Below are 144,179 nucleotides of genomic sequence, written 5' to 3'. Positions count from 1 at the left end.
CAGTAGGTAAATGTTCAGTGGGGGGACGATGGGTGTTTGCAATGAAAAATAATGTTGACGGATTAGAAACGTACAAAGCCAGATATGTTGCTAAAGGTTATTGTCAAGTAAAGGGAATTGATTACAAGAAAAAAAAGAAAAAAAAAAAGATTAAACACTTGAGAGCAAGTGGGGGTGCTGAGATATAATCTGAAAGTGCTCTCACAGTGCTATAGCCTATGTGATACAATTGTATGTGTAACCCCTTTCTGCCCTACTCCTGGCGACAAACGGTAGTTGGCAGAAGTTACATCTTCTTCTGACGCTGACAGGGATCCTGAGCCTCCGCCATAGTTGGGAGAACGGGACATCTTCTTCTAACACAGTGCCTCCACTCAGTGCAACTTCTATTTATAGGAAACCCACCCCACTGAGTAGATGAGTACCCTCCACTTAATAAAACCTCAAAGACATGAAATAAGTACAGACATGGAAATACAGGCTGTATTGTGGTTAAAGAGATACACATATAACAGCAGAAATAAACATGCAGTTCCTGGCTAATGTGCAATGATAATAAGTCCCTGGTATAGGAATAATACAGTCACAAGAGTCTTTAGCAGCAGGAATGCAGCCAATAAACTTCCCTTAATAACATGGAAAAAAACTATGTTTAAACAGTTATAAACTCATGGGTACCTGCAGGTAATTTATGTGCACAACGTTGGGGCCCTTAGATGTTGGTAGCGCTACCCAGATACAATGAGGAAAAAGTCTGAAGTAATCTCTGAAGATAGTACCTTTAAATGACACCTGTAACTGTAGATATCTCCAGTTCTAACAAACAAGGAAAACTGGCTAGGTGCAGATTCCCCTGGTCCTTGACAAGGCTGTGAGTGCACCTTACCAGAAATATCCAGAAGTCCAGCAAAATGGAGGGCAGGAGCAGGATAGCAATCCTTTCTCTTCCTTTTGCTGACAGACTGTGAAAACTGCAGAAAGTTCCAGATGTCTGCAGGGAGCTGAACATAAAATGACAGTCTTCTAACTCTTGTACTTGCAGTGCATTAGACCTCCCTTGCTTTTATTTCAATGTCCCAGCAGAAGTGGATAATCAGGGGAAAAAAAACAGTAGGAATACACTTTCTTTCTGCAGAGCCAGAGAACATGGCTTCACCCCTGTCCTCTTCTTCTTGCCACTCTAGCCCCTCCTCCTTACATGACATGTTAAAAGGGCAAAGTTCAAAATCACCAACTTAAAGCAAACAGCAAAATATAGCAGTCTGTTACATCTGGTTAAGATAAGTATAAATAACGTTTATGTTGTTATCTCCTCCTTCCTCCTGAACAGGAAGAGAAGCAGTTAATATGTTTCAATAAAGACACAGAAGCAAGGAGTACCTGTGTGTTTTGCCTCCATCTTTATATATATAAATTTATTATATACCCGGTTATCCTATCCTAATAATTCAAATGGCAACACCGAGGCATTGGATGTCCATTTAAGGTACCTGCCTGTGGTGCTGCTTCTTTGATCTTCAGCACCAACACGGGGCATTTGTTTTCCAGCTAGACATATTGCCTGCAGCACTGTTTATCCAGGTTACTGTATTGACCGGCGACGTTGTTTATCCTTGTGACGGAAGCCTCCATCACTGGGACCACTGGAGAGGCCTGACTGCCAGCCTCCTCCCTATTGACTATGGGCCCTGGGTTTTTAAAGACTTCTGCGGCTACCCCCAGCAGTATCATCTCATCACTGTCTGAGGGGATTATCTCCAGCAGACAGCCAGGATCTGCCACCAGGGAGTGACCGCCATTGTTTCAGTTTAATGTTGTATAAATCAGTCTCCCCCCTATTGTATTGTTAATCCCGTTATTGCCCCTGTTGTCTCTGGAAGGCAGATTAAAGGGGAGGTTTGTGTCCCAATATCTTATTTTATGTAAATGTGTGTTTTGCTGGATATATCCAGCCCTGTGTGTCCAAAATAAATCAGTCTTCGTTTGGTTTTAGTGAAAAAAACAAATATCCCACGTGTAAAGAGATAAATACTTCCCAGAGGCGTATCTACTGAAAAAAGCGCCTATGGCAAGCACTGAAATTGCGCCCCTGTCCAAATATCTAAAACCCATTTACTAGCCCCTGCTGGATATATATATATATATATAAATATTAATCCCTGCTGCCGATAGCGGGTATAGATCAACACACAAACCCAGATCAATTGAAATTCACTTGTGATCTCAGCACTGAAGGTATATATCAAATAAACAGAATCAGACATACAAATCCTGTATTTGCAGGTATACAATAATATATGAAACGTAGCATCGCAGGTATAGATCAACTGAATAAGACATATTAACCCTGCAGGTACACATAAATAATGTATGGAAACATAGCATAGCAGATATGGATCTACAGAATAACACAAAAACCCAGCTTTGCAGGTAAAGATCAATTGGAATTCACATAAAAACACAGCATTAAAGGTATATTTAAAACCCCCTAAATTACAGGCATAGATCACAGGTTGCACACCCCAAAGCCAGCCCTGGCGTCCATACTGCCCACATAGAACCTGGCCAGCACCCAGATTACACACATAAGATTTGCAATCTTTGTCCCCAAATAGCCCAGCACAAGTCAACTTTGTCCCCAAACAGTCCGGCCAGTGCCATCTTTGTCCCATATACACCCTGCCTGTGCCATCTTGGTCCCCAAGGCTCAAACCTCCTGCTAGTGCCATCTTTGCCCTTCCACAATTATACATCTACGATACACAAACACTTTTACAGTCACTCACTAATTCACACTTTAATTCAGACAACTCATCCACACATTAACTCATGCACTCCCTCATTCACTCAATGCATCCACACATTAACTCATGCTCTCCCTCATTCAGACAACTCAATGAGTTGTCTGAAGAGGGAGAGCATGAGTTAATGTGTGGATGAATTGTCTGAATGAGGGAGAGCATGAGTTAATGTGTGGATGAGTTGAACTCATCCACACATTAACTCATGCTCTCCCTCATTCAGACAATTCATCCACACATTAACTCATGCTCTCTCTCATTCACTCAATGCATCCACACATTAATGCACACTCTTTACTTATATCTACCCCCTCTCCCTCCCTTATCACTTTTTAACCCCCTCCCTTATCACTTTTTAACAGCCTCCCTCCCACCCTCATCACTTTTTAACCCCCTCCCTCCCTCCCTCATCACTTTTTATCCCCTGCCCTCCCTCATCACTTTTTAACCCCCTCCCTCCCTTATCACTTTCTAACCCCTCTCCCTCCCCCTACCCACTATATATCCCCCCTCTCTCACCTTGAAGTCCAGCGACGGGAGCATGATGCTGCTGTCTTCCTGCACCGCTCGCTGGTGCCCGCTGCTTCACTGCTGAGCGCCGTAATATGACGTCATATTTCGGCGCCCACCAGTGAAGCAGCGGGCACCAGCGAGCGGCTTTTAAACGCTGTCTTCTTTTTTCTGATGCGGGGGAGAACGAGGGGCGCCGAGTGGTTGCTAGGTGCCCCTCTCTCTCCTCCGCATAAATTTTTTTAAAAAAAAAAATGCCGGTGAGCGGCATTTAAAAGCCGCTCACCGGCGCCCCCCTAGAGATGGCGCCCATGGCACGTGCCATGGCTACCATACCCTATATACGCCTCTGATACTTCCCCACAATGAAAGCAGCTACCAAAAAACACTCTTCCTCAAAGTGTATACAGGAACAAACAAGGAATAATGGAGCACGTATACATGGGGGAAGAAAACAAAAACACAACCAATAGTGTAATATTGTCAGGTAATAAAAGGTTTTTTATGGTGTTAATTACACTCACAAAAGGACTGGATAAAGCAGGCTCATCAAAATTCAGGCTTCAAAAAGCTGCATTCTGCAAAAGCAAACATAAACCAGGATGGTGCAGTATCTTCTATAAGTTGATCTTAAAATATCAGTTTACACTTACAATTAAGATGAAGCACAACTCAAAGAGTATTGTGCAAAAGCGTGTTGAAATAAATCATCCGATGTGTGTTGATAAAATCTCTCCAATTTATTGTCTCGACGCATTTCGCCGATGGATCATCGGCTTCCTCAGGAGAACAAACCAATCAAATGACAAATAAATTCATAAAAAGTCTCGTGTGGTACCGGCTGTCCATTTAAATAGATGTAAACCCTTCTGGGTACGTCATCGCGCTGCGTCATCCCATACGTCATCACGAAGAAGGGCATCGTCGCGTTCCAGTACGTAAAGTAGCCGCATATCGGCTTCCTCGTCGTAATTGAATGGGGCTGCGTGTCGACGTCACAACGTCCCTACATCTGGACAAGTGTATCTCTTCACGTACCGCACGTATCCTCGAGTGTGGCGCATTGATCTTCTCATTGTCCGGCAGGTCGGCACATCAGTCCCATGAGGCTTCGCTGCTGACTATCAGTTATTGTAATATCCCAGAGATCACGAGCAAATTATATCACATATAATAAATAAATAAATAAAATCGGATACAATACATAGTATATTTGTAATGTTTTTCCTTATTATTGTGTACCCTATCTTATGTATAGATATACATAGATATCTATATATCTAAAATAAAATAAAATATAGCCATAAACAAGACATTAATATTATACAGAGGAAATACAAATCTATATACATTAGGCCAAAGATAATGTAATATATGAAAAACAAATAGAAGAAGAAGATCATTAATACATATTTCATTTTTGCACAATATTTTAAATTATTTAATTATTGCACATACTTTTAAAGTGCTTCATAAAGTGCATGAAGGAAGAAATAAAGTGCATTGTGAAGTGCAAAAAGTGCTTAAAGTGCTATGTATTGACTCCAATGAAATAAATTTTCTGGACCTCACATTATACATCCAGGAAGATAGAATAAAATCTAAAACATTTTTCAAACCAACTGACGGTAACAGAATGCAGCTTTTTGAAGCCTGAATTTTGATGAGCCTGCTGTATCCAGTCCTTTTGTGAGTGTAATTAACACCATAAAAAACCTTTTATTACCTGACAATATTACACTATTGGTTGTGTTTTTGTTTTCTTCCCCCATGTATATGTGCTCCATTATTCCTTGTTTGTTCGTTTGGTTTTACCCTACACTGAGTATCGGCAAGTGACTGGGGAATCGGGGAAAGCGTGTTGTCCCAGGCTAAGGAAGCACAAGACAGCGGAGGTAGTCGGTCGGACTAGCCAGATCCGTGACATTGGTGGCAAGCAGTGGGATGTTTCCTTGCAAGCGGGACATCCAAACCACCACTGGGATTGATCACTCTGCAGGCAGAGAAGGAGTGATGCCGGGATTCTCAGCTCTGGAAGAGGAGTTCAGATGGCGTGTGCAGGAAGCATGTACAAAATTTGATGGAACTGTATCGGCAGAGGATGAGCTGCTGTGGAGGGATTGTATTCGTCGGCATCTCTGGTTGGAGGCTCTTCAATGGGAACAGGACTACCTGTTCTTTTGACTGCCTCGTAACTTTTGAGGAAAGGTTCTGGCTCCAGCGGAGGATGCTGATGTCGTTTTTGGGGAAGCAGCCCAAAGAGGAGCGGGTGTCTGAGCTGGAGGTGCTGGTCCAGAAAGAGGTGAGGTTGGACGATGGCTATCGGGCTTTGCGGTGGTACGCAGCACAGCTGTGTCCAGGTCTGGAGTGCACAGAGCCCACGGAGGGCTATGACTTTGGCGGCCTGGGATTAAAATGGGACAGTCTCCACAAGGATCTGGACTTTGGCAGTACAGCAAAGTGGCGGATTGAGGACATCCAGGATCTCAGAGAGTTGGACCTCCTAGCTGCACTCAGACTGGGAGGTGATCTAGAGTTTTTAGTAGCACGGGAATGGGAACTGGAGAAGGCATATAAAAAACAGTTCGACCGTGTTCAACAGAATGCCCCAGTGTCCATGGATTTTATTGATTATTCATCCAAGGATGTTGACCCAGGATGGGTGAATGAGACTGGGGGCTCCATCTCTGAGGCACAGGGATACTGGGTAGGGAGCCCAGATCCAATACTGGAGCTATGCGACTGTGCTCCACAACCGGATCCAGAGACTGGGTATTTATTAGATTTTATGTCTGAGGATGTTAACCCAATAGGGGTGAATAACACTGCGGTCTCCGCACCTGAGTCCTCAGAATGCTGGGCAGTCTGCCCAGATCCCTTAGCCCCAGCTGAAGAGCTGGCAACAGGGCAGAGTGCTGCTGGCTTCTGCCCCACACCTGCAATGGCTACAGGGATCCAGGGAAATGCGGCAGTCAGCCCATCTCTCCAGCGGCAGCTCACATGCCCGGGAGCGGAGGAACCAGTCCTCCCCAGTGGCAGGCCGACCCACATACCAAAGCTGCAGGAATTCAAGGAGATACATCAGCTGACCCGCCTCCCCAGCAGAAGACGGGAGTTGGAACAGCCGGTCCATCTCCCCAGCGGCAGAACCTAATTCCGGTACCAGAGGAACCTGACCTCCCTCCCCAATGGCAGCAGGAGCACCAGGGAGGGGATGCAGGAGGCATTTCTCCCCAGCGGTACCCGGGAGATGGCGCAGCCGGCCCATCTCCCCAGCAGCAGCAGGAGCACCAATTTTGGGAGGGCATTGATGGGCCAAATAAACTGACTGACTATGGCAGGGGCGTCCAACATGCGGCCCGCGGGCCAAATGCGGCCCGCGAGACCTCGAGGTGCGGCCCGCGTAAGATCGGCAGCCAGGGCAACCGATCTAACGCGAGCCGCACCTCAAGCCCTGCTACTTACTTGTGGGAGGGTCTTCTGGACTGCACACAGAGGAAGCGGAGTTCACGTGACATCCTACTTCCTCTGTGCTTTAGCAGAGAAGGCAGAGGGAGGCCGCGCCCCCTGCTGAAGTCTGTAAGCGGCATCGAGGAGCTGCCTTGCAGGTAAGGAGGTGGGGAGGGTGTTTGAATGAGTGTGTGTGATTGAGGGAATGAATCTGTGAATGAATGATTATATGAATAAATGAGTGTGTGTGTGTGTGTGATAGCATGGATGTGTAAGTGCTGGAACCTAGGCATGATGGGACTGTGATTGCTGTTAGCAATCACACTCCTGTCATGCCAAGTCAGCCAGTACATGCTGAAACCTGGCCAGCTGCCCCCCTTGTGTATTGATGCTGCCAGCAGTATGGGGTCTGCACTTACAGCCACCCTGTACCAGCATGTACTGGCTGACTTGGCATGATAGGAGTGTGATTGCTAACAGCAATCACAGTCCCATAATGCCTAGGTTCCAGTATTTACTGGATGGATGTGTAAGTGCTGGAACCTAGGCATGATGGGACTGTGACTACTGTTAGCAATCACACTCCTATCATGCCAAGTCAGCCAGTACATGCTGAAACCTAGCTAGCTGCCCCCCTTGTGTAGTGATGCTGCCAGCAGTATGGGGTCTGCACATCACTTACAGCCACCCTGTACCAGCATGTACTGGCTGACTTGGCATGATAGGAGTGTGATTGCTAACAGCAATCACAGCGAGCACAGTCCCATCATGCCTAGGTACCAGCATTTACTGGTTGCCTGGGTTGCCAGCATTTACTGGTTGCCAAGTCATATTGCTAATTTTGTCCAATTGTGTGTTACCTACTTTTATTAAAAATGTGAGTTTTTATTATTATTTTTAAAGGTGGGGGTCATTTTCGGTTTTGGCTAAGTGAACCCTGAATGTTTTGGTCCAGAATTTTCATTTTAGTTCATCCCTAGAATAAATCTAGGGAATCCTGAATTTGTAGTCGCAAAACTTTCTAGGCCCAGAAATCAGTGAGAGGAAGAGTAAAGGTTTTGTGTTATTTACTTTATTTTAATCTGCATATTTTATTAAAGGCCATATTTTTTGTCACAGTGAAAAATGAGTGCGGCCCTCACACGTATACAATTCTGATGAAGTGGCCCACTGCAGAAAAAACTTGGACACCCCTGGACTATGGAGTCAACCCGTTTGGGGTCTCATCCTGTGTCAGTCCAATTCGGAGGGGGGAGAATTGTGACGGAAGCCTCCATCACTGGGACCACTGGAGAGGCCTGACTGCCAGCCTCCTCCCTATTGACTATGGGCCCTGGGTTTGTAAAGACTTCTGTGGCTAACCCCAGCAGTATCATCTCATCACTGGCTGAGGGGATTATCTCCAGCAGACAGCCAGGATCTGCCACCAGGGAGTGACCGTCATTGTTTCAGTTTAATGTTGTATAAATCAGTCTCCCCTCTGTTGTATTGTTAATCCCGTTACTGCCCCTGTTGTCTCTGGGAGGCAGATTAAAGGGGAGGTTTGTGTCCCAATATCTTATTTTATGTAAATGTGTGTTTTGCTGGATATATCCAGCCCTGTGTGTCCAAAATAAATCAGTCTTCGTTTGGTTTTACCCTACACTGAGTCTCGGCTAGTGACTGGGGAACCGGTGAAAGTGTGTTGTCCCAGGCTAAGGGACCACAAGACAGCGGAGGAAGTTGGTCGGACTAGGCAGATCCTTGACAATCCTGCTTACTGTACTAGCCTGAAAGCATTGTTTATCCAACCCACTATATTTGCCTGTGGCCCTCGTTATCCAACTTGCTACATTCACTTGAAGTGTTGACTGTCCACCTTGCTGTACTTCTTTGAGGCATTGTTTAACTAATTTACTGTGTTCCTTTGGGTCATTGCTTTTGTATTACTTTGCTATCACATATTCTGTGTTCCTCCTCCTCTCCTATTTTCTCAGTGCTTTATTCTCTAATTGGCTGGAGAGGGGTCATGAATAAATTCATGGATCCCCCGGCCAAGTCATCCACGAGAAAAGGGCAAGGTAAGAGATAAATCCGCTACGATTACAAAGACTATAGCCCCGCCAGTAGCGTCAGATCCCAGCCCGACTTCTGAACTTCCCTCCAAGGAGCCTTTAACAACTCATCACTATCATCTCTTCACTGCTGGACTCCAAATTGGATAAATTATCGTCTATTTCCTCTGTTTTGGCGGAACTTGTCTCTCAGGGTCAACGAGTCACTGCTCTGGAATCAAGGGTCTCTGAGATTGCACACAGGGTCTCAATAACCGCCACAATTCGATCTCAAGAGGCCTTGATCACAAGTCTTCAGGATCGTGTGGATGACCTGGAGAATCGGAGCCGTCATAACAACCTCAGGCTCATAGGGCTCCTGGAGGAGGTCAAGACCTTGGTGGTTGATTGCTCACAGGGCCAGCTGACAATCGAGCGAGTCCATTGTGTGAACCAGTCTCTCCCACAGTGCGCCCCAGAGCAGTGATTTTTCGTGCATTGAATTATACTGACAAGGTGAAGATATTGGAGGCGTACAGAAAGATCTCGTCTTTTCAATATAACAACGATAAACTCCTCCTTTTTCAAGATTTTTCGGCCACGGTTTCGACCAAGAGGCGCCAGTTCTCTAAAATCTGCTCTGAGCTATACGACAAAAGAGTGAAGTTTGCTCTTTTCTATCCAGCAAGACCTAAGATTTTCCATAACGGCAAGCCCTGCTTCTTTGACACGAGAGGCCTCGGATTTCTTGTGTGGAGTTGCTGTTTCTTCTCAGTCCCCGGCTGGGACATCGGCAATATCTGGGATTCCCTCCCCTGCCTCTCCTCGCTCTCTGTCTCGCTCTTCTCCACCTACCTCTCCTAGGTCTAGGGTCCTGAAGTAGCAATAGTTATGTCAAGATCTGGGATCAGATCTTCCCGCAATCAGGGCTCTTTTACTGTTTTCTCTCCTCCCGTTTTCCTTTTTGTTTATATGTTTTGCTTTATTTTCTGGCGTAGAGTTCTAAACGCCATGTTTTGGTTAAAAAAAAACAAAATGGGAAAAGTGTCCTTTTCATCTGCAATGTCTTCTGTGTATGTGTATTGGTCTATGGTTCCCGTGGGGGGCTTGCTGGGACTCCCCTGGGTCACTAGTTTTCAATTGGTTGCTGACTTCTTGTATTTCATGAGGAATCGGTTGACAACCTGTTTCAAATTCCTTTGTACTCATGGCACAATCTAGTAGTAACAACAGTCCGTCATCCTCTTTGCGTCTATTGTCCTGGAACGTAGAAGGCTTAAATACCCCAATCAAGAGAAAAAAGGTTCTTAGTCATCTTAAACGTTTACACCCAGACATTATTTATCTTCAGGAGAAGCACTGGTGTGACCCTGCCCACAATACCTTAAAGGTGCCCTGGCTCAGTGAGTGCTATTCCTCCATGTATGTCAAAAAATCTAGGGGGGTTTCCATTTTATTTTCGAAAAGGCTAACTTTTGTGGTTGTCTGTGACTAGATGGAAGATACCTTATCCGCACTGTTAAATTATATACTGAAACATTTACGTTGGTTAATGTCTATGCTCCCTCTTTTGGACAAACTGCTTTTTTGAATAAGGTTTACGAGCTTTTACTCTGCCCCCAATATTATCCTAGGGGGTGACTTTAACTCTGTGGCAAACTCTGCCTTAGATGTTTCGGGGAGATCCGAGCGTCCAGCAACCATATCCTTCCTGCCTGTGTTGGAACACTTTTCTTTGAGGGATAGCTGTAGATTTCTCAATCCGATAGATAGACAATACACTTTCTACTCCCACCCTCATGACTCATTCTCCAGAATAGATTACCTATTTATTCCAGAAATGTTCTTACTTCGCCTATTGGATGCCACAGTGGGTCAAATAGTAGTTTCAGACCATGCTCCCATATGGTTGGATGTTCGTCTGAACGTCTCCCATCACGCCTCTCGTAACTGGCGGTTTCCTTCCTATCTATACCAATCTGAGGCGTTCAAAGCCTTTTTGATAGCAAAGTGGAATGACTATGTAGATGACAATCATGTACACCTGGAGAACCCAGATTTATTCTGGGGGGCTTCTAAACCTGTAATGAGGGGTCACATTATTGCCTATGTGGCGGGACGAGGGAGGGAGGCAGAGGCACGATTCACCCAACTAACTAATGATCTTTCCCAGGCGTATGCTGCCCACAAAACTCTGAATACGCCTCATACGCCTCATACGGCAAAGATTTATAGGGAGACTAAATCATTGTTTGAGGCCTGGGCTACAGAAAAAGCTCAACTCTCCTATAATTATGCTAAGAATACCTTTTTTATATGGGGTAATAGGTCCGGGAAACTTCTGGCAAATCTGGTTCGTTACTCTAAATCAGCCCACCGCCCTGTCGTACAAATTTCCAACACTGCCCGGGATGTGGTCTCGGATCCTAACAATATCACACAATTGTTTGCAGATTATTTTGAGAATTTCTATAAAGAAGATCCAACTGATTCGAATATGGTTTCTCATAGTTTTCATAGGGCTAATATCCTTAAACTATCGCCGACAGATAGGGAAAGCCTTGCTGAACCAATCACGCCCCTGGAAATTTCAAACATTATTAAAGCTCTCCCTAACGATAAAACCCAAGGCCCTGATGGTCTTAATGTTGAATAATGTAAGCTTTTAACCACATATATACCACCACATCTTACTGAAATTTATAATCGTTTTCTTGTTGGCGGTCAGTGGCGGAGGTCGCAGGGGTCGCGACTGCGACCGGGCCCTGGAGTTCTGCCAGTCAGGGGGGCTCCCCTGACTGACAGAAATCCAGGATGCCGCCGCTCCCCGCCGCTGCTGCCGCCGCTGCTGCCGCCGCTGCCGTCGCCGCTGCCGCTGCCGTCGCCGCTGCCGCTGCCGTCGCCGCTGCTCCCGCCGCTACCTACCTCAGCGCTGCCCAGAGTGCAGTGTTGGGATCGTGAGGCATTTGTGTCGGGTGCCGGCGCTTCACGCTGAGCGCCGGCATATGACGTCATACGGTTTTCTTTGGGCAAGGGGACGCGGCAGGGTTGCCCACTGATCCCACTCTTTTTTGATTTGGCAACTGAACGCCTGATATGTATTATCGAAGATTCCGCAGATTTTAGGGGTCTCTCGGTTGGTTCGGCCAACCTGAAAGTTGCTGCCTTTGCCGACGATCTCTTACTTTTTATAACTGATCCTAGGGCAACGGTGCCTCACCTTCTTCAATTGTTGGACCGTTTCCATATAGCCTCGGGCTTTCTGGTTAATGAGCAGAAAACAGAAGTACTTCCCATATTTCCACAGGCTAGGTAGCACTGGAGTAGCAAATTCCCCTGTAAGTGGACCCCTACTTGGGACTTACTATCCCGACTAACTTATCACAACTTATCACAACCTTTGTTACGCCAAATGGAGCGTTCCTTTACAATTTGGTCTAAATTCCATCTTTCCTTTTTGGGGCGCTGTCACTTGATCATCTTCCCGAAATTGCTCTATCCACTTCAGATGTTACCTATTACGTTAAAGAAAAACGATGTTTTATTTCATAATAAATTATTGCGACAGTTTTTGTGGAAAAACAAAAAGGCTAGGATTGCCATGATTAAGCTCCAGTAGCCAGTCCATAATGGTGGTGTGAACTTGCCAAACTTGTCTGATTATAATTTGGTGGCTAATTAATGTTTTGCAGTGGCTGTTCCAGATTTGCTAATTTTCCCTTGGAACAACAACTGTCTCCAGACATTTCCTTGACCCCCCCTCTTGCGTCTCCCGAGGTCTTCATGGCCTGGTGATCTTGTGTCCATCCTTTGTTTTATCACCCCTCATGGAATTGGGAGCGTATACGACACCATATGGGTCTGGATTCTACTTCCTCCAGGTTTCTCCCCTTGATACGTAACCCTGGGTTCCAACATGGCAAGGAGGATGCTATTTTCGGGCGTTTAGCTCGAAGTGGTGGTCGTTTGGTGAACAATTTTTTAGACCAAAAAACAGGCAAATTACTCACATTAACACAATTACGGACTAAATTCTCCTCTATAATATTTCACCCTATTCATTATCTGCAACTCCGTAACTATGTCCACACCATTTCTCATAGCCTTTCAGGTAGACACTTTAATAACCCTCAAGATTCTCTTACAATTCTATCCCCTCTCAGGCAGCTCCGTATGGCGACAATTTATAACATTTTTAGACCCTTAATGATGTGGGATACGAAGGGGGCTGGCATCACTTCTTGGAATAACGAATTCCCTGATTTAGATTTAGATCTAATCCTACGTGCGTCTATAAAGAATGCTAAGATTTTAGTCTCCAGAGACTATAGCGAAATGTTTCTGAAAATACTGCATAAGGCCTACATCGCTCCCAAACTTCGTTACTCCATGAGTCTGGCTGATCATTCACGGTGCCCAAAACGTCAAATGTTCAGTGCATTACTCTCTTTTGGAAGGAGTTGCAGACTTATATTACAGGTGTCCTGGGTATACGTTTTAACACCACGGTGGAATGGGCAGTCTTAGGGATACTTCCGCAGACTTTCCACCACAATACTTTCCGGGCCGTGCCCCTTCTTAGTATCCTTTCGGCTGTGGCTAAACGAGCCATTCTATCCCAATGGATATCTCCTCAGCCACCTTCCTTGAGATGGTCATGTCCTGGGTACAATTTTTGTTTCGCATGGATTGGATTGAATCCATTCTACATAAAGAAACTAAGGTCAAGCATTTCTTTCACCGATGGTCACCATACATAGCGTCTCTAGATAGATCCACACAGAGCTCCATCTTCCAAGCTTTCAATACTACCCAATGGTATTGCCTTCAAGTACTGAAGGGTTCGCGCCCAATTCCAGGGTTGCAGAGATGATGGTACTAGGATAGGGGGATCATGTGATGGCCCAGGGGAGTCCGACTTTAATGGTTGGGAGCCTGCCGACATATATTCTGCTGTTTTGCAATATTGTTCAGCGGTGTTATATTATGTATATGTGTCTGATGTGATTTCAATGTCATTTTCTCATTTTCACCATGCGGAAGGACTACAGTACCCAGAAAGATTATCAGAATTAGGGTTATTTAGTTTGGAAAAAAGACGGCTTAGGGGGAACTTAATAACTATGTATATGTCACGCTACCAGCAGGGAGATCCGCTGGGTCCCCCGGCCGGCAACGGCAACCGCGAGGTAGGGGGAGACCCCCCGCTTCGGTCCGGCAGCCGCAGCTGCCGCGAAGAAGAGGGAGACCCCCCCGCTTCTGAACGGCAGCAGCAGCCGCCGCGAGGTAGGGGAAGATCCCCTGCTCCCGCACGGCAGCCTCAGTCCCCGCGCAGAAGGGGGAGACCCCCCGCTTCTGCACAGCAGACGCAGCCGCCGCGGAGAAGGGGGAGACCCCCCGCTTCTGCACAGCGGAGGCAGCAGCTGCAGCTTGAGGGAGGACTTACCTCATCCACGTCGCGTTCCCAGCAGCTTCAGCCGGAGCACAGGTCCAGCTCTGGTGTCCGGACGCATTCTTCTTCACGCCACCTAGTGGCGCCAGCGGAAACTACATCAACTTATATGGGAAGACTACGTAATCGCCAACCACAAGATGGCCGCGCAGCAAGTGACGTAACGGCACTTTGAATATTTGGCGGGAAATCTCCAATTAGTGCCTAACTTCCTGTGCCTATTTAAGAGACTTCAGAACTCTGAGACCTTGCCTTCTGATGGTCGTGCCTATCTCGGTAGTGCCTTCCCAGTACGCGTTATTTCCTGCTTGTTCCTGTTATTGACCTCGGCTTGTTCCTTGACTTTCCTGATCTCCGGTATCCTGACCTCGGCTCTCTGGACCATCCTTTGCCAGTCCTACCTGACTTCGGTGTCTCCTCTGTACGCTGTGTCGTGACAGAATCAGAAGGCCATCATGAGACCCGCTTCGGTAGGACAAGGGTCCACTGAGGCTCGACTTGACGAGATGGATCACCGTCTGGATCAATTTGCTCAAGCTCTTCAGACTTTGCTTCAGCGTACTGATCCTGCGCAGCAAGCACCTCAACCTGTGGCGGCTCCTACTCCACCACCGTTACCAGTAGCCACGGTTCCTGCTCACTTGCCTCCACCCCAACGCTACAATGGTGATCCTGCAACCTGTCGAGGTTATTTTTGAATCAGTGTGAGATACACTTTGAACTGTCTCCTTATGCCTTTCCCACTGAACGTGCCAAGGTGGGATACATCATTTCACTCCTTACGGATAAAGCCTTGGCATGGGCTTCACCGCTTTGGGAGAGGAACGTCTCTACGGTGCGCTCCTATGCTGAATTTGTTTCCAGTCTACGTGCCGCATTTGATACTCCGGGTAGAAGGGCCACTGCTTCTAATTCGCTCTTTACCATCCGTCAGGGTTCCCGTCCGCTTCTGGAGTACGCTATAGAGTTCCGGACCCTGATGGGAGAGGTGAACTGGACTAATGAGGCATTAGTGGCTGCCTTCCTGAATGGACTTTCTGAGACCCTCAAGGACGAGACTGCTGCCAGAGATTTGCCCACGGACCTAGACTCCGTGATTTCGTATATTTCCCAGATTGATCTGCGTCTCCGCCAAAGGCAAGCCCAACGTGAGAGTTTGAAGTTACATGACAAGGGTGGGAGACCTACTACACGCTTCTTGCCACAGTTTTCTTCTGCCGATCCCTCGAACGAATCATCTGAGGAACCCATGCAGTTGGGAGCCACACGGGTCTCCGAACGTGAGAGGAACAGGCGGAGACGGGAGGGATTATGCTTTTACTGCGGACTCTCGGGTCACTTCATCGGACACTGTCCTAGTAGGCCGGGAAACGCCCGCACCTAGGTAGGCCAGGGGAACCTACCATAGGTGTGGTGAACTATTCCCCTAACCTGTTCACTACCCGCATGACTGTTCCGGTCCGTCTGGTCTGGGATTCTGGATTCATTGATACTGAGGCTTTCCTGGATTCCGGCGCTGCCGGCAACTTTATTGATTCAGTGTTTTGTGAGCAGCAACGCATTCCCACCCTATCCCTGCCCGTACCGTTAGCTGTTGAGGCGATTGATGGCAGACCGCTTCGTCCTGATCAGATTTCTCGCTCTACAGCTCCACTCAACCTTGCCGTCGGGATTGTACACAAGGAACATTTACACAAGGAACTCGTCATCCGCTCGCCCTCCATTCCCGTTATATTGGGATTTCCGTGGTTACAGGTACATAATCCTGCTATTGATTGGACTACGACTCAGATCACGGCCTGGAGTGCGTCCTGTAAGGCACATTGCCTCACCCCTCTAAAGCATGCCACGGTTACAGCTTCTTCGAGGGAGACCTCTTCTCTGCCTGAACAGTACCGGGCCTTCGCGGACGTATTCGATAAGAAGGAAGCTGAGAAGCTACCACCACACAGGCCGTACGATTGCCCGATTGACTTGCTTCCTGGGACCATGCCACCCCGGGGGCGGGTTTACCCACTCTCCATTCCAGAGACCAAAGCTATGGAATCGTACATAGAGGAGAATCTTCGTCGAGGATTTATCCGCCGGTCTGTATCACCCGCTGGTGCAGGGTTCTTCTTCGTGAAGAAGAAGAATGGGGAACTTCGTCCGTGCATCGATTATCGGGGTCTAAACAAGATTACCAGGCGCAACACTTACCCTATTCCACTGATTTCCAAACTTTTCGACAGGCTACTTGGGGCTACTATCTACACCAAGCTGGATCTCCAGGGAGCGTACAATCTTGTCCGAATCCGTGCTGACGATGAATGGAAGACCGCCTTCAATACTCGTTCAGGACATTATGAATATACCGTTATGCCGTTTGGGCTGTGCAACGCCCCGGCGGTCTTCCAGGAGTTCATTAATGATTGCCTTCGAGACTTTCTTCAACAGTTTGTAGTGGTGTACCTGGATGATATTTTGATATACTCTTCCGATTTGCAGTCACACCGCACCCATGTTACGCGCGTTTTGTCCCGACTACGGCTCCATGGACTATACGCAAAACTCGAGAAATGTGAATTTGAGATCCAGAGGGTGACATTTCTAGGATACTTTATTACGCCCTCAAGCTTTGAGATGGACCCATCCAAAGTACAGGCCATCAGAGACTGGCCTCAACCACTGGGCCTAAAACCCCTGCAGCGTTTTTTGGGGTTTGCTAATTATTATAGACGTTTCATCCATGACTACTCCAAGGTCGCAGCTCCCCTGACGGCCCTTACTAAAAAAGGGGCCAACACCCTGGAGTGGTCTCCTGAAGCCATTTCCGCTTTTTCCCGACTCAAGACCAAGTTTACCACCGCTCCTGTGTTACGTCATCCTGATCCTCAGTTACCGTTTGTTCTGGAGGTCGATGCATCTGAATCTTGAGTCGGGGCAGTTCTTCCACAGAGGGCCTCCTATAGTGGTCCTCTCCATCCTTGCGGGTACTTCTCCAGGAGATTCTCCCCGGCGGAGAGGAACTATGATGTTGGGAACAAGGAACTTCTGGCTGTCATCCTTGCACTGGAGGAGTGGCGTCATCTTCTGGAGGGTGTTCCTATTCCCACGCTAATTCTGACAGATCATAAGAATCTACAGTATATAGAGACTGCCAAGTGCCTGAACCCCCGGCAGGCCAGATGGGCCTTGTTTCTTTCCCGCTTCTCGTTTGTACTGACTTATCGTCCAGGCTCCAAGAACGTCAAGGCGGACACTCTCTCCCGTATGCATGTGCCCCCCGAGGAGGAGGGTCATGCGCCCGAGCCCATCATACCTGCTACCAAGGTCCTTGCTGCTCTACATACTTGTTGCCGAACTCCCTTGCTTGACCGGATCGCTGGTTTTCAAGCCCGAGCTCCAGCCTTCTTGCCAGCTGGGAGACTGTTTGTTCCTGCGCACCTCCGTACCCGCGTGCTTCGCCTGTCCCATGGGTCCAGAACTGCCGGCCACCCAGGGCTAGCACGTACCAAGGACCTTGTTTCGAGGACATTTTGGTGGCCAGAATGGACTAAGGATACTACCCTGTTCGTCCGCTCCTGTCTCAAGTGCGCCACCAATAAGTCCTCCAGGAGACACCCTGCTGGGTTGCTTCACCCATTGCCCCGTCCTTCAATGCCCTGGACTCACCTTGCCATGGACTTTATAGTGGACTTGCCCATCTCTAAGGGGCATACCGTGATTCTGATGATCATTGATCGTTTTTCAAAGATGGCGCACATGATACCTTTGAGGAAACTTCCCACAGCATCAGTATTGGCGGACATATTCATGCGGGAGATAGTCCGTCTTCATGGAGTACCCACCGAGATCGTCTCCGACCGCGGCACCCAATTTATTGCACGTTTTTGGCGCGAGTTCACGAGGGCATTGGGTGTTACACTAGCGTTTTCTTCGGACTATCACCCACAGTCTAACGGTGCTGCAGAGAGGGCTAACCAGCACCTTGAACAATATCTGCGCATTTTCATCAACCAACATCAGGATTGATTGGGTTGACCTGCTTCCTTTGGCGGAGTTTGCTCGGAACAATGCGGTACAAGAGTCTACGGGAGAGTCCGCCTTCTATTGTGTTTATGGTCTTCATCCGCAACCCTTCCCTGGAGCCTTTCCGAATTCTACTGATCCTGCATTGGAGGAACGACTGACTAATATCCAGTCCACCTGGGCTTCGGTGCAGAGGGCTCTGGAACTGGCTGGTAGACGACAGGAACTCCAAGCCAACAAGAGACGTTCCGGTACTCCTTGAAGGACGGGGACCGCGTTTGGTTGTCTACCAGATACCTGCGACTCCGCGTGCCCAGCATGAAGCTGGCGCCGCGTTTCATCGGCCCCTTTTCGATCGTCCGTCGGGAGAATCCTGTTGCCTATGAACTTTCTCTGCCTAGGACACTCCGTATCCCTCGAGTCTTTCATGTCTCACTATTAAAGCCACTGGTCTGCAACCGTTTTTCTACTAGACCCCCTGTCGCGGGGACTTCAGGGCGTATTCCTCAAGCCATCCTGGACTGTCGCAGACAACAAGGGAGTCTTCAGTATCTTGTTCATTGGAGAGGACTTGGCCCAGAGGATCGTTCCTGGGTTCCTGAAGCTCGTTTCCACGCCCCTCATCTCGTGCGTGCATTCCATGCTAAAGGGCAGCGTGGTTCGGGCAGAGGTCGCCCTGAGGTCGCCCCTTTGAGGAGGGGTGCTGTCACGCTACCGGCAGGGAGATCTGCTGGGTCCCCCGGCCGGCAACGGCAACCGCCGCGAGGTAGGGGGAGACACCCCGCTTCGGTCCGGCAGCCGCAGCTGCCGCGAAGAAGAGGGAGACCCCCCGCTTCTGAACCGGAGCAGCAGCCGCCGCGAGGTAGGGGAAGACCCCCTGCTCCCGAACGGCAGCCTCAGTCCCCGCGCAGAAGGGGGAGACCCCCCGCTTCTGCACAGCAGACGCAGCCGCCGCGGAGAAGGGGGAGACCCCCCCGCTTCTGCACAGCGGAGGCAGCCGCTGCAGCTTGAGGGAGGACTTACCTCATCCACGTCGCGTTCCCAGCAGCTTCAGCCGGAGCACAGGTCCAGCTCTGGTGTCCGGACGCGTTCTTCTTCACGCCACCTAGTGGCGCCCGCGGAAACTACATCAACTTATATGGGAAGACTACGTAATCGCCAACCACAAGATGGCCGCGCAGGAAGTGACGTAACGGCACTTTGAATATTTGGCGGGAAATCTCCAATTAGTGCCTAACTTCCTGTGCCTATTTAAGAGACTTCAGAACTCTGAGACCTTGCCTTCTGATGGTCGTGCCTATCTCGGTAGTGCCTTCCAAGTACGCGTTATTTCCTGCTTGTTCCTGTTATTGACCTCGGCTTGTTCCTTGACTTTCCTGATCTCCGGTATCCTGACCTCGGCTTGTTCCTTGACTATCCTGATCTCCGGTATCCTGACCTCGGCTTGTTCCTCGATTATCCTGCTCTCCGGTATCCTGACCTCGGCTCTCTGGACCATCCTTTGCCAGTCCTACCTGACTTCGGTGTCTCCTCTGTACGCTGTGTCGTGACAGTATTAATATATAAGGGGACAGTACAGAGATCACTCCCAGGACCTATTTATACCCAGGATTGTATCTATAACAAGGGGACATCCTCTACGGCACCAGCACAGACGGGGGTTCTTTACAGTAAGAGTGGTGAGACTATGGAACTCTCTGCCAGAGGAAGGGGTAATGGTAAACTCAATAAAAGAGTTTAAAAGGAGCCTGGACGTGTTTCTTGAAAGCAATAATATTACAAGTTATGGATATTAGATTAATAGGGACAGAACGTTGATCCAGGGATTTATTCTGATTGCCATATTTGGAGTCGGGAAGGAATTTTCCCCCTGGTATGGGGCAATTGGCATCTGCTTCATAAGGGTTTTTTGCCTTCCTCTGGATCAACACAGTAGGGACACAATATGTATATAGGCTGAGCTTGATGGACTTTGGTCTTTTTTCAACCTTATGAACTATGTTACTATGTTACTATGACTGTAATGGTTGTACTAAGAATTGATGTCATAATACACTTTGCTACTGTTGTTTTGAATGACACTTTCCCGATAAAGATATTTAAAAAAAAAAAAAAAATGTATGAATTGATGGGGTACATTGAATTAGCCAGCATCAAAGATGTCCCAAATATGGGACGTGGGGACAGACTAACCAGATGTCTAAATGGCAAAAAAAAACTACACACCTCACAAAGGTGGCCTTTTACCTCCCAAATAACCCAACAAACCCATGCATGTGGGATATCACTGTGCTCAGGAGATTATGTGGAACACATATTGGGGCGTTTTCCAGTGACATATACCAGGTGTAGTAAATTTATACCTGGAGTACAACGTGTGTGCAAACATAAAGTTTGACAAAGGCTGATGGTAGAACTGGTGCATGGAATGGTTAAAATACCAGCATTTGAAATACCTTGGGGTGTCTAGTTTTTAAAAACATATGATTTGATGGGGTAAATTGCATTGCAAATGAGTAAAAGAGTAAAATGAGTAAAAGATTTTCTTTGTGAGAAAAAGTCACCATCACCATATTTTATCATTTTTCTATAGTAAATTAGATGATATGATAAAAATAATGGTATCTAAAGAAAGCCCTCTTTGTCCTGAAAAAACAATATATAATATGTGTGGGTGCACAAAATGAGAAAGAAAATTACAGCTAAACAGCAACACTGAAAAATGTTAAAAGAGCCATTGTCCCAAAATGTACTACGAGTAAGAAACAGTCTTGTCATTAAGGGGTTAATATGAAATGAGGAAAAATAGTTATTTCAAGTTTCTGCGTTTTCCTGGTCCTTGTTAACTAACACTCCCATCTCTGTTTTTAGTGCACTTTCCTTCTTTGGCTATCCCTCTCTCATTTTCTAGTTTAGCCCATATAATCACCTTTTTGCATACATTATTGGCTTCCTTATATTCCTCTGATTTGTCTGATTTAAATGCTTTAAAAGCCCTTTTCTTCCCCACTAAGCCACATTGGTTTCAATCTGTTTCTTTATATTTATTACCCAATGGTACATACTGAGAAGTGTACCTTTCTAATATTTGTTTGAAGATATTCCATTTTTCCTCAGTGTTTTTATCACTAATGAGTTTATGCCAGACAATATTGTAAAGCTTCCCTTATCCTATTGAAATCCCCTTGCAGAACTACTAGTCCCTCTATCCCAATTTATGTCCGGGTTATTAAAATCTCCAATAATTAACGTGTTACCCAGATGTGCAACTTTCTCAGTTTGCTCTAACATCTGTTCTTCCTCATCAGTATTTACATTAGGTGGGTTATAACTAGACTTGTGCATTCGTCTTCGGGCGAACATGGAAACGAACACGTAGAGTGCGTTTTCGTGTTCGTTCCGAAGACACGCCGAAGAGAAGACGGCGGAGGTAAAACGTAGGCGAAGTCGAAGACACACACCACGAAGATCTTCGTGATTGTCTTCGTCTTCGTCTACCATTCTCCCCCCCTAACTTACCTTGTCTTCGCGGCTTCGCGGCATCGCAGCAGTTCCCGGAGGTGGAAATCCGCAGGTTCGCCGTCACGGGTTACAGGGCAGTGCGAATGAGCCTATTGGTCGCCTACAGGGACCTCCTCTGGCATCAACCAATTGGTTGATGCCAGAGGAAGACCCTGCAGGTGACCAATAGGCTCACTCGCACGGTCTTTGTAACCCCTGACAGCGAACCTATGGATTTCCGCTCCTGTTAACCCCTTCGATGCTGCGTTATCTAACACAGCATCGAAGGGGTTAACGGGAGCGGAAATCCATAGGTTAAAGGGCCGTGCAAGCGACCAATAGGCTCACTTGCACGGCCCCTTAACCCTTTAAAAAACAAAGTTAACCCCTAACTAATTGAACAGGGGGGGAGACCAGTGGGATCTGCCGGGTAAGTTGCAGCATTGAGGTTTTAAAACCCCAATGCTGCAACTTACCCTGCCGATGCCACTGATCTCCCTCCCTGTTCAATTAGTTAAATGTCCGTACGAGCGACTTTATTGTTCGCTCGTACGGACATTTAATTAATTGAACAAGGAGGGAGACCAGTGGGATGTGCCGGGTAAGTTGCAGCATTGGGGTTTTAAAACCCCAATGCTGCAACTTACGCTGCCGATGCCACTGGTCTCCCTCCCTGTTCAATTAGTTAAATGTCCGTAAGAGCGACTTTATTGGTCGCTCGTACGGACATTTAATTAATTGAACAAGGAGGGAGACCAGTGGGATGTGCCGGGTAAGTTGCAGCATTGGGGTTTTAAAACCCCAATGCTGCAACTTACCCTGCCGATGCCACTGGTCTCCCTCCCTGTTCAATTAGTTAAATGTCCGTACGAGCGACTTTATTGGTCGCTCGTACAGACATTTAACCCGGCACATACTAACTAATTGAACAGGGAGGGAGACCAGTGGCATCGTCAGGGTAAGTTGCAGCATTGGGGTTTTAAAACCCCAATGCTGCAACTTACCCTGCCGATGCCACTGATCTCCCTCCCTGTTCAATTAGTTAAATGTCTGTACGAGCGACTTTATTGTTCGCTCGTACGGACATTTAATTAATTGAACAGGGAGGAAGATCAGTGGGATGTGCCGGGTAAATTGCAGCATTGGGGTTTTAAAACCCCAATGCTGCAACTTACCCTGACGATGCCACTGGTCTCCTTCCCTGTTCAATTAGTTAAATGTCTGTACGAGCGACTTTATTGGTTGCTCGTACGGACATTTAACCCGGCACATACTAACTAATTGAACAGGGAGGGAGACCAGTGGCATCGTCTGGGTAAGTTGCAGCATTGGGGTTTTAAAACCCCAATGCTGCAACTTACCCTGCCGATGCCACTGATCTCCCTCCCTGTTCAATTAGTTAAATGTCCGTACGAGCGACTTTATTGTTCGCTCGTACGGACATTTAATTAATTGAACAGGGAGGGAGACCAGTGGGATGTGCCGGGTAAGTTGCAGCATTGGGGTTTTAAAACCCCAATGCTGCAACTTACCCTGCAGATGCCACTGGTCTCCCTCCCTGTTCAGTTAGTTAAAGACCAGTGGCATCTGCAGGGCAAGTTGCAGCATTGGGGTTTTAAAACCTCAATGCTGCAACTTACCCTGCTGATGCCACTGTTCTCCCTCCCTGTTCAATTAGTTAAATGTCCGTACGAGTGACTTTTTTGTTCGCTCGTACGGACATTTAATTAATTGAACAGGGAGGGAGACCAGTGGCATGTGCCGGGTAAGTTGCAGCATTGGGGTTTTAAAAGTCTGCACGAGCGACCAACAGAGTCGCTCGTGCAGACTTTTAAAACCCCAATGCTGCAACTTACCCGGCACATCCCACTGGTCTCCCTGTTCTATCAGTTAAATGTCCGTACGAACGACTTTATTGGTCGCTCGTATGGACATTTAACTGATAGAACAGGGAGACCAGTGGGATCTGCCGGGTAAGTTACGGCACCAGGAGCCTAAAAGTCTGTACGAGCGACCAACAGAGTCGCTCGTACAGACTTTTAAAATCCCAATGCTGCAACTTACCCGGCAGATCCCACTGGTCTCCCTGTTCTATCAGTTAATAAATGATAGAACAGGGAGACCAGCGGGATCTGCCGGACAATTACGGCATCAGGAGTTTAACAGTCTGTACGAGCGACCCTATTGGTCGCCAGCAGGGGGCTCGTCTGCCATCAACCAATGGCAGACGAGCCCCCTGCTGACGACCAATAGAGTTGCTCATACGGACATTTAAACTCCTGGCACCAGAGCGGCTTTAACCCCGTTTTAACCCCTTAACCGGGGAAAATGAAGAAAACCCGAACACGAAGAATGTCCGCGAATATTCGCCCGAAGAGAAGACAGGACCAGGCGAATATCCGCGGAATACGAAGTTTTTTTTTTTGCCGAAGACGAGCACGAAGACGAACACGAAGAGCCCCCTGGTGCCCAAGTCTAGTTATAACATATCCCAACCAGTAGTTGATTTCCTTTTTTTTTGCCCCAAGCTGATATCTATCCATAAAGCTTCCACATTTTCCTTGTCACGTTCAGGTTGCTTAATATTAGATTTTAGCTCATTGTTAACATACAAGCATACTCCACCACCCTTCCTGCTTTTTCTATCCTTCCTAAATAACGTGTAACCATTTATGTTAATGGCCCAGTCATGTGTCTCATCCCACCATGTTTCCGTTATGTCTATTATGTCATATTGCTTAATATATGCTATTGCCTCTAGTTCCCCCGTTTTGTTATTTAGACTTCTTGCATTAGCAAGCATACATTTAATAATATCATGAGTCTCTTGTATTTTATGTGAATTGTTATTATTAGATTGCCCCTCCCCCATCTCCGCCCCCTTGTTCTGATCTAAAGCCCCTCTCCTTTCTGTGCTTTATACCTTTTCTAGATTTCTGTGTCCCCCCCTACAACTAATTTAAAATCCCCCTCCAACCTTCTAGCCATCCTGTCCCCCAGCACAGCAGACCCTCTTCCGTTTAGGTGCAATCCATCATGGCTATAAAGATTGTACCCAAGCGCAAAGTCAGCCCAGTGCTCTAAAAAGCCCAAGCCATGTATTAACCTCCCTAATCTCCTGCTGCCTTTCTACTGTTGCGCGTGGCACAGGTAATATTTCTGAGAATACTACCTTGGAGGTCCTTTTCTTCAGTTTACCTCCTAATTCCCTCAAATAATTCTTTAGGACCTTCCATTTTCCACTGACAATATGGACCATGACAGCCAGGTCTTCCCCAGCCCCTCCCAATAATCCGTCCACTCTGACGGCAACATGCCGGACCCGAGCACCCGCGAGACAACAAACTGTCCGGTTGAGCCAATCAGATTGGCAGATGACCCTATCTACTCTCTTAATTATAAAGTCCCCTACCACCACAACCTGTCTAGCCTTTCTTACACTCTCAACCCCATCCATACTAGAGGGGCTGTTCCCTCGGCTGTAAGAAGGAACAGCTTCCTCCAGTACAGCTACTCCTGAGCTGATGCACCCAACATCTTCACTCAAGCAGGCAAATCTGTTAGGATGCACAAGGTCAGGGCTAGCTAAACCTTTCCTCTTGCCACCCCCTCTGCTACCACGTGTAACTGTCACCCAGCTAGGTGCCTGTTCCCCAGCTGACTTATCTCCTCCCGCTTCACTACCTTGCCCCCACTATACTCTGCTCACTGAGCAGACGCCTTTCAAGATTGTCAATCTGTCTCAAAGTTGCAATTTGCTTCTCCAGATCTCCAATATGAGCTTCCAGAGAAGTCAGACCATCAATCTTGCTAAATCCCATAACCACACAAAGAATCAACAAGTATAGGGAAAAATATAAATAAATAACGAGAAATCTAAACAATAAACAGAAAAACACCTGTTGAAACTACAGTTAAAAGTACAAATTGCAACAGGGTGTCATACAACAAGCATGGTTAAGACAAGAGTCATACTGAGACAGTGAGTAGAGCGTCTTCCATAAAACCGTACAAGATATAACACGTACAGAGGTAATACATCAAGGAACATATATGTTGACCGTTGAAAGGGGTACATGTACAGATATGAGTCATTGCATACAGATATGAGTTATTGCATAACAAATCATACATTGGTAAATGAAACCCGTTTTAGTGACCTGAGACATATGTGGACGTGACAACTGCTCGGAATATGTCACCTGCGCAATAAAGAGACAACCAGGTCTTAATGAAACGTCGGAGAACCATGGCGTGATGAAAAGAACAGAGAAGGAACCCAAAAATACAACAGAAAAAGAAATGCGTGTATTGGCATCACCAGCTGCCAGAATCAAGATTTAAACAGTATATTAGAAACATATGGAGGGAGACAAGTCGTGAAACATGACACCCACAAAAGGACAAACAGAGAGTGCTGCATGGGAAGTTTAACATATTCAGTGAAGTATCTCAGGGAATCTTGGGGAGGAGGTGAGGTCTCTCCACCAAAACCAGCATCTGTCATATTGTAATTCTTTCCCTCGAGAGGTCCACACCAACTCCTCCATTTGTGAAATAAAGTGCATCTTGCCAAGCCATATATGTATAGGGGGAGTGTCTTTCTTCCTCCAAAATAGTGGTATGACTGCACTCAATATGTGGTAAGTGACAGAATGTTTATAAGAAGTGACTGAGAGAGGAGTGTGGTGTAGTAGGACTGCCTCAGGGGTTAAAATAAAGGCTGGGTCATTTACTTCCCATAGTACTCATTCCACCAACTTCCAGTAGGGGGCAACCAGTGGGCACTCCGACCAGATGTGCAAGAAGGTGCCCGGTCCCCCATCACACCTCCAGCAGAGATCAGGCACGTCCGGCAGGAATTTATGTAAGTCATGTGGGACGTGATACCACCTAATAAGTAACTTGTAAGAGGCTTCTTGTAATATACTGGCCAAGGCACCTTTGTGTATTAACTGAATGATTTTATCCCAGTCCTCTTTAGAAGAAATGTGGGGGAGTTTGTATCAAAAGCAAGCAATATGGAGTACAGTGTGGACATCAGGTGGGGCAGCTCGGAGGTTGCAGAACAGAGCTGTTCAAAGTCCGTCAAAGGTCTACAGTAGTCAAATCGTCGGGGCAAAGAGGTAATGAAGTGTGATAGTTGTAAGTAAAAAAAAAGTGTCTTGTGCATGTGAGGGGGCGTATGCCCAGCAATTCTCTCATAGGTTTTATAGCGTCACAGACAAAGGCATGGCAAAGACGCAGAATGCCCGTGGGTGTGGGTGAAAACCGTGCCGCTCGTCCGGTAAGGTAGCCGGGTGGAAAGGCAGGGTTGTCAGAGAGGGGGTAAAGAGGGCTAGAACTTAGGGCTCGTTTGATAGGGACCAGGACTCGTACCCCTAATATTTCGGATTTATCTAAATTGATTTTGTAATTAGAGAACTGTTGGTAGACCTCAAGCCCCTTTAGGAAATGAGGGAGAGATCACATTGGTTCCGTCAACATGCCCAACATGTCACCTGCGAATAGAGCTAACTTATGCTCTACTCTCGAGACCTTTACTCCTCTGATGTCAGGGTTGGCTCGGATGGCATTTGCTAGGGGTTCCATTGCAATGATGAAAAGGATGGGAGAGAGAGGGCATGTACCGTTGGACAAGGCAATAGGTTCTGAGAGGTAGCCATTAACTCTGATTCTAGCTGTAGGGTTAAAATATAAGGCGGATATCCAATTACGGAAGGTTCTTCCAAGACCCACGTGTCGAAGAACTTGAAACAGATAGGGCCATGAGACCCTATCGAAGGCTTTCTCCGCGTCAGTAGAGACCAGAGTCAGAGGGCTATTGAGTTATTTAGTATGAGCAATCGCATCTATTACTAGTATGGTGTTATCACGTGCCTCCCACCCTGGGACAAACCCCACCTGGTCCAAGTGTATTACGGCAGGAATGAGGGGTTTTAGACACGTCGTCAGTATTTTGGCCAATAGCTTAATATCAGGTCTGCATTCATTATGAGAGCTATATGGGCCGTGTTGGTGTGTGGGTTAAAATGATCACCGTCCACCATTCCATTAAATAAGGTGACCAAATGGGGGCCGAGTGTGTGCTCAAATTTTTGGTAGTACGCCTTAGTAAACCCGTCAGGGCCTTGGCTCTTGCCATTCGGTAAAGACTTAATAGCTGCCTCCATTTCATGTAGGTCAAAAGGGGCATCTAACAATGCAGAATCCTCCCTAGAGATATGAACCGGGAGAGATTTATAGTATTATAGTATTAATGGGCGGGGGCAAACTATACAGTGATGTATAGTAACTATGAAAGCAGGCCGCTATGTCAGGGGTGGAGTGGTAGGTTTTGCCAGAACGGACATAGCTCGCTTGGCCCAGATAGCTCTAGCAAGAAGTTTCCCTGCCTTATTCCCCATTTCGTAGAAGTGCCTACGCGTCAGGAGATAGTGTCTCTTAGCGCGAGTATTAACCAGGGATGCCAATCTCTCTCTCATCACACCAAGCTGAGTCAGGAGGTCAGGATTTAAGGAGAACTTGTGGGACCCCTCTAGAGCTGTTATTTTGTTAGTTAGGTGCATAATCTCCCCCAAAGCTAGATGTTTGGCAGTTGCTCCCAGTTTGAACAGGTGCCCCCGGATCACAGATTTGTAAGCCTCCCACAAAGTGGAGAAAGGCGTCTCAGGGGAGACGTTGGTAGTAAAATAATTGCGTAGCTCCTCTGTGAGGATTTGAACATTTGTCGGAGATGATAAAAGGGATTAGTTTAGTTTACAGCTCCACACCCTAGGTGGCAGGTTAGCAAAGGATAAGGTCACATGCAGTGGAGCATGATCCCCAAGAGTCGTAGGCCCAATGCTGGAGGAGGAGAGCAGTGATGATGTGTAATAAAAACGGAGTCAATTCGGGTATAGCGAGCGTGGACCGGTGAATAGAATGTGTAATCCTTAACGGATGGGTGCTGAACTCAGCCACGCATCAACTAGTTGCAAATTGTGGAGGACCTTCCTAACTTTTGTCATGCGTGAATATGGGATGTGTGAGCGTCCAGAGGAACAGTCTAGTCTGGGGTAGAACATCATATTGAAGTCGCCTCCTACTACGGAGATCCCGTCTTGGAAATCTGTAAGCTTGCGAAATGCTGACACTAAGAAACCTGTCTGATTACGATTGGGGGCGTATATGCAGGCAAAGGTAACCATTTGAGAAACAATATATCCATTGATAAAGACACACGTCCCTCCAGGTGTCAATTAGTTGGAATGGTAAAGTTTTGTGTAATAAAATAGCTACCCCCTTAGTCTTGGTGTCACGGGAGCTAGAGAAAAAGGCTAGGCTCTTTTCCATCCCTGAAGTGGGTTTCTTGGAGGAAAGCCACTTTAGATTTAGTGGATTGTAGGAAATAAAATAATCTGGAATGGCTTTCCGGTTTATTTAGGCCTCTTACATTTAGGGTGACAAATTTAACTGTGTTGGGCTGCATGAGAGTGATACCTGAAAGGACGAGAGGTTGGCAGCTGGGTGACACGCATCACTTGAACCGCTAAAAGCAGCAGGAACTGGAAAGAACATTTATAAAACAAAACAAAACTTGGCGATCCCGCAAGGTGGGTTCCGGCAAGATGTAAGAACATCACAGGGAGAGCCATTCAATCCAAAAAGTGGATTAGACCGAAAACTCGGAACACTAAGTATCCGGATGGTCAGCTCGGGGGGGTTTATAGATACAGACAAGTCTATCTTAAGTAAATAAAAAGTATGTAATGAAAAAGAAAAGGAGAACAGATGTAGGTACCAGGACCCACTGCTTATTAATATAACATAAAGCTGATGGCGCAGCTTAGTAAAAACGGCGTAAACAAAACATAATATAGATGTGTGTAAGTGTAGATGCAAATAGTCGGGGAAAGAGTCAAAACTCCTCGACACTTAAGAAAGAACAACAGGTTTATAATCATACGATGTGAGCATGTTAGATATACATAGGTAATGAGAAATAGAATATTTCTGGAAGCGCTGACATAACCCGCACGAAGAAGGAGAGGCAGCGGTGAGAGCGTATGTGTAGTGTATATTTCGAAGTGGGACGCCTAAGCCTAGTAAAAGTCGTGTGTGATCGAAAATAATGCTGATAGCAACAGAAGTCTTAAGGTGAGATTGAGGAGAGGAAATCTTGATATCTCCAAGAAGTGGAGAACAAAGTATGTTTTGTATATATGGAAAATTAATAGTGTACAATTGAGGGGTATCGAGAGCAGGAGACGTGACATCTACTGGAGATGTGGCATGTGTAAATGTAAAGAGTTAAGTGTGTAACGTGGCGGTCACATGAGACAAAATTCTAAAGTTGGAGAAGGAGCGTCTCTGTAGGGTTAAGGCATGTCAAGAGAAAGGAAACTCTTAAGTGGAGTTAATGTAATGTGAAGGTGTGTATAGTGTGTATAGTGTAAGAACATAAGCGTAAATCATTCAACATAATAAGTAGGCATTGACAATAAGAGGCGCATAGTTATAACGTAAATCTTGACGCTGAAAAGCTAGTCAAGAAGATACCTGGTGGGTGACGTGATGACGCGACGCACGTGACGCACGTCCACACGCTCTGGTGTGAGTAGGGAGGCGGGGGGGAAGAGGACGCCGGCTGCCACGCTAGCAGCATCCCCGCGTCCTGGCTGATTCTAGCGCTGCCTCAGATCCCACTGACCCCTCCGGTGCCGCCGACTTCGGGAAACGAGTGGCCGCAGTATAAGCAACTGAACTAGGCTACCGAAACAGGCGGTCTGGGTGGTCCGTGGCTGGTGAATTGAGCCGGGAATTCTGGCCCAACCGCTTTTGAGCTGCTTGCCCTGCTCCTAGCTCTTTACTGGGAGACTAAAACAGCGTCTTCAGAGAAACCCGGAGGAAAGAACATCCGGAGGGGAGAACAAATGTTCCTGCAATGAAGGCTTACTGGAATTGATGTTATACCATGCGGTGAAGGACTCTGCACCTGTAAGGAACATCGAGCTATCACATTCAGACTTATCCACTCCCTCCTCTACGGTAGCACAGCATGAGATTTCACAAGACTTTATTACAGACTTGATGGAGGGATTTTATAAGAAAATTAAACAAGATCTGGAAGACAACCTCGTTCAGATTAGAACTGAGGTCTCTCAAGTCTCTGAAATCTTGGTGAAACATGACAAAATTATTACAAATCTACAGGATGATATTAAAACTTTACACAACATGAATGCTGTCCTTACAAATAAAGTTAAAGATCTTGAACTAAAAATCTCACATATGGAAGATAGGTCTCGCAGAAAAAAATATCAGACTAAGAGATATCCCGGACTCATTACAAAATCAGGCTTTGGAAAAATTTTTGGAAGATTTTTTTTTCGTCTCTTATTCCATCAGAGGAATTGGGCCTACACCCATTTGAGCGATTCCACAGGTTGCGTAAACCTAAAGCACAAGATACCTCTTACTCAGCAGATATTATAGTAAGATTTTCAAGCTTCTATATTAAAAATCGTATTATGCAGGAACTCAGAAAGGACAGACCAAGAATGGAACAATTTAAACATATCCAAGTATTTCAAGACCTCTCAAGCTACAAGAACTGCTAGGAAATCCTTCCAAGAATTTACGCAAATTCTTAGAAAAAAATGTATACGCTATAGATGGGGTTTTCCAACGGCATTCATTATCTATTATGAAGATAATGTATACATCTCAAAGACCAGATTTCTCTTAGAGAAAAGATGCTTCATTGGGGATTACTAGAAAATTGAACAGAGACTACTGATATATCATTTTTTTTCTTTTTTACACAACTTATATTCTTTTCATGACTTTATGCTTATTCACTTCAATTCAATATTCACTTCAAATCTTCTTTTCTTTACACTACACATCTGCATCTTGTTTAACACATTTACTCATTTTTCACATACTCATACATTTCTCATACTTCAACTCAGCAGCAATTTCTCTACTGACTCACTTAATTTTTCTTATATTTATCTCACAAGATACTTGCTTTCTCTCTTGTCCACAAGAGGGATGGATATATGGGGGGGGCCTTCACAAATTCATATTTCACACTTATCACTCTACACACTACACAATATGAGATTTTGAATCCTTTACATGAACCTCTAACACATTACACAAATTCTTGACACTTATTCTACCATAAAGGTAAAATAAAGGTAGAAATTTACCATTTTTGTTTATTCTTTTTATATATATATATATATCGTAATAACCTATAGGGAGCTGTCTATACACCGATTCCACCGATTAAGCTTGGATCTGATGATATAGAGAGGTTTAGGCACGTTATTATGAGCCTGTACGAGGCTATTTGAGGTTCTCTTTTCTTCATAACTGTATAATGTAAAAACATGTTTAGCGCTGATTAGATCGTTTGTCATCAGACGCAGGTAAGTTAGGTACATAACACTTCGTGTAAAAACATACACAACCTAAGTGGCATTCAAAAGAAAATCAAAAACACAAAAAGAAATAAATGGACTGAAAGCAGAGATACGAAGCGGAGTCAAGAAACAGTGAAGGACTCAGGGCACCAAGGAGGGCAGGCGGTCAGCAAGGGACGCAACGTAGGAGCGCCAGTGGAACCACTGGAGTTCGACCGAGTGCTCTTGGCCCCTAGCGGCCCCTGTGAGGACCTCCATTTGATAAATGAATTCGACACGTCGGAACCAGGCCGACATAGAGGGAGCACTGGCGGACTTCCAGGATCTGGGAATTGTGGTGAGGGCAGCATTGATTAAATGGAATTTGACGGAGCCTTTATAGGACCTGTAAGGAATAGCGGTATAGTGCAGGAGGACGGATGCCGGGGTAGCTATGAAAGACTGGTCAGCCACCTCCCGGATAACCTCAGACACCGCGTCCCAGAATGCTTGGATTACCGGACACGACCACCATATATGGAAGAGGGAACCAGGGAGAGAATTACAGCGCCAGCAGGTAGGAGAGATCTGGGGCAAAAACCTATTCAGGTCCAGCGGGACCTTGTACCAACGGGTGACAAGTTTAAAGAGCGTTTCCTGCACTCTGCTGGAGACGGTCCCCTTGTGGACGATCATAAGCATCCTCTCCCACTCCTCCAGGGAAAAAGAGATCCCCAAGTCTCCCTCCCAGAGGCTAAAGTAGTACGGCTTAGTAAGTACTGCCGGGGCGAGCTGAATGGCTTACAAGGCAGAGAGGAGATGAGGAGGTGCTTTGTCAGCCAGACAAAGCTTTTCAAACTCGGTAAGGGCACGAGTCCCACCCGCGAGGGCGCCGGAGGAATTGAGGAAATGTCTAACCTGGTGATATAGGAAGACAATCGAGAAGGGGTTGGTCGGGTCCCCGGTCAGTTCCGTCAGCGGTTTAGAAGTAGAGCCGTGGGAGACTTGGTAAACCCGAAGTACGGAAACGTTAGGAGGCGTTAGAGACGCCACCTGAGCTGCATCACTCCCAGGAGCAAAGTCAGGGTGCCCCGAGATAGGAAATAGGGGAGAGGGTTCTAGCACGACACCTCCAGCACGCACCGCCCCCCTGAACGCCCGTAGTGTGGACGTAATCAGGGGAAGAACAACACACCTCTGCGGGTCAGAGATCCAGGGAAGGACACCAAGGGGGCAGGAAACGGCCGCGGCCTCAACCTGAAGCCAAGGCCTGTTGGAGCCAACAGACCACTCCACTACACGTCGGAGGTGGGCGGCCCGCCAGTACAGTTCCAAATTAGGGAGACCCATTCCACCCGCCGTCTTCGGCCTGGTCAGGTAAGAAAAGGAAAGCCTTGGGGGCTTGCCCTTCCAGATATACCGAAGAAAGGCACTGTGACACTTACGAAAGTAGGACCGGGGGAGGAAAACGGGTAATGTCTGGAAAAGATAAAGAAAACGGGGTAAAACATTCATTTTAAGGACACTAACCCTGCCAAACCAGGACACATGGGGGAAGGCCCACTTAGTCAGGTCGGCATGAATGGTAGTCAAAAGGGGGTCGAAGTTCAGGGCCCGAATCTGAGACAAGTCCGAGGGAATGAGGACGCCCAGGTATTTGATATAGTCATCCTTCCAGCGAAATGGCATTGTGGAACGGATATGGTGGGAGAGGTCCGACGGAAGATGGAACCCCATCACCTCAGACTTGGACAGGTTAATTTTATAATTGGATAGATAATGGAAATGCTCTAGCAGGGACAACAAAGCAGGGAGAGAGCGGCCCGGGTCCGAGAGTGTCACGAGGACATCGTCAGCAAACAGGGAGATCGCATGGGAGCGACCCGCTATCTCAATGCCTTTGATCGCCGGGTCAGATCGGACAGCCGTAGCAAGCGGCTCAACCGCCAGAAGGAACAAGAGGGGGGAGAGAGGGCAGCCCTGGCGCGTCCCGTTAGAAACGGTCAGCCCCTCTGACTGGAGACCATTGACCGTAACTCGGGCCATGGGGGAGGCATACATCGCACGTATACAAGTCAGGAACCGCGTGCCCAAACCGATACCCTCCAGGACCTTAAATAAAAAGGACCAGGAAACCCGGTCGAATGCCTTTTCGGCATCCATTGAGGCAAGAACCATCGGGGTCTGGAAATGCTGTGCATGCGCAACAATATCTATGACCCTGATCGTGTTGTCCCTCGCCTCCCTCCCCGGCACAAAGCCAACCTGATCCGGGTGAATCAGGCTTGGTAAGAGGGGGCGAAGGCAGTTAGCGAGGATTTTTGCAAACAGTTTGACATCCACATTGATCAGTGAGATCAGTCTATAGCTACTGCAGAGGTCCAGATTTTTGTCAGGCTTCGGAATGACCACAATACTGGCATCGAGCGCGCGGGGGTCAAAGGGCTCGCCTCTAGCTATAGCGTTAAAGTGGGTGACTAGACGGGGTCCTAGAAGAGGTAGAAATTTCTTATAATAAGCGGCTGAGAAGCCTTCCGGACCCGGGCTCTTGCCCGAGGGAGAGCTCTTTACAGCGGATTCGACCTCGGCCCGCTGAACCTCCGAAGGGGGGCCTGGGCTAGGGGGGAGATTGTAAAGAGAGGAGTAATACTGCCGGAAACTCTCAGCGATTTTATGGGAGTGGAAGTGTAACTGATTCGGAGCAAATAACTCTGGGCTCTCTTCGCCCTCAGCGCCCCAGCTAACAATTTCCCGGGCTTGTCCCCAAATTCGTAGAATTTATGGCGCGTCAGCAAAAAGTTACGCCTAATACGCGCGTCCACCAAGGACGCTAGTCTAGTCCGAAGGGAAGTCAGTTGGAGTTGGAGGGCCGGAAGGAGCCTCAGTTTATGTCTAGTTTCTAGCTGCGCGATTTGCCTGGTGAGGGACAAAATGGAGTACAAACGTTTACGCTTTGCTGCCGCCCCCATCCCGATCAAGTAGCCCCGCAGAACCGCCTTATGGGCCTCCCAAACAGTCGCCTCAGGTATGTCTGAAGCGGAATTCTCCGCAAAGTATGTAGAAATATAGGAGGACAGGGAGGACACATTATGAGGGTTGTCCAGGAGAGTCTCATTGAGCCTCCAACTCCATTGGGAGTGAGGACAAAGAGAGAGACAGAGACACCGGAGCGTGGTCACTGATAGTGGTCGGGCCAATCTCGGCAGAGCGCAGGAAGGAGAGATGGAAGTGGGAGACAAAAAAAGTATCAATCCTGGAGTAGGTGGTATGAGGTGACGAAAAATGGGTATAATCCTTGTCCGTCGGGTGCAATACCCTCCAAGCATCAATAAGTTGGTTCAATTTAAAATGTTTGTGGACTTTGCGGATCAGAGAATACGGGATGTGAGACCTGCCAGAGGACGTGTCAGACAGGGGGTCAAAGACCATATTGAAGTCCCCACCCAGGACAGTAATACCCTCCTGGAAATCCGCCAGCTTGTTAAGTATAGAGATGATCTTGTGGATTAGGAGGGCTACTCCTTTCGTTTTAGAGGTGGGTGAGCTGGAGAAATAGGAATGAACGAAATTACGCTCCAGGAGACATCGCTCAGCGCCTTGTCGAAAATGAGTCTCCTGAATAAAAGCGATATGGGCTTTAGAGGAGCGAAGGAAGGAGCAGAGTTTGGAACGTTGTTCAGGTTTATTCAAGCCCCTCATGTTTAGTGTCACAAAGCGTAAATTATCGGAAGGCATAATGGTGCCTGGTAAATAGATGGAGCTAGGGACAGAGTCACAACGAATCAATCAGTCCAAAAACAGAAAAACAAATAAACTAACAAAACAAATCAGTGTGTAGAGTGTGGTGAATAAGTCTAAATCAGACTGAAAACAGTCCAGTGCAATGACACAGAATGCCTAGACCGTGTGAGCTGTGGGACTGCAGAGAGTCCCTAGATCACTGTCCCAAGAGGACAGGAGAGCTCGGGGCGGGGGTAGGCTCTTGAAGAAGGTAAGGGGGAGAGAGCGAAAAGGGGTGGGAGAACAAATAGAATAGAAGAGAAAGCAAGGAATGGACAGGAAAGCAACTACATCGCTGTCCGCCTGAGAAAGCAGAAGGCTACCTACTTTCCCGGAAGGACGGGGAGTCAGACCAAAGAGGTAGTGTGTAGCCAGAGGGAGTCCCCGGGGACATAACCCCGAAAGGGGCTGAGGCAGGCGACCACTCCCGGTAGGGAGGGAAAAAGCTCGTCACACCAACAGTCGTCATGGGAAACACAACAATAGTCATACTCTAAACTAAAATACACCCGGCGCATAAAAGAAGATTCTCTGGAGGAATCGACTCGGCCAAGCCTCGCACCCTGAGATTGTTTCGTCTGCCCAGATTATCGAGGTCTTCAAGTTGCCGTTTCAGCTGCTGTATTGAGTCTGTGTGTGTGTGTGCATGGTGGAGGAGAGTAGGTTGATTCTCTCACATGCATTCGAGTGGCCCTCCTCCAGCGTCACCACGCGGTCTCCTATCTGTTTCAGGTCATGCTTGATATCCACGAGGTCGGCCTTAACTCCATGGAGAGCGTGTTCTAACGAGGAATCGATAACAGCCACGAGGTCTGCCTTCGTCGGGAGTGACTTGAGGGCCTCCATCCACGAAGAATCAGAGAAGGGCATTGAAGGTAAGCCAAGTTCTGGATCCGAGAGGCCAGTCTCCGAACATTCACTGGCCTGACTAGCAGGCGAGGGCACCATCTTGGCGTCCGAGTCCCGCGACTCCTGATCGGGCGGGCCATGAAAGTAGGACCGCACAGAAGGATTCGGAGGCTTATCCCAGGTCCCCACTGATCTGAGGGTTCCCCCAACGCGGTTAGTCTTCCCCATCGTCGGGAAAAAGCGGAACGAAGCGTTTAAAAAGGCGAACGGCGAGCAGAGCTCAGATCTTAAGCGGCCATCTTCATCGAGCGCTAGCTCCGCCCCCCGGAACCTCTTTTTATCTACGAACCTTATAATGTGTTAACCTCTTCGGTACCGATCATATCCACTTCTTGACTGTTTTTAGCCAAACTGTAAAATTTAGATCTGATTTTTTTTTTCTTTTACATACAGTTATATTATGTTTTGATCTGACTATATAGTGTGTTACTAGGCATGTATTCAAGAGATCGCAGGACGCTACTTTCTTTTTCTTTTACAAAATGTATTAATTTGTTCAGCACCGACTCTATTGATTGCCTGATTGGTATCATTCAATCATCTTGGTACCGATCGTATTGGTCCCTTGATTCTAACTAAACTATCAAATGTAGACCTAACCTCTTAATTTATTTTGTTATATTAAGCTTGGATCTGAGGATATAGAGAGGTTTAGGCACGCTATTATGAGCCTGTACGAGGCTGTTTGAGGTTCTCTTCTCCTCATAACTGTATAATGTAAAAACATGTTTAGTGCTGATTAGACCGTTTGTCATCAGTCAAATTTTTGTATCTTAAATGCATAACTCAATTATTCTGATTGTAATTGTCACGTTCTACCCAGGCTGCGGAGCTCAATATCTTGCTCTTGCTTCAGTTTCCCTGTGTTGCTTCAATCCATTCCTGGATTTCCTTTTGCTCTGTTCTTATCTTCCATTCCTTGCTTCTGCTTCAGCTCTTTTCTTCAGCTCTGTTTCCTTTATAAGGTTTTCCCCACCCATGTGTTCTTTTTGTCTCAGTCTGCAGTCTAGAGGTATGTCTCAGTGCTATGTGTGTGGATTACAGGTTTGTTTTTTTTCGTACCTCTGTAATCAGGGATTAGCGTTAGGACCCACCGTCATTGGAGTACTTTGGCGTAGTGGTGGGCTAAGCATACTATGGCCATAAGATGTGACGGAATCTCCAATAGTTATCAGATAGTCATAGGCTAGTTTCTGTATTTGTGTGTCAGTCTGATGTAACCTGTCTTGTAACCCCGGCAGCGGGGTGTCCTGTCTTGTTCCCTGTTGTGCCCTGTATTATGTATATCTTGTCTAGTTATGTTTATTCCTTGTCTGGTTCACTGTTGTGCTCTGTAACATGTATATCTTGTCTGGTTATGATTTGTGCCTGGTCTCCCTGTTCCTTGCTTGTTATGTTTCTGCTATATCCTTTGCTTAGCTTCCACACTCCCAGGCTGCAGCATCCTGCACGTGATTCCAGTGATATGTTTCATGCCTGCTCCAGGGTGCCTACAGGATTTCACTTAATTCTGGACTACATCCGCTGCTATATCAGGGCGCTGGTGTTAGGCTGCACAACCCTAGATAATCACTACCCAGGTGAGTGCGGTCACCCTGCAACCAGGCCCTGTCCAACTCCAATACTGCACTGTGACTCCTGCACACAATCTTTTGGCGCGCTGGGTCCTTTCAGTAATCTGTTTGGACCCCGTCCCTGACAGTAATAATATCTACCTACATTCTCCTCTCTTCCCTTCTCCCTAAATAACTCCTCTGGTGGCTACAGGAATTTTAAGGGTTAGCAACATAGTAAGTTTGATTGAACTCTAAAGATGATGTATGTATGTTGTGAGTGTTTTGTAAAAATGTGGTATGAAAGAGGGAGGAGAGAAACAATAAGGGCAATAAATAACTTTTTTCTATTTTTATCTATGACCATTAGGGTTCTTAGCCTAAACGCCCAGGGATTAAATTCTCTGCAAAAAAGAAGCGCTCTGTTTAAAATGCTACAAGACAATAACACAGATCTTGCCTTTATTCAAGAAACTCACTGGATTAAACCGCATACCTCCTTATGGAAATTTTACCCCCATGTTTATTCAGCCAATTTGGAAGGCGTTAAGAAAAAAAGGGGGGTGGCTATAATCTTTTCCAATAAACTTAAAATCGATCTTATCCATGAGGAGGCAGATCCTAATGGACGCTTCTTGATATTGATAGTCAAAATTAATGATATTACGTTTACGTTAGTTAATGTTTATGCCCCAAATGGGATTTCTGCTAGTTTTTTTGATAAACTTATCACTAAAATCGATTCCCTTCAGATGGGTATTCTCTTACTGGGGGGAGAATTTAATTCTGTCCAGGACCCTAAGCTAGACCGTAGCCATTCTAAACACCCCTCTAATAAAAGCACAAATGCTTCTTATGGGATTCAAGATTTTTTTACTAAGAAACTCTCTGTTCGACTGCTGGCGTACTATGTACCCATTGGAGAGAGATTATAATTTTTTTTCAAATATGCAGCAAACGTATTCGCAAATGGATTTTTTCCTGACAAAAGCAAACTCCTTGAAAATGGTGAAAGATTCCAGGATAGGGAACATCACTTGGTCGGATTATAAAATAAGAAATAAGTGGAGACTAAACGAATCTTTATTGAGAAATACATCAATTTTAGAAGAATTGTCACAGGAGGCCCGGCTTTTCTGTCAGGTAAATGACAATGGTGGAGTAACAGATCCTACTCTCTGGTGCGCATTTAAGGCATACATGAGGGGAATACTGATAAAAATAGGTACTCGAGAGAGGAAACGGAGGGGTTCTACATTGACAGAACTTCACATAAAACTAGCTAAATTAGAGAGAATTAACAAAAATAATAGTGACCTCCCTATGCTCCATCAGATAAAAAGAAATAGTAACTAAAGAACAGGAAAAAATTAATTGGATGCTAATACAACTACGGCAGAAGTGGTACTATTCCAGCAACAGAGTTGGAAAACTACTATCTAATAAACTCAAAACCAAATATAAATCCGAAACTATCAAAGAGATTATAGTCGGAAACAATCACTATTTTACGCCAAAAACTATCTCTAATGCTTTTGCTAAATATTATATATCTTTACATAATTTATCCGAGCCTTTACATTCGGATCTTTTTCTTTTTCTTACAGAAACTAAATCTTCCAAAAATTTCAGCTCAACAAATACAATCCTTAAATCAACCCTTTTCACTACTAGAAATTAATAAATCTATAAAAGATATGAAATTAGGAAAGGCACCTGGTCCTGATGGTTTTTCTTCTTACTTTTACACATCACTACAACAAATTATTGCCACGCTTTTACTGCGAGTGTTCTCCTCTTTCTCTCTAAATGCGCAACCACCGACAGAACTTCCTCAAGCAGCTCCAATTCTCAAGGAAGGCAAGGACCCAAGTTCAACATTAAATTATAGACCTATTTCTTTAATTAATTTAGACATTAAAATCTACTCGAAAATATTAGCACAGAGACTAAAACAAGTGATACCATCTATCATTAATGAAGGCAGAAGCCCAATGGACAATACCCGTAAGATCTTAAATTTTATACATAAGACTAATTCTCTTCGAACTAAAGCAGCTTTTCTGGTGCTGGACGCCGAAAAAGCTTTTGACCGGGTAAACTGGAGATATCTTAATGCGGTGCTTACAAATTACGGTATCGAGGGAGCATTTAGAAACTATGTTATGAGCCTTTATGCCAACCCAATTGCTAAAGTGGTCGGCCATCTATTGGACTCAGACTAGTTCCCCATAAAAAAAATGGAACCCGTCAGGGATGTCCACTAGCCCCTCTACTGTACATTCCTAGCAAAGAGCCTTTTGTGGAACTAGTAAGACAGTCTCCCAACATATCTGGCATACAAACCAATTCAGAGTCGTATAAGATTTCTCTATGCAGATGATGTCATCCTATCAATGACGAATTTAACTCTCTCTCTCCCTGCACTTTTTAAAGCAATAGATCAATATGGTTCATTCTTCAATTATAAAATTAATATTACGACTTGCTTTACGCAGGACAAAATAATTGAGCTTGGGTCCTTGTGCCCACTGGATTAGAATTCTTAAGCTATAGATCACCTTGGAATCAATATCACAAAAGAGCTTCCTCTACTTATTAAATTCAATTATAAAAAAATAATTAAAAACATAAAAGTACAACTCTCAAGGTGGAAAAATTTAGAAATTTCTTGGCTTGGTCGAATACATCTTATAAATGGATATTTAATCCCTAAAATTCTTTATTTCTTTAGGACAATTCCCTTGAGAGGTCACCCCCTTATTTTGAAAGACTCAGCAAATCATTGATCAATTCATTTGGCAGCAGAAAAGACTGAGAATAACATATAACATCTTAACAAAAAAACAATAGGGGGGGTATCTTATCCAAGCATCAATAAACTCCATGAAGCCACAATGTTAACTCACTATCTAGCTTGGGATATAAAATCTAATAATTCTCCAAGATGGCTACGTTTAGAGGAAGCAGATATCAGGAATGGTGAATTATATTTTTTGTTTTGGGCTGATACATTTTGTTTGAAATATATAAAAACCTTGAATTCCATAATTCATGACACACTTAAAACATTGCTTAAACTTAAGCGAACTACGGGGATAAATAGATCTATTATGCCCTCTACTCCTTTTGATGCTATTCGCTATTTCATCAGGGACATAGACCTAACTAGGTGGCAAGGATGTGGCATCTCCTGTATTGGAAATCTGTTAAATCATGACGCTATTATGCCCTTTCCCCAGATCTGTAAATCCTTCCTCCTACCATCATCAGAATTATTTTCTTTTTTGAGGATAAAGAATCTTATAAATCAAGTAGGAATCGATAGGAATCCCGAACTAGAACACTGGTTGACAATACATAAAAAAGAAACAAATCTCAAGCTCAACTTTACTCTTATTATCTTTGCAAAAAGATGAGAAGGACCCACCGATCCTGAGGTGGGAAAGTGATGTGGGTATTGATTTCTCTTTGGAACAATGGCGTCAGGCCTTTGTATTTACAAAAAAACATGTCCATTCAATAAACCTAATACAGACCCATATTAAGATAACCTATAGATGGTATTTGGTTCCAACTAGACTCAACAAAATTAGTACTACACACTCAAATAGCTGCTGGAGCTGTCTCACCTATACTGGCACATTTGCCCATATATGGTGGGAGTGTCCGCAATTAATAAATTTAAGAAACAACCTTTCGCAACTGCTTGGATCATTTTTCCATTTTCGGGATCAACTAGATCCACAGATGTTCTTGTTCCATCTGGGACTTGAAAAATTCCGCCTAAATCACAGAATTCTAATTATGCATATATTTATGGCTGCGAAGATATGTATAGCTAGACACTGGAGACAAGCTGGTCTATTTAACTGGGAAATAGTTATTAACCAATTACACCATCAGTATTTAATGGAAAGAGGATACTTTCTTAACCCCTTCGCGACCTTTGCCGGTTCAGGACCGTCATAACAAGAAGGTCACTAAATGACCTTTGACGGTCCTGAACCGTCAAAAAATTAAATAAGCTTAGAAAGTGATCAAGGATCACTTTCTTCGCTTAAACGGCGTTGCTGCAATGCCTCGATGTCGAGGCATTCAGCAAGGCCGAGATCGGCATCGGGGGCCATGTCTGGCCCCTCCTCGGGGCGTCAACAGCCGCCATACATTGTATGGCGGCGGACGCCCGTTTTAAAAGCGTTTAGGAGGCGATCAACGATCGCCTCCTAAACTTAAATGGTGTCGCTGGAATGCCTCGATCAGGAGGCATCCAGCGACACCAAACACTTACCTCTAGGTGGGCTGTGACCGCTCCGGAGAGCGGTCACAGCCGCAGCTGCCGGTGATCTTCGCCATCCGCAAGATGGCGGCGGCCCGGGAAATAAAACAATAAAGAAGAAAGAGTTCGCTAGACGGTCTCCAGACCCTCTAGAGAACTGGCTCCACTTGCTGGTTGAATACAGGTACTGCATTCAACCATGCAAGTCAATGGAGCCCAGCTTTCTAATCACTATGTGATTAGTAAAATATTCCAAAAAAAAATTAAAAATGGAAAAAAAAAATTTAAAAAAATGTGCTAACATTTAAAAATAATTATGCAGTGATGTCACTAGATGAACCATCCAGTATCAGCAAAATGTGTAAAAAAAAATATAAAAAAAGTATTAAAAAATAAAATAAAGTTTATTATTTTGAGCAAGTGCTAAAATTTCTCAAAAATCTCAACAAAGAGTTAAAATAAAAGCACTTCAAATACCCAAGGGGTGTCTAATATAAAAAAAATGGCTGATGGGGTAAATTGGAGTGGCCTAGCTCAAAGATAGGGCATAGGTACAGACTGACCAAAATGGAGAAAAAAGCGCACTTCCCAAATGTGGCATTTTAAATCTCAAACAACCCGACAAACCCATGCATGTCGGGTATCACTGCACTCAGGAGATGTTCCTGAACACATATTGGGGGGTTGTTTGACAGTGGCATATACCAGGACCTGTATATCTATAACTAAAATACAATTTGTGTGAAAAAAAAATAAAAAAAATTACTATTACAAAGTTTGACAAAGTGTAGTTCTATAATTGGTGCATGGAAAGGGTTAAAATAATAGCATTTGGAATACCCTGGGGTGTCTAGTTTTCAAAAATATATGGTTTGAATGGGTTAAATTGTGTTAACCGGCTTCAAAGATGTTCCAAAGAGGAGATGGAGGCAGACTGACCAGATTTGTTAAAAAAGATTTGGAAGTCATAAAACGCTGCTTGTACTTATTGTCCTATAACTTACAAAAAACAGCAAAAAAACATAAAAACATTGGGTATTTCTAAACTCAGGACAAGTAGTAGAATCTATTTAGCTAGTTTTTTTACTTGCTTTTTTAGGTGAGTAAAAGATTTTTCAAATAAAAGTCATAAAATGTGTTTTTTTTCAATTTTTCACCATGTTTTTTTTATTTTTTTTATAGTAAATAAGATGATACGATCAAAATAATGGTATCTGAAGAAAGCCCATCTTGTCCTGAAAAAAACAATATATAACTTATGTGGGTTCACTAAATGGGTGAGGAGAAAATGACAGCTGAACACAAGCACCACAAAAGTGTCAAAACAGCCTCGGTCCCACAGGGTACAAAACGAAAAATGAGCCCGGTCTTTAAGGGGTTAAAAACAATATGATTGCTAAGTTTGATAATATTTGGCTACCTTGGAAACAATTCCGGCCTAACCTTTCTTTTTTTATATATATATAATTTCCCTGGGTGACTGTTATTTAACTTAAGATCAAAAGCTTGCTCCTATACTGTTTCTCATGTACTCCCATGTGTGACTGACTGATGTATGAATGTTATATGTGGTCTTGTGACTGGCACTTGGTTGCCAAACTTACAGTTTATATATGTAATATACTGTAATTGACTTCTCTTTCTTTTTCTTACGGTTGGGTAAGAAGATTATCTGCTTGTCCATAAATATTCTAAATATATTGAAGTATCAAACATTGAATTGAATAAACCACCAGATTATCCGTTTGTTTGGAATTTGTGATTAATACTTCTTTTCTTATTGTTAAGAACAATTAAGAACCTTACTATGTTTGTAATATGGAATTGACACTGTACCTACCGATGTATTCTAAACTTGAGAACAAAATGTTTGAAAATGTAAATAAAAAAAAAATAAATAAAAAAAAGAAGATACCTGGTCTGTTGATGCGAAAGCTGGGTCTCTGAGAGGTCCAAAGAGGTCGATGCAAAAGATCCCAAATAAACAGATAAAAAGGTAGCTGAAGTCAACGTAGAGTGAGGATGCAGAACCGAGGATGTGTGAAGTGAAGCACTGAGCAAAACTATCGAAGGGAACATACCAGTCCGGCAGGAGAGGCGCGTTGGACAGCAGGTAAGGCAGAAAAATCCAGGAACTGTCAATGCAAAAGCTGGATCTCGAAGGAGGTCAACAAGGTGGATGCAGTAGATCTCAAGTAGATGGGCGAGAAAGTATCCGATGACGATGTGAAATGTTAAAGTAGATCCGAGGTTGAGTGAAGTGCTGCACTTAGCGAAACCATCCAGAGGTATCCTCCGACCAGCAAAAAATGCGTAGTGCATATCAGGTGCTTCATATATGGAAGTAATGTGGTCCGCAGGTGCGTCCAACTGAGAAGAAAGTGGCGGGAATTAGCGTCGAGGGTCCAGAAGAGTAGCTTGATCAAAAAACATATATAAAACGTGGTGTAGTGGTGGTGTGAAGTTCAAAATAGGCAAACAAAAAAGTAGTGGAAGTATATGGCCGATGGCGTTAACATTAAACGCGTGAAGACACAAGAGCATCTCAGGTTGGTAGAGGGTGACTTTGCCTGGGTTTACGGTGGCGATTTGGATCGCTCAGCATAGGTGGAGGCATATAAGAAAATTCACAGTCAGGAACAGTAATAGCCGGGAGGCCTAATTTTTCAAGCAATCCAGGAACATCAGCCGCACTTCGTACAGTAAACCAGTCAGAACCTTTACGGACCATTAAGTAGAAGGGAAAGCCCCACTGATATGGGATAGCAACCTCACGCAAAGCTGAGGTGAGAGGGTGTAGGATCCGGCGATACTGGAGTGTAATAGGAGATAGATCATGGAATACCTGAATGACATGTCCTTCCCACTCCAAGCAGCCGGCTCTGCCATATTCAGCGAGTATGGCATCCTTTACCACGTACTCCGTAAGACAGCAGACGATGTCACGTGGAGGGCGATCATCGGGTTGTCGAGGCCTCAGTGCTCGATGAGCTCTGTCAAACTTGACATCGTCAGGCTACTGGAGAAGACGATTAAAAATGTTGCTGATGACAGGAACCATCTCCGGACTGGAGACCGACCCTAGGAGCCCGCAAACTCGTAGGTTAGATCTGCGGCCGCAGTTGTCTAAGTCCTCAATCTTTTGCATTAGGCATGTGATCGGCGTGGCTTGCGTGTGTAATTGTTCCGAGATAGTGTCGACTGTCGAGCGCGTGGTGACAGCATCAGTCACTAAATTAGAGACCCGATCTCCCATGTGTTGCAGGTCCTTCTTGATGTCGGAAAGATCTGCTTTTAAGGACGCATGGGCCTCCGCAATGATGGAAATGAGATCAGTTTTAGTTGGTAAGTCCTTCAAAGTGCTACACCAGTTATCCTCTTCGGGATTAGGTAGCAGCGGATCTCGACCGGATTCAGATGGTAAGTCAGAAAATTGCAGGGCTGCCAGGTGGTGAGTTACTTCTATATTGAGATAGGCTATTTTAGGTAGGAATTAAAAAAGAAAACAGGAGGGGGGCGTGGCCAACCACTGAACAAGATGGACACATAACTCACTTGTTCCACGGTCCCACTGCTTTATTTTGCTTTAAATCTGCGTTTAATCTTTGCAAACATTCAAAAACGAATGCTCAATCTCAGTATAGAAGTAACTCAAGTGAGCAAGCTCTGTGAGTTAAAACAGGTATTAGTGTGCTTAGCATACATCTATTGAAAATAAAGACAGATGTACAGAACCTGTATATATGTTCTGAATGTAGATAACGTCTTAGCGCAATATGTCAAAGTAAAAGAGAAAAGAAACAAAGAACACAAAATAGTGTAATACAGCCAGAGTACAATCCACTGCCTCACAAGACCTCGCTGCAAAGAACCTCCAGGTATCGCCTCCAGGATATCTCCTACCGACTCTGAACGCCTCGAAAAACGGTTGTACTCAAGCTCTGTGAGTTAGTTGTGGCTTTATATAGGTATTTATACAGGTGAGAATAGGTAACCACTCCCCTCAATTAACTGAGCTGCAGCACATAATAGGCATATTAAACAAAGCAGATACATTTCACCATAAGCAGCAGGGTAGGAGGCATATCAAGTATACAGACTGCTGGGGAGTATGAAGTTAGAATAGTCCAGGTAAGAATCCAAAAGGGTCTGGGATGGGTAGCAAACAAAATGGGCAAATCCAATAGGCAGTCTGCATCAAAAAGGCAAAATGGTAAATCCAAGAGACAGGTCCAGAGTCTGGCATGGACTATAGCTCCAAAGTAACTTAATGAATGAATGCTCCTTTCTCTTCCTTCTCTCTCTCAGGAACTTCAATATTGATCGAATTTCTAAGTCTCCCATCCATAACAGACGGAAAATTGATGGTTGCCGGCATTTTCCTTTCACCAGAGCGACAAAAATTACTCAGGCTTAAGGTGTCTACTGCCTTAAATCACTGTTTTAAAAGCAACAGTAATCAGGGACCAAACACACAGCTATAGCAGAAGGCAGATAAATTGCCCGGAAAGGATGAATCGGTGGGTATTTAACCCCTTCAGGACCGGGTTTTTGATACTAAGGTGGCGCTAAAAGACCGGAGACGTTTTTGTGTTTTTGCTATGTCTTTCTTCAACTGTAATTTCTCTCTTATCAATTATCAGGCAGCAAGGGGGGTTGGGGCTGGTCTCTACACGCATGTGGAGACCGAAGAACCCTTTCCCCCTGTCCCTAAAGCTGCCTCTGGCAGCTGTGATGTAATTGCTGGTCTATAGACCAGCGATTGCAGGGACGAGTCTCTTTGATCACTCCTGTAGGCTTCCAAAGGGCTTGTGGGGGCTCGTTTTTGATGTGCGGCAGCAGAGCCCCGTGCGGCATTGAAAGGGTTAACGCTGCACTTTCGCTCTCATGGAGCGATCAAGCAGCAGGGGGATGTTGTGTCACACTTGTGCCTGTGGCAGCTGAAAAACGCGATTGCTCGTTTTCCTGCAATCGCGTTTTCAGCTTACAGAATCACTCCGTGGGAGTGATCACAGGCTCGGATTGGCTGTGCTGGTCTTCCCAGACTAAAATATATCAAAGATTGGGGCGCATAGACATGTGAAGAGAAAAAAATAAAATACAATAGTGTAATAAATCCAGACAATTAATATGAGTGATGTACAAAGTGTTGCACTCACAAATGTAATAGGTAAAAGAGGCCCATCAGATAAAGGTAGTTCTTCTGAAGATTGTGGCGATGTGGGGGCGTTTTTTGGGGATAACGTACCTGGTACGTCCCGGTCTAGTGGTGACATGTGACCAGGAAGTACCAGGTACTACCAGGAAATCCCATCCTACACCTCCTTTGTGGCAGCAATGGTGAGGTGATCTCTGTTTGAAAAACAAGAAATCGGTTTCCTCAACCAAACCACCACTTTATGCAGATGACCAGCCTGCCAATATAAATCCAAATCAGACAGTGTCTATGGGACAACCTGGGCCGTCTGCCCTCCCAAACAAACCTAAGGATAGTCAGCCTTATGTTTGTTTGGGAGGGCAGACGGCACAGTCAAACATTGCTTATGGAATACTCGGGGGGCATAAACCGAAAGGACGTGGAACAGATAAAGGAACATGGGCAACACATTTATCTTAACCACCCTGGTTTAAAAATCAGCCACAACTTCACCAACTTGAACCCTCAGATCTGGCAAAATGAATTTGTAAATTTGAAAAAGTGCCTTATTCCCGCAATTGCTTTGTTAAGTGTATAAGTGACTGTTAGGGGTGCACCCTACTCCAAGCATGCGTGTGACTTGGTTCTCGTGGTAAAATAGTTGAAAGTCACTATTTGTCTGCCCTAGACCGGAAATAATGTTAAAAACATCCCCTAATACTACCCTCACTCGATTATAATGACATAATTTATATCATAATGCTGCCACCACAAAGACAATCTATAAATTAGGTGCCTTGGTACACCAAGCAAATCAGACTAAAACCCCACAAAATATGCTTTAATGAAATATCTGTCTGATTTTAAATTACCAATAGGTTAGTAAAATCAGGTAATGCAAGTGTTTGCCAGACGAAGGCAGAACTAAATAAAGGAATATTTATTATGAACAAAACAATCACAGTGCATACAAAAACAAATGATAAACAGCAAACAGATAAAAATAAAATGGAGGGATTAACAGAAACTACTTACAACCAATTAACAACAACTTACTTAGGTAAAGTAACAAAGATGGCCCCTAGTAAGAATTTTTTTCTCTCTCTTGTGCTCACCACAGATTATTCTTACATTTATTAATTGTTTGCAATTTATGAAGTCTATAGATACAATATCTCACAAAAGTGAGTACACCCCTCACATTTTTGTAAATATTTTATTACCGTATTTGCTCGATTATAAGACAAGGTTTTTTTCAGAGCAAATGCTCTGAAAAATACCCCTCGTCTTCTAATCGGGGTCGTCTTCTAATCAGACCTCAAACAGAGGTCTGATTATGAGACTAAGATCCAGATCCCCCGCACCGCTGCAGGGGACCTGGATCCTCCTGTCTCCCCCCACACACACACACACACACTTACCAGTGCTTCCTGCTGTATTGCCGGGGCAGCGGGTTGACGTCTACGCGATCCGCGTAGACAACGTCCGCTGCAGCCGAAAGGAGGTGTGGCTAGCAGCGGGGGTTGTCTGCGTCCGTCGCGCAAATCCTTCCCCGACTGTCAGAGATCAGAGTTCCCCGAACTCTGATCTCTGACAGCCGGGGAATGTATGCGCGACGGACGCAGACAAACCCCCGCTGCCAACTCCACCTCCTTCCGGCTGCAGCGGAAGGAGACGTCAACCCGCTGCCACGGCAATACAGCAGGAAATTGGAAGCACCGGTAAGTGTGTGTGTGTTAAATAGGGCATTTCTGGAATGCCTTATACCCCTATATGCCACTCTGGCACTTAGGGGGGTTAAAAGGCATATTATGGGGCAGAGTGGCATATAGGGAGGTAAAAGGCATTTCAGGAGGCAGAGTGGCGTTAAGGGGGCATTTAATAGAGCACTCTGCCTCCTGAAATGCCTTATACTTCCCTATATGCCACTCTGCCCCATAATATGCCTTTTAACCTCCTAAATGCCAGAGTGGCATATAGGGGTATAAGGCATTTCTGGAGGCAGAGTGCTCTATACAATGCCTTTTAACTCCCTTAATGCCACTCTGCCTCCTGGAATGCCTTATACCTCCCTATATGCCACTCTGCCCCATAATATGCATTTTAACCCCCTAAATGCCAGAATGGGATATAGGGGTATAAGGCATTTCTGGAGGCAGAGTGGCACATAGGGGGTCAAAAGGCATACCATGGGGCAAAGTGGCATATAGAGGGTTAAAAGGCATATCATGGGCCACAGTGCCATATTGGTGTGGCAAGCCTGGGGCAGATGTGCGTAACTGGGGGACAGGTTGGAAAATACAAGGAAATAAAAACAAAAAAAATATTTTCCTCAATCATAGCTTTTATTAAAAAAAATAGTTTACATGAATTAACATTTACTGGTAAAACTTTTTTCCTTTAGGGTTGTCTTATATTCAGGCTTTTCCTTTTTTCCTAAGTTAATATTCAGATTTTGGGGGGTCGTCTTATAATCAGGGTCGTCTTATAATCCAGCAAATACGGTATACCTTTTCACGTGACAACACTGAAGAAATGACACTCTGCTACAATGTAAAGTAGTGAGTGTACAGCCTGTATAACAGTGTAAATTTGCTGTCCCTCAAAATAACTCAACGCACAGCCATTCATGTCTAAACCTTGGCAACAAAAGTGAGTATACCCCTAAGTGAAAATGTCCAAATTGGGCCCAAAGTATCAATATTTTGTGTTTTGAAATAGCATCCTTTTTTTCCCCTAGCTTGTTGCAAAATTAGAATGTGCTACAAACTGGATTTTTTGCCTTCTTTTGGATCAACAGCAATTAACAGTTGTGGGAAAAGCTGAACTTGATAGACGCATATCTTTTTTCAGGCTATACATAGTTACAGAGACACATCGGACAGAGACGGTAATAACACTCCAGATCTGCATGCAGGACAGAAGGCTCACCCAGGAGTCAGCATCCCAGCTGGAGAGACATTTGTAGATCACTCTTCTTGCACGGGGCCCATGAAAAAAAGGCACATACACCCAGAGATTCATACGTTTCCTCCTGGATAATCAATAAAATCTCACCACCCATTGTCCATAGGCGTGACATGGAGGTCTCTTCTACAGTTACTCCAGCAGGTTAGTTTAACCATGGGTGACAAGATCGAAGTGTCCTGCGAAGGGCAGGGAATTAAAGTTTCAAACTGTAATCCAGGGTAGGGTCGATAATACAAACTCAGGCAGTTGCAGGAGTGTAAAACCGAACAGTAATCTATTCCGAGTGTCTCCTGGAGAAGAAGAGTATTTCACTAGTCTGAAACGCTTGTGACTCTATGGGCCCGACTGCCAATGTTGCAGGGATAATTCCTAGAGATGGGAGAAGTGGAGGAGAGTACCCAGTCAGAGAGCTCCACTAGTTGTAATCCCAATTTATTAAGGAACTCAGCTTGGTCAGCAGAATTGGACAGGGAGAGTTGTTAATTCCCTCTTCCTACGTGTTGCGCAAAGCTGCTGTAAAAAGTCTCAGGGCTTTCCTCTGCTGTAGTGTGAGCGGGGGTCTTCCAATACGCTAATCTGCACCCCTTTGTGATTGCCCTCAGAATGTCCTCTTTGAGGTTAAAGATATGATTACAACATATCACGTCGCCAGCAAGAGCATCAGGGAGGCCCCAAGGACAGAGGGCCCTGTGGGCTCTGTGTAATTGAATCATAGGCATTGGAGGATTCTATTAAAAATAATTTGCAGGCAGTTAGGAATGTCCTCTGAGCTTAAAGGATGGAGACTGTGGGACATAATATTAAGGGGGGTAGGGGGGTGGCTACGCACGAGCGGCGGATGGCTGTGTGCTGAGAGAGCTCCTCACACACGATACCGCTATCTTACGCAACTGAACCCCGAGAGAGACCATGGGCAACAAGAAGAGAGATCTGGACCAAAAGCAGACTCCTAAGCTGTCGCAGGGGCTTAAATCGGCCGCCTTGACGGCCTATTTTCGCGATTCCACGCCAGCGCAGACTGAGGATGCAGGCCCCAATATGGCGCCGACGGCGTGCTCCGCTTCTTCCCGGGCGAGCAGTCCGGTCTCGGATTGCTCCCAGGCAGCTCCGGAACCGGACATACGAGAGCTGCTTAAACGCTTACCTTCTAGGGCTGATATGGCGGCTATGATGTCCAGGCTGGAAACTTCCTTTCACGCTAAACTGAATGAGCTCTCGGCGGACATCACGCAGATAGGGTCACGTGTGGCGGACTTGGAATCTGATAAGGACCAGGTGTATGTCCAGTTGCAGAACATGAGTCACCGGCTGGATCATCTCACTGATCAGGTACATGCGCAATATAGGCATCTTGAAGATCTAGACAACCGAAATCGGCGCAATAATTTGCGCATCCGGGGCTATCCGGAAGAGGAGGCTGAAGATCTTAATGTCCTCATTACAGAATATTTTAATACCATACTGGGTCGGCCCCCCTCTACACCGCTGTTGTTTGATAGAATTCACAGGGCGCTGCGTCCGAAACCTAGTGACCAGGCACCTCCCAGGGACATAATCTGTCGATTGCACTACTTGGCAGACAAGGAAGCCATCCTCAAAGCTTCCCGTAATGCTGACATACAAGCCCTCACGGGGGTGGACGCACGGATTTTCCAGGACTTGTCATGGATTACTCTTCAAACACGTAGGCATCTTAAGCCTCTGACAGATGAGTTGCGGGAACGTAACCTCAAATATCGCTGGGGCTTCCCTTTTTCCCTCACGGTGGTCCACCAACAGCGCACCTATATGATCACTAAGGCACAGGAGATACCGGCCTTCACTGAAGCTCTGGGCCTTCCGGATATTCTCATACCGGACTGGACGGACTTACCGCTACGACCATCTTTCCAGCCGCAGCCTCAGAGACAACGCTGGCAGACGACACAACGAAAACGCAAGTCGCCGACTCCGCGTCTGGGTCCTGTCTCGCTCTCACAACCCTCACGGGTTAAGAGCTCTTGAAGGTTGCTTGCTGTCATTCGTCTGGGTTCTGACTCTGCGCCTTGTCTTCTAGACACCGACTCTCCTGCCTGACTGAACGTTTCCAGTAATATGGTTTTTCTTTTCTCTTTTACGATATTATGTTTCTTTTACACAGGTTTTTTGAGCTTTTTATTTTATTGCACATTTCCTAATGGCTTATTACGATAACTCTCTCTCTATTGTTGCTACTTTTTATTAGGGGGGGTCACCTGATTCATATCTATACTATATAGCAGTCCTCTATGTAGTTGCGTGACCCTATTGTCTTTTGCACTCATGGGTTCTATACATATTCACTCTCTGGCCTCGGGCCCATTTTTATTGTGTGGTATCCGAGGTCGAGTTGTTTATTGTTACACCTGCTAGACCACCCCTTCAGCAGTGTTTGCCCTCTGACACCTGCTGCTGCCTGGAACTACTGGCTGATTCCGGCGGCTGCCACTGCGACTTTATGATGTATGGTTTGTTTTTCTTTTTGGTTTTGTTATCATGTTTATTTCTTGTGACACATTTTATCGAGGTTTTTTGCCGAGCGGTGTTATTTGCCTCTATTTCACGGCTGATGTACATAAATGGCTAACTTTAAATTGATGTCTCTTAATGTGAGGGGGCTAAATATCCCCGAGCGACATTCTATGGCTCTCCAGGAGGCTAGCCGCCAAAAGGCTGACATTATATTTTTTCAGGAGACGCACTTCAAGGCAGAGAGTGCTCCGTCACTCCGCAATCGTCATTATCCGGTGGGGTACTTTGCTAACTTTACTGCGAGCAAATCTAGAGGAGTGGCAATTTTGTTGCGAGCAACGCTCCCATTTACTTATGTTGACCATAGATCGGATGCGGGTGGCCGCTATCTACTCCTGAAGGAGAAAATTGGTGATGCTTTGTTCACATTCATTAATATATACCTACCCAACCGTTCTCAGTGTCGTGCGTTGGCTACGATCCTTAGGATTTGTGATACCTTTGCTGAGGGACATGTGGTATTTGGTGGTGACTGTAACTTCACTTTAGACGGACACTATACCGCCGCAAGCGTTGAGACCCACCAACCTTCTTCTCTCACGACTAGGGCTACGGACCTCCTACATAGAGCACAGCTGACGGACTGCTGGCGCGTCATGCACCCGACTGATACTGATTATACATTTTTTTCCGTTCCTCGACGTTCGTACTCCCGCATAGACATGTTATTCCTTTCCCATTATGCTTTGCCCATGCTATCCGGAGCTGAGATTGGTAATATCACGTGGTCGGACCATGCCCCTATATTCCTTACCCTTAATGTGTCTGCGCTGTCGCGGCCTCCGAGACATTGGAGACTTGATGATACCTTATTGAACGATGCTACTGTTCTCGCTGCAGTTTCTGAGGAGTTAGGCCATTACTTCCGCACTAATGCGACCGATGATGTTACCCCTATGATCTGTTGGGAGGCACACAAGGCCGTTGTCCGTGGGCGCTTGATTCAGTTGAACTCCCAGCTTTTGAAAGGTAGGACAAAGCAACTGAAAGACTTAGCGGATAGGATTGCTGTACTTGAGCGTGAACATAAGCACTCCCACTCTATCGATCATTATAAATTGCTGACGGCCGCTCGTACTGATTTACACATTTTGCTCTCTGACAGGGCCAAGCGTTCCCTGTTACATAGTCGACACACGTTCTATTTACATGGCAACAAGAGCGGCAAATTGCTCGCTAAGGCTCTTAAGGCGAAAAGACAATCCTCATATATAGCGAAGCTCAAGGCCCAAGACGGGTCTATGAAACACTCTACGCCTGACATTGCCCGGGTCTTCCATGATTATTATCAAACCCTTTATAACTTGTGGCCCACCCTGGCCCCATTGCAACACACGCAGGATGTTATGCTTTATTTGGAGAGGCACCTACACTCCACTATCCCGCCAAATGTCAGACACCATCTAGATTCTCCCATCTCCCTAGATGAATTTCACGCTGCACTTAAGGCCACTCCCTTAGGGAAAAGCCCGGGCCCTGATGGCTTTACAGCAAAATACTATAAGCACTTTGCACAGGACTTAGCCCCTCACTTTTTGCTAGCCTATAATTCTTTACGACTACACCCCACTGTACCTCAGTCTCTCACTGAAGCCGCAATCACAGTTATTCCTAAACCTGGTAGGGACCCATTGTTATGCGCCAATTATCGGCCCATATCGTTAATTAACGTTGACTTGAAAATCTTTGCCAAGGTGTTGGCTCTCCGACTTCGGCCGTTTATGGGGGGACTGGTCCACCCTGATCAGTCGGGATTTGTCCCTGCTAGAGAGGCTAAAGATAACACCACTAAACTCATTAACCTTATTCATGCTTCTCATGCCTTCAAGGACCCAGCTCTGTTGATGGCTGTAGACGCTGAAAAGGCGTTTGACAGGGTGGGCTGGTCCTTCCTCTTTGGGGTTGTTCGGGCCATGGGCTTTGGACCAGGCTGGCAATCGTGGCTACAGGCGCTTTACTCTAACCCCTCCGCGAAGGTGGTGGTTAATGGGGAACGCTCTTCTCCTTTTTCGATTCAGAATGGAACACGACAGGGTTGTCCCCTTTCCCCTTTACTTTTTGTTTTGACTCTTGAACCCCTGCTCCAGGCTATTAGATCTAATGACTCCATTAAGGGGTTTCGCTTAAGACAATCTGAATACAAGACATCGGCCTTCGCTGATGACCTTTTATTTTCGTTGTCTAGTCCCTTGCAATCCTTACCGCCTCTTATGCGTGAACTGCATGAATATGGTGTTCTTTCGGGTTTCCGGGTTAACCTGGAGAAGACAGAAATCCTTAATCTGTCGGTCCCGAAGGAAGAGGTGTCTAAGCTCAAATCTCTATACCCATTCACTTGGGCTAGCGCCTCGGTCAAATACCTGGGCGTTCAACTCCCTGCCGCTACACATTCATTGTTTGACTTAAACTTCCCGCCGTTACTTACTTCTATTAAGGCCGATCTTGTGAAATGGAACCTGCCGCAATTCAATTTAATCGGCAGGATTCATATTATTAAAATGAATATATTGCCGCGGCTACTTTATCTTCTACAGACGTTACCTATACATATTCCCCCTGCCTTTTTTACCGAGGTCCGTGCAATCTTCACGAAATTTATATGGGCTCACAAACGCCCGAGGGTCCGCTATGACTTGTTAACTCGTCCCCTGCGATTGGGGGGTTTGAATCTACCTGACCTGAAGTGTTACCATATGGCTAGCCTGCTTGCGAGACTGTATCTATGGACTAGGACTGATACCTGTAAACAATGGCTGGATATAGAGGCCTCTTTTTCCGGGGTTCCTAGACAGTCCCTTCCCTGGCAATCTGCCTCGTTAGCAGCTCTGGGGTTGGCCAATCACCCTACTATTACCCCTACTTTGCTGATGTGGAGGAAACATAAATTGGACATGAAGTGGTCTTCGGCCAGTTCCCCACTCACCCCGATCTCCCATAATCCCCTTTTTCCCCCTGGTGTGGGGGGTTTGGGCTCCTTTCAGGATCCTAAGGCTCCTTACGTCTCTCTACATGACATAGTGGAGTGTTAAGTCGCTGTCTTCCCTGTTGGGGGACAAGGGGAGCTCTGGTAATATTGCTTTCCTGTATCAACAGATACGTCATTTTGTTACTCCTCTGCTCCACCACACAGCTCCTGGCCTCCATTACACTCCCTTTGAAAAGATGTGCACCACTCTTAAAGGGGTTGCTAGACCGTTCTCCACCTTTCATGGTTTGATTCGTAAGGCCATGTACAGCTCGCCTCCCTTCTATATGAGGGCTTGGGAGCGAGACCTCGGCTGTGTACTATCCCCTCAGCAGTGGCGCAGGGCGGCGTCTATGATGTCCTCCTCGTCCCCTGACTCCTATCTTCGGCTCCTGAATTTTAAGCTACTGTGTAGATGGCATCTGACGCCTGATACACTTCATAAAATGATCCCTGCGAAATCAGCTCACTGTTGGCGATGTGGTTTCTTGCCCGCTACCCCTGCCCATATATGGTGGACATGCCCTAAAATCAAGACCTTCTGGTCTAATGTGACACAGATGGTTAGGGTACTCACCTCTATTGACATATCTTGCACTCCTGAAATTGTCCTTTTCCACCTCGCACCATTGTCTTCTCGGAAATACAAATTTTCTCTTATACCGCACCTCCTCAATGCGGCGAAAGCACTCATTCCCAGGCACTGGAGGCAGCCTGAACCTCCTACTTTGCAGGAGTGGATAGTGGAGGTTGAACGTATCCGTAGCTTTAGCCTGGGTAAAAAGTATCACCTGTACCTCGCCACTTGGTCCCCTTGGATACGTTACACTTCGTCCACGGGAGATTCCACCAGATAGATGATTTGTCGCTTCCCTGTGGTGGCAGTCCTTCCCTCTCACTGAGACATACACACCTGTACACCATTCGCTTAAGTTAGCGTTTACAGTGATTCTCACCTGTGATGTTTACATTTTCTTTTTTCTCACCGCTTTTTATTTTTATGCTCGTGTCACCCTTCCGTGTGGGGTCTCTTGATTTACTGATTCCATACTGTGCTTTCCTTCTCTGAGTTCTCACGGGACTACTCGTCCCTTCCTGGTTCATTATGGCTTGGGTATTGTGTCACAATTCCCTGTTGTCTCTACCCTCCTTCTTCTTCTCTTTTCTTCTATTTTTCTTTGCTCTGGTAGTTCTATCTCTCACCGGGTTTACTGTTTCTTCTGAATGCTCCGTACGATTTTGCTGTACTGGTGATCGAGTGTAAAACGAACTGCATTTACCACCTGCGAGTGGTTTATTGGAATGTATTGTTCTTCCCCCTTACCCTCCTTTTTTCTTCTGTACCCTTATTTGAAAACCCTTGAATAAATATATTTCAAAAAAAAAAAAAAAAATATTAAGGGGTCCTTCAGGGGTTAAATACTAAAATCCTGCCATGGAGTTATGCTATCACAGTAACAGAGGCTGGGGGGGGTGGATTGACCTTTTAATGACCAATGACTTGCCTGGCAATTAAATAGTGTCGATGTTGAGGCATTCAGCAACACTGAGATCAGAATCAGGGGCCCTGTGTGGCCCCTCCCCGGACACCCATTTTAAGGGTTTAGGAAGCGATCAACAAACACCTCCTAAGCTTCAATGGTGTCTCTGGAGAGCGGTCACAAGTGCCACTGTGTCACGGTCCGCGTCACGGACCGCAACGCAGCGATTCCCCCGAGTACCCGCGGCTAGCGGGTACTCGAAACTTACCTCTCCCACAGTCCCAGGACCTCGCTTCGGCGTGCAGGCATCCAGCACGCACCCGGGGCAGGTCCGTCCTAGTATCCCCATCACAAACGATGGGCGGTACGTACGGGGGCGAACCACGCCCCCTCTCTTATAGCTTGCCTCCTGGGAGGCAACGTAACGTAGCTAGCGGTACGTCACCCGTTGGGGGCGGAGCTTGGGTGAAGCGGCAGATTCAAAAGCCGAGCACTGACTTCCATTCAGTGCTCGGTTATTGTTCCAGCTGAGCAGTGCCTGTACTAGTATACTTACCTGATTGTCTCTCCGTTGCTGAATTGTGCCTGTCCCTGACCTTTGCTGCCTTCTCCACTCCTGACCCGGCTTGTATGATAACCATCTCTGTTGCTGACCCGTGCCTGTCCCTGACTTCGCTGCCTTCTCCACTCCTGATCCGGCTTGTATGACAATCATCTCCGTTGCTGACCTGTGCCTGTTCCTGACTTCGCTGCCTTCTCCACTCCTGACCCGGCTTGTCTGACAATTCTTCTATTTATCAGTGCCTTTTCTGCATACTGGGTTCCTCACCTGTATTCTCAAGAACTTTGTGACACACTGTAAGAGATTTTGCCTCTCCCAAGATGGCAGCATCCTTAAAAAAATAAACAAGTTTCTAGGGCAGGTTGAATACAAGTACTGCACTCAACCATGCAAGTCAATGGAGCCCAGCTTTCTAAACACAATGTGATTAGTAAAATGTTTTTAAAAATAAAAAAAATCATGGAAAGCGTTAAAATACCTGCATTTCAAATAGCCAAAGGGTTCAAAGATGTCCCAAATAGAGCATAAGCACGGACTGACCAAAATGAAAAAAGTGCACTTCCCATATGTGGCGTTTTAGCCCCAAACAACCAGACCAACCCATGCATGTACTCAAGAGATGTTGCTGAACACATATTGGGATCTTTGACAGACATATACGAGGAGCTGTAAATTTAGACCCGAAGTACAATGTGTATGAAAAAACACATAAAAAAATACCACAAATTTTGACAAAGGCCTGCAGTAAAATTAGTGCATGGAAAAGGTTAAAATATTGCCATCTGAAATACCCTGGGCTGTCTGGTTTTCAAAAATATATGGTTTGATGGGTAAGTTGAAAAATGCGCACTTCCCCAATGTGGCATTCTGCCTCCGAAACAACCCGACAAACCCATGCATGGGTGGTATCATTGTACATGGGAGATGTTGCAGAACACATATTGGGGGAAACCAATGTATTCCTTAATCCCCTCACCTGATACATCCCCTGTATACTGATTGGATTTGTGATGGGATGTTGCTGATGGGATTGGGGGTTGAGTTCGTACAGATTGAATTGAGGTTATATATAAATTCTGTGTGTTTGTAAATAAAAGGAGTTCTTGTTTTACTACGAATGGTGGTCTGACTGATCAGTGGATAGCAGGAGCTATCCATATGAGGGACTGACTGTCACGAATGCACTCTACTCCAAGCGTGCGCGTGACTTGGTTCTGGTGGCAAAAGGGTTAAAATTCACTATCTGTCTGCCCTAGACCGGAAATAGTGATAAAAATACAAATATCCACCCTTAATACCACCAGCAATTAACTATAATGATATAACAAATATCAAAATAACGCTGCCACCACCAAGACAATTTAGAAATGGGGTGCCTTGGTACCCCAAGCGAATCAGACTAAAAACCCACACAATATATTTTAACACAATAATTATGTGATTTACAATTACCGATAAAATAGTCTAATCAGGTAACGTGAGTCTTTACCAGACTACTATTTATTATGGGCAAAAAAATCACAGTGCATACAAAAAAGATGATAAACAGAATATTAACACCAACAGATAAAATAAAAAGGAGAAAATTACAGAAAACCTAACTACTCACTTGAATGGTAAAGTAACAGTTTTTCTGTCTGTAGGGCTCCAGCAAGGAAAGATGGCGACTTACTCAAAATTAGATCTTGGCCCCTAGTAAGCACAATGACCAATCTCCTCTCATTAACTTTATACTCTTTCCAAGTTCATATTGAGTTTCTAAGCCGGCCCAGTCCATAGATATGTCACACTTGCTACTTATGACTGAACATCATAGCCCTCACAATTCCTTCCAAACTGTTTAAGTGGCGCCGCCATGTTTGTACTCTTTTTGTAGGGTGCGCTTTCCCCGTTCTAGGTATGCACACAAGGAGGTATGATAATGAATATATGAGTTATTACTGATATGTGTTGGATATGACCTGTATATGAAATGGTTTTCCTGACTGCTAGTGGTCACTTAGCATATCAAAGAATCCAGTATCTATGAGGGGATACAGGCATATGGTCGTCTACATTTGAACCTGGACAAAGCGGCAGCTCCACTGTAGGATTTCACACCTTGTAGAAGGCCCTGGTTGGAGTCCGAGCTTCAAAAGACAAATTTATCTTACAAGACCTTTTGGCACCACATGCCTATACAATCAAATTAACCCCTCTCATACTGAAATTGGCCATATCATCTCTTCCAGGTAGCAAGTCCATGTATGCACTACACAAGTTGGTGTGACACTGACTGGTTATGCTTAATGGGGTGTTTAGGGTTAATTTAGGGGCAGTTATGGTTGATGGGGTGTTTAGGGTTAATTTAGGGGCAGTTATGGTTTATGGGGTGTTATGGGTTAATTTAATGCTGAGGGTTAATTTAATTAATTTAATAACGTTAACTTAAGAAGCAGTTGGAGGTAAAGGGGAATGTAAATCCTGGGGGCAGTGATTATTAATGTATTTACGGTATTTATAAAAGTATGGTGATATTCTCTGAATGATTCGAATCCCTGTAAGATCCGAATCATTGAATCATTCGAATCTTTGAACGACTCTCTGAGTCATCGTTCCTCTGTGAATTAACGAGCTGTAACCTGATCCCAGAGTCTGTGTCTGAGTGCTCTGCAGATGACTCGCTCTAGGGTCAGGTTACAACTGCATGATTAACCCTTTAACGTCCATTGCCGGGTCAGGCACGTCATGCAAAACGGTCACTTAACGACCTATGAAGTGCCTGACACGTCATGAGACTTAAACAAGCTTAGAAAGTGATCAACGATCACTTTCTAAGCTTAAACGGTGTTGCTGTAATGCCTCGATGTCGAGGCATTCAGCAACACCGAGATCGGCATGATGGGCCATGTCTGGCCCCTCCCCGGGGCGACAACAGCCGCCATACATTGTATGGCGGCGGACGCCCGTTTTAAAAGCGTTTAGGAGGCGATCAACGATCACCTCCTAAACGTCAATGGTGTCGCTGGAATGCCTCGATCAGGAGGCATCCAGCGACACCAAACACTTACCTCTGGGTGGGCTGTGACCGCTCCGGAGAGCGGTCACAGCCGCAGCTGCACGTTGTCTTCGCCATCCGCAAGATGGCGGCGGCCCGGGAAAAAGAATAATAAAGTTTTAAAAGTTGGCTAGACGGTCTCCAGACCCTCTAGTGAACTCTGGCTCCACTTGCAGGTTGAATACAGGTACTGCATTCAACCATACAAGTCAATGGAGCCCAGCTTTCTAATCACTATGTGATTAGGAAAATATAAAAAAAAAAAAAAAAAAAAAAAATATATTAAAAAAAAAAAATAAAGGAAAAAAAGAAAAAGCTTAAAAAAAACATGGTAACGTTTAAAAATTATTATGCTTTAGAGGAACTATCCAGTTCCAGCAAAATGTAAAAAAAAAAAGCCCAAAAAGAGTAAAATAAATAAAATAAAAAAATAAAGTTTATTATTATGAGCAAGTGCTAAAATTAGCACTGACATGGAAAAATTTAAATAAAAGCATTTCAAATACCCAAGGGGTGTCTAATTTAAAAAAATGAATGGTTTGATGGGGTAAATTGGAGTGGCCGGGCTCAAAGATAGGGCATAGGCACAGACTGACCGAAATGGGGGGAAAAAAAGCGCACTTCCAAAATGTGGCATTTTAACCCCAAACACCAGACAAACCCATACATGTGGGGTATGACTGAACTCGGGAGATGTTCCTGAATACATATTAGGGTGTTGTTTGATAGTGACGTATACCTAGAGCTATAAATTTATACCCAAAGTACAATTTGTGTGAAAAAAATACAAAACAAAATACTACCACAAAGTGTGGCAAAGGCTGGTGGTAGAATCTGATCCATGGAAAGGGTTAAATACTACCATTTTAAGTACCTTGGGGTGTCTAGTTTTCAAATATATGGTTTTATGAGGTAAATTGTAGTGGCCAGGCTCAAAGATAGGGCATAGGCACAGACTGACCAAAATAGGGGAAAAAAAGCGCACTTCCCAAATGTGGCCTTTTAACCCCAAACAGCAGTCAAACCCATGCATGGGTGGTATCACTGTACTCGAGAGATGTTGTTGAACACATATTAGGGTGTTGTTTGATAGTGACGTATACCTGGAGCTATAAATGTATACCCAAAGTACAATTTGTGTAAAAAAAAATACCAAAAAAATTCTAACACAAAGTGTGGCAAAGGCTGGTGGTAGAATCTCATGCATGGAAAGGGTTAAAATACTAGCATTTGAAATACCTTGGGGTGTCTAGTTTTCAAAAATATATGGTTTGATGGGGTAAATTGAATTAGCCGGCTTCAAAGATGGTCCTATTAGGACATGGGGGCAGAATGACCAGAGGTAAAAGTTCCAAGTTAAAAAATGTGCACTTCCTAAATGTGGTGTTTTACCTCCCAAACAACCCAACAAACCCATGCATGAGGGGTATGACTGTACTCGGGAGATGTTGCTGAACACATATTGGGGTGTTGTTTGAAAGTGATGTATACCAGGAGCTGTAAATCCATACCTGAAGAGCAATTTTAGCAATAAAAAAACACAAAATAAATTACTACCACAAAGTTTGACAAAGAATTAGTGCATGGAAAGAGTTAAAATTGTAGCATTTGAAATACCTTGGGGTGTCTAGTTTTCAATAATATATGATTTGATGGGGTAAATTGCATTGGCCGGCTTCAAAGATACCCGAAATGGCACATGGGGGGAAGAATTACCAGATTTGGAAAAAATGGTTTTGAAATAGCAAAATGCTACTTGTACTTAATGCTCCATAACGTGCAGAAAAAAGCAAAAAAACATAAAAACATTGGGTATTTCTAAACTCAGGACAAATAGTAGAATATATTTAGTAGGTTTTTTCATTAGCTTTTTTGGATGAGTAAAAGATTTTTGGGGTAAAAGTCAGAAAATTTGTTTTTTTTTACATTTTTCATCATATTTTATTATTTTTTTATGGGAAATTAGATAATATGATTAAAACAATGGTATCTGAAGAAAGCCCTTCTTGTGCTGAAAAAAACAACATATAATTTGTGTGGGTTCACTAAATGAGTGAAGAGAAAATTACATCTAAACACGAACACCGCAAAAGTGTTAAAACAGCCTCGGTCCCAATGGTACAAAAGGTAAAACACAGCCTGGTCCTTAAGGGGTTAACAGACTGAACTGCTACAAATGAATCGTTCAGTCTACTGAACCGATTCATCCGGATCACTAAAAAGATTCGGATCAAATGAACGATTCGTTCATGATCCGGACATAACCACCTATTGTGCTAGGATCAAAAACTGACACCAGAAGTGCCCCTCCTCCCAAAACCCATTGCGCCCAATAAAAAAATGACACACAATTAAAATAAATGTAATAAATACTAGTAAGAGCGATAGGAGTTGGAAAGTTGGAAAAGGTTGAGAGACTTGTGTATTCCAGTTCGTACCAATTTTAAAAACTTTAGTAAATTTGTATAAACATTTGAAAAATTTTCATTTCGTTGTTTTGCTAAGAAAAAGTCACAAAGTCGAATGCATAGTCCCCGTAGAGCGATTCTTCATAACTAAACATCTAATCACCACGCTTGGTGTAGAGCCGTTTTTTTTAACTATATTGCTCTACACGACCTTTATCCGCGAAAATAACCGTTGGTATACGCCATCTAAATACACAATCTAATTTGTCACAAAGCCTTAAGAAATAACTACAGATCCCGACATCCCATGCGGCCGCTTTGTATAAACATAAGTACTACGTGACGCTTTTTTGCTTTCCGTGTAGTTGTGCAAAATGGCTGCGCTCATGGAAGAACGTGAAATACGCGAGGAAGACGCCTGGAAATCGACGTTTCGAGAGCTGGCGAGTATTATGGGTTGTTGACAATTAATAAAGGTTTGCTGAGTATTCGGGCGGAGAGCAGAGCAGAGTTTGTATGTCCGTTTTATTTTGGTGGTGTGTGCGGAGGCGGCAAATTAGAGGATTGATTATAATACTTGCCGGTAAATATACACGTATCGCTTGGTTATAATGCATTTAATTAGGAGAAAAATGGATGTTTGGTTTCAGTGAGGTATGACACCGGTCCCCCAACTGAAAATAAAATCGGATGTGTGCTTTGTTTCTAGCGTTGCATAAAATGAGAAACGTATGCTTCTTCTAAAGCGTTTTGATGTTCATGGGCATGTTAGAGGCTGTCCTGTTGTATACAGTATAACTCGTTCACGACCATGGCAGTCTTCATTTTGAAGGGTCTTTCTTAAACTGTTTAGCTTTCTCAGTTAGTGCACGTACACGCACAACATATTTTGTCATTTCAAGGTAAGTACTGAAGCCAAGCTATCACCATTTCATATCGGTGGTCAAGCCATGAGGCGCTTTTTTTTCCAGGTTAGCGTTGGGTCTATAAGAACTGCAAGCGTGCTACTAAAGATATGAGACAATTGTAACTGGATTAGGCAGCGTTTCCATACATGTATATATCTCCCTACAAAATTATATAATTTTATTAAACAAATTAAAGGTAAATATCAGTCCACTGGCAGCAAATGATGACATTTTCTAACGTTTCTGCATGCGTTAAAAAAATCCCACTTTGGAGCAATATATTAAAAGTACCGTAGTGTCACATATACCCCCAGGGCCGGCCTTAGGGGTGAGCGGCAGCGCAGGGCGCCTCGGCAGGAGGGGCGCCGTGTGGCCATCCCAACGCCGAGGAGCGAAAGGGGTGCAGAGTGGTCACACGTGAAAAAGTTCTTAGCAACTGCTCGGCCCCCTTTTGTCTCCTCGGCTCCGCTGCCCTGACTGCGGTGATGGGAGCTTGAGGCCTCTGTCGTCATATTCCGATGCTTGGCAGTGAAGCTGCCTGCGCCGCGGCAGGACGGAGAGACAGGCCTCGCGTTTCCACCACAGGACTTTCCCAGGGTAAGTTAACTGCAAGGAGGGGGTGGGTAGATGGTGGGGAGAGGGGGTAGATGATGAGAAGGGGGATGAAATTGTGAGAAAGGGAGGTTGTAAGAATCTTGAAAGAGAGTGAGGATGAGTACGAGAATTAATTAATTAATGTGTGGATGAATTGTGTGAATGCGTGAGATAATAAAATAATGTGTGGATGAATTGTGTGAAAGCGTGAGATAATGAATTAATGTATGGATGAACTGCGTGAATGAGTGAGTATAAATTAATGTGTGAATGAATTAGAGAATTAATGTGGATGAATGGTGAGAATACATTATTGAATTCGTGTAAATGATTTGTGTGAATAAGTGAGAGAATGAATAAAAGGAGTGACTGTATAAGTGCTTTGTGTGTATGATAGATGTGTAAGTGTGTTTATGGGACAAAGATGGCACAGGCTGGGCTGTAATTTGTGTGTAATCTGGGTGCTGGTCAAATTCTATGTGGACACCAGGGCTGGCTTTGGGGTGTGCAACCTGTGAATTTCGTGTTTTTTTTTAATCCAGGGCTCGACAAATCCCAGGCGCCAGGTCGCCATGGTGTTTGTGAGCCAAACCTATAATTGGGTCCAGATCCAGATCCCCCGCGGCGCTGCAGGGGACTTGGATCCTCCTTTCTGATGCAGACAACCCTGCTGCCGGCGGCTCCACCCACCCTCCTCACTGAATGGGGCTGCCACTGCCCACAAAGGTCACTGAGTCGCGCTGACCAGCTGACTCAATTCTATTTCGGATTAACGGGGATCTTAAAATGCCACCTTTGTCGCTTTGAAATAGAAGTGAGTCAGCCGCTCAATGACCTTTGTGGGTGGTGCCAGCCCCTTTCAGTGAGGAGGGCGGGTGGAGCCGCCGCCGGCAGCAGCAGCGGAGTTGTCTGTATTGCACAGATGTTTTACAGCGGGAATTCAACAGAGTGCACATCGGGGTCTTCGGTCAGGTAAGTTGAAGTAACTTGGGGCATGCTTGGCAGTGGGAGGATGGGGCAAAGGCAAACTCTGTCCCCAATTTCCTATAGGCATCTTTGTCACTAAACATGGGACTATGGGAAGCTATTTAGTGACAAAGATGCCTATGGGAAACTGGGGACAGAGTTAATGAATGGTAATTAAAAGTTGACAACTGTGTTCATTATCTATTATCGATTTTTATCTAGTGCGTAATAGTTTTTTCCCTTGCCATTCCAGGTGGCACATGAGAAGAGAAGGCTCCGCCTACCAGGTAGGGCAGGAAATACTATAAAAAAGGAGACCTCCCCTTCCTCCCCAGTGTTGTTTCCTGCCCTACTCAGGTAGCGGTTAGGCTGAAGCTTACCTTTCCTTCCTTTTTTTGTTTTCTCGGAGCCCCGGGGGGGCGTCCTTTTCTGATACTCGGCAGCGGTCCCGTGTGGATCCAGGGTTCGTGCGGCAGCCTCGGAGGCTGCAACTCCGCGTGTATCGCGGCAACGCACATGAGGCTCAGTCCTCGTTCGGCTCTGCCCACAGCCCAGGGGGCTCACTGGGATGTATATCCCCGGGCTCCGGTTCACTCCGTCCCGGGGAATCCTCAGAGTGTGGCACGGCAGGAGGAGATCTCTAACCGGCTGTGCCGTTCAGATCTCCAATCGGCTTCACTTCCGGTGCAGCGACCCGGGGTCACGAGAGGTCAATTGGCTGGGAATTTCCGGATGTGAGGTTTCCGGCCCTGGGCACCTAAATGCCTCTGTATACAACGCCAGAATGGGTAAGATCTTTCCTTGCTGTTGGTTTCTGTGCTGTAGTTTTGCATCTACCTCTCTGCTATTGTGCCTGCCCGTGCCTGAGGATTGTCTACTGCCTTTTCAAGTAGGTGTTGCCCTCTTTGCTTGGAAGAAGTTTTACGTTGCCTATGCCATTGTTTTCTGCAGTTACAGCTTGTGTTTCTTCTCCTCAGTCATGTCAGATAAAAATCAGGATATCCCTCCTGAAGCCTTCCCACATAGGAAATCTGTGGGAAAGTCAAAACACAAGCCTGTTCATCCTGCAAAAAGACCCTGCATGACCCTTCGGTCAAAACGTGCAACTCCTGCTCTCGGCCTAAAGAAGTTTCCACAACGGAATTTACCTCCTGGTTGAAGAGGGAACTTCAGTCTACCTTTGACTGTTTTCGAGCCATGGCAAGCCCCTCTCAGGCACCCCTGCAACAACCTTACCAGCAGGGTCCACCAAATTACCTCCCGGATAACCCGGAAGATTATTCGGCTCTTTTTTGAATATGACTCCAGAAACAGGGAAACTCTACTCTGAATCTACAGGAGGACATACCAGTTGCAAAACCAGATCCTTTTCAGGGTCACTCTAGGAAACCGCAGACCTTTCCAGTCCACGATTCTCTTTCTGCCATTATCACAGAGCAGTGGAAATTTCCTGACAGGCGATTCTTCATATCCTTAAGAACCAGGAAGCTTTTTCCTTTCGATAATTAGAATTCTGAGGCCTGGGAAGTCCCGAAAGTCGACACCGCAGTAACCAAGGCCATTAAAATCTGGCTCCAACAGGCGGTGGAAGACCTTGCAGCTATTCGAGAGACTGAGCAGGTCGCTAGCAACCTGTCCGACACCTGCTTAGCAGTTGATTTCATCTCCGATGCCTCCATTGAATCAGTCCGTACGTCTGCTAAAGCCACTGCGCTTTCAGCGGTTTCTAGGCGAGCACTCTGGCTTAAGCCATGGTCTGCTGATAATGCCTCTAAACACAAGCTGTGCAGCATTCCGTTCCAGGGGAGCCACCTCTTCGGCAGCGATCTCGACACGATCCTAGAATCCACCACGGGGGACAAGCACTGGTTACCTCAGAGGAAAGGACCACCTCGTTTCAGATCGAATTATTACAGAGCTCCGAGAGAGAGAGTCCTACAGGCCCTGAACCTCCAATCAGGACTACCAGTCCTTTCGGGGTAAACCCTACGCAAGAGGGAGATTCCAGAGAGGAAGAGGCAGGGACAGTAAAGCAGGAAGGTTCTGACGCCAGCAGGCTTCAGGTAGAGGGCAGGTTGACCGGTTTCATTCATGCCTGGGAAGAGATCACCTCAGACCCCTGGGTCCTTCGCATCATAGAACAAGGCTATGCTCTGGAGCTTACTCACCTACCTGCCCGGAAATTCCTGCTGTCCATGCCCCCTGCAGATCCTTGGAAAAGATCGGGTTTCTTCTCCACGCTCAACAACTTAATTCTCGAAAGAGCTCTGGTCCCGGTTCCTCATCAAGAGATAGGAGAGGGAACCTACTCCCAAGTCTTTGTCCAAAGCCATCTGGGAAATCCAGGCTAATAATCAACCTACAGGTGGTGAACACCTGTATCAGATACAACAGGTTCCGGATGGAATCCCTGAAGTCCGCCACAGAGATCATTTCTTCAGGGGACTTCATGGTCACCATAGATCTGCGGGATGCCTATTTACATGTTCCCATCAGAAGAGACCACCAAGATTCCTCCGTCTGGCGGTTCCATTACCTCAAGCGATTCGACATTTTCAGTTTCGGGCTCTTCCGTTTGGAATTGCTTCAGCACCTCGGATCTTCACGAAGCTCATGTCGGTGGTCGTGGCCTTCCTGAGGCAAAAAGGCATAAAGGTGGTCCCATATCTGGACGATTGGCTCCTCGTAGCGGTCTCAGCAACTTTGCTCCAGTCCCATCTGGAGTTTTTTCTCAGGACCCTCCACGACCTAGGATGGCTAGTAAACAGACTCAAGTCACTGTTACTTCCAAACAGACGTCGTACCTTTCTGGGAATGATCCTCGATTCACACGTACAGAGGACGTTTCTCCCTCGGGACAAGATCCCAAGATTGAGGGAATTCACACCAGCGGTTCTAACGAACAAGTCAGTGTCCATTAGAGCCATCATGTCTTGGCTCGGCCTAATGACCTCCTCCATCTCAGCGGTTCCCTGGGCACTTGCTCATGCAAGACCTCCTCAACAGTTCCTGCTGGATCACTGGGATCGCTCCAGGATGTCCTTTCGCAAGAACGTCCAACTTTCCCCCTTCGTTCGGGAGTCACTGCGATGGTGGCTGACAGCCAGAATCTCTCACAGGGGCTCTCTTGGCAGACGAGAGTCTGGGTGGTAATTTCCACCGACGCCAGTTTGAGAGGCTGGGGTGCTGTTATGGGAAGCTATATTACCCAGGGAACTTGGTCTCCTCGGGAATCAGACCTGCACATCAAATTTCTGTTAGCGGTCTGGAGGGCTCTAAGGTTCTGGTCTACAATCCTGCGACACAGGTCCATCAGGATCCTTTCAGACAACGTCACCGTTGTAGCCTATCTGTCCAAACAAGATGGCACCAGAAGCAGGCGCCTGCAGACCCTGACCGCTCAGATCTGCCGATGGGCGGAGTTCAGTCTCTGCATTCTCTCCGCGGTTCATCTCAAGGGTTCACTGAATCAGGAGGCGGATTACCTCAGCAGGAACTCAGTACTTCCGGGAGAATGGTCCTTACACAAAAGGGTCTTCGCTTTCATCACGGAGAAATGGGGTACTCCTCAGATAGACCTGATGGCCACGCACCTAACCGAACAGGTACAGGAGTTTTTTTCTCTCTCTCCAGTCGGCCGTCCCCGAGCCCTGGAAGCACTCTCGCAGACCTGGGATTTCGATCTCGCGTATGTTTTTCCTCGGCTTCCCCTTATTTCCAGAGTGCTCTGGAAGATTCGGGAAAAACCCTCAGTGTCATCCTGGTTGTTCCTTTCTGGCCTCGAAGAATCTGGTTTTCGGACCTTATCAACCTGGCCGTAGACGAGCACATGCTTCTTCCTAAGGTGAGGGATATTCTCGTTCAAGGCCCTGTTCTCCACCCAGATCCCTCCCGGCTCAACCTCTCAGCATGGCTTCTGAAGGGAGATCCTGTCCTCAAGGGGATTAACTTCATCGGTAGTGGAAACGATTCTCTCCAGCCGCAAGAAAACTACGGCTGCTAAATACCAGAAGGTTTGGGAAACATTCATCACCTGGTGCTATGGGCACGAAGTATCCTCTCCACCCATCCATGAGGTGCTACGCTTTTTACAAGACGGCTTTGATAACGGGTTACAACCTGCTACTATCAAGGTCCAGATCTCAGCTCTCAGCAACTACTTGGACTCCAATCTGGCTTCAAATCCCTGGATCTCCAGATTTTCTAAGGGGATGTGCAGACTTCGCCCTAGGCTCCGTCCGTCGGTTCCACCTTGGGACCTTAACCTCGTGTTGCACCAACTCACCACATCTCCTTTTGAGCCTCTAGAGGATACCTCTCTATAGCTGCTCACCTACAAGGTTGTCCTTCTAGTAGCACTCGCTTCTGCTAGGAGGGTGAGTGAGCTCCAGGCTCTCTCCAGAGTGGAACCTTTTCTCAAGATTCTGCCGGACTGCGTTATCCTCCGTTTACCACCGGAGTTTCTCCCTAAAGTTGTCTCACCTTTCCTTTCGGATCAGGAGATCGTCTTACCTACGTTATGTCCGGATCCCAAGAATCCCATGGAGTTGGAACTCCACTCGCTAGACCTGCGGAGATGTATCCTGTCTTATCTCTCGCGTACATCCGCCTGGAAGAAATCCAACGCACTCTTCCTGTCCTTTGCGGGGACCCGCAGGGGCAGAGCAGTGTCCAGGGCTTCCATAAGCCGCTGGCTTAAGGACGCAATCACCTTATGTTACATCTCCGCGGGAAGAGTGCCTCCCTCCGACCTGAAGGCACACTCGACCAGATCCGTCTCGACATCCTGGGCTGAACTCTCCGGGGTGAATCCGTCTCTCATTTGCAAGGCAGCGACCTGGAGGTCGATTCATATGTTCGTAAGGCACTACAGGCTGAACCTTCATCTCTCTGACGAGTCTCAATTTGGTCGTCGTGTCCTGCAGACTGGAATCCTTCCCTCCCTATCTCGCTAAATCTTCTCATGTGCCACCTGGAATGGCAAGGGAAAGAAAGAATTCTTACCTGGGAATTCCTTTTCCTTGTCCATTTCCAGGTGGCACACTTTTACTCCCACCCATTAAATTTACTTTTGCTTGGCTATTATTTGCCTGAGTCTTTCTTTTTAACCACACTGGGGAGGAAGGGGGAGGCCTCCTTTTTTTTATAGTATTTCCTGCCCTACCTGGTAGGCGGAGCCTTCTCTTCTCATGTGCCACCTGGAAATGGACAATGAAAAGGATTTCCCAGGTAAGAATTCTCTTTCTTTATGAACGGTCAATTTTTTTACATGCCGAAGGGAAGAGACCTGAGAAGTCTTAAAAGCTTTCATTTTAAATCTACTCGGCCAATAAAGGTATAAACTTTACTTGTCTTGTCTACAGCTTACAAAGTACCAACTCACCTTTAGTGATTAAACTGTCCATTATGCAGGTTATAAAGGTTGGCCTTTATTGTATACTATAAAGTAAGCAAGTTGAGCCTACAATTTAACAAAAAAAATGCCGATGTTTGTTTTAAGCATGCATCTGACATAAGTATTCTTATTATCAAACTGAAGCAAATCACATTTTTAATGGTTAATGAGTAATACTTGTCATAAATGCAACATGGGGACGTCGGCTTATCTTTGTTCTGTTTACTTGTGCTAGGGGGTCACTGATGTCTTGTGTGATGCCTGTGAACAACTGGGATGGAAACAGCCAACCAAGATCCAGATAGAGACTATTCCCATTGCTCTACAAGGTGAGATACTTATGTTAAATGATATTTGGGTTTAGTAGACTTGGGTAAGCTGATATAAGAAACTGCCATTATGGTTAAAGGGGGAATCCCGACAGTTTTATTGTCCTATGGATGCAAAAAATATATAAAATGTTCTCAGCCTTGTACAGTGCACCAACTGAGAGGTAGGAAAGGTTAGTGAAAGGGGAGATTGTCGTAAGGCAAAAACGATTGAAAGTACTGAAGAGGTGTTCTGAGTTATGACACAGCTAAAGTAGGTTTTCTTAGGAAGGGCAGGCTAGGAGGAACGTAATATGAACTTATAGTGCAGGAAATGTGACGTAGGATGAGACTTCCACAAAATACATTCAGGGTTGCGTGAACATTGAAGGTGTTTGGGTGCCACTGTAGGAAGTGTGAGTGTTGTGAAGAACTACTCTTCACAACACTCACGCTTCCTACAGTGGCACCCAACACCTTCATCCTCAAGAGCAGATATGGGGGCAAAAAGTGGTAGCTAGTTTAGGGCATGAGGAGTTTAAGGTGGGAGAGAGGGAATAAATAGGTTGAGAATTCCTAAAGAGGCAAGGTTGTTGGGAAGAAAGGGAACACATAGGAAGCAAGCGAGAGCAGGATAGGAAGTAGTGGTCAGACAGGGAAAAGAAAGCTAAACTTATTGGAGAAATGGAAGACCTGATGAATGCTGCAGCCATCACTTTACTAACACCTCTCCCCTCTGTTGGTCTCTTCACCGGTTGCCTGTGCGCTTCAGGATTAACTTCAAAATCCTGATTCTTACTTTCAAAGCCCTTAACAGCGGCTCCCCTACCTACATCTCCTCACTTATCTCTAAATACACGCCTAACCGGTCTCTGCTCAATCCAATCTCCTTCTATCCTCTCCTCTGATTTCTAGCTCTCATGCGCGCTTACAATATTTCTCAAGGTCTATTCTCATTCTCTGGAATGCCCTTCCCTGGTCTTTCCCCCTGCCTTCATTGCTTCAAACAATCCCTCAAGACCCGCTTCTTTAAGGGCGCTTAAAACAATGCACATTAACTCTCCCCTGTATTCCTTTAGCTCACCTTTCCTAGTCTCTCCTGCAATACTTACACTAGTGTGGCTGGTCCATCCCTAAAAATGGCACTTTTACCTATTGTGTAATACACCCTAACTGCCTCTAGATTGTAAGCTCGTTTTGATCCAGTTGTCTCTAAGTCAAGTTTGTTACGTACTACTTATGTCCTTTCTACCCATTGTACAGCGCTATGTAATTTGATGGCACTATACAATAAATGACCCGTTTCATCCAGAGATGGAAGAAACTCGTTGAGTGATTGAGGTGCATGATGTACCTCAATCACACTTACCACTCAGGGTTAAGTGTGGAAAAGTAAGGTGGGAGTACCATATTGGTTCAAATATAGACTGTTCCCCTAAAAGTTTGGTGCTATTTAGAAGAAAAAATACACAAGTGGAATAGTAAAACTATTTTATCTAATGAACAGGCATACATGTATTTTAACATTTTTGTACAGTTTGTCAGCATATGTTACCAAATAGCCATTTTAAGGCTCTTCCACCCTTAATTCATAATGCACCTTACTTATAGATATGCAACTCTGTCCCCCAGAGATGCTTTATAACCCCCTGATATAGCCACTCTGCCCCAGATATGCTTTATAACACCAGACATGCCATGCTGCCGCCCCCCCCAACTTGCCAAATGCACCTCCAGACTCCCTGGTGTCTAGCGGGGCTCACCGGTGGACGTTTGTGCAATGCGCACAGACAACTTCCGCTGCGGACACTCCCGCCGGGGCTTCTATGGTGGAGCACCGGAAGGTTATGTCACGCTGGGTTGGGTTATCGCTGTACTCTAGAGATGTTGGTGAACACACATTAAGGTGTTTGACAGTGACCTATACCAGTAAATTCACACCTGAAGTACAATGTGTGTGGGGGGGGGGAAAAATACAAAAAAAAATTACTACCATATTTTTTACTTTTTTTTTTTTTTTATATATTTATAGTAAATGATACGATACAATCATAATAATGACATCTAAAGAAAGCCCTTCTTGTCCTGGCAAAACAATGTATAACTTGCATGTGTTCAGTAAACAGGAAAGAAGAAAATTACAGCTAAACTGAGCACTGCAGAAAACTTAAAATTGTCACAAAGGGGTTAATCCATTTGTGACAATGGCTGTCTAACATTTCTGCAGTGCTCGTGTTTAGCTGTAAGTTTCTTCATTCTCATTTACTGAGCCCACTCAAGTTACATTGAAGGGCTTTCTTTAGATGTCATTTTGATTGTATCATAACATTTACCATAAAGTATTAAATATGGTGAAAAATGTAGTAAAAATGTCTGACTTCTACTCAATCTTTTACTCATCTAGAAAAACTAATGAAAAAAAAATGCTAAATAAATTCTGTTTTTTTCCTGAGATAATTACAAGTAACGTTTTGCACTTTCATAACCATTTTTTACAAATCTGGCAATTCTTCCCCCATATGCTATTTTGGACATCTTTTGAAGGTGACCATTGCAACTTAACCCATGCAACCATATATTCTTGAAAACTAGACACTGTAGGGTATCTTAGCTCTTTCAGTGCAGTAATTCTGCCACCAGTCTCTGTTAAACTTTACGGTAGTAATTTTTTGGCAGGTTAACAATTATTTACATAATACTTTATTTATAAAGCGCCTACAGATTCTGCAGCGCTGTACAAAGAGGAAAATGTTACAGATGACAAGTACAATACAGCAATTGACATACAGATACAAGAGGAATGAAGGGCCCTGTTTCCACACTAACTTACAATCTAAGTGTATAGGGGGTGAGAAACAGGATAATCGGCATGTATTTTAATGATATGAGTGCTCTAATTTTTTTTTTTTTTTTGTTTACCCTGTATATGTTCATTTTCTGTACTTTTTCTTGAAAGGACGGGATATAATAGGTCTTGCTGAAACAGGTTCTGGAAAGACTGGTGCCTTTGCTCTCCCAATACTTCAGGCATTGCTAGAAACACCGCAACGACTTTTTGCCTTGGTTCTTACTCCTACCAGAGAGTTGGCTTTCCAGATCTCAGAGCAATTTGAAGCACTTGGGTCATCTATTGGAATAAAAACTGGTAAGTATGGGAGTTTGTAAGAGACAGGCTGTTACTAACAGGTTTTTTTTTATTTTGTTTTAACAGCAAAAGCTACCATAATGTTATCAAGCATAACAATGACCTTCATAATTATATAACTGACTACTCTTGTTTGTGCTAAAGAAAGTTCCATTTGAACTAATACGGTTCATAATCTGGTTAGCAACTTTAAAAGAGTTCTTATAAAGCTTCTTAATGTGAGGAAAATGTATTTACTTATAAAATGGACCCCCCCCCCATGTATCCTGACTGCTATACTTGCCTATTATGGAGTTATAGGAGCAGGGAACATTCCCAACAATCTTACTTTGGACCGTTCTTACTCCACCAAATCTGTTAATCACTGTGCGCTCCATCTATGAGTATTACAAGCCTGGATAGTTTTAAGTTATCCCAACCAGTATACTACTCTAACTTGTAAATGGGGTTTTCCAGTGTAAATGATCTGCATTGTGGCATTATAGAAAAAGTTGCAGAATAATCGGCAGTCACAAGGACAACAGGTGGAACCTAGTGGAAGCATACTTTAACCAAACAGAAAAATAAACACTAAGCTGTTGAAGTGCTTGTAATGTGTGTGTGTGTTAGGCTTTTGCATACAGACTAAATTTGTTTTGTTTTTCGTCAGTTGGTTTTTAGAGAACAAATTGAGTTTCCTTTCCTTCTGGTTCAAATGATATTCAGAGGGCTTTTTCCATTTGGAAAGGAAACACTTCACCCACCTCGCTCATGCTCTTATTCACTCTAGCGTTTGTTTGCTCTTTTTTTCTGATCGCATTTATGTCTGTCTCTGTTCCTTCAGCTCTGCTTCTCTTGCCCCTTGTTCTTTATTCTTTCTGCGACTACTTCTCCCTGATATCCACTCCGTTAACAGCCAACGGGTGGCGATTTCCCTCAATTAGAGGAATAGGAGGCTGCCCTCTGTGACTGAAGCCTTTTGCAGAAGTACTTACAGAACAACACACATTCAAAGAATAACTTGATTATGCTTATCTATGCAATATAGAATTTTTTTTTTTTTAGGAGTGTTTAGGACTACAGAAATATCTAGTGTTGTAGCAAAGGTAAACTTAGTCTCTTGTACTTGATATCTGGTGACTATGGAGGCCATTGGAGTACAGTGAACCCTTAGTCTTGTTCAAGAAACCAGTTGGAGATGTGAGCTTTGTGAGATGGTGCATTATCTTGCTGGAAGTAGCCATCATAAGGTGTGTACACTGTGGTCATAAAGGGGTGGTCATGGTCAGCAACAATGCTCGGATAAGCTGTCAGTTTTATACAATGCTCAATTGCTACCAAGGGGTCCAAAGTGTGCCAAGAAAGTGTCCTGCACACTATTATACCCATACCAGCCGACCTGTTGATACAAGGCAGGATGGATCCATGCATTCATGTTTACGCCAATGTCTGACCCTGCCATCTGAATGTCGCAGCTGGAATCGCCTCATCAGACTAGGCAACGTTCTTTCAGTCTTCCATTGTCCAATTTTGGTGTGCCTGTGTGAATTTTAGCCTCCGTTTCTGTTCTTAGCTGACAGGAGTGGCTTGACTCAAAGACCGCATTGACAATGGCACCACAAGAGCAGGCTTTACGCACCATAGGAACAGGCATCTACTGCACCGGACAATACCCAAGGTGAAGACTATCTAGAGAAGCCCCCTGAAACTGTGCCCTTCAGTGTACGCTGTCCTTGCATTTTATACCACAATGCTAAGCAGCTGGCATATTGTACAGGAACATATGGAATGTGTTAAATCCTCCCAAGTCCAAATGGGAAATTCCACAGAAGTTTGTGGGAAATAATAAAGCTACGATTCTGTGAGACGTCCAGATTCAGACGGACAAGCGGGTACTGGTAAATCCACCCAAAGTGGTGGTGATAGACAAGACCAGAAGACCGAGATGGTGATGGATGTAGTTGTGCCAAGTGACAGCAACATCAGAAAGGAGATATGAAGTTTAAAAAGTATAAGGCCCTGAAAAAGGACCCAGAGAGGATGTGGAAAGTGCCTCCTAAACTGGGGCAACAACTCCCAACAGATCCCAGGAACACCACTGCAACGCTCTGCCCAGATGAGTGCAGTGCTAAGATACGGCGCAGAACCGTGAATCTCCCAGGCCTCTGGTAGAGGTTGAGGAAAACACATCACCCATAGGGATGAGAATGGTGTTTTTATTTATATTGGACTTACGCATTCGGGTACAAATCTTCGTGGGCCTTTTCACTCTCTCATTCTGGTTTACTCACACTTCTTTTAGCTTCGTCCGCATCTCTGCGATCACCTGGTGCGAGCTTACGCCAAAATGGTGGTGCTTCCTGAGGAAGTAATCAAAAGCTCCGACATTCTGCTCTCAGGTGAACCTGCGTCCAAATTCCAGCGCTTTTGCTGGTGTCCTCTCCCCTAGATTAAAGGATTAGGCGATTACGTCACTAGAAGTTCACAACAAGTTATGTCCGTGGAGATGCGGACGAAGATAGATGAATGAGACCAAAGCACTTATTACTGTAAATATTAAAACCTTTTAAGAGACCTTTTTATATGAAAGTGTAAGACCAGAAAAAAGGCATTTGTTTACTAAAGTAATATTACTCTATAAAGGACCAATTTCCATCAGATCCTCTGCTATTGGGAATTAAATTGTAATCCTCTTATATGGCTTGATTCACCAATTCTGTTGAGTTCTATTAGCTGTAATTGATGTCTTTAGCATTGATTTTCTAACTGTATCCTCTTCTTTTACAGCTGTTATTGTAGGAGGCATTGATATGATGTCACAGGCTTTAACATTGGCAAAAAAACCTCACATTGTTATAGGTAAGGATATATATATATATATATATTTTTTTTTTTACACAAGGATTGGACGAATCCAAGATACATAGCGTTGCTACGGTATCAATGTTTGCGCTTATTTCAGTTATCTGCCTTTTGGATAAGAGCATACCTGTGAGAGAGGGAAAGCTTTGGGTCTCTGACTTAAGGCTAGGATAGCATGGAGCCCTGAGGTTTGCTTAAGACCCCTGTGCTTTGATCCAGCCAGGGAACAAGTTTGATTGTGTGTGAGGTGAGCACACCACCTTTTGCATTGAGTCAGTAGGCACACTGAACACCCTGGATCCACGCACTTACTTTATCTTTATGTACACTTTTTGATGAGGGTTGTGTTGGGTAGCTCTTAGGAGTGCCCCCCCCAAAAAAAAAAAGATTTCAGTGGCCCTGACCCTTGTGGGGAAGAGCCATGAAGATCCTTACTTCCTGCATGCCTTCTGACAGGGAGGGAAGGAAGGGGGCTGCATATTCCTTCAGGCAGTGCAGCCCCTAGAAAAGCTAAAGGGGCCTGTTTTCCACCATGGCACCAAGCCACTGAACTTCAGCGGTTTCAAAAAAAAAAATAATTAAAAAATTTGCAATCCTGTGATGCATACATAAAGTCAGAGCTAAGGCTTTGATGCATTTTTTTTTCTTTTGTCTGTATTTTGGGGGGGAGGCAGATTCCCATTCTGCTGTGTTTGTGTGTGTGTGTGTGTGTACAACATAATAGCACAGTACTCCCTCATCATTCTATGTGTCCAGATAGCTGCCACTTTAAAATAGTACTTGTTAAGTTCCCCCTAATAGAAGCACTCTAGGGGCAAAACCACAAAGTAGTTTGTTAGATGTTGCTTGTTTGTCTCCAATTAGCCACTCCTGGACGACTTATTGATCACTTGGAAAATACTAAGGGATTCACTCTTAAAATGCTGAAATATTTGGTGATGGATGAAGCAGATCGTATCCTCAATATGGACTTTGAGACTGAGGTAAGATGTTTGTCTTAGAAGATTTAGTATGAATAGATATGATTTTCTATGAACTTCTGTAGTTTTGACTTGCAGTGTTTTATTCCATGTTTAATATACCGTATTGGCTCGGATATAGGCCGCCCCCGTATATAGGCCGCACCCTAAAAGTTTGGTGCTTTTTTAAAGAAAAATGTTTTTTCTTTAAAAAAGCACCAAAAACATGCTGCCACTCTGTCCTCCCCCCCCCGAGATATGCTGCCACTCTGTCCTCTTCCCCCACCGAGATATGCTGCCACTCTGTCCTCCCCCTCCGAGATATGCTGCCACTCTGTCCTCTCCCCCTCCCCGCAATATGCTGCCACTCTGTCCTCCCCCCCCTCGAGATACGCTGCCACTCTGTCCTCCCCCCCCTCGAGATACGCTGCCACTCTGTCCTTCCCCCCCCGACTTACCAGAGCAGACTCCCGGGTGTCTTACGGGGCCGGAGGGGGACATCTTTGCACATCGTGTATACAACTCCCGGTGCCGGCACTCAGCGGAAGTGCCGGTACCGGAAGTTGTATACGCGTATTGCGTAGATGTCTTCCGCCGGCCCTGCAAGACACCCGGGAGTCTGCCCTGGTAAGTCGGGGGGGTTAGAATGCATCGTGAGCACGTTCACCGGCAACGGCGCATTGCCGCTGCCGGTGAACGTCCGTGCGATGCGCTTAGACAACCTCCCGTGCCGGTACTCCCCCCCCGTGGAAAGTGCCGGCAGGGGAGGCTGTCTGAGCGTATCAGACAGTAGGATGCAGGTCCCCTGCACCGCTGCGGGGGATCTGTATCCTAACCCCGCTGCCTGCCCGGCGCCCGGGACTGCATGTCCCGGGCGTCGGGCGCTAGACCCCGAATATAGGCCGCACCCCCACTTTAAAGACTGAAAGTGGGGGGGAAAAAGTGCAGCCTATATTCGGGCCAATACGGTATATTTTTATTAACCACTTGACAGTTACCGTGCCAGGCATGTCTCAAATGCATCACCTTGACAACATTAGTGTTTGGCGGACGTTGATGTCCCGCGGAGGGGCCAGACATGGCCCGTAATGCCTATCACGGTGTTGCTGAATGCCTCTATGTTGAGGCATTACAGCAACACAGTTTGGGTGCAAAAAGCCAATGTTGATCGCTTTCTACACCTGTTTAAAGTCATGACGGTCCTGGGTAGATTGATTTTTATTAAATGAATCATTAGTCTCCCTGTAGACCTACCTGTCACGGCTAGCTATCTGATAACTGGACACATAGGGTGTGCAACTGTTAACGATACCAGCCCTTTGGTTATGGCTTAGCCCTTAAGCACACCACAAAAACCGTACAAGACTGGTAATATGCTGCCAGCACCAAGTTATGTTTTAAGCTGACTACAGTTTATGGACGCTTCGGTAACACCCAGTACCACGCTGAAACGATCAAAAATGTATAAAACCCAATTTAAGTAAAACACTTAAGTTAACATGGTTTATTTAGTCTTTCTCAGAAGGTAGAGTTAAGTTAGAGCAAAGAGAAAATTAATATGTAGTTTAATCTGACGTATGTCAGTGCTTATATAGAAAAATAGGAACAAAGGTAAAAATTCAGACAGTTACAGTTTGTAAAAATAAACAAGGAGAATCACAGAAAAAATGAACCAGGTACCATCTGTATATGATTTTATAATGGGTTTCCATTAGTTAATTCCATGGATAAATTTCCCTGCCATCCCAGGTTACACTATGGATAGACTCCTCCGTCCCTGACTCTAAACATTTAAAATCCCCTCCCCTCCTGATATCCCCAGTGTTGTTTTTTCCTGCCCTACGTCAGGTAGGGAGGGACTCATCTCCCGTTTGTTTTTCCTCGGCTCTAGGTTGAGCCTGTTCCCTGCGCTGGGCCCCCTTGGTGGGTGGATGCCTTTGCACCATAGCCAGATGGCTGGCGCTGCCAAGCGCAGTCCTACCTGCTGCCGGTGAGGTGTCCTCTCGGCTCCCGCTCCTCCTCCTCCTCCTCGTGTGCTCGGCAGGAGCTCTGGGCAGCATGGACGCTGCAGTTCAGCATCCCGGCTTCATTCGTTATGGCGATACTTTGGCTTTCGGTCGGGAGCATCACGCACTTCCGGTAGTGCTTTTCTAGCCTGGCTTTTCACGGTTTTGAAAATTTTGGCGCCAATCTGCTGTTACAGCCTGATTGCAAGCTATTTAAACAGATGGGTGAGTAGGTACTTTGCTTTTTCAGTTCCTGCTCCTTGCTCGTTGTATTTTCTAGGGTGCTGTTACATCTGAAGTGGTCATGTCAGCTCCTGATAATTCTGAGCCGCCCTCTGTTGAAGGCTTTGGTGAAACAAAGCCTTGCAAGATTCCATGAAGAAACCTTGCGCTTCTTGCCTGAATTTTTTTTTTTTTTTTCTTTTTGACCTGGATTAAAGAGGAGATGCAGTCTACCTTCTGTCTTTCGTCAAACTGTCCCTGTACCTTCCTACCCTCACCTTCCGGCAGTGCGAGATCCCTCTCTCCTGGGTCGTCAGCCACTGTTATCAGACTCAGAATTCAATTATCCTGAGGTGGAGGAGTATTCATTTGAGGAAGGAGAGATCAGTTCCTTTTCTTCTCCCGGTGGAGGAAATTGTGACTCTTATCTCCGCTGTGAGGTCTGCTATGCACTGTCTGAGATTATTAAGCAGGAATGGCATCACCGATTCGATTGAGACCATCAGAATGACAGCCAGGGCATCTGAGCTCTCAGTTGCAGCTAGACGGCCTTATGGCTGAAAGCCCGGGCCGCAGATAATGCCTCAAAGAATAGACTGCTTAATTGGTGAAGAGAGACTGTTTGAAGAGCTGGAGTCCTTTTTAGAGAAAACTACAGGGAATAAACATTGGATGCCACAGAGGAGACCTGCTTTCTAGAGCCAGCTGCAGTCCTTTCGGCAGTACTTCCCGTGCCAGTCCAGGGGCTATGGTTCCAGATTCTCTCGCTCTTAATGGGATCAAGGCTTCTGGGGCAGACTCCCTCGTGAGGTTCTCCTTCCTCAAAGCTCCCCAGAGATCTGCATGATGTCACCCCCATTCCGGTGGGAGGGAGCCTCCGGTTTTTCAGAGACAATTGGGTAAGAACCTTCGTATATCAGTTATCTGTTAAGTTTCCTACCAGGCCTACGGAACGTTTTTGGATTTCCCACCTTCCTCAAGACCGGGCGAAGCAGGCTTTCCTGTTGTCTACCGTTCAGCAGTTTGCAGATGTACTGGTCCTGGTTCCCGTCCCACAGCTGGGGCAAGGTCGAGGGGTTTATTCTCCGGTCTTCCTGGTTCCCAAAGTGCCAGGGGAATTCCGTCTGATTTATAGGTTTACGCTTCCTGAACACTCACCTCCAGTATGTCCGGTTCAAGATGGAAACCATTATATCCGCTCTAGACTCCTTCATGTTCCGATCCATCCGTCTCATGGGCAATTTCTGCGCGTTGCCGTTCCTCTGGGTTCAAGTATCCAGCATTTCCAGTTTCAGGCCCATCCGTTTGGTCTGTCGGCAGCCCCCAGATTCTTCACAAAACTCCTGGCAGTAGTGGCGACCTATTTCAGACGTCAAGGAATTTCAGTCATCCTTTACCTGGACGACTTATCCACGGGCTTATCCATGCTTGTTTGGCTCCTGTTCTACAGTCTCACCTTACCAGAGTGGTCAACACATGGCGGGAGCTTGGTTGGATTTTAAATTGGGACAAGTCCAGCACCATTCCCTCTCAACAGATTGGGGTTCTCTCTGCGCACGGAAGCTCCATAAGGATGTGCATGTCTCTGCTTGGCAAGATGGCCTCCACAAGGTATGCAGTTACTTGGGCCCTGGCCCACATGAGGACTCTTCAGAACTTTATCCTTAATCATCTAGAGCAGTGGCTTCCTAATGCCGCGACCCTTTAATACAGTTCCTCATGTTGTGGTGACCCCCAACCATAAAATTATATAATTGCCGTATTTGCCTGAATATAGGCCGTGCTTTTTTCCCCCACTTTAAATCTTTAAATTCTTTTCGGGTCTAGCGCCCCACACCCGGCACATGCAGTTCTGGGCGCCGGGCAGGCAGCAGGGTTAGGATACAGATCCCCCGCAGCGGTGCAGGGGAGGATTGTTAAAGCTTACCGCGCAGACGTTCACCGGCGAGCGTAAACGACCGGCACTGCAGGTGCATCCTACTCTCCGATGCGCTCAGACAGCCTCCCCTGCCAGCACTTACCACGGGGGGAGTGCTGGCATGGGAGGTTGTCTAAGCGCATCGTGCAGACGTTCACCGGCGATGTGCGTAAACAACCTCCGCTGCCGGCACGTCTGCTTGGTGTGCTTTAACAATCTCCCTTGCCGGGAATTCCCACGGGGGGAGTCCCGGCAAGGGAGATTGTTAAAGCACATCGTGCAGACGTGCCGGCAGTGGAGGTTGTTTACGCTTGCTGGTGAAGGTCTGCGCGGTAAGCTTTAACAATCCTCCTTACCAGTGCAGACTCCTGGAGTCCTGGGTGTCTTGCGGGGGGCATCTTTTCTACTTGTGCCGGCACCAGAAGTTGTATACCGTTCTGCGTAGAATAGATGTCCCCTGCCGGCCCCGCAAGACACCGGGGACTCTGGGAGTCTGCACTGGTAAGTCTAGGGGAGGGGGGCACATCTTGGGGGGGGGGGGTACAGGGTGGCAGCATATCTATTACACTTTAAATTACATTTTTTCCCTTTTAAAAAAGCACCTAACTTTTAAGGGGCGACCTATACTCCGGTGCGGCCTATACTCGAGCCAATACGGTATATATTGTGAAATGTGTTTTCCTATGGTCTTAGGCAACCCCTGTGAAAGGGTCGTTTGACCCCCAAAGGGGTCGCCACCCACAGGTTGAGAACGGCTGATCTAGAGGGAAACCCGTTCGCTCTGGACAGGCTCATCAGTATTCCCTCATGTCAGACCACCCCTTGCTTGGTGGCTCCAACTGGACACCCTAGCTGCAGGGAGATGTTGGTCCTTATCAGCCAAGGAGCTTCTCACCACCGACGCAAGGATCAGAGGATGGGGAGCCACATATCAAGACAGATTCGTTCAAGGTCTTTGGTCTCCAGCTGTGCAACTCCTTCCTTCCAACTGCCTGGAGTTGCTTGCGGTGGAAAGAGCCCTGCATCATTGGGACCTGCTGCTATTTGGCAAGAACATTCTGTTACTCTCAGACAACCAGGCAGTAGTAGCATATATCAACAAGCAAGAAGGTACAAGGAGCCCTCGTCTTCTGCGTATATCTGAGGATCTCCATCTGGGCAGAGGCCCATTTGATGACCCTGTCTGCAGTCCACCTCAAAGGGACCTGGAATACTCAGGCGGATTTCCTGAGCAGAATCCCTGTTCTGAGCGGCAAGTGGGCTCTGCATCCAGAGACAATTCTCAAGTTCCGGCCTTCTCCCTCGATACTCGGGATCGTCCCTTGGTGGTAGATGCCTTCGCCCAGACTTGGAATTTCCTTCTCGCCTACGTTTTTCCTCCCTTTTTCTCTGATTTCCAAGGTTCTGCAGAAGATCAAGAAAGACTGCGCCTCCTAATAGCTCCTGACTGGCCAAGGCACGTCTGCTATGCGGTCTTGATCACCCTCGGTTACTTGAGCCCCCTGCGGCTCCCTGCTTGGAGAGACCTTATTCATCAGGGTTAGTTTCTACACCCAAATCCTGCAATCTTCCAGCTGACTGCCTGGAGGTTGAATGTGAGATCCTGAGGGCAGTAGGAAGAAGGTTACCTCCCTCGGGTATAAGATCTGGAAGAAGTTTTGCAGTTGGTTTGGTTCCAGAGGAACTCTTCCTTCATCCTGTACCCCAGGATCGATTCTAGAGTTTTTACAAGAGTGATTTGACCGTGGTCTTCAACCATCTACTGTCAAGGTACAGATTGCTGCCAGTAGTGCCTTACGTGGATTCGATCTCGTCTTGCTTCCGGTCGTCAGACGTTTTCCCCAAAGTCATCGTCCCTGGGACCTTAATCTCGCCTTTTGTAGACTTAAGTTGCTGCCGTTTGAGCCTCTTCAGTCTGTTTCTCTACATTTGTCTCTGAAGACTACCTTTTTGGGGGCCATTACTTCTGCTAGACATTTGGCGAACTTCAGGCTCTGTCTACGAAAGAACTGTTTGTGTTTCTTCCCAGATAAGGTTGTGCGCTCTCCCGGAATCTATGCCCAAGGTACATTCGGCCTTCCACAAGAACCAGATCATCGTGTTGCCTACCATTTTTCCATCTCCCTGATCAGCAGAGGAAAAGGCTATACTCTAGATGCCTCACCATTTATTTGGAACGGACTCTGCCCCTGTGTAAGTCCTCTTGCTTGTTTGTGGCCTCATCCGCCTCCATCGAGGTTTCAACACTTCCAAGCGCCCTATTGCTAAGTGGGTTGTGTCTGCCATCAGCCTGGCATACTCTGCAGCCGGCCAGTCTTCACCTGCTGGGAACCGGCTACTTGGGGGACTCTCCATACCTTTGTCCAGCATTACAGACTCGATAAGATGGTGCAGGAAGACTTTTTTTGGCCATAAGGTCCTTGAGGCTGGTTGTCCTTGATCCTTAGTGTCACCAGTCATCGGCAGGGAGAAGAAGCTCTTGGTATGTAGAACTTACTGTTTTTTGACCATTGTATTCCTTTTGCCCAATCTTGAAACTCAAAATTGAGATTTGTCTTGTTCCCATTTTAACCAAGACTTGTCTTTTTGATGGTCAGATGAGGGACAGTAATTTAACTGTTTTTGATAAAAGAAGTCTATCGTTAAAGTTGTTTAAGAGATCTCAGATTTCTTAAACTATTAAGAATATCCCCCCCCCTTCAAGAAATTATTTCTTTACATAACAGAAGACTTCATCTGGCTAGATGCTATGCTAGGGCAATGGGAAGTAAGATTTTTATTTTATTTCAATTTTTTAAATTTGTGTGTGTGTATGTATGTATGTGTGTGTGTGTGTATGTATGTATGTATGTATATATATATATATATATATATATATATATATATATATATATATATATATATATATATATATATATATATATATATATATATATATATATATATATATAAAAAAAAAATATTTTATATATTTATTTATTTTTTCTTTTTTTTTTCTTTACACAGAAATGGTTACCTCCTGAACATGCCAGTGATGTCACAATGACATCACAGCTCACATTATAAATTTTTTTTTTTTTAGTGTTTATATTTTAATGATTTATTTAATATTTTTTAAATGAATTAACTTTTTTTTTTCTCACTCCCCTCCCCACAATCCCCCTGCACCAATCACACTGTGATCTCTATGCAGGTCCTCACAGACCTGCCTCTGATGACCTTCCGGGTTACGTCAGCAGTGAAGGCTTTAATGCCGGAAGCTGTTACAGCAGATCGGATAGCAGAAAGCCGGCAATGCCGGCTTCTGCTGTCAGTCAAACAACAGCCTGGTCTCCCGTGCAGCGGCAGGGATGTGTCCCTGACGCTGCGCGAAGGGCTGGACGTACTAGGACGTCCATAGGGGTTTCTTAATACGCGTTTTTTGAACGTCCCGGTACGTCTAGGGGATTGAAGGAGTTAGAGATCCTTCTTGTGTTATCAGAGGCATTACATCCTTCTACAAAGCCACATTGATTTTCATGTATTCGTTCGGGTATAAGTTTTTAATCTCTTAGTTATGATACTAGAATAGGCTTTAATACCTAGGTTTAATAAAGAGAGAGGTCTAAAATTTAGATATTTGGGAAGGGTCTTTACCCGGTTTTAGAATTGGAATGATTTGAGCCTGGAACATCTCTTTTGGAAATGGGTTATTTTATTAAAAATCCTTAATGGGGATACTATATCCTCAAATTGTAAATAAAAATTTGCTGAATAGCCATCTGGTTCTGATTTTAAGATTCCTAATTGTTTACTTAAATTCAGACAAAGAAAAAGGTTAATTTAGCTCTGATTATTTTCTGAAAGTTTATGGAGATTGTTTATTTAAAAATGTAGAGGATTTTGTACCTTTTTTAAATTATATAATTACTATAACACTATCTGTTTTTGGGTCTAGCAAGGTTTTTTTTTCCTTTCTTCAGTCTTTTTTTTTTTTTTTTTTTTTTTTTTTTTTTTTCTCTCTCCCCATACTCCAAAGTTCATTGGGTTTTTCACTTTTTATATTGTGGAAGGGGGGGGGATCCAGAAGGCAAAAAAGGGGTGGGGGGGTAGGGAACACGGTTAAAGGAATTGGTACAATGTTGCCAAGAGAACGTGGTCAATAAAGCACAGTGTACAAAAGATACGTACATGATGCATATAGATGCAAAGTGTACAGGCGAACGTGCTCTAGCAAGGCGTATAGACAGAGAACAACGGTCACCCCATACAGTACAATGCCCGAGGCAGTTACGGGGTGTGTTTACCGACAAATAAAAGCCGGTGCAACCAGGTAGCGGTGTAGGCCTCCCTCTGTCTTATAGAGGTAGCAGAGAGATCCTCAATCACCCTAATGTCCTCCACCTTAGACATCCAGGCCTGCAGCCTTGGAGGATGAACAGACTCCCAGCGAGGGGCAGGCCCACCAAATGTGAATCATGGTACCGACGTCGCTACAGCACCTCCAGCAGCAGGCGGAGACGGTCGGGAACATGACATGTAATTTTTCCGGTGTGCGGTACCAGAGGGACAGAATCTTATAATTTGTCTCTTGTGGCTTAGTGGCCCTAGAACTCTGGTGGGTGAGGGTAAAGATCTTAGTCCAGTCCGCATCAGAAAGTCGTACATTGCAGAATGAGGGGGTGAGTGAGATAACCTAGACAGTAACATTGAGTATAGCATGGAGATGGCCCCAGCTGGTGGGCGCTTCTGAGTGCACAAAATCTCGAAGGCCGTAAGTCCCCTGTACAAGCACTGCTGGTTAGGAAGGGAGGATGCGTAGTGTGACAGTTGGTGGTAAGTGAAACGGTCTAACCAGGACAGTGTCCCATGTGTGTGGAAAGCTGTAAAGGGCAGGATACCCCGCTCCCCCTAGAACTGTATGTAGGCGAACAGGCGCCAAGACCCCCATGAACGCCAGCCTCCCTCGGGCCTGCCCCGGCGCAAAGTCCAGGTTCCCCCAGAGGGATAACATAGGCGAGGGTGACATGGAGAGCCGAGGACCCACGCACCTCCTCGACCGCCAAAGTAGCAGAAATCAAGAGATACTGAAAAAGAAAAACTTTGAGAAAATAATCCAGAGCAGACAAATAGCCATCATCTGAATACACAAATGGAAAAAACAATGAAATAAAGAACATATCAATAGAAAACGTAATAACAGTCAGTATCAAAAATCGGTGTATTACACATAAATACTGACGGGAGGGAAAACAAACGACACCCTAGTTGAGGAAAGAAAAAATACGAGAATATGAAAACTGTCAGGGCGGGAATAATGGCCACCTCTGTGTCTTTATAAATCATGATTTTACGTCATACTTTAGTAATGGTAATTTATAAAGACACGGAGGCTCCCATTATGCTAGTTTAAAGCTGATCAATGACCGTAGAAGAAAAATGTGTCATAGGTTTGAAATAAAACTCCCTAAACATAGACTCCCTGGACCAACCCGTCGTCTTAAGGAGATCTTCCAACCTACATCCCAAAGATGTAACTTTAGACGCCATGGCCCCTCTAGTACCCGCAGACCCTAACAACCATTTGACCCAACGAGACAAAGTTTTGGTCGTAACTGGTAAATAAGGCCTGCGAACAGACAACAGATCAGGACGTGAGACATCCCTGAAAGGAGCTGTCCGTTCCTCGTAAGCTTTGCGACATGACACAGGACATAAATGAAGTGGGGGAGGAAATGAAGGATAAAACTCTGAGGTAACAGACGTTTTAGTACGTCTGTTAATGTCAAACCTTACACCTTCCAGAGTGAAAGATCTAGATGAGATATCCAATGCCTGAACATCAGACACACGCTTACGTGATATAAGACAAAACAGCATGACCGATTTGGCGGATAACTGCTGAAGAGACAAAAAGGCATTACCAGGCCATGCAAGCAAAACTTGAAGGACGGCACTAAGATCCCGTAAGCCCCAGTATCGAGGGCGAGACAACTTCATGCCCTTCAGTAAACGGCATACAACCGTCTGCTTCCCTACTGGCACACCAGCAATGCCTACATGCCCAGCAGAAATAGCAGACCTGTACACGTTAATCATGCGGTATGTCATCATCAAATAATTTGGTTAGACAACATAATATCAGCATTGAAGCAGCTGAAACGGGATCCACATGTTGTTCCATGCACCAATGTTCCCACATGTCCCAGGCATGACTGTAAACTCACCTAGTTCCTGGTGCCCAAGCTCCTGCCAAGAGATCCTGAGTCGGTCTCGAAACTTCCTGGATACACCAGGGTCCCCAGAAACCTTCCACACCAACAGGGGCAGTAAACCCTGGTGAAGTAGCGGATGAGGGCACCCCTCTTAACTCCACCACCAAGGCCAGGCTGGAGGGGAGTAATCGTGGAACATCCACTACCATCTCCAACAGTGTCGGAAACCATGGTTGAGTGACCCATACCTGGGCAATAAACACCAGCAGGGTGTTGCATCTTTTGGAAAGACCAATCCTGTAGGAACTTGTCGGATGCTAGGGCTTCTGGATCTGGTCTCCAGCTGAAAAACCTGGGAAGCTGGGTGTTAAGCCGTGAAGCGAACAGATCTATTTCCAGTGGGCCCCAAAGATCCGAGATTCGGGTGGATTACCGATTGGAGTAAGCGCCAATCGCCGGAATCCCGGAGATGACGTGAATTGCAATCGGCGACGTAGTTGTTCATACCCAGCATATGCTCAGCTTGAACTGCTATGTTGTGAGCCAGGCAGAACTACCAAAACTCTGTGGCCAGACCGGAAAGTTCCTGTAACATCGTGCCCCCTAGATGATTTGTATATCCGACCGCTGACACGTCGTCCAGTCAGAGGTGCACGGAGCAGCTTTATGAATCCCTCAAGAAACTTAGAATGGCGAATGAGCCTGCTAATAGTTCCAGGCAATTTATAAGGAGGAGTTTTTCCTTCAGCGACCACTCTGTGAAATGCCTTTTAAACCCCTTAATGCCACTCTGCCTCCAGAAATGCATTTTAACCCTCTATATGCCACTCAGCCTCCTGAAATGCCTTATACCTCCCTAAATACCACGCTGCCCCATATGCCTTTTAACCCCCTAAACGCCAGAGTGGCATATAGGGGTAAAAGGCAATTCTGGAGGCAAAGTGGCACATAGGGGGTCAGAAGGCATATCATGGGGCACAGTGGCATATAGGGGGTATAAGGCATTTCTTGGGCAGAGTGGCAAGCCAGGGGGCAGATGTGCATAGCTAGGGGGGCAGGTTGAAAAAAAGAAAAGGAAATAAAAACAATATTTTTCTCAATCATAGCTTTTATCAAAAAAAAATAGTTCACATAGTTTACATGAATAGGTTTTACTAGTAAATGTTTTTTTCTATAGGGTCGTTTTATATTCAGGCTTTTTCTTTTTTTCATAAATTAATATTCAGATTTTGGTGGGTCGTTTTATAATCGAGCAAATACAGTGTTTTTGATGTGATGTCACTTATTCATTCTCAATCTATGGATTATATTGGTTTGTAATACTGATTGATGTCGTAATGCACATTACTACTGTTATTTCAAATAACACTTTCCCGATTAATAAAGAAATTAAAAAAAAAAAAAGTGTGTGTGTGTGTATATATAATGTATGTGTGTGTGTATATATATATATGTCTATACAAAACCCATGCGGGAACCTCTATGTCCTTGTTGAGTTTGAGGGTTTTCAGTGGTGTTCTAAATGCATGGAAAGTTCCAGGAGTTCTCCAATTTTTCAAAAACAGTCCATTTTATCCCCTCTTGGGATGTTCCGCCTCACCAGTGTTAGGGAGAGACACCCCAGGCCTAGCCCTTAGTATCACACACATATAAAACTACATCTTAACATTTGTTAAGATTGACAGATCCCAATCAAGATGACCCAAACACAGCACAGAAGACTGTCACCCTAAATTCCATACCGTAGGGGAGTTACCGCTTATGGTCACAGAGGCTGAACCTGAATGAATTTATGGCAAAGTGTTGGTCAGTCTGTGTGGCTTAAGAGGGCGAGCTGTTGGCTGTAAAACGCATCTGGCTATGTTAACCTTTCCAGTGCCAAACCCCTGCATTAGCCCAACATAGGCTCTGCATAACACATTTTATTCTGGACTTTCTTTCTTTGAACATGCTAAATGATGATTTATATGCTGTAGCAGTAACACTACTGATGGTGTGCTTCTCTATCTAGATTTTGGTCTAGTTTCTGATGTTTTCATATAGTCATGTGATAGGGTATGAGTGGACAACTTATTACTTTGAAGTGTCATTTAAAGTCTATATTTATATTTGCATCCATTACTGATTGTGGTATTATTTATTTTTTAGATGGATAAAATTCTAAAAGTCATTTCTCGTGACCGCAAAACTTTTCTTTTCTCTGCAACAATGACAAAAAAGGTTAGTAACAGCTAATTTGTGGTCCTCAAATATATAATATGGGTTTCTTTTCCCAAATGGTCTTAAATGCACAAACACATTTTTGTTATTTAAAAATTCTATTCTATTCTTCTATTTATAAAGATGCTATGTAATTGAAGATTATGCTATCTTTTAGTATACCTAAAATCTTAATTTTAATGGCAGGAGGTGAATATTTTGATTTCTTTTTACTAACTCCAAACGGCAGCAAATAAACCAATCCCAAAACAGTGCTAGTCTATATAGGCTCCTGCACTCCCAACCACTTCCTATTTCTTTGAAACAAACACAAAATAAACGGGAACAGAAAAACAAAGTCCAATCACAAAGAAGACTAAAGAACTGAAAAGTAATTCAAAACATCTGAATAGTGCACTTGCTCCCGGCCTTTGTAAACATCAACTCTCTGAGCACGAAGACTACAGCCAGGAACGATTATGCTGAAAAACGAAACAAACCCTGAAAGGCATCTAAGGGAAAAAGCGTGTGTGTAATAAACAAGTAAAATAGTATTTAAATCAATTCTCATACGCCCAGGGGAAAGTGACAAACAGCATAAAACCGAAACACAATAAAATATATAACCATATGAGAAACAAATATGTAAACAAATCTACAGCAAAAACAAAATTCAACAACCGGAGGAAAACGCGAGGTAAGGGAGAGAAAATATTCGCCTTCTGTCATTATAAGTACACTAAAGCTAGCATTAATATTCAATTTTATGACATGACAGGAGGCTTAATATTTTGCTGTTAACACTCATAAATAAATACAAAAGATGCGTGGTCCCCCGGACAAGAATAAACCATACGACCTGCTGGTCCTGAAGCATGAGGAAAACTGAATGGAGGACGATCACACTCCCACCAGACGGGCCAATTGTCGAAGGGGAATCTGATCCCGGCTCAAGGTTGGCCTCGGCTCCTTCTGAATTGATGTGATCTTCGTCTGTGGTAGACGAAGGGTGCATTGCGTGGAGTCTCTCTAAACCCAAAAACTGGACCACACGAGCGGGCCTTTACGCCAACTTGTCGCAATTGACCACGAAGCCCAAGGATTCCAATAACCGCACTGCATATCTCGTTTGTAAGCGCAGCCTTGGGAGCTCCTTCGCAAAATAAAAAGCATATTGTCCAGGTACACTATACATCTGTATTATCTTCCTCTCATATGTGCTATCACTGGCTTCAGCAGTTTGATGAAGCACCACAGCGTGGAACTTACGGTCAGCCCTTCCAATGAAATCTGAGAAACCAGCGACATTCCTGGGCTATTGGAACTGACAGATAAGTGTCTTTCAAGTCTAGCTTCATGAACTTTGTAGGCAATCCCATAGCAGGTGGATACCCTCAATAAGTGTCTGTACACCACAAACCCATTCAGCTGACGCAAATTGATGACCGGTCCTAACTCCCCAGACTTCTTGCGGAGCCCACTGGACTGCGTCCTCGTCAAACAGGCTTTGAATTTCGGCATCTATAAGACGGTCTGCTTATACTACCATCGGTTGGGTTCTCGTCCTCTGTACTGGCTCTGTAATATCTGTCACATAACCTTGAACAGTCTGCAGGACCCAAGCATCCACGGTAAGGTTGGCCCATGCCTGAGAGAAAAAAAGCAAGCCTTCCAGCGGTAAAACGAGGGAGACCTACCTGTATTATATAGTGACCTTCCGCGCCCATGGACTCTAGAGGAAGACGAAACGTGACGAAGCGCGACCTTATAACGCGGATCCACGTATTGTAACTTGTGGGAAGAAATTCTGGGACTGTTATCTGGGCCCTGAGGGCCAGAAACTGCTGGCGACATGACCCATCTGTCGTCCAACCCTGACGTGCCTCTGAAGTTCTGTTTAAGAAAGGCTCCCCAAACAAAGCCCCGTCGGCTTCGTTTGTATATTATAAACCATGTTTTTTTGTTTCAGTTTTTTTTGTGTTAAACATTTTTATTAAAAATAAGTAACACGCCAAAATTGGGCATAAAATGCAATAAATATATATGTGTGTGTGTGTGTGTGTATATATCATGATTAACAGCAATCACACTCCTATCATGGCCAGGCATACATAGATTCTAGCATGTACTGGCTGACTTTGCATGATAGGAGTGTGATTGCTGCTAACAATCATATAAGTAATATTGTTATTGAAATCACTTATCATGCTCAGGTTCTAGCATGTACTGGTTGACTGGGCACGATAGCAGTGTGATTGCTTTTAACAATTTATATATAATTACTGCATTTTTTTGTCCCATTTTGATGTTACTCACTTTTAATAAAAGTGTTTTTTTGTTGTTGTCATGTTCGGTTTCGGTCCAGAATTTTCATTTCGGTGCATCTTATATATATATATCTTATAATAACACTAAGATCCAGTTCCCCCGTAGTGGTGCAGGGGACCCGGATCCTCCTCTCTGACAGCTTGCCGAGGGGGGGGGCAGAGTGGCATATAGGAGGTATAAGGCATATTCGGGGGCAGAATGGTATATGAGGGGTATAAGGCATATTCGGGGGCAGAGTGGTATATGAGGGGTATAAGGCATATTCGGAGGCAGAGTGGCATATCTGGGGTATAAGGCATATCAGAGGGCACTGGCATATGGGGGATATAAGGCTTATCAGGGGGGGCTTAAGACATAGAGGGGATATATAAGGCATATCTGGGAGGCAGTGTGGCAAGCCTGGGCTCAAATGTGCATAACGGGGGGGGGGTCAGATTGGGGAAATAAAAACAAGAAATGCATTTTTCTCCCTTTTTTTAAATTATTTTAATTAAATTAAAAATTTACATTTTTTTTTAATCTGATTAATCGATGAATCAAAAAAAAAGTCCAACTAAACGATTATGAAAATAATCGTTGGTTGCAACCCTAGTAGGTTTATTTGAATAGTGAGAGACAGAATGAGAAAAAAAAATCTAGTATAATACTCAGTGAAATAAGTACTTGACCCCTTTGCAAAACATGACTTAGTACTTGGTGGCAAAACCCTTGTTGCCAATCACAAATTCATAGGTTTCTTGTTGTTGGCCACCAGGTTTGTACACATCTCAGGAGGGGTTTTCTGCCATTCCTCTTTGCAGATCCTATCCAAGTCATCATTAAGGTTTTGAGGCTGACATCTGGCAACTCAAACCTTCAGCTCCTTCCGCAGGTTTTCAATGTGATTAAGGTCACTCCAGGCCCTTAATGTGCTTCTTCTTGAGCCACTCCTTTGTTGCTTTGGCCGTGTCTGAGGGAAGGAGGTTCTCACCCAAGATTTGGCCCCATCTATCGTCCCTTTGATGCGGTGAAGTTGTCCTGTCCCCTTAGCAGAAAAACATTATGCATAATAAAGCATAATGTTTCCACCTCCATGTTTTATGGTGGGGATGGTGTTCTTGGGGTCATAGGCAGCACTCCTCCTCCAAACACAACAACTTGAGTTGCTACAAAATAGCTCAATTTTGGTCTCATCTGATCACAACACTTGCACCCAGTTCTCCTCTGAATCATTCAGATTTTAATTGGCAAACTTCAGACGGGCCTGTACATGTGCTTTTTTTGAGCAGGGGGACCTTCCGGGGCGCTGCAGGATTTCAGTCCTTCACGGCATAGTGCGTTACCAATTGTTTTCTTGGTGACTATGGTCCCAGCTGCCTTGAGATCATTGACAAGATCCTCCCAAGTAGTTCTGGCTGATTACTCACCGTTCTCATGATCATCGAAACTCCATGAGGTGAGATCTTGCACGGAGCCCCAGACCGAGGGACATTGACAGTTATTTTGTTTCTTCCATTTGCGAATAATCGCACCAACTGTTCTCACCTTCTCACCAAGCTGCTTGGTGATGGTCTTGTAGCCCATTAAAGCTTTGTGTAGGTCTACAATCTTGTCCCTGAGTAAAATGCAAATCAAATTATAACTTATTTGAAACGCATTATTCTGGATTTTTTTTTTCAGAGTAGCGGCATATGTGGCCAATCCTGAAGCAATTTTAAATTTGACTAGGTGCACGCGCTTCCTCAGGGGAGAGCTCCAATGCATAGCTGAGGTATTGTTAAAATCCTTACCGTGTAGATGGACATGTAATCACATTGGCATAAAGAAATGCATAAAAAAAAGGTTGTCAGTCAAGAGAACCAAAGCCTTGAAACCTACAAGACCATGGAGACTTAATTGCAAATAGCCTCAGCAGAAAGGAAACTTAAAACACTGAAAGCACCTATAACAACCAGAGTGGTACCTAACCTTTAATAAAAAGAACAGGAGCATACCCGTCGCATAAAATACTTCCCCTGCTTGTCATGTTCTGAGAAGATCACACGAAAAAATTAGAATGTTGCGATCTTGAGATCCAAGATGGCCACCACACAGTACAGAAAAACTGCTAACAGAAGATGAAGGCCACACAAGCTGCAGAGGAACAGAACTGAAAACCGAAACCAACGCAGAGGACCCACAGAGAGCAAAGTAAGACTCCTACAGCATAAGCGAATGTGCGGATAAAACTAAAGTATCATAAGGCAGACTTGTAGAAAAATAAAGGAAAACATTGCAAATGGGCAAAACACACAAGATAAATACGGTGACCCCCCACCCTCGGGGAATGGCATTAAACTGCAATAAGACAGAAATATATATACGCCTATAACACAAATGTAAACGACAATATTAAAGACCGCAGGAGGCCAAAACTCTGACCTGTACCTGTCAGGAGCAGCAAAGAAAGAGGAAGTGCAGGAGCCCATATAGACTGTCACTGTTTTCAGTTTGCTGCTGTTTGGAGTTAAAGAGCGAGAAATCTAAATATGAAGCCTCCTGTCATGTGATAAAATTTAGAACGTGTCTAAAGTTACTAGACTTTCGGTCATTTTACAAAAACTGCACACCGGCAAGATTGCTGCTCCGGCCGTAAAGGGGAAATCAACCTCTTATCGACAAAATGACATCCGCGTAACAACCCTATGGGTGCATCCCATTAATTTTGCACTGTCAAAGGTGAGGATGAATGTTCTAAAACATTAATTTCAAATTTACTGTGGAACTTCACTTAACAAATGACACAGTCCTTGTGAATGAAATGCATCAAAACAAGCTTTTGCCCAGAGGCAGATTCATTTGGGGGTAATTACCCCAGGGCATCTGTTGTCAAGGGGCCACTAGCCTGCACTGCAGTGCATGCATACATTACTTGTGATGTGGGGGTGAGGGAGGTGAGGTGGGGGCCCACTTGGTATTTGAAGATATACAGACACTTGATAATGGGCATCATTGATGGCAGAGTTATCTCTGTAGTCAGTAGAGTAGAGACTACATGGCACTCTGTTAGGAAAAGAGTTAATGTAGGTCTCCCAGACATCAAAATAAGAGGTACTCTGCAGGTAGGAGCTGGAATCTGTGTTTATCACAGTCAGTGTGTGTATACAGACTACTCTATGTGTTGATGTGGTTTACCCCTGCATGAATGCATGTGATTATGCTTATTTACTCAGTCGGCCTGGGAATGAAAAGCAGCCCTGGAAATGAGCTCTTGTGCCCACACACCACACGCCTATCTGAGCCACGATATTTACCATGCGTATAGTTATAAATAATTTCTTGCTTAAAACTATATTAAATTGTTCCTTTACGGTAACAGAATACCACGTTATTATTAAAATTCCACATCATCAGTAAAAGTACATCAGTACATTAAAAAAAAAATCATCATGCACCTGAAGCCACAATTTAGTGCCACTTATCCTTTTTAATACCGTGTTTCCCCGATAGTAAGACACCCCCGATTGTAAGACGTATCGGGAGTTTCAGAGGGGTCGGCTAATGGAGGATGTTAAATAAAGTTGAAAAAAACCCCCGATGTTTTTATTTAAACCCTGTGCGGCCGCAGACCCCTAAGGCCGGCCCCTTAGAGCAGGGCCGACCTTTGGGGTGTGCGACCGCACAGGGCGCCACACTCCAGGGGGTGCCAACCTGCGGCACCCGGCACCCCTCCAGAGACGGACAGTAATGTCCGCCGCTGGAGGAGCAGGCTCGCAAGGGAGCGGTATCGGAGGTCTTTAACAGACCTCCGGCTCCCTTGAGTGATTTTAAGCCGGGTTCAACCCGGCTTAAGATCACTCAAGGGAGCCGGAGGTCTGTTAATGACCTCCGATACCGCTCCCTTGTGATCCCCGCGGCAACAGCTGTTGTGCGCCGGGGTTTCTTGTCAGATCCCGGCGCACAACACTGAAGCCGCGCCCACCGCTGTCCGTGCCCTCTGACCCGGCAGGAGACAAGAACTGAAGAAGAGGAGCGAAGAGGAGGAAAAGAAGCTGAAAGAAGAAAGGAAAGGTAGGAAAGCATTAAGTGAGAGTGGATTGGTGTATATGTGTGTGGATTTGTGTATACGTGTGGATTGGTGTATATGTTAATTTTATGGTTAAAAAAAAAATTGGACAATTTTTTCCCAATATAAGACATACCCCGAAAGTAAGACATAGTGGGGCTTTTAGGGATAAAAAGAAAGTAAGACACTGTCTTACTTTCGGGGAAACACGGTAAGATGTGCAGATCGAAGTACAGCAAATAACCCAGAACCTTTACTTTTCCTCTCACTGATTGTGACTACAAATTCAGGAGGGCATTTTATCTCTGGATAAGTAAATATTAAATACTGTATTTGCTCGATTATAAGACGAGTTTTTTTTCAGAGCACATGCTCTGAAAAATACCCCTCCTCTTATAACCGGGGTCGTCTTATAATCAGACCTCAAATAGGTCTGACTATGAGACTAAGATCCAGATTCCCCGCAGCGCTGCCTCCCCAAACTTACCGGTGCTTCTGACTCCCAGGTCATGTAGCCGGGCAGCGTGTAGACGTCTATGCGAATCGCTGCAGCCGGAAGGAGGTGCGGTTAACAGCGGGGGTTGTCTGCGTCCAATAACCACCGGTATTTTTTTTTTGTAATACTTTTCCCTGCTGTCCTCCGATGGGATGATCAGGGCGGGACGAAGAGCCGAGGCACTGCTGCCACTGGACCGCAGGATGTGTGCACGCCGGCCGCTTTAACTTAATTAGGCGCCGGCAGAGGTGTTTTACAGCTGCACGACGGCTGCTTTGAATTTCGCAGCCGCACGACAGCTGCTTTGGACTTAGCTGCCCCTTTGAATGTTTGTCTGCCGGCCCACCAGAAAATTTCCTGGTGGGCTATTTCGGCCCTGTATTTGGAGATTCTGGCTTTTGTTATGTTTATGCTGTGTTCGCTTAGCTGTAATTTTCTTCATTTTTTTTTTTTTTTTTTGTAACTTGCCCATACAAGTTATATCTACTTTGTGTGTAGATGTACACCGTATTTGCTCGATTATAAGACAACCCCCCAAAAATAGGCATTTCAGCAACCCCAACTGAGCTTAGGAAGCAATCTTTAATAGCTTCCTAAGCTCTGCTTAAGCAGCCATCTACTGCCATATTGAATATAGCGAATGTGACGCTTGTAAGACCCCTGTTAACGCTTTCTATCGTACTTAAGTCCAGGATCTGCCAGGCACGTCATCGGTCCTTAACTGTACGTTTGTTTTTTCTTGATGTGCCTGGCACAAGGACAGAAACGGCTTCCATGACAAATATTTATTAAAAATACACTACATCTGATGACATAATTGGTTATATGCACATATTCAGTTAGCTGAGTAAATGCATTGCTGTTGTCTGGGAACAAAACCTTGTCCTGCATCATGACCGGCATTCTGCATTATATATACAGTGGGGCAAAAAAGTATTTAGTCAGCCACCAATTGTGCAAGTTCTCCCACTTACAAAGATGAGAGAGGCCTGTCATTTTCACCGTAGGTACACTTCAACTATGAGAGACAGAATGAGACAACAAAGTCCATAAATCATTCTTATTTTTAAAGAATTTATTTGCAAATTATGGTAATAAGTATTTGGTCAATAACAAAAGTTCATATCAATACTTTGTTATATACCCTTTGTTGGCAATGACAGAGGTCATTTATTAAAAATACACTACATCTGATGACATAATTGGTTATATGCACATATTCAGTTAGCTGAGTAAATGCATTGCTGTTGTCTGGGAACAAAACCTTGTCCTGCATCATGACCGGCATTCTGCATTATATATACAGTGGGGCAAAAAAGTATTTAGTCAGCCACCAATTGTGCAAGTTCTCCCACTTACAAAGATGAGAGAGGCCTGTCATTTTCACCGTAGGTACACTTCAACTATGAGAGACAGAATGAGACAACAAAGTCCATAAATCATTCTTATTTTTAAAGAATTTATTTGCAAATTATGGTAATAAGTATTTGGTCAATAACAAAAGTTCATATCAATACTTTGTTATATACCCTTTGTTGGCAATGACAGAGGTCAAACGTTTTCTGTAAGTCTTCACAAGGTTTTCACACACTGTTGCTGGTATTTTGGACCATTCCTCTATGCAGATCTCCTCTGGAGCAGTGATGTTTTGGGGCTGTCGCTGGGCAACACAGACTTTCAACTCTCTCCAAAGGTTTTCTATGGGGTTGAGATCTGGAGACTGGCTAGGCTACTCCAGGACCTTGAAATGCTTCTTACGAAGCCACTCCTTCGTTGCCTGGGCGGTGTGTTTGGGATCATTGTCACGCTGAAAGACCCAGCCATGTTTCATCTTCAATGCCCTTGTTGATGGAAGGAGGTTTTCACTCAAAATCTCATGATACATGACCCCATTCATTCTTTCCTTTACACGGATCAGTCATCCTGGTCCCTTTGCAGAAAAACAGCCCCAAAGCATAATGTTTCCACCCCACGCTTCACTGTAGGTATGGTGTTCTTTGGATGCAACTCAGCATTCTTTCTCCTCCAAACACGACGAGTTGAGTTTCTACCAAAAAGTTCTACCTTGGTTTCATCTGACCATATGACATTCGCCCAATCCTCTTCTGGATCATCCATATGCTCTCTAGCAAACTTCAGACGGGCCTGGACATGTACTGGCTTAAGCAGGGGGACATGTCTGGCACTGCATGATTTGAGTCCCTGGCAGCGTAGTGTGTTACTGATGGTATCCTTTGTTACATTGGTCCCAGCTCTCTGCAGGTCATTCACTAGGCCCCCCGTGTGGTTCTGGGATTTTTGTTCACCGTTCTTGTGATCATTTTGACACCACGGGGTGAGATCTTGCGTGGAGCCCCAGATCGAGGGAGATTATCAGTGGTCCTGTATGACTTCCATTTTCGAATAATTGCTCCCACGGTTGATTTCTTCACACCAAGCTGCTTGCCTATTGCAGATTCAGTCTTCCCAGCCTGGTGCAGGTCTACAATTTTGTTTCTGGTGTCCTTCGACAGTTCTTTGGTCTTGGCCATAGTGGGGTTTGGAGTGTGACTGTTTGAGGTTGTGGACAGGTGTCTTTTACACTGATAACAAGTTCAAACAGGTGCCATTAATACAGGTAACGAGTGGAGGACAGAGGAGACTCTTAACCCCTTAAGGACAATAGGGGTTCTTACTCGTGGTATATTGTGGGACAATGGCTCTTTTAACGTTTTTCAGTGTTACTGTTTCTTCTTTCTCATTTCGTGCTCCCACACTTATTATATATTGTTTTTTTCAGGACAAACAGGGCTTTCTTTAGATACCATTAATTTTATCATATCTAATTTACTATATAAAAAAAAAGATAAAATATCGGGATTTTTTGTTAAAAAATTACTTTTTCTCACTTTTTAAACAAGAAACATTTACTCATCTGCAAAAACGAATGAAAAAACCTTCTAAATAGATTCTATTTGTCCTGAGTTTAGAAATACCCAATGTTTTGGGTTTTTTTGCTTTCTTTCTGCACGTTATGGGGCAATAAATACAGGTAGCGTTTTGCTGTTTCAAAACCTGTTTTTCCAGATCTGGTAATTCTTCCCCCCCGTGTGCCATTTCGGGTATCTTTGAAGCCGGCCAATGCAATTTACCTTATCAAATCATATATTTTTTAAAACTAGACACCCCAAGGTATTTGAGATGCTGGTATTTTAACCCTTTCCATGCACTAATTTTACGACCAGCCTTTGTGAAACTGTGTGGTAGTACATTTTTTTTGTATTTTTTTTCACACATGTTGTACTTCAGGTATAAATTTATCGCTCCTTGTATATGTCCGTGTCAAACACCCCAATATGAGCGCAGTGATACCCCACATGCATGGGTTTGTTGGGTTGATTGGGAGGTATAAGGCCGCCTTTGTGAGGTGTGTATTTTTATGCCATTTAGACATCTAATCCTACTGTCCCCATGTCCCATGTTTGGGACATCTTTGAACCCGGCCAATTCAATTTACCCCATCCTCTCATGATTTTTTAATACGAGACACCCTATGGGCATTTGTAATGCCAATATTTTAGCTCTTTCCATGCTGGAATTTTTGTAAAGATAAAGAATTTTAGGACTTGCTTATTAAAAAAAATTTTTTTTACTCTCATTAATCAGCTGGGCTCCATTGACCTTGCATTCTTGGATGCAGTACCTGCATTCAACCTGCAGGAGGAGCTCGAGAGTTCTCAAGAGGGTCTGGATAGACCCTCTGTGAACTAATTTTCTATTGTTAATGCCATCCTGTGAATGACAGCAACTTCATTTACAGGATGGCACTTGTGGTTGCTCTTCGGAGCAATCACAAGGCTATCGGGGTAGGGGGGTAGTGTTACTGACATGCCTCGATATCGAGGCATGTCAGCAACACAGTTTATGGTTTGGAAGCGATTCTGATCGCTTCCTAAGCTGTTATAGCCTGCCGCGATATTTGATGATTTTACCGAGGAATTTACCAATGAATTCATTAGAAATCCTACAATGGGATTTCCTGTATTCTTCCCCCCATTCTGTCTCTCATAGTTGAAGTGTACCTATGGTGAAAATTACAGGCCTCTCTCATCTTTGAAATTGCACAATTGGTGGCTGACTAAATACTTTTTTGCCCCACTGTATATATATTGTTTGTGTGTGTTGTGTAGGCCCTTGTAATTGAGTTCCCCAGGGGCCCTTTCCACCCCTGAGCTGCCCCTGCTTTTACAGTCTGAGTGACTGTTTTTCGCCGTTTTTTAGAGCAAGGACAATGCACTTCTGCCCAAATCAAACAATGTAATTAGCCATTCATTTGAAAAGGAAACAGGAGCACCTGCTTCAAGAAATATTCACGAGAAAAGTAGTTTTTTTTTTTCTGGTATTTTTATAAATTTGTTCTGTGTGTTGAGTAACGAAAATGTAGCTGATGGAAACTTCTTTTCTCTCTCTTCTTTAATCTTTTTCTTTTCAGGTACAAAAACTCCAACGAGCTGCTCTTAAGGATCCAGTAAAATGTGCTGTTTCTTCTAAATATCAAACGGTGGAAAAACTGCAACAGTTTTATGTTTTTATTCCATCCAAATTCAAGGTATTTTTTTCTCTACGTTTCCTAAGTAAGATGGACAGAATTTGAAGGAGCATAGATTGAGGAAAAAAATTGCACATCCCAGTATGCACCATACAATATGGGGTTATCAAAATTGGTTACATAGATTCTGAAAGTCCTAAACTATGAATGTGGAATATTACTTTAAATGTGTGTTTTTTTGTTTATGCTCACCAGGAAAAAATATTAAATGTGAAAAACGGTACAAGATTTTGAAATGGCCCTCATATTCCGGATGTGTGAGGCAACACATACAGTATCTCACAAGTGAGTACACCCCTCGCATTTTTGTAAATATTTTTTAATATATTTTTATGTGACAACACTGAAGAAATGACAGTCTGCTACAATGTAAAGTAATGAGTATATAGCCTGTATAGCGGTGTACATTTTCTGTCCCCTCAAAATAACTCAACATACAGCCATTAATGTCTAAACCTTGGAAACAAAAGTAAGTACACCCCTAAGTGGACATGTCTAAATTGGGCCCAAATTATCTATTTTGTGTGGCCACCATTATTTTCCAGCACTGCCTTAACTCTCTTGGGCATGGAGTTCGCCAAAGCTTCACAGGTTGCCACCTTCCTTTTGAGGATGCCCCACAGATGCTCAATAGGGTTTAGGTCTGGAGACATGCTTGGCCAGTCCATCACCTTTACCCTCAGCTTCTTTAGCAAGGTGGTGGTCGTCTTGGAGGTGTGTTTGGGGTCGTTATCATGTTGGAATACTGCCCTGCAGCCCAGTCTCCGAATGGAGGGGATATTCTTCAATATGTCACAGTACATGTTGGCACTCATTGTTCCTTCAATGAACTGTAGCTCCCCAGTGCCGACAGCACTCATGCAGGCCCAGACCATGACACTCCCACCACCATGCTTGACTGTAGGCAAGACACAATTGTCTTTATACTCCTCACCTGGTTGCCGACACACACGCTTGACACCACCTGAATCAAATAAGTTTATCTTGGTCTCATCGGACCACAGGACATGGTTCCAGTAATCCATGTCCTTAGTCTGCTTATCTTCAGCAAACTGTTTGGAGGCTTTCTTGTGCATCATCTTTAGATGAGGCTTCCTTCTGGGACGACAGCCATGCAGACCAATTTTATGCAGTGTGCGGCGTATGGTCTGAGCACTGACAGGCTGACCCACCCCCACCCCTTCAACCTCTGCAGCAATGCTGCCAGCACTCATACATCTATTTCCCAAAGACAGCCTCTAGATATGACGCTGAGCACGTGCACTCAACTTCATCGGTTGACCATGGCAAGGCCTGTTCTGAGTGGAACCTGTCCTGTGAAACCGCTGCATGGTCTTGGTGGGTGCTGCAGCTCAGTTTCGGGGTCTTGGCAAACTTCTTATAGCCTAGGCTATCTTTATGTAGAGCAGCAATTCTTCTCTTTTTCAGATCCTCAGAGTTTTTTGCCTTGAGGTGCCATGTTGAACTTCCAGTGACCAGTATGAGAGAGTGTGAGAACGAAAACACCAAATTTAACACACCTTCCTCCCATTTACACCTGAGTCCTTGTAACACTAACGAGTCAAATGACACCAGGGAGGGAAAATGGCTAATTGGGCCCATTTTGGACATTTCCACTTAGGGGTGTACTCACTTTTGTTGCCAAGGTTTAGACATTAATGGCTGTGTTATTATTTTGAGGGGACAGCAAATTTACACTGTTATAAAGGCTGTACACACTGCTTTATATTGTAGCAGAGTGTCGTTTCTTCAGTGTTACATGAAAAGATGCAATAAAATATTTACAAAAATGTGAGGGGTGTACGCACTTTGACTTGTGAAATACTGTAAGCCCTCATGATATATGATATGTAAATTATATACTTTGGGCTAATTCTTTCTAGCCTGTTTATAAAACATAATTGTGGCTTTTTAACCCCTTCGTGACAAAGGCTGATTTTATTTTTTGTATCCTTAGTGACAATGGCAGTTAAAATTTCTGCGGTGCTCGTGTTTAGCTGTAATTTTCTTCTTTCCCATTTGCTGAACCCACACAAGTGTTTTCGGGTGCCGTGCCCGGACCGTCAATTGTCTTTAAGGGGTTAAGTGTAAACATTTTGTGTGCCTGCACTGTATGTAATCAATGCTGGTGTTTTTCAATGAACAAATGATCACCAGGTCTTAAGGCTTTGAACATTTAAAGGTTTTTTTTTGGGGGGGGTTTAGTTGTGTTTTTTTTTCCTCCGTGTGTGAGGAGCAACATTCTTAACCCCTTCAATCCCCTATAGACGTACCGGGACGTCCAAAAAACGCCTATTAAGAAACCCCTATGGACGTCACGGTACGTCCAGGGATGTGTCCCTGACGCTGCATGGGAGGTCAGGCTGTCGTTTGACAGCCTGGACTCCCCACTGACAGCAGAAGCCGGCATTGCCGGCTTTCTGCTGTCCGATCTCCTGTAACAGCTTCCGATTGGGCGATTCCCTTCCGGGTTGCGTCACTGCTGACGTAACCCGGAAGTTCATCGGAGGTAGGAACCTGCATAGAGATCACAGTGTGATCGATGCGGGGGGGGGGGGGGAGTGAGAAACCATGTCTCTCACTCCCCCTCCCGTCCTGAAACAGAAAAGCTGGAAAAAAAAGTTAATTCATTTAAAAAATATTTAAAAAATCATTAAAATAATAATAAATAAAACTATAATGTGAGCTGTGATGTCATTGTGACATCACTGGCATGTTCAGGAGGTCCCTAGGAGGACCTCTAACCATTTCTGTGGTTTCTCATTCTAAATTTTCAGCTTATCATCCAACTATGGTATCAAAAGAAAGCTCTATCTCTCCTTGAAAAAACAATATATAGTTTACATGGGTACACTATTCACAGGAAAGGAGAATAATCGCTAAACCGACATACCGCAAAAATGGCAAAATTGCTCCAGGCTTTGAGGTACCAAAAACCCCTGGGATTGAAGGGGTTAAACATAAGTATCTCTTTACTTATTTACTTATTTGCCACTGTTTTGCATGCCAACGGTTACTTTTGTGTTTTTTTTTTTGTTTTTTTTTTTATATAAATACTATCATCTTCGTGACAATGGCTGATTTAATTTTTTGTACCCTTTGTAACAATGGCTGTTAACATTTCTGCGGTGCTTGTGTTTAGCTATAATTTTCCTTTTTCCTGTTTACTGAACCCACACAAGTTATTTCTTGTTTTTTTCAGGACAAGGGCTTTCTTTAAATGTCATTTTTTGATTCCATCATGTCATTTACTGTATTAAAAATGTATAAAATATGGTAAATTTAGAAAAATGACTTTTTCTGACATACTTGACAAATCTTTTACAAATCTATAAGTTAATGAAAAATCCTGCTAAATAGATTCTACTGTTAGATATACCCAATGTTTTTGTTTTCTGCTTTTTTTTTCTGCACATTATGGGGCAATAGGTACAAGTTTTAACTTTTTCCATGCAAGAATTTTGTGTGTATGTGTATTATACAATAGTTTTCTCACTAATCTACTTTTATTTTTAGGACAGTTACCTTGTGTATGTTTTAAATGAACTTGCAGGGAATTCATTCATGATCTTCTGCAGCACCTGTAACAACACTCAGCGTGTAGCCCTTCTACTCCGTAATTTGGGTTTCACGGCTATTTCTTTGCATGGGCAAATGAGCCAGGTTAGTTTTATATATTATTGGGTACTAGGACCGTACGGCACATAGTTGTGTAAATGTGTGAGCATATATACAAAAGTGTTAATTTTCTTAAGGCAAGGGTGGTAACCTTTATATTTTTTATGTGGTTTTCCAATCATAAAGTTAGGCATTTTGTAAAAAAAAAATCTCCAGAATTATTAAAGCTGTGTGTTGTTGGCCATGCTTGTTTCATCCTTGGACTAGTAATTCTAGTCACACAAAAAGTATATTTACATTAGAAATTAGATGGTAGCAAAATGGTAGCCAAAAATACTTCTATTATGTGCACCCTTAACAAGTCATTCTTGTTTTTAACAACTCATCGATGAATATACATAATCTATCTACCCGAAGCCGAGTTCAAAATGTCATTCCCTCCAGGATGCTAATAAACATTGAGCATGCTGTCTTACATCTGACACAGAGGATCAATTAGCTAGCAGTACACAATAATATCCATTTAGAAATATTACTCTGGTCATCCTACGACTGGATAATTTTCCCATGTCCTTGAAGTTAAGCCCAGAACAGGTGAAGTTACATGAGTGCATACCTAATATTCACTGGAAATGGGTGGGGTGAGAGTCGGAAGGGCACTGTATAATACATAATTGGCTCTGTGATACTTTGACCACCATCTTGCCTGTTTACTACACATCCTTTATTAACTAAGCACTTTGATCTACAGAACATTGGTGCTGTTGGTCCTGTATACTTTATAGTAAATGTGAAATATTTAATTAGGTTTTTGGATCTACCCTTAAAGTTTTAACTCTGTTCCTCTCCTTCCACAGAACAAGAGGCTTGGGGCACTAAATAAATTCAAGGCAAAATCCCGCACCATATTATTGGCGACAGATGTTGCAAGTCGTGGCCTTGATATACCACATGTAGATGTTGTTATAAACTTTGACATTCCCACCCACTCAAAGGTGAGCTAATCCTGCACAAGGCTTCTGTGTTACTACTTTTGAAACAATGTAAAGTAGTTTGTCGGGTGTGACGGAACCCTCCATCACTGAAGCCCCTGGAGAGGCCCAAGAGCCTCCTCCCTATTGACTATGGGCCCTGGCCTTGTAAAGAATTCTGTGTGTAGGTACAGGGGGCAGTTTCTACTGATTTTCCCCTGGTACAAGTTTAACCATATTTCCTAAATATTAGAGGCTTTGAGGATTGTGGAGCGCTGACATTGATTTGGAATTATTCCTGTACTTTGCCAACACAAACCATCCCCCCCCCCATTATATTCAAAAATTCATTTATGGCTGCATATAAACCCTGTGTGTGACTCTGAATAAACAGCTCTTGTACTGCACCCTGCATTAAGCTTCGGCTAGTGATTTGGGTGACTGGAGAGTTGGTGCTTTGGCGCGTGCCCGTATACAGTTCTTGTAAGAGCTAGGAAGCAGCTATTGACAGTCGGGGTACAGAGCGTCTCATCGCAGCGGGTACAAGTGTAGGATATGTAAAAATGAAACTGTAATGTATCAAAAGTTGGCAACTAATTGTTATGAATAGAGTAAATTCTGCATGAATGCAAGGATTTTATAAAATGTGCGTCATCTTTGTGTAACCAGTTTGAATATTTGCAAGAAAAATAAATGATTAAAAGTAGAATACTTAACATTGGCAGTGAGAGATAGTAGGCTGTAGGGGATATAGTGGGCATAATGGAACAAGACCTATAAGCAAATTAAAATGTAAATTGTGTGGTATATTGCCAATCTAATAAAAATATAAATATTTATTACAACATTAGAATATTGGAGAAAATGTTTGAGTTTTTTTTACTTCCAGGATTACATACACAGAGTAGGACGAACAGCTCGAGCTGGAAGGTCGGGGAAGGCAATCACTTTTGTCACTCAGTAAGTTTATTTTTAATTTTCTTGTAGCATTCGTTTTGTGCTTTAATCTCTTTGTTTTGGTTTCTATTTCAATGTAGTACATGACTCCAAGAAATATCTTGTATTTAGTAGAGAGGACTAGAGCTAAAATGCCTGGAACATCCTTAAAATGTGCAAGAGATATTTTCTTTCCCGTGAAAGTTAATTTCTGCTATTAGAGGAACCTTGGATATGGAGGAAGTGGTTTCCGGTTCATGGGACTTCCTTAGCTATCATTGCTGACTGATGCAGGCACCCAGAGAGGCTGCCACGAACTTTAATCTCAGCATTGATGTTGCATCTAGATCTAGAGCTGTAAGAACTTGGCTTCAACAAGCCCTAGAGGATCTGCTTTCTATCCCTGGGGACTGAACAGATTATTAGGAACATCTGACAGCCACATGGCCATTGACTTTATTTCAGATGCTGCTATCAAATCAGTGCCTACTACTACCTGCACTGTGGCATTCTCTGTCCTTTCTAGAAGAGCTCTCTGGCTCAAGGCCTGGTCAGTGCCGCTAAAAACTCCCTTCCAGATCCAAATAATGATCTCCCCTAAAAGGAGAGCATCCTCGAAAGAACCACCAGGGACATTAAATGGCCTCCCAGGTTTAGGTATATTCCCTTTGTTACTCCAGGGATAAAGAAGACTCCATGTCCTTTTGTGCCTGCCATGTTAAGCCATACATCGTTCCAAAGGTCAGCCCCATTGTTGAAGAGGGATAAATTTCCTCTCAGTGGGAGGCAGACTTCATTTCTTTTCAAGAATAGGCATAAATAACATTGAACCCTTGGACTCTAAATATCATTTGTTCAGGCTATGCCCTGGAACATATTTCTCTGCTCTTAACATCTTGTCTCCCTCTGGATCCTGTAAGAATCCTGTCGTTACCTGCCGTAACATCTTTAACCCCTTAAGGACCTGGCTGTTTTCTGCATTTTGCAGTGTTCTTATTTAGCTGTAATTTTCTTTTCTCCCAAATGGTGTACCCACACACAATTTTTTTTTTTTCCCCCAGAACAAGAAGTTTCATTCAGATGCTATTTTGATCATATCATTTAACTTCCTATAATTAAAAAAAAAAAAAAAAAAAATAGGGGAATAATCTCTTTTTTAATAATAGCCTTTTTTTAAAAAAAAATTCTCTTCTGCTGTGGACTAGTCTTCCAATGATGCTCAGCCAGCATTTTGGTGGACACCTGTCTGGCTGAGAATCATGGGAATTTTAGTTCACAGCTAGCATCTGCAGCTTTACTGTTGCTGCACTAACCATGATGCTCAGCCAGCATCATGGAAGTAGTATGTCTGGCTGAGCCTCATGGTAATTCAATTCAATGTGTTGGTTATTTTTAATATGCATGACTGTGCTGACAAAATCGAAGCGCGTTTTAAGTGGCGATGCGAGCACGACATTGTGAAGTGCAATTGCTTGTATTGGTGAGTTCCGCGAGATTTAATTTTTGAAATGTTGGGGGGTATGCATTGTACTTTAGGCTAGTCATTTATAGCTCCTGGTATGGGTCACTGTCAAACACCCCAATATTTGTTCAGCAGCAGCTCCTTAGTACAGTTATGCATGGGGTTGCCGGGTTGTTTGGGATCTAAAAGGCCAAATTGGGAGGTGCGCTTTTATTTATTTATTTTCATTTTGACATCTGGTCAGTCTGCGCCTATGACATCGTTGAACCATACAATATTTTTTAAAGCTAAACAACCTATAGAGACAATAACCAGCAGAGACAATAAAAAAAATCCAAAGAATCTCAAATTTTGGGCTATAATCAAAGTCCAGAAAAATTAGAGGGGAGACAACATAGAAACAGGATATGCAGTGGGTTTTTGAATTACAAACTCTGCATCCTAAAGGATAAAATGCAGAGTATGATCTTTGAGTTTTTTATAATTATGTAATTAGTTTTTTGTTTATATAAAATTAAATATGATTTTAAAAACTTTTATATTTTTTACTAGCTGTGAAATTCATCTATTAGGTGAAATTGATTTCCAATTAGTACTATTATAGCGCTAAAATCAGAATAAGATCCAACAACTATTCCAAATTAATATCAATGCATGCTACATAATATACACTTTAACATTATTATTACTATTATCTAGGGCTGCAACTAATTATTTTTAGAATAATCGATTAATCGGCTAAAAAACTGATAAAAATGCATTTCTTGTTTTTATTTACCAACCTGCCCCCCCAGTTATGCACATTTGAGCCCAGATATGCCACACTGCCTCCCAGATAGGCCACATACCCCCAGATAGGCCACATACCCCCAGATATGCAACTCCACCCTCCCCACATTTGCCTTATATACCCTATATGCCTTATACCCCCAGATATGCTACTCCAGATATGCCTTATAGCCCCCAGATCTGCCATAGTGCCCTCATAGATTCACAGCACATTGATACAATACTTTTATAAACAAATACAGGATTAATCTTCACTGCCCCCAGGATTTAGATTCCCCTTAGTTTGCACCCCTTTTCCTCTAACTGCACCTTAACTTAACCTTATTAAATTAACTCTGTCCTCAACATTAAATATTTCAATTTGGGTATCTCACGAATCCGGTATCAAAATCGTGAGTGGTGCCAGACTACCCGGGGCATACAGGCAGGATTTGGGGCTTAATTTGGTATAACTGATGTCTTGTTAAGGGATGAAGTTAGTAAATCCAGAGGCCTGGGGGTTAATAGCACTAAATGCCCACACCCTCCACACAGTCATGGCTTGGCAAGTAGTCCTGACCGTGACAAGGTGCTGTTGTGGAATCAGCTGCATGGGGCAGGCCAATATGCCCCTAAGTAGAATCCCAGAGCTGGTTAGTTTTAGGAAATATATAGTTTTAGGGGGTTAAAATGAAATATGGGACCTCTGTGTCTCAAATGAGACCTGGACCCATCAAAAATCCCATGTTTGAAAACTGTAATGTGCATGTTCCAATTTTGAACCTGCAATGCCAAAGAGACGTACCCTACCCATATATATGAGGTATTCCTGTACTCACTTTCTAAGCTTAAACGGTGTTGCTGTAATGCCTCGATGTCGAGGCATTCAGCAACACCGAGATCCGCATCATGGGCCATGTCTGGCCCCTCCCCGGGGCGTCAGCAACCGCCATTGTTTTAAACGCCCGTTTTAAAAGCGTTTAGGAGGCGATCAACGTTCACCTCCTAAACTTCAATGGTGTCGCTGGAATGCCTCGATCAAGAGACATTCAGCGACACCAAACACTTACCCCAGGACGGGCTGTGACCACTCCGGGTTGCATTTGAAATACCTTGGGGTGTCTAGTTTTCAAAAATATATGATTTGATGGGGTAAATTGCGTTGGCTGGCTTCAACGATACCCGAAATGGCACATGGGGGGAAAAATTACCAGATTTGGAAAAAATGGTTTTGAAATAGCAAAACGCTACTTGTACTTAATGCTCCATAACGTGCAGAAAAAAACATAAAAACATTGGGTATTTCTAAACTCAGGACAAATAGTAGAATATATTTAGTAGGTTTTTCCATTAGCTTTTTTGGATGAGTAAAAGATTTTTGGGGTAAAAGTCAGAAAATGTGGTTTGTTTGTTTTTTTTTGTTTTTTTTTAATGGGAAATTAGATAACATGATCAAAACAATGGTATCTGAAGAAAGCCCTTCTTGTCCTGAAAAAACAACATATAATTTGTGTGGGTTCACTAAATCAGTGAGGAGAAAATTAAATCTAAACACGAACACCGCAAAAGTGTTGAAACAGCCTCGGTCCCAATGGTACAAAAGGTAAAACACAGCCTGGTCCTTAAGGGGTTAACACACACACATTTTAAAGCATCAATAATCAAAGTTCTCACAGACTCAACTGATAACAAAATTTGTTTTGCTGACTTTAACCCCTTAATGACAAAGCCCGTACATGTACGGGCTCAAAATGCATTGTTTTCAATGGGTTTAGGGACCGCCCATTGTCCTTAAGGGGTTAAACACCTAGCATTCCACAAATATATAACAATGGCATTAATTACATACAAGGTACTTTTATTAATATTACCCTGGTTTTTAAATTCACCATATACCAATTGCACAGATGACTGATTTTTAAGATGAGACATCTTTAACCCCTTCGTGACAAAGGCTGATTTGACTTTTCGTACCCTTTGGGACAATGGCCGTTTTAACATTTCTGCGCTGCTGGTGTTTAGCTGTAATTTTCTTCTTTCCCGTTTACTGAACCCATAAAAGTTATATATTGTTTTTTTCAGGACAAGAAGGCATTTCTTTACATGACATTGTTTTGATTGTATCATATTATTTACTATTAAAGTATAAAATATATACTTTTAGTTGAAAAATCTTTTACTCATCTATAAAAGGTAATGAAAAAACCTGCTAAATAGATTCTACTATTTCTCCTGAGTTTAGAAATACCCAATGTTTTTTGCTTTTTTTTTTCTACACGTTATGGGGCAATAAGTACAGGTAGCGTTTTGCTATTTCAAAGCCATTTTTTCCAAATCTGGTAATTCTTCCCCCCCATGTGCCATTTCGGGTATCTTTGAAGCTGGTCAATGCAATTTACCCCATCAAATCATATATTTTTAAAGACTAGACACCCCAGGGTATTTGAAATGCTAGTATTTTAACTCTTTCCATGCACCATATCTACCACCAGTCTTTGTCAAACTTTGGTAGTCTTTTTTTTTTTTGCATTTGTGTTTTCACATGCATTTTACTTCAGGTATGAATAAACAGGTTCTGGTATATGTCACTGTCATAAACCACCCCAATATTTGTTCAGAAACAATGTGAGTACAGCGATACCTCACATGAATGATTTTGGCTGGCTGTTTGGGGGGCAAAAGTGCCACATTTGGGGCATGCGCATTTTCAATGTTTAACTTTGGCGTTTGGCGATCAACTGCCCATGCCCTATTTGGTACATCTCAGTGCCATTTCAGTGTCCCCAATAAAGCCATATATTTTTGAAAACTAGACACCCCAGGGTATTTTAAATTCTGGTATTTTAACTCTTTGCATGCACACATTTTACCACCAGCATTTTTTCAAAGTTGCAGTAGTATTTTGTGTGTATTTTTCCCCCACACACCTACTTTATGTATGAATTTACAGCTCCTGGTATATGCCGCTGTCACACGACACCCCAATATGTGTTCAGCAACATCTCCCGAGTACAGTGATACCCCACATGCATGGGTTTGTCATTTTTGGGGGGAACTAAAAGGCCACATTTGGGACGTGTGCATTTTTCTAATTGGAAAAGCCCGTCCTGGGGTAAGTGTTTGGTGTCGCTGAATGCCTCCTGATCGAGGCATTCCAGCGACACCATTTAAGTTTAGGAGGTGATCGTTGATCGCCTCCTAAACGCTTTTAAAATGGGCGTCAATGTACAATGTATGGCGGATGTTGACGCCCCGGGGAGGGGCCATACATGGCCCCTAGTGACGATCGTGGCGTTGCTGAATGCACCGTTTGGGTGCGGAAAGCGAATGTATATCGCACCCGCACCCGTTTAAAGTCATGACGGTCCTGGCCCGTCAATTGTCATTAACCGTTTGTTTTCAGGTGACGTGCCCCTCGTGTTATAATCCGTTTAGTGTGACTCACAGGAGTCACAGCAGCAGTTGCTACATACAGTTCCTCCCTGCAGTCACTGCCGATTGGCCCGCCCACTTCCTTTTTCCAGTCCCTCCCTGCAATCGCTGCTGGAGAAAGAAAGGGGTGGGGCCAATCGGCAGTGACTGCAGGGAGGGAAAGGGGCGGAGCCAAATTGCCAATTGGCTCCGCCCATTTCCTTAGCATCGCCATGGCTGTGACACTCATCTGAGTATAAAATTAATATTTGGGCTGCTGAAAGTTAGGGAAGGTGGGGGTTAATTTAGGGGCGGTTATAGTTAATGGGGTGTTTAGGGTTAACTTAGCGGCAGGTATAGTTAATGGGGTGTTTAGGGTTAATTTAGGGGCAGTGGTGATTCATGGGGTGTTTAGGGTTAATTTAGGGGCAGTTGTGGTTGATGGGGTGTTTAGGGTTAATTTAGGGGCAGTTATAGTTAATGGGTTAATTTAGGGGCAGTTGTGGTTGATGGGGTCTTCAGGGTTAATTTAGGGGCAGTTGTGGTTAATGGGGTCTTCTCTTCAGGATTAATTTAATGATGGGGACTGAGGGTTAATTTAATTAATTTAATAAGGTTAATTTAAGGTGCAGTTAGACTTAAAGGGGGGCAAACTGAGGGGAATCTAAATCCTGTGAAGATGAATCCTTTATTTATAAAAGTATTGTGTCTGTGAACGAGTCTGCAAATCCTATGAGGGCACCATGGCATATCAGGGGGGTATACGGCATACCTGAGGAGGACGGATTGACATATCTGGGGGTATAAGGCATATAGGGTATATAAGGCATATGTGGGGAGGGCAGTGTGGCAAGCCTGGGCTCAAATATGCATAACTGGGGGGCAGGTTGGGGAAATAAAAACAAGAAAAAAAATGTATTCTGCCGTTTGTTTTTAACATCCTATGTTACTTTATTAAATAATTTAAAATAAATGAAAAATTTAACTTTTTTTATCCGATTAATCGAAAAAATAATCGGCCAACTAATCAATTATGAAAATAATTGTTAGTTGCAGCCCTACTTGTGACGTTTTGTATGGCATTTTTAACTAAGGCAGTAGGGCAATCTTTCAAAACAAGCTGTGCACTGTAGTACTTGGTTAGGATACTTTTTTACAATATTTTCCTATCAAATTGAATAAAATCATTAAAAGAAACTTGCCATTTTAGCAATAAACTAATGCATTGCATTTCACCACTTACCCTAACACCTACAAAATCCATCTGTTTCTTATACAGAACCCCCCATAAATCTGTTCTACCAGATTTATAAAAACATAAATTCTTACTTAGAAATAATAAACTGAAAAATAATTCAGGGCACACCCTACCCAAACCTCCGTCTTTCCTGGGAAGATATATAACGTTTCTCTGAATGATGTTTAACCGATTTCCCAATATAAACCGAAAAAACAAACCTGTTATTCGAACCACCACATTTTCAGGTAGCGGGAAAACAAAACTGGTATAGATAAATATCGGAAGGAGAAACCGTTTAATGGCTTGAATTTTCTTATCAAAGGACCATTTCCAGTTCTTCCATTTTTGTATTTTATCAGAACAAATTTCTAACCTCCCTTCCCAATTTCTTTGGCCTATATCCTTTACACATCCAAATGTGATCCCTAAGACTTTAATAGTTTCTTCCTTCCTTTTAAAACAAATCGGAAACGCTTCTGTTTGATTCCCAATCCAAAGAGCCTCACTTTTATCCTCATTAACCATGGAGTTTGAAACTTTAGAGTAAATATCTAATTCTCGCTGTAATACCCTATTGTCAGCTTCAGATTTTTAAAAAACAGTAATATCCTCTGCATAAGCGCAGAGTTTGACATGCTCTGAGGCACCTCCTAACTTCACTTCCATCCCTACAATATCCTGATGCCCTTGAATTTTCCTTAACAAAGGGTCAATGCTGAAAACATAAAGTAAAGGACTCATGGGACAACCCTGACGTACTCCAGATTTAATCTGAAAAGATTGCCCCAAATTACCATTAATCAAAGGAAAACTTTCTGCTTCTTTATATAAGATTTCCAACCGTTTAACCCCTTGATGACAATTGCCGGTTCTGGCACGGCACGAAACAAAAGTCGATTATGACAAATGACGTGCCAGAACCGGCACGTCTTTAAACGGGTGCAGAAAGCGATCTACGTTCGCTTTCTGCACCCAAACGGCGTTGCTGTAATGCCTCGACCTCGAGGCATTCAGCAACGCCACGATCGGCACCAGGGGCCATGTCTGGCCCCTCCCCGGGGCGTCAACAACCGCCATACATTGTATGGCGGCGGACGCCCGTTTTAAAAGCGTTTAGGAGGCGATCAACGATCACCTCCTAAACTTAAATGGTGTCGCTGGAATGCCTCGTTTAGGAGGCATCCAGCGACACCAAACACTTACCTTTGGGTGGACTGTGACCGCTCCGGAGAGCCGCAGCTGCCGGTGATCTTCGCCATCTGCAAGATGGCGGGGGCCCGGGAAAAAAAAACAAAGTTAAAAAAGTTGGCTAGACGGTCTCAGACCCTCTAGAGAACTCTGGCTCCACTTGCAGGTTGAATACAGGTACTGCATTCAACCAAGCAAGTCAATGGAGCCCAGCTTTCTAATCACAGTGTGATTAGTAAAAATAAATTAAAAAATAAAATAAAATTAATAATAATTAGAAAAAAATAGTAAACAAAACAGTAAAATGTAAAAATAATTTCCCACTGATGTCACTATCAGGGGAACCTTCAAGTTGAAAAAAAAATTTAAATTTTTTTAAAAAAAAGGCAAAAAAAATAAAATATATATATAAAAAATATATTTTTGTGAGCAAGTCCTAAAATTAGCACATTAGCTTAAAACAATTCTCGCATGGAGAGAGTTAAAATACTGGCATATTAAATGCCCATGGGGTGTCTACTTTTAAAAAAGGTATGATTTGATGGGGTAAATTGAATTGTCCGGGTTCAACAAGGTCCCAATTAACACGGGGGGAAGGATGGCCACACATCTAATTTCCAATTAGAAAAATGCACACATACCAAATGTGGCCTTTTAGTTCCCCCAAAAATGACAAACCCATGCATATGGGGTATCACTGTACTCAGGAGATGTTGCTGAACACATATTGGGGTGTTGTGTGACAGCGGCATATACCAGGAGCTGTAAATTCATACATAACGTAGGTGTGTGTGGGGAAAATACACACAAAAGAAAACTACTGCAAACTTTGAAAAAATTCTGGTGGTAAAATGTGTGCATGCAAAGAGTTAAAATACCAGCATTTAAAATACCCTGGTGTGTCTAGTTTTCAAAAACATATGGGTTTATTGGGCACACTGAAATGGCCCGGCTCAAAGATGTACCAAATAGGGCATGGGCAGTGGATCCCCAAATGCCAAAGTTAAACATTGAAAATGTGCATGCCCCAAATGTGGCCCTTTTGCCCCCAAACAGCCAGGCAAAATCATTCATGTGAGGTATCGCTGTACTCAGGAGATGTTGCTGAACACATATTGGGGTGTTTTATGATAGTGACATATACCAGAACCTGTTTATTCATACCTGAAGTAAAATGTGTGTGAAAAAACAAATGCAAACAAATTACTACCATAAAGTTTGACAAAGGCTGATGGTAGAAATGGTGCTTGGGGTTAAAATACTAGCATTTGGAATACCCTGGACTGTCTAGTTTTCAAAAATATATGACTTGATGGGGAAAATTGCATTGGCCGGCTTCAAAGATACCCGAAATGGCACATGGGGGGAAGAATTACCAGATTCGGAAAAAATGGCTTTGAAATAGCAAAACGCTACCTGTACTTATTGCCCCATAATGTGTAGAAAAAAGCAAAAAAACATAAAAACATTGGGTATTTCTAAACTCAGGACAAATAGTAGAATCTATTTAGCAGTTTTTTTCATTACCTTTTATAGATGAGTAAAAGATTTTTCAACTAAAAGTTAGAAACAGTCATTTTTTCTAAGCGTTTCACCATATTTTATACTTTTTTAATAGTAAATAATATGATACAATCAAAACAATGTCATCTAAAGAAAGCCCTTCTTGTCCTGAAAATAAAACAATATATAATGTGTGTGGGTTCAGTAAACGGGAAAGAAGAAAATTACAGCTAAACACGAGCAGCGCAGAAATGTTAAAACGGCCATTGTCACGAAGGGTACAAAAAGTAAAATCAACCTTTGTCACGAAGGGGTTAATGAAAGTCTCAGGAATACCATAATTTAACAAGGTCTCAAACAAAAATCCATGATGTACCCGGTCAAAGGCTTTGGTTTGATCCAGTCCAACCAAGTACACACCTTCTCTCTGCTGTTTTGCGTGTTCTATCACCTCTCTCACCAATAATAGTGTATCTTGTATGCTTCGATTTTTAACTGCACATGACTGACATGGATTTATCAACTGTCCCAAAGTTAACACCTCATTATACAACATTACAAGATCAGGTATCAAAATATCAGAAAAAGCCTGATAAAATTCAACACTTAGTCCATCCGAACCTGGACTTTTGTGGCTAAGGAATTAATACTCATTTTAATTTCATCTTCCGTTACAGGTCTAATCATTTCCACAGCGTCATTTGTATCTAATACCGGAGTATCCGCATCTTGTAAATACATTTGTATTTCACTCCTGTCTATAACTTGTTTTGCAAACAGTTTTTCAAAATACGATGTAGCAATATCCCGAATTTTCCTTCCCTCTGTTTGGATATGTCCATCTTTGTCTACCAATCCTGATATGGTTTTCTTACCTATTAGTTCTTTACAAGCTTCAAATTGATCAGGAACAGAAAACCCCCAATTGTGTTAGGGGCAAACGAATAGGATTAGTGGAACGGAGAACCAAAGACCCAAAGAGGGTCCATTCGGTCTGAGGTGTGCCATGACCCACGTACCAGGTAGGCCTATAGAGGGCCACCCCGTAAATAGAGAAAAGAAAGAAAGGATAGAGGAGAAAAGAGGAAATAAAAGGAAGGAAATGAATAGGGGGGGCAGGGAGGGCAACGTTAGGAGCTGTAACGTAGCTGTGGAAGGGAGAGGCGTTGGTTAAATAACCATAGCCCCTCCCACAACTACAGGCTAATATACATCAGCCTTCACATTTGTGTTAGGGGCAAACGAATAGGATTAGTGGAACAGAGAACCAAAGACCCAGAGAGGGTCCATTCGATCTGAGGTGTGCCATGACCGACGTACCAGGTAGGCCTATAGAGGGCAAAAAGAAGACACAAAGTTAGTCGTACCATAACATGACAATATGAATGACCAAGCTTATAGAGCGAGTGACGTGAAGGCATTACGCATTCCCGAGAGATATAAAGAAGGAAACAGGAGGAGTTCCATCTGCCTAGCTTTTAATCACCTGGGCTGGAACTTATTCTTAGACGCCTCTGAGGCTGCCCCGATTACGCGAGTGGGTTAAGGCCAATCCTGGTACATAATAACCTAACATATCTGATAAACATGATTGACAACGGCTCCCTGGGGCAAAAGAAGACTGGCTTTCGGTTTCCCAGTCAAAAACCAACAACAAGGCTCCCAGGACTGCAACTGGGCACCAAACGAAATCGGTAAGAAAGAACGTAATTCGTGTACTTGGCCGGACTGATTCGTTTTCGTATGACCGAGGGACAGCACGAAATCATCAGCAACAGGACACTTCAGAGATGACTAAGAATAAAGCGTAATGGCCAGTATTACCCCGGTATAGTAATGGCCCCGGTCGCATGAACCAACTAAGGCTGACTTACCGTACCAGTAAAATAAGGATCCCAGGACTGCAGCTGGGCACCCGGGGGCATTGGTAGGAAGAAACGGTGTACTCAGACCAGATTGATTCGTTTTGTATGACCGGGTGACAGCTCGTAATGATCAGAAATGTGACACAAGTCGGAAATTTGAAGAACCGAAGCTGAATTAAGTACGGAAGCCGGCTCACCAAGCTGTGTGCATCTGAAAAATTACATGGAAGCTTAAGCACTATACATGTACCAGGACTAAACAGGATGTCCATTTAACATTAGCAAAGCTCTTACTCGCCATCCATTGATAAATTACTGGGGGACTTCACTGCCTTGACCTTGCAGACCTCTAAATACGTTATATCCGGGTGAGAAGAAATCAGAGAGGTTCTTTTAGAACTACAATATTTGATCTTAGACTTCTGCTAGGAAAAGCTTCATCGCTAAATGAAAAGGCTTAACTGTGATCACGGTGAACTAATAGCGGATAAGATCAGATTGTCCGCTCTGAGGGACAGTTTGCGTATAATCGTCAATGTGTGAAGAATATGGGTGGATGATGACTGTCGCTGAGAGAGACCAGAAGGCTCACACTGAATCCTTTCTCTAAACGTCCCACTCACTGGAGCTAGAGCCTGAGAAGCAGACATGTAATGGACTCATGGATGCGGAGCCTGAGAAACAGACATGTAATGGACTCACGGACATGGAGAAGCAGGCATGTAACGGACACACTGACGCGGAGCCTGAGAAGCAGACGCGTAACGGACTCACGGACGTGGAGAAGCAGACGCGTAACGGACTCACGGACGTGGAGAAGCAGACACGTAACGGACTCACGGACGCGGAGCCTGAGAAGCAGACACGTAACTGACTCACGGACGCGGAGAAGCAGGCACGTAACGGACTCACGGACGTGGAGCGACAACCATGAGCTTACCCCCCCATAAATTCATTGATTTAAAGGAAAACTCATCAGCCGGAATGAGGGAATCGATGCTGAAGATCGTATGGGGAATAAGGGGCAGGGAGCTTCTTGAGGTACAGCCATAATACCTGTAAAGGAACCACATGCTAAACCCTAATCAGGAATTTCGGGGAGGGATGAAAAACAGCAGCTTCTCTTAAAACCGGATTCCACACTAATAGGAGAGACATTGCTTGAGAAATAATTCCCCACTTTGCCCAATGGCATCAGTGCAAATATGACGTAGCATGAATAGACTAAAATACCAACCAGTGGTGGCAGGGCCTGCAGGAGAGGAATGGGGCAGGCCTGCCGGTGCAAGCTGGGCTTCCAAAATTGGCGAATCTCTCGTGAATTAAGGAGACCGATGCCACCCACTAGTGAGGTGAGCATGTCCCTCATTGCGCCCTGTCCACAAAACTAGATTGTGGCGGGCTGGATCTATGAGGAGGAGACAGGGGACTAGCAAACAGTAGGTAGAAAAATTCCGCTATGCTGGCCGAGGCAGAGAAAGGAATGTATCACCTTGTTAATACAGCCGACGATTTAGCAACAGACTGAGCACGGAGGGAATGTGAAGCGGTAAAGTCTGACCTAGAAGCGTGTGAACAGGGAATGGATGATCTCTCTTCTTGATCGTATAGGAATGACAAGTCTATGCAACGGAACCCGGACAGATAAATCTGAACTAACTGAATATCTAACTGAGCTCCGCGCCGGAGCAGGATGAAGACGTAGAGGGGAGACCTAATTAACTAACAGTGAGGCACGAATACTAGCTCGTGGGGCGTAACCTCCAAACGAGGAGGGGAGATTGCCTCAGGGGGGGCCGGGGGCCAACTGCCTAGTTCAAGGAGGCCGTCTATCTAAGCGGGGACGTAACGAAGTCTAGAGAATAGTGCCTCCTATCTGACTCACTAAACCTGACACTCTAAGGTTAACAACCCCACAGAACATCTGTTTCTTCCAATTATTGGAAGAGGGGCCCGGTTGTAATGACAGTAACCGACCTGCCAGTAATCTAATTATAGGAATGGGAAACCAGACAGTGAGATAAAACAGAGTACCTCAATAATCACGTGACCTGGACACTTATCCTAAATAACACGCAGCACAGTGAAAACACAAAAAACCTACACGACCACACGGCCAAGCTGTAATCATGTAGAGCAACGTGAAGAAAAATTTTTGAGCGGGACTGTTGATGCGTGAAACCGCCTCCCAGCAGAAGCCAACCATGAATACCTGAATTAGCAACAAGAGGCAAATAGCAGTACCTAAGGTGGCAGTCCGCTCGGGAACTGCTTAAGCGGCGACTAGGTAGAGAAGACCTATAGCAGAAAGTACTGGAAGACCAAAAGCAACAAACCACGTGACCTGGACACTTATCCTAAATAACACGCAACACAGTGAAAACATAAACAACCTACATGGCTTATCACACGGCCAAGCTGTAATCGTGTAGAGTAACGTGAAAAAATCTGAGCGGGACGGTTGATACGTGGAACCAGCTCCCAGCAGAAGTGGTAGAGGCCAACAATGACTATCTGAATTAGCAACAAAAGGAAATAACTGTACCTGACTAGACGACTAGTTAAGAAGACATGTAACAGAAAGTACTTGAAGACCAAACGCGACAAATATACATAAACAGACCACGTGACCTGGGCACTTGTCCTAAATAACAAGCACCAATAATGAATGAAAGAGGGGGGGCCAGCGAGAGTTCGGGGGCCAAGCACCTACTACCAGAAATACACAACCTGCACATACAAGAACCAGCACAGAGAATACATAAGAACATACAAGACTTATCCCATGGCCAAGCTGGATAGTGTAGAGTAACGTGAAGAAAATTTGAGGAGGACCGGTTGATACGTGGAGCAGCCTGCCTGCAGAAGTGGCCGAGGGCAACATACAGTTCCTCAATTAGCAATAACCGTGACAGAAATAACAGAACATGAGGTGGCTGTCCCATCTGTAACTGCTTTGGAGGCGACCAAAGCAACAAATTTATATGTTTTATATTTATATACCGTATTGGCTCGGATATAGGCCGCCCCCGTATAAAGGCCGCACCCTAAAAGTTTGGTGCTTTTTTAAAGATGTCCCCAGAGGTAAAACGCATCGTGCGGAGGTCCGCACGATGTGCTTAGACAACCTCCCGTGCCGGCACCCTCCCCCCCCGTGGGAAGTGCTGGCAGGGAGCGTATCGGGGAGTAGGATGCAGGTCCCCTGCACTGCTGCGGGGGATCTGTATCCTAACCCCGCTGCCTGCCCGGCGCCCGGGACTGCATGTCCCGGGCGTCGGGCGCTAGACCCCGAATATAGGCCGCACCCCCACTTTAAAGACTTAAAGTGGGGGGAAAAAGTGCGGCCTATATTCGAGCCAATACGGTATATATATACACGAATCATGTGACCAGCCTAAATAACACGCACTAATAGTGAACAAAGGGTTAATGAAAAAAAAAAGTGGTTAACTGGCAACCCTTATCTGACTCTAGCAACAGAAATTCTTCAAGCAGGGCCAGTTAATACATGGAACAGCCTCCCAGCAGAAGCGGTAGGAGACCAACAGAGTAAACTAGTGAATGTAGCTTGTATGCTGATTGTTATCCACACATGGTGTGTTCATGAATTAATTGGAGTTAAGTATAATTTGAACAACCACCAATGTAATTGACCAGCTGTAGCATACAATGAGTAACTCCAAGAACGATATAGCGAGCAACTGAAAATACGCTTGGATAAGGAAATGAACCTCCGGAAAAGTGCAGACATAGTAACATGAGATGAACAGTATAAAAGCATGAAAGAAAGAGAGCGTGCGTAATGATGTGTAGTGCAGGACTAGACGTATCCAACAGGTATCGGTAGTAAAAGGGTTAAGCAGGCTTAGTAACGTTTGCGTACGAGAAGTGCACCTGTGTGGCCATGCATACATATAAACAATCCGAATCGAGAAGGGTACTCAGCATAGCTCCAGTGAACTGCTACCTTTAACACAGATGTTGTAATTAGGCACGGTTAGTAAAAGAAACGTATAGAGATTACAAAGAAAGTGAAAACAGGCTTGGGAAGGTTTAGGATTGATTAACAGCACCTGTGCAGTGCCCTGTATACACAAAGCAGCCTGTAAACAACAACAAAAACCCCACGTAGACCCCGTAAATGAGTTAATAAACGACCAAGCAAGCAACGAGAAAATAAGTATAACCGGAAGGGAGGTGCCCCCTCTCGAATAACCCCGAAAAAACCTGATTTACAGGAGTCGTTTGGCTCCTGAAACGCAGACATGCCACACTGCCAATACTAGCCGAAAACCGCAATGTTCCTTCCTGAAGTTCCGTGACATCACTTCCTGTATAGCATCAGCCAACGTTAGGAGCTGTAACGTAGCTGTGGAAGGGAGAGGCGTTGGTTAAATAACCATAGTCCCTCCCACAACTACAGGCTAATGTACATCAGCCTTCACATCTGTCAAATTAATTCTCAGCCTTCAACAAGTTCATACGATCATATTGAAGTTTCCTCATTTTATCTTTTAATTCCATCAATGTGGTCTAAGTTTATACTCTCCCCATTATTAACCCTGGAGTATAATCTACTTAATTTAAGTCTTAGGGCGAGGTATTGCATATATTGAGCATTTCCTTCCTTTCGGGCTTTGGACTTAAAAAAATCAGTTTTAATATGCTCCCACCAGCTTGACATGGTGTCGTATAAACACTGTGGATTTCCTATGAGCATAATATAAATATTCTATGAGAGTGGATTAGTAAGTGTGTGAGAGTGATGGGTGTTATGCTGAATGAGTGTGTGTGTGTGTGTGATAGCATGGATGTGTAAGTGTGTGGGGGGGGGATAGCACAGCATAGGGAGGCTGTAATCATATTCCTATCATGCTCAGGTTCCAGTATGTACTGGCTGCCTGGGCATGATAGGAGTGAGATTGCTGGTAGCAATTATATATTTTTTTGTTCAATTTTGGTGTGTTAACCACACCTTTATTAAAAGTAAGTAACACACCAAAATTGGACAGAAAAATTTGATAACAATATTATATATAATAATATATATATATATTGCTAACAGCAATCCCACTCCTATCATGCCCAAGCAACCAGTACAGTAGAACCTGGGCATGATAGGAGTGTGATTGCTGTACCACCGTCAATGTTTGCCTCAGTAAATAATGATAGCAGTTATGCTGTACCACCGTCAATGTATGCATCAGTATATAATGATAGCAGTTATGCTGTAATACCGTCAATGTCGGCCTCAGTATATAGTGATAGGAGTTATGCTGTATGTAAAAGATTCTAATACATTTTCTAACCCCAATTAAGAAACTGACCATATATAATTATTGGTATAGGCAATAGTCAAAGATATGTAATCATTGTTCATAAATAAATGATTATTAAGACATATTAATAGGTTTCAATAATAGGCTTCAAGGTTTCCTTGACCTTAATTATGGAATTAAGGATTTGCTGAGCAGGCATTCTATAGATAGGATAGTAACTTGCTAATGCATGGTATAGTTGTAACTGTAAAAGGGCATTACAGTATGCGTACAGAGACCACCTAAAATAGGGTTTCGACGTGTAAAGATCTTAGTGAGCATGTTTACCCAATTAGGTGAAGACCAATAGACTGACAAGACTGACATCGTTATCCAAACCGTATATAAGTTAGGCATTGGAGCAGAGCCGGCCTTAGGCGTTGTGGCGCCCTGTGCGGACTACTCCTCTGGCGCTCCCCCTCACTACCCCCCCTTTCTGCCCCCCCTCACTGCCCCTTCAAACTACCCGCCCTCTCTGCCCCTTTAAACTACCCCCCCTCAAACTACCCCTCCCCTCTGCCCCTTCAAACTACCCCTCCCCTCTGCCCCTTCAAACTACCCCCCCTCTGCCCCTTCAAACTACCCCCCCCCCACTTACCTTGTTGCCGGAGTCCTGCGGTAAGAGTGGGAGGCATCCGTCTTCTTCTCGCTCTGCCGGCATTTCATGTTGAGCGCCGGTATAGTCCGGCGCTCAACATGAGATGCTGGCACCGCGACGGAGTCACGGAGAGTAAGGGGCGCCGAGCGGTTGCCGAGAACTTCACGAGCAACCGCTCGGCGCCCCTGACCGGGACTTAGATTAAAGCATCGTTTTTTTTTATAAACTTTATTTAACATCAATGATGTTAAATAAAGTTTTAAAAAAAAACAAAAAAAAAAAACGATGCTTTAATCTAAGTCCCGGTCAGGCGCCCCTGCAACCATGGCGCCCTGTGCGGTCGCACAGGTCGCACACCCCTAAGGCCGGCCCTGCATTGGAGAAGCATGGCAGGAGAGGTAGAGGGGAGATGTACTTGCCATCCATGGACTCTTCACGTCCCAACACTCCCTCCCTCCATCCTCAGGAATGCATAGGACAGATGCCATGAACTAAATTCCTTTCCAAGGTTTTATAAGACTTGTTTTGTATTGTTTTTGTTATCTTCTTTTTATATTCTTCTTCTATTTTTGTTCGTATTAAATGTTTCACCTTTGTTTGCCCTATATTTTTATTACACTGTATCCCTGTCAATGTTTGCCCAACGATAGAAGCTATGCAGTTTTACTGTGTGTGTGTGTGTGTGGGTCCCACGTACAGGATCCGCCCCAGGTGCCAAATACTCTAGGTACGCCCCTGCGCACAACAGTTTTTCCCAATTTTTTTTTTTATCCTTTATGCGGCCTGGAGCGTGATTCGCTCATTTACTTATGCAGTTAGTATTTCACCTTTAAAAAAACATTACAGTAAGTAATACTGTTTAACTAATACTACATTATCACACTATAATGTAGTGTTATTAACCATGAGCGAGCTGTACCAAAAATATAGAATAACAATTTAAATTTAATGTTTGCAGAAGCATATTGTGCGCACAAAATTTTGCCTCTGGGAAAATTTTTGCACAAGAGAAATTTTCTGCGCATACCACCTAAGAAAAATTAGGGAACATTGATTAGGACTTTTCAAAACTAGGGTACTCCGATGAAGCGCAGGCCAAGGAATATCCGGCCATATAGTGCAATTAAATCCCTAATCTTTAGGTGGGTGGTTTTAATTACTATTTCATGTTTCCCTGCTTTGTTGTAGGTACATAATGGTCAATCCAGAAGTATATGCTTTTTATAGCATTCTTCCTTTTTGTACACACAAAAAATATGAACAAAATTTGTCAGAGACTCCAAAGGCCTGCTTATTGCTTGTTTATGAAGGCCGCGACCGTACTGTTTTTTAAAAAAATACGGACGGTTCGGTAGGCAACAAATGACCTTAGGGCTCTCCAGACAACTAGAAACTCCAGGTAGTTTATTGGGGAATGGGGTTCCTCAGAGACTAGGCCCCTTGCACAAACTTGACAGGTGTCTGTGCAACATATATCATGTATATGGTGAAACAGTATGGGGTGATCCCAGCGCCCAATGAAATATGCCAGCTGCTATCCCTACAACACACTTAAAATACAAATACAAGAGACACAATTGTCAACGTGCGCTTGGTACAAAAAAGTTTTAAAGAGCAGGTTACTATAAATGTATTATTTCTTTTAGGTGGTATTCCTCATAGGTAGAGAAGATTTTTAAAAAAAAAAAAAAAAAAAAAAAAAAAAAAAGCATCTACTGTGTTAGAAATCAGCCCTCAATGTTAATGGTGCTATCATCTCCCGTCTCCTCATGCTCGCTGTCTTGGTGTCACCCTCGTCTCCGACCTTTCGTTCACCCCCACATTCAGTCTGTCTCTTCACTGGTTGCCTGTACGCTTCAGGATTCCTTTCAAAATCCTGACTCTTACTTTCAAAGCCCTTCACAGTGGTTCCCCTTCCTACATCACCTCACTTAACTCTAAATACACTTCTAACCAGTCTCTCCGCTCTTCCAATGATCTCCCTCTAGCCTCTCCTCTGATTTCTAGCTCTCATGAGTGCTTACAAGATTTCTCTAGGGCTGTCCCTATGCTCTGGAATGCCCTCCCCGGGCCTATAAATCTCTCCCCCTGCTTTCAGTCCTTCAAAAAATCCCTCAAAACCCACTTGTTTAAAGAAGATTGCACATTAACACCCACCATATACCTTTAGCTCACCTCTCCTAGTCCCTATTCTGCAATACTTAAACTAGTGCGGCTGGTCCATCCCTTACAATGTCATTTTTACATTTTACCTATTGTATAATACACCCTAAATCCCTCTAGATTGTAAACTCGTTTGAGCAGGGCCCTCCTCACCTGTTGTCTTTGTAAGTCAAACTGTTATGTTACATACTACTTATGTCCTGTCTACCCATTGTACAGCGCTACGGAATTTGATGGCGCTATATAAACAATAAATATAATGGTTGCACTCACAAATTAACGATCAAGAAATGGCTCCTTATAATATTATCACACTCCTTAGGTTCCAATGATTGCAAATATACGATCAGCTTATTTTTCTCATGTAGAAGGACAAAAAGGAATAATCATAGCACACACTGTGTTATGATGTACTGTATTTAACCGCTTCAGGACCTATTTTCTTTTTTTTAACCCCTTAAGGACCGGGCTCATTTTTTCTTTTTGTACCCTGTGGGACCGAGGCTGTTTTAACACTTTTGCGGTGCTTGTGTTCAGCTGTAATTTTCTCCTCACCTATTTAGTGTACCCACACATATTATATATTGTTATTTTCAGGATGGGCTTTCTTCAGATACCATATGTTTTGATCATATCTATATTATTACTATAAAAAAAAAAAAAAAAACATGGTGAAAATTTGAAAAAAAACCTTTTATGACTTTTCTTTGAAAAATCTCTTGCTCACCTACAAAAGGAAGTAAAAAAACTAGCTAAATAGATTCTATTTGTCCTGAGTTTAGAAATACCCAATGTTTTTATGTTTTTTGATATTTTTTGGAAGTTATTGGGCAATAAGTTCAAGTAGCGTTTTATGATTTCCAAACCTTTTTTTCCAAATCTGGTCATTCTGCCTCCATCTGCTCTTTGGAACATCTTTGAAGCCGGTTAACGGAATTAATCCCCATCAAACCATATATTTTTGAAAAACAGACACCCCAGGGTATTTCAAATGCTGTTATTTTAACCCTTTCCATGCACTAATTATTCAACCACACTTTGTCCAACTTTGTAATAGTAATTTTTTTTTCTTCACACGAATTGTAATTTAGTTATAAATATAAATATGAACTAATACTTGAACTAACAAATTTGATTCAATGATGAATTCAGGTCCATCAAAACCTATTTTATTACCTTCTGAAATTAGCATACCTGGGAACTTCTGGGCTCCGTCTTCCCGGAGCCTTCCCTTGGGGGACGCAGCCAGGACTGCCCACTGATGTCGGTGGGAGGTCCTGGTGATGTTGGGGGCGTTCCTGATGAAATGGGGAAACGCCCCCATTTAAAGGGAGAATGGGCGGGGAGCGGGTCATGTCAAGAGAATTCGCGTCTTGACCCGGAGAAGCATTGCTTCACCCGGCAATCTCTGGGTCAAACCCGGAGAGAGTTCCCAGGTATGAAAATTTGCTAAGTTATTTGAGTTATTTTAGACAAATATTTCCTACCAAATCAATTGATAACTTTAATCCCAAACGGATTTTTAAATATTTACTTTCTTAACATCTCTTCCAGGTATGATGTGGAGTTGTTTCAGAGGATTGAACACCTTATCGGGAAGAAATTGCCAGCCTTCCCAACCCAAGAAGAAGAAGTGATGATGTTAAATGAAAGAGTGTCCGAAGCCCAGAGATTTGCCCGTGTTGTAAGTTTGTGCTTGTTTTATAGTTACAAACCCAATACGTTAAGATACATGTTTGTCAGAAATATCCCTGAACAAGTTATACGACTAGGTAACTGGGAAGAATAAATTAATGAGCCAGAATATAACAAAACATTGAAGGTTTTTTTTTTTTTAATTCAGGAATTAAGAGAACTTGGAGAGAGAAAAAAGCGTCCACTGGAATTCATAACTCAAGACACAGAAGACTCTTTAGTGATGAGGAAAAAAGTAGCAGGTGGAAAGTTGAAAAGGAAAGCCCGCTAATCGGCAATCACAGGATCTTGAAATTGTAATTTCCCATTTCTAGAATGTGTATATAGCTATATATACATGTTAGTCGTATTGTATTGCCATAGCAACTTGTGGAATGGTTCAGACACTTGGAACAGTGCTGTGTTTACAAAACAGTTTTAAACGTTTGCGCCAGTCACTTATGTCTCCACAATGTCTCATTATACTTTGTACAAACTTTGTTTAAACTTTTTTGTTTTTCTTAAGATTAAACAATTAATAGGTAAAAGTTATAGCAGTATTGGCGTGAATCAGATCTTGACGGTAATGGTTAATAAATATTTCAGTTTAAAGTCTAAACATGGATTAGTCCATAATTTTTCTTTTTGTGTGTTTGTTAGTCTCATAGTTGTTCCTACATGCTTAATATGTTCATCTACCTTCACTTACCCAGTTGCACTAGATTTTTTTTTTGTAATGAACATTTAAGTAACTAGTACAAACTAAAAAAATAGGTAATTTATAATTTGGTATTTAAAAAAAAAAAAATCCCAATCCCTCATCATAAAAGAAGGGCATTTCTTTCTTGGCATCTGCTTGATCCTAAACGCCCTCCTTTTTAACCTTGTATTATTTAAGACAAGGTCTCACATCTTGGCTAGCTGCAGAAGAGGTCGATGAGCAGTAATGCAGTTGTCATTGCCCGTGCAAAAGTGAGGGCTGCATTTGCTGAAAGAGATTCAAATTAAATTAGAGCAAATGTAAGTAGCGAAAACACACACCGAGTTTGTATTGGAGGGAAGAAGCAGTGACTGTAGCTGAGGCAGAAATTTTAGAGGATTTAGCAAACCCCACCAGTGAGAGAGACTGCAACATACGTGAGCTTAAATCCAATCATCATAACAATTTGGCATACATCAGACTATGTGCTGCAACATGCTAAGTCAGCTGACCGCCTACATTCAGCTCTAAGAGCAGAGTCAACCCCTGCTGAAAAGCCACAACAATGTCCTGTCTAGGGCTGCAACAACTAATCGATAAAATCGATAATAATCGATTAGTTGAATCGATTTTTATCGATTATAAAATAAGGGTTTTTTTCAGAGCAAATGCTCTGAAAAATATCCCTCGTTTTATAATCCGTTTAGTCTGACTCACAGCTGCAGCTCCTACGTACAGTTTCTCCCTGCAGTCACTGCCGATTGGCCCACCCTCTTCCTTCTTCCAGTCCCTCCCTGCAGTCACTGCCGATTGGCTGCCAGGAGGGACAGGGAGAAAGGGGCGGGGCCAATCGGCAGTGACTGCAGGGTGAAAGGGGCGGGCCAAAGTGCTGATTGGCCCTGCCCATTTCCTATACTGTCCAAATGGCTCAAGAACTCATCTAACTGGTGAGTATAAAATGTATATGTGGGCTGCTGAAAGTTGGGTGTTTAGGGTTAATTTAGGGGCAGTTATAGTTAGTGGGGTGTTTAGGGTTAATTGTGGTTGATGGGGTGTTTAGGGTTAATTTATGGGCAGTTGTGGTTGATGGGGTGTTTAGGGTTAATTGTGGTTGATGGGGTGTTTAGGGTTAGTTTAGGGGCGGTTATAGTTAATGGGGTGTTTAGGGTTAATTTAGGGGCAGTTATGGTTAATGGTATTCTGTTAAGGGTTAATTTAATGCTGAGGACTGAGGGTTAATTTAATTAATTGAGGGGAATCTAAATCCTGTGTTAGCTCTGTATTTATAAAAGTATTGTGTCTGAACGAGTCTGCAAATCTATGAGGGCACTATGGCATATCAGGGGGGTATACAGCATACCTTGGGAGGACGGAGTGACATATCTGGGGGTATAAGGCATATAGGGTATATAAGCCATATGTGCATGTCTGGGGGTATGTGGCATATCTGGCAGGCAGTGTGGCAAGCCTGGGCTCAAATGTGCATAACTGGGGGGGGCAGGTTGAGAGTTTTTTTACTTTATTAAATTATTTTAAATAAATGAAAAATTTACATTTTTTTATCCGATTTAATCAAAAAAATAATCGGCCAACTAATCGATTATGAAAATAATCGTTAGTTGCAGCCCTAGTCCTGTCATGCAGCAATTAACCCCCTTCTTACAAGAAGTCAGGCTTCAGTGCGATCTATATCCAGACTACTAAACTCGTACGTGTACATCCATTTACCGTCCATTGATGGGCCAGGCACGTCACGCAAAAACGGTCAGATGACGACCAATGACGTGCCTGGCACGTCGTTTCATTAAAGAAGCTTAAACGGTGTTGGTGTAATGCCTCGATGTCGAGGCATTCAACAACACCGAGATCGGCATGAGGGGCCATGTCTGGCCACTCCCCGTGGAGTCTGAGTTTTAAAAGAGTTTAGGAGGCGATCAATCATCGCCTCCTAAACTTCAATGGTGTCGCTGAAATGCCTCGATAATGCTGTGACCAGTCTCCAGACCCTCTAGAGAACTCTGGCAGAACACTTGCAGGTTGGATACAGGTGCTGCATTCAACCATGCAAGTCAATGGAGCCCGGCTTTCTAGTCACAATGTGATTAGTAAAATATTGAAAAAATAATAAAAAAAAAAAAATAAATAAGTGGTAACATTTAAAAATTATTTTGCATCAGAGGAACCATCCAGTTCCAGCAAAATGTAAAATAAATTAGCGCTGTATCTTCCCAAACATTTTTACATGGAAAAAACATGTTAAAGCACTTCAAATACCTAAGGGGTGTCTAATTTAAAAAAATGAATGGTTTGATAGGGCATAGGCACAGACTGACCAAAATGGGGGGGCGCACTTCCCAAATGTGGCCTTTTAGCCCCCAAACACCACTCGGAAGATGTTGCTGAACACATATTAAGGTCTTGTTTGAAAGTGACGTACCAGGAACTGTAAATCCACAAAAAAAAATCCAAAGGAGCTGTAAATCCAAAAAAATAAATTACTACCACAAAGTTTGACAATGGGTGGGAGAAGAATTAGTGCATTGAAAGGGTTAAAATTAGAAATACCATCAAACCATATATATTTTGAAAACTAAATTGCATTGGCCGGCTTCAAAGATACCCGAAATAGCACATGGGGCAGAATGACCAGATTTGGGAAACAATGGTTTTGAAATAGCAAAAGGTTACTTGTAATTATTGCCCAATAACTTGCAGAAAAAAAGCAAAACAATATAAGAACATTGGGTATTTCTAAACTCAGGACAAATAGTAAAATCTATTTAACAGGGTTTTTCATTAGCTTTTTTGGATGAGTAAAAGATTTTTCAAATAAAAGGGAGAAAAAGTTTTGGATTTTTTTTAAATTTTTCATCATATTTTATAATTTTTATTATAGGAAATTGGATAATACGATCAAAAGAAAGCCCTTCTTGTCCTGAAAAACAATATATAACTTGTGTGGGTTCACTAAATGAGTGAGGAGAAAATTACATCTAAACACGAGCCCTGCAAAAGTGTTACCACAGTCTGGTCCTTAAGGGGTTAAAAAGGAAGGATCACAGAATAGCAATCAGTGACCGCATATTCAACAACCACAATTGCCCACTGAGTCCTCTGCACAGCAGAGCATCTCCAGATCACTCACACAGGGACCAAGGGATTTCAGATTTCCTCAAGTTCTTTACACTGTGTGAGCTGTTGACCAAATGTCTTTCACAGTCCTTCAGAAACAGAGACTTGGATCTGTTTGCAAGTGAGGAGGCCGAGCTTATAGTCAAATGGCTAGGGAATGGCAGCAGAGCATGCAAGCGATATGAGGGAAATCAATGTTATAGCAGAGGGCTGAGCTTGAGATGGGAGAGACTTGAGAGTTACGGTTCCCCAGAAGCAATAGAAGATTCTTTTGAAAAGAAAAGAGGACTTTCCTAAGATTCCTAACAAAGGTTTCCAGAAGCTGAGAGAATTAAGTGACCTTGCAAGGCTTTGCATTCGTAGACACGGCATGCGGCATCAACCCAAAAGTGCAAAAATAATTCTATTCCGACAGCAAAGTAGTGTTAGGCTAGATTTACAAGACTAGGAGATTCTATGTCCTGATGATCAGCTAGTCTACACAGCCTACCCAGTGGTGTTATGTATCAACTGACCACAACGTAGCTGATCACACTACAAGGGCTGACCAGCATCCCACCTTAGAGACACTACATGACTCACAGGGCCACTCTTCTTGTGCAAACTGGCACCTAGAACACCTGTGGGAGGAGCATATGAACTGTTAGTGCCTGAATCTGATACACAGATTCGCCCTCGAGTTTCCATGCTTCACACAACACTTTCCAACAAACAGCTGGGATCCAAGTGCTTCCATAGATTTTCCACTTACACATTACACAGAGCAACAGCTCAGTTACAGATATTAACATAGCCATATCCTGTAGAGCCACACCTGCAGGATTATAGCGTTGTAGAGGTTGGCACTATTGCTTCAGCATATACAGTGGATAAGCTTACACAGGCTAAAAATGTAATCATCGGTTGTGTCCAGCAAATTCCTTCGAAATCTAAAAAGTGTTCCTAAAGACAGTTTTCTAAAGAAGCTTGATCCCTTTATCGACACTAAAGGACTGTTTAGTTTTTCCAATGCAAAACTCGAAGGTGATGAAAACAAGCCAGTAGTAATTCCAAATAATTGTATTGCTTCTTTACTTGTGGAACATCACCATGTACACACTGTGTAGTGTTGTGCTTTCTGCCTGCTTGGATGGATGAAACTGGCTTCCGTACAAGCATGATGTCATCCATCCAAGTAGGGCTGAAACTAATCGATAATAATCAATAATGAAAATCGTTGTCAATGATTTTCATTATCGATTAGTCGAATCGATTTTTTTCGATTATAAAAAGAGGTTTTTTTTCAGAGCAAATGCTCTGAAAAACTCCTCTCCTTATATAATCCGACCTCAGAGATCGGATTATAACACTAGAATCCAGATCCACCGCAAGGCTGCAGGGGACCTGGATTCCCCTCACTGTCGGCCGGTCTCTCACTTCCGTCTCTCCCCCTCCCATACACCCCTCTGACTGCTCCCCCCTCCCATACACCCCTCTGACTCCTCCCCCCTCCCATACACTGCTCTGCCTCTCTCCCGACTCCCTGGTATTCTGTGAACCTCCGTTGCTGACAGGCACTTTCACTGCAGCTTCATAGAAGCCTCAGCGTAAGTGAAGGGCAGTAACGGAGGCTGTCTCTGCGATGCAGACCCCCACCAGCTGACAGAGAGGATGATCCTCTGCAACGGAGGTTCACAGAATACCAGGGAGTAGGGAGAGAGGCAGAGTGGTGTATGGGAGGGGGGAGGAGTCAGAGGGGTGTATGGGAGCCACCCTCCCATACACCACTCTGGCTCCTCCCCCTCCCATACACCACTCTGCCTCTCTACCCGGCTCCCTGGTGTCTTGTGAACCTCCGTTGCTGACAGGAGGCAGAGTGGAGTATGGGAGGGGGGAGGAGGCAGAGTGGAGTATGGGAGGGGGAGGAGCCAGAGTGGTGTATGGGAGGGGGAGGAGGCAGAGTGGTGTATGGGAGGGGGGAGGAGGCAGAGTGGAGTATGGGAGGGGGGAGGAGGCAGAGTGGAGTATGGGAGGGGGGAGGAGGCAGAGTGGTGTATTGGAGGGGGGAGGAGGCAGAGTGGTGTATGGGAGGAGGAGGAGGCAGAGTGGTATATGGGTGAGTTATAGTGGTGTATGGAGGGGTATAATGAATTTCAGGGTAGCAGAGTGGTGTATGGGGGTGTAATGAATTTCAGGGAGGCAGAATGGCATATCTGGACGAGTTAGAGTGGTGTATAGGGGGGGTAGAGTGGTGAATCAGGGAGTATAATGAATTTCAGGGTGGTTCAGGGCATTTATGGGGAGCGGAGTGGCATATCAGGGTGCACAGTGGCATATAGGGAGGTATAAGGCATAAATGGGGCGAGTGGCATATTGGAAGGTATAAGGCATATAGGGGGTATAAGGCATATCAGGGGGGCATAAGACATATCTGGGGGTAAAAGGTATATCAGGGGGCACAGTTGCATATCACTGGCATATAAGAAGTATAAGGCATATCAGGGGCACAGTGGCATATCAGGAGGCACAGTGGAGTCTCTGGCATATAAGAAGTATAAGGCATGGGGGCAGAGTGACAAGCTGGGGGTCAGATGTGCATAACTGGGGGCAGTTTGGTAAATAAAAGAAAATATAAACAAGGCTTTTTTCTCAGTTTTTATTAAATATGAAAAATAGTTAACATATGAATTAATATTTACTAATAACTTTGTATTAAAACCTAGTTTGAGAAACACTGTTTGGGTTCTTGTAGCTTTTATTATTATGTCAGTAAAATAAGAAGGTGAATAGAGAGAGGCCATTGCAATAAAGAGATGAAAGTGTAAATTGTACGTTTTTTATTACATTATTTTAAATTAATAAAAATTGCATTTTTTATTCGATTAATCGAAAAAAATCGGCCAAATAATCTATTATTAAAATAATCGTTAGTTGCAGCCCTACATCCAAGCAGGCAACAAGCCTTACGTACAGCCTTAGTAGGGACCAAGAGACTTGTAAGTAAAGTATATTTTCAATGCGTCACTTGGCGTGACATTTGAGCACCCGGCACGCGGCTGAAACATCTGAACACCGAGGAGGCTGGAGTGCCTGACACGTGGTGACTGGGCGCCTGACACGTGGCTGCAGCATCTACCGTGCGGCTTCCCTTGCTTCTCTCCCGCCGCGGTAGCTACACATCTGCCCTGCTAAGAGTGCGGAGGCCGTCAAAACAATCGCCACACTGCCTTTTCAGTGGAAGGGGACCTGCCTACCCCGCTGTGGGGGTGAGTACCGGCCTGCGGGCCTTCTGCCACAGAGCACACTTCCTGGGCCTGCTCTCCCTGCAAACTTCCCCTGCTCCTCACCCACTCCGTTCTACCTGTGGCCTCTCGAATTTATTTGTATTTTTACTTTTGTTTGCTCGTTGATTGCCCTCCACCAAGGGACAATATATATACATATTTCACATCTGGTTTTTTTCAGTTTTTTTTTCTATACATATATATATATCTATCCAAGTGAGACCCGGTGTGGCTCTTAATCACTGAGTCCTGTTTCAGTGGGAAAAACACCCTGCAGCTCCACATAGTGTCTACCCTTCATTGCTGCTGCCTTTGCATTTACTTCAATCAGAACTGCTTGTGGCCCTTCTGGATTGCTGTGGATATACGTCGGTTGCCCTCCACCAAGGGACAATATACATATCATTTGGGGGCAAAATATCTGTGACCTTCTGGATTGCTGTGGATATATGTCGGTTGCCCTCCACCAAGGGACAATATACATATCATTTGGGGGCAAGCTATCTGTGCCTTCTGGATCGCTGTGGATATACGCCCCCCCCCCTCTTTTGCACTTGGCCACTTATTCACCGACAACCTAGTCCTACCGACTTGTCTCTGATCTAATAAGTTGTGGGTTGCCCTCGCCCCCTTCTATATTTGCCCTCACAATATTGTTCACCATGGATAAGTACATGAATAACTCTACAAAATCTTCTGCTAAACATCATAAGAAAAAAACAAGTAAATCTCATAACTCGGATAAAATTACCTCATCGCAGCCTAGAGAGCCGTCTCCGGAACTTATATTGACCCCTCAGCTTGACGCCCACCACTCTATTCAACCCACTACACAGGCGACAGAGACAGAAACAACCTCAGATTTGTCGGCATACTGGAACATGTCTCTCCACGAAACCGTCTCAAATGCTACAACAATGGCTCCCTGAAGCTCTAGGCTTAGCGCACCCCCATACCCACCTGCATATTGAGCAAGCTCATCGCCTGGGCCTGGCGGCGCCTGACAACTCACGGAGGCCAAGACCGGTCATAGCAAAGTTCCTTCATTTCCCTGACAAAGAATCAATTTTACAGGCGTATAGACGGAATAGGAATATCTTGTTTCAGGGGCACACTGTTTTGATTTTTCACACTACTACGGTGGCCCATAAACACCACTATACGCTACTTAGCCTGGATGCCCATAAAGCCTTTGATTCAATTGCATGGCCACTTATTGTGAGGATTTTGAAGTTCAGATTTTTTGGCTCTAATTTTCTTGGATTTTTTAGGAACATTTACTCTAAGCCATGCACTGTGATCTCATTCATTTTGCCTGAACGAGGGGTTCGCCAGGCATGTCCTCTGTCCCCGTTCCTTTTTAATATTCTGTTAGACCCATTGCTTTGTCTAGTGGACAGTTCCCTGACTCTTATGGGGATTCCGGCTGGCACTTACCTGCTTAAAGTCTCCGCTTTTGCAGATGTTGTTCTTGGCTAGCCCACGTGTCGAGTGGCATGTGGTTCTCTCCCTTCTTGAACATTTTGGTAATAATTTGCTAATAGATTTAGCGGCTTGGATCATATGAATAGTCAGAGAGCGCTTGTATGCAATATATGAGGAGCGGGTGTGGAGTAGCAAAAGGGCTCCAGGAGAGGCTTCAAAGTCAGGGTCTATAACCTCCCTGATTACCGCGACCACCACGTCCCAAAAGGGGCGAACTTCCCTACACTCCCACCATAAATGCAGATAAGAACCATCAGCGAGTCCGCATCTCCAACATAGTGGAGATAAATGCGGAAAATACTGCTAGCGGAACTCTATACCATCTGGACAGCAATTTAAAGGAGCATTCTTGTGCCCTGCTGGAGATGACACCTTTATGCGTAAAGGAGAGGATCTTATCCCAGTCTGAGTCAGTAAGTTGCAGGTCCAGGTCCTTTTCAAAAGACTGAAGTAGAATCCTCCTTGATGCTCCTCGAGTATCAAAGCGTAGAGTCGGGATAAGAGATGGGCCGGTTCAACAGTCATAACACATACATAGTTACATAGTTACATAGTTACATAGGCTGAAAAAAGACATGCGTCCATCAAGTTCAGCCTTTCCTATATCTGTTAATTTGTTGCTGTTGCTGTTGATCCAAAAGACGTTTTCAAAACCAGTCAGGTCTCTTGTCAACTGGGCGTTAGGTAGGAGGGAGTTGGCATAGTGTTTAAGTTGGTGATATAGAAATGTTAATTGAAAAGTAGGGTGGGTACGTGTCGTCAGGCCTCTATAGCGGTCTGGCAACCAGGGAGCAACCGCAATATTATGCACAAAGAAAAAGTTCTCTAAAGGTACCCACAACTTCGGGGGCCCAATGGACCATTCCACGACTCGACGCATATGTGACGCCAGCCAATACCATTCAATATTAGGGACCCCCAAGCTCCCTTTGGTCTTATGTCTGGTGAGGTGTGTAAATGATAAATGTGGGTGGTGCTCATTCCAGATGAATTTCAAAAAAGCCCTGTGGCAGGATTTAAAGTATGAATGGGGAAGAATTATTGGCAAACATTGTAGCAAATATAGGAATTTGGGCAAAATGGTCATTTTCAACACCCCCACACGGCCAAACCACGATATGTGGGGGGCTGACCACCTACGGAGATCAGTGACCACGGATGAGAGCAAAACATCATAACTTAGACGCGCAAGTTGCGAAAGGTCAGCCGGGATCCAGATCCCTAGGTATTTGATTGCCGTGTCGGACCATTTGAAGGGGAATGAGCCGATTATCGCAGATCTGAGTGTAGGGGATATATTAATCCCCAATATCTCAGACCTCTGAAGGTTAATTTTATAATTTGAGAGGGCGTTAAAGGAGTCCAATTCGTTCATGACATGCGGAAGGGAGTTTTCGGGGTCTGTGATTAAGCAGAGCATATCGTCTGCATACATGGCGAGCTTATGTGTGTGGCCTCCTATAGTGAGCCCTGTGATCTGGGCATTGCTCCGAATAGCGTTCGCAAGGGTGCCGTTGGTGATGGGGAGTCTCTCGGAGAGAGTTCAATTAATTTTAATTTGGGCAGAAGGGTTCGAATACAGTGCTCTGATTTGGTTGAGGAAGTTCCCTTCCATGCTAAGTGACACCAACGTCTGGCATAGAAAGGGCCAGGCTACCCTATCAATCACTTTTTCAGCGTCCACAGAGACAAGGGCATATGGAAGGCGGTGGTCGTGGGCATACGTCAATTAGAACCCGAATGGTATTATCCCTGGCCTCCCTCCCAGGAACGAAGCCAACTTGGTCCCCGTGAATCAAGGATGGGATATGGAGTTGCAGTCAAATGGCCATAACTTTAGCGAGTAGTTTGAGGTCTGTATTGATCAACGAGATAGGGTGGTAATTGGAACAATGTTCCACATCCCTGCCCGGTTTGGGGATAACTGCTATGTGCACCAAGTTGGACTGAGGGTCAGGTATGTGACCCTTAGCGAAAGAATTAAATAACGTCATCAAATGTGGTCCCAGGACTGGGAAAAAACGAGAGTAATAATGAGTGGTGAAGCCATATGGGCCCGGGCTTTTGCCCTTGGGACTACTATTATTGATTTGTTTTTGGTCAGTAAATTTGTCTCCTGAGGAAGCCAAGACAGCACCTGGTGAAACGCGTAGAGGCTGATTTTATCTTCATCCATTCATATCACCACTTACCAGAAAATTCCTCGTGGACTGCCTTTACTTTCATGCTGTTGAAGCTCATTTTGTTTGCTATCACCTCTTGTAAGTTGCTCCATTAAATAGGGGCCACACTTTTTACTTACTTTACTGTGCCATGTGTTGTTTAAACCAAATATAAAAATATATCTCACAAAGGTTCGTCTACATTCAAAGGTATTTATTATAAGGTAACAACGCAGCAAACACATTTATCTCATATACACACGCATAGCCAAACCCCATAGGACAACAACCCCTTTTTATCTCTCTCTCAATACATATAACAATTCCCTTTAACACAATTTGATCTCACCCACTGTTAAGCCTCCAGATCCGATAGTAGCTCACTGCTGGGAGCTGACTCTTACCACATCCACCATGGAGGAAAAAGAACTGAAGGAGTCCATGTGTGGTATTATATTATATATCCTTCATTTGACATCACATCCTGTTTCATCACTTCCTTTGGTGAACTGTGGGAGGGAAGGATTCTAAGAACGCCCACCTTAACCTATTCCCTTTGTTTATGAGGACAAGACAAGTTACCACATTCCCCCACTTTTCTTCCTCTATGTTGCTCAATTTTGTAGTTATCCCTCTAGTACAGGAAAACCCAGTGGGAGCGAAAACCTGATATACAGGAAAAATTCAACCCACCGTCCTTCCGGAATAGTTCCCTCAGCGACATAAGTTCTCCTGTACTTTCTTATGGCTGTCAGTTCACATATTAATAGAGCTTAGATGAGTGATTGTGTGTGAATAAAGCTTTGCAGTGTAAAACTTTACTGAAGGATGTATATGTTTGACAGAAGGAAGAGAGAGAGAATAATAAAAAAAAAAAAATTAAAACCCATTGTTATATATCCCCTTTGTAAGTTTCTTCCTCATCTGTTTCATTGCCACACAAAACTAGTGACAGAGTTCGTATAACTGGATGTGTCTCTACATTTGTAAGGATTCCCCACCAGGGATGCTCAACATCCTTTTTAGTCATTTAAATTTGTCCAATCTGTATTTGCAATAAAATCTATGAGTTCTGTGGTCACCTCTCGTACTAGGTTTGCTTTTATTAATTGCACCAGCCATCCTCATTAACTCCTTTTTCCCAAACACAATTGCACAGCCATCGATGTTGATATTTCCTGCAACAACTTTCATCCAGCTCCAATCCTGAAATGGTTGCCAGTCTTTTGGATGGGAAGTGTTGCTTATAGATTCCATCACTTATAGTACCAATGCTATGTATAAAGTTCAGCTGTTCTGCTTGCCACTCCCAACGTAGAATTGCCAACATTAGTCCTATTGTCCCACATTGTAATCCATGTGGCATCCATTGACCGGGACCTTCAATATAGGTGTATTTAAGGTTCTCCTCAGTGATGTCCACTCCTTTTCTTTTCAATGACATAATAATCCTTGTTGCATTGAGTTGTCTTGCCCACTTCTATGTCATCTACATTGTCTGTCGGTCTACTCACTATAAGGGAGTCAGCTACCCAACCTATTTTCATGGCATGTCCCATGCCATCAGTTAGGGAGTTTATCCTACTGTTAAGTCCGATGATATCTGTTGAATTCCATACTCCCAATCCAGTTCTGACTCCTCCCAAAAGGGCTGCAAGTGTATCCCGTTTTTTTCCGTCTCCCTACTCCAGTCCACTCTGTGATGGTATCTTGTACACCTTTTAGGAATAGAAAGATCATTGAAATTTAGAATCTCCCTTATTTGCAGCATCTTCTGGCTTCATTGCCGGTCTACCCATCCCTACTGTGATACAGGTTATACTTATCCATCCTGTAACAAGGATCCACCACAATGTTCTATTGAAGCACATCTTCATCCTTATACAGCTTTGCTTTGCCCTGCAGGAACAACTTGAGAGAAAGAACAACAAAACCAGAAACAAAAATACCCAAACCCCCCAAAAATTAATAAAACAAACAATTGAATAAAGGTCATTGCAAGATGAGTGGCATCTTTGAACACCGCATGGCATGTTGGTTCAGGATGAATTTGGCATTCGTGAGCTTTTCCTTTTATGCAAATTCCAGCCACCCATTCTTTTGGTTCCCTTAAGGCATGTGTTGAAATGTTATCAGCAAGCAGTGCCATAGTCCATTTCTGAATACGGGCATTATTGATGTGACTAATTGCCAGACTGCCTTGTCTGAGGACCTGCAATGGTGTATGATGTGTGCAGATAATTATTCTTTGGGTGCCAAATAGGTATTTAAATCTTCTAATAGTCCAGTATGCTGCTAAGATCAATTTCTCACACCATCCGAATTTCAGCTCTACAGCAGACAACATCTGAGATCCAAAGCCGACTGGACGTTCTTTTTATTTTTATATATCAATCTTTATTAGAAATATTTTCCATAAAAAAAATAAATTTAGACAAATAACAAAGACATTTGATCGATTCACAATGTTGAGGCATAATGGTTGATAGAATAATTCATATACTAATAAGTAATCCCAATGATAAGCGATTTCCAAGTTGTACATTTTAACTATTAACAATCATACCGGGCATACGTGGAAGAGATTCACAGGCGGCGGGGGAGTGTTACCACAAGTTCAATAGAAGAAAGAGGCTTATGGAGATAGATAAGAATTTATTTTTTTTTGTTTTATATTTTTTTTTTGCAATGCACAGGAATCATGCACCAGTAAATGGAAACCACCTATGCCAAATCATCTTATATTTCTCATCAGCCTTAGATCTTTTAAAAAAAAACTTTCAGCGGAACACGGAAATATCGATATAAAAACAGCAGAGAAACAGAAGAAAACTACTTACCGAATTGAGAAAACTTCTACTGAAGAAGCCAATTGGCGAAACGCGTTTGGAAGGACTCATTTGAACTTTATTTATTCTGGAACCAGTGGTCTGTTTACATTTATGCACTAATGCACTTTGGGTGCTTGGACTTAATGTAAGTTCCTTTTTTTGCTGGTCAGATTAATTTTTATTTTATTTATTTATATTAAAGACACTTTTACACTAATGTATATTTATATTTATTATTAAAGACACTATTATATTTACTTTAGGTGTTTTTTTCCCGTATATATTTCTGCGCCCCATAATTTTTGTGTTTATTTGTATTTTTTACACTTTAAGGAAGAGTGTTATTTATGTGGATAGCTGCATTTTTATCTGGGAAACACATATTTATTTTTCACTTTAAAATTTTGCACGTGATTTTAGGTTTTTTGTTCTTTTATTTTCACATATACCAAAAGCCTGAAGGGGTTTTATTTTTATGAATAAATTAAATTATATTGAAAATTCTACGCGTGTTTTCATCCCCTGCTCTTCCAGGCATAAAGCCTGCTTGATCGGGGTGAATAAGGTCTTTAATCACACGGGCCTATCTCAAAGCTAGTATTTTAGAATAAATCTTAACGTCAATATTGATAAGAGAGATTGGTCTGTAGTTAGAAACCATCAAGGGGTCTTTGCCTGACTTTGGAATAGGAGAGATGCTAGCTTCTAGCATTTCGCTAGGAAATTCATTCCCTGAGGCAATTGCATTGAATGATCTCAATAGAATAGGGGAGATCACTGGATCCAAAATTTGGTAAAATAAAGCAGAGTAACCATCAGGACCTGGGGCTTTCCCCTGTTTAAGCTCCTGAATTACTTTAGAGATCTCTTGTAGTGTAAAGGGTTGATTCAACTCTATCCTTTTTTGTTCAGTAATTTTTGGAAGAGATAATGACTCTAAAAATCGAGTCATATCCAGAGTGGAAGTAGTAGATTCAGAAAGATTATATAGAGATTCATAATAGTCCTTAAAAGCAT

General features: G+C 44.0%; 1 protein-coding gene across 1 annotated transcript; it reads left to right on the top strand.

The window, feature by feature from the left end:
• Positions 1-64,118: 64,118 nt before the first annotated feature.
• On the top strand, positions 64,119-130,208 carry DDX47 (DEAD-box helicase 47). The gene is made up of 12 exons (XM_053469069.1): positions 64,119-64,226; positions 71,882-71,975; positions 74,911-75,099; positions 77,866-77,937; positions 78,805-78,923; positions 91,388-91,459; positions 102,758-102,874; positions 106,391-106,537; positions 107,350-107,487; positions 108,353-108,423; positions 129,470-129,599; positions 129,759-130,208. The coding sequence occupies exons 1-12, from the start codon at positions 64,158-64,160 to the stop codon at positions 129,879-129,881; spliced, it is 1,341 nt and encodes a 446-aa protein (XP_053325044.1). The 5' UTR covers positions 64,119-64,157; the 3' UTR covers positions 129,882-130,208.
• The last annotated feature ends 13,971 nt before the right edge of the window (positions 130,209-144,179 follow it).

The sequence above is a fragment of the Spea bombifrons genome, chromosome 6 (genome assembly GCF_027358695.1).
Source record: "Spea bombifrons isolate aSpeBom1 chromosome 6, aSpeBom1.2.pri, whole genome shotgun sequence".
In the NCBI taxonomy this organism is placed as follows: domain Eukaryota; kingdom Metazoa; phylum Chordata; class Amphibia; order Anura; family Pelobatidae; genus Spea; species Spea bombifrons.
Note: the sequence above shows the minus strand (reverse complement) of the source record. Positions and strands in the feature narration are given on the sequence as shown.

Coding starts and splice junctions, on each gene's coding strand:
- DDX47 (XM_053469069.1), top strand. CDS start 64,158: ATGGCTGCGCTCATGGAAGAACGTGAAATACGCGAGGAAGACGCCTGG. Junction 91,460..102,757: donor CTGCAACAATGACAAAAAAG/GTTAGTAACAGC, acceptor TTTTCTTTTCAG/GTACAAAAACTCCAACGAGC. Junction 106,538..107,349: donor TGCATGGGCAAATGAGCCAG/GTTAGTTTTATA, acceptor CTCCTTCCACAG/AACAAGAGGCTTGGGGCACT.